General features: G+C 43.3%; 5 protein-coding genes and 1 long non-coding RNA gene across 8 annotated transcripts in view; 4 read left to right on the top strand and 2 right to left on the bottom strand.

The window, feature by feature from the left end:
- The window catches only part of LOC117265041 (NLR family CARD domain-containing protein 3-like), an 8,652-nt gene extending 8,474 nt beyond the window's left edge, over positions 1–178 (top strand). The window contains exon 3 of the mRNA XM_078162609.1: positions 27–178. Within this exon, the coding sequence (XP_078018735.1) occupies positions 27–178 (152 nt within the window). The remainder of the gene's footprint in view (positions 1–26) is intronic.
- Positions 179–271: 93 nt separating this feature from the next.
- On the top strand, positions 272–5,347 carry LOC117264316 (G2/M phase-specific E3 ubiquitin-protein ligase-like). 2 transcript variants are annotated; one of them, XM_033638197.2, is made up of 13 exons: positions 272–403; positions 560–635; positions 965–1,218; positions 1,314–1,403; positions 1,574–1,656; positions 1,848–1,907; positions 2,132–2,337; positions 2,468–2,561; positions 2,729–2,876; positions 3,029–3,126; positions 3,228–3,372; positions 3,796–3,910; positions 5,001–5,347. In XM_033638197.2, the coding sequence occupies exons 2-13, from the start codon at positions 593–595 to the stop codon at positions 5,228–5,230; spliced, it is 1,566 nt and encodes a 521-aa protein (XP_033494088.2). In that variant the 5' UTR covers positions 272–403; positions 560–592; the 3' UTR covers positions 5,231–5,347. The 2 variants fall into 2 exon arrangements, with proteins under 2 accessions (XP_033494088.2, XP_078019033.1); XM_078162907.1 differs by having other exon boundaries at positions 331–403; positions 560–807; positions 5,001–5,346.
- Positions 5,348–10,012: 4,665 nt separating this feature from the next.
- Positions 10,013–22,783, bottom strand: trdmt1 (tRNA aspartic acid methyltransferase 1). 2 transcript variants are annotated; one of them, XM_033638189.2, is made up of 11 exons: positions 21,558–21,718; positions 17,826–17,935; positions 17,625–17,701; positions 16,715–16,786; positions 16,335–16,400; positions 14,375–14,444; positions 14,215–14,286; positions 13,489–13,814; positions 12,512–12,569; positions 11,523–11,652; positions 10,013–10,373 (listed from the first exon to the last, which is right to left on the bottom strand). In XM_033638189.2, the coding sequence occupies exons 1-11, from the start codon at positions 21,619–21,621 to the stop codon at positions 10,273–10,275; spliced, it is 1,146 nt and encodes a 381-aa protein (XP_033494080.1). In that variant the 5' UTR covers positions 21,622–21,718; the 3' UTR covers positions 10,013–10,272. The 2 variants fall into 2 exon arrangements, 1 of the variants encoding a protein (XP_033494080.1); XR_004502281.2 differs by lacking the exon at positions 10,013–10,373 and adding an exon at positions 22,048–22,783 and having other exon boundaries at positions 11,562–11,652; positions 12,512–13,252; positions 21,558–21,705.
- A 974-nt stretch (positions 22,784–23,757) lies between these two features.
- rsu1 (Ras suppressor protein 1) lies at positions 23,758–74,035 on the top strand. The gene is made up of 9 exons (XM_033638196.2): positions 23,758–23,905; positions 24,073–24,189; positions 27,899–27,949; positions 37,788–37,908; positions 42,917–43,035; positions 43,876–43,958; positions 46,709–46,823; positions 48,119–48,251; positions 71,541–74,035. The coding sequence occupies exons 2-9, from the start codon at positions 24,081–24,083 to the stop codon at positions 71,641–71,643; spliced, it is 834 nt and encodes a 277-aa protein (XP_033494087.1). The 5' UTR covers positions 23,758–23,905; positions 24,073–24,080; the 3' UTR covers positions 71,644–74,035.
- A 16,862-nt stretch (positions 74,036–90,897) lies between these two features.
- c1ql3a (complement component 1, q subcomponent-like 3a) lies at positions 90,898–113,011 on the top strand. Its single transcript, XM_033638203.2, has 2 exons — positions 90,898–91,975; positions 112,064–113,011. Exons 1-2 carry the CDS (start codon positions 91,385–91,387, stop codon positions 112,241–112,243), a joined length of 771 nt encoding a protein of 256 aa, XP_033494094.1. The 5' UTR covers positions 90,898–91,384; the 3' UTR covers positions 112,244–113,011.
- Positions 113,012–128,246: 15,235 nt separating this feature from the next.
- LOC117264324 (uncharacterized) lies at positions 128,247–131,843 on the bottom strand. The gene is made up of 3 exons (XR_013488285.1): positions 131,716–131,843; positions 130,852–131,318; positions 128,247–128,512 (listed from the first exon to the last, which is right to left on the bottom strand). It is a non-coding gene; the product is annotated as an uncharacterized LOC117264324 (long non-coding RNA).
- Positions 131,844–144,179: the final 12,336 nt, after the last annotated feature.

Raw genomic sequence — 144,179 nt, forward strand, 5'->3', positions numbered from 1 at the left:
ACTCCTCGTTCACGATCCTCTCCCAGAAATTCAGCTACTTGCCCTGATTTCCTCAGTTATTCCGAATCCTCCACAAGAACAGGGACAGTCACAGAACAGTGAAATGGCCAGTTCCTCCAGGCCCACCACAGGAAGTCAGATTGGCAGCCCCTCTGTCCAGTGTGAAATGGCCAAGTAGAGGTCTTTTCCGGGGTGGCCGGCGTGGTCGAAAACGGCCATCAACAAGTGGATTCGGTGGCTTCACGTCGAAGTGCCAAAAAATATGGAAGCTTTTTGATCTAAGTTTTGTTTTACTTTCTTCGAATGAAGAACTTACACCTCTTCTGTCTGATGAACTGGCCTTCATGCAGGCTGGATTGGGAAGAGGACGGTTTCTCTTCACAGCGATGTGACACATGTGGAGGTATGCAGAAGCGATCATGTTGTAGTTGTGTAGTTCTAGACAATATAATTTTTGTCCCTTTCATGTGGACACTGTCCTCAGGGTGACATTGAAAATGTCCTCACTGTTTAACTAAATTCAATCGCTGTCTAAATAATATTTTTTCTTTCAATGTAGTTATCAAGGATATTGCAGGCCACTTACCCCAAAATGGTGGAGCTGCAGGACCGGTGGCTGCTTTACAAAGCAAGAGGTAATGTGCAATATGTAAATTGACACTTCATTTATGTAAAATGGGTAATGCAACAGAGAATGGTAACAAACATCTGGGCTCTCAACTCCCTCATGACCTCTCCTTCACCTTGTCACTAGCTGATGTAAGGTGAGCATTAGTGTGCATTAGCTGCTGCCTTCACATCATCCAGGTGGGAGCTACACATTGGTTGTGATGATGTCCGTCCGTCGTCCCCCCCCCCCGCCTTGAGCACCTCAAACTTCTTATTGATGGAAAAGCACTATATTAATGCTATGTTATTTGTTATTCCGCATATCCATTTTTTCAATCATGTTTAATTTTACCAGGTGGAAATGGGATGAGAAAAATGTCCGCACTCCCCTTTGAGGCTGAGGGCTACACTGGTGCTATGCTCCGGAATATTTCAGATGGTGGGAAACGCACTCTTTACATAGTACCTCTTCAGGATGAGTTGGACCTCTCACCACTCCCAGCAAATGCCCCAGAATTTGCTTTAATGCCAAAGGCCAGCTGCAAACACTGTTCTGTAGAGATGCCAGTCCAAATGCTGGTTCTACATGACCGAAAATGTGCTAGCCAGGTGAATTTTTTTCTAGACTTTGTTTAGGGATATTAAATTTCTAAAGTTAACTGTGTATGAATATCTTAAACTTGAAATGTGCTTTAATCTTTTAGATGATCTCTGATGATGACAACAACAAATTTTCTGAATGTTTGCAAACTCCAGTGCCAGGGCAGACTGAAGAGGACCACTGCCCTCAGCAGGTGGAGTAACTGTTACATATCTAACCATATTTGAGAAGTTGTCTCCTATGTAGGAGATGTTAATGCCTTGTACTTAATCCTTTTGTTTGTGCTGAACTGTCCTGTGATTGTGAGAGTCGCAAGACATCAGAATTTCTTCACAGAGATACAGTGTCTGTCTGTCCATCCAGGAAGAGGATGTCCAGTGCCCTATATGTAGCAATATCTTCCCCGTCCTGCTTATTGAAGAACATGTCAGTCATTGTGGCCAAAGGTAATGGTTACCTATTTCTTCATGCTCTGTCTGGGGGGGGGGGGGGGGGGGGGGGGGGGGTGGTGGTGTCTTGCTGTGTGCACTCAGGATGTCATATGTTTTGTGTTAATTATTTATTTTTGTTGAATGATATGGGGAGAGCTGACATGAACTGGATTTTTGTTTGTACATTAATGCCTTTATTCTTATAGAACTAAGGACACAACCTCACCTGAGAGGGAGCTCCATACTGCGATGGATGATATCTCATGGTAAGTCCGAGTTATTATTTATGTAGCTTTTAAGGGATTGTTCACCCCAAAATGAAAATGCACCCATTATCTAGTCACCCTTGTGCAAATGGAGCTGCCTTAACCTGCCTCTCCATTGACACAAGGGTGACTAGATAATGGGTGCATTTTCATTTTGGTGAGACCTCTACCTTACTGTATTTGTATACAATGAGAGGGTTATTCAGGTGTGTTATTTTTCACAGTGAGGAGGATGTGGTCATGTGGCTGAAAGCAAAGGTGGATTCCAGCAAGACCTTTGAGCTGTGTGTGTCTCGAGATAATATGCTTGAAAGAGGTTTCAAGATGTGGAAGCGTAAACAAAAGGCTACACCACTTAATCCCTTAAGGATGAAATTCCTCGGAGAAGCGGGGATCGATACAGGGGCCCTTAGAAAGGAGTTTCTCACAAGTGAGTAGTGGCCATTCATTAGTTAATTTTAAAAAGGGGAAATACATTTAAAAACCAATTTGGCAATATACAGTATAACATTTGTGTTGTCTTGTCTAATGGTGTTAATTGTTTTGTTGTTGATTCTAAGCAATGGTATCTGGGATTGAGCAACGCCTTTTTGAAGGTGGGAAGTCCAAAATGCCCAAATATTCGGTGAATGACTTTGCTGAAGAGCTCTTCAGGTATTTGCAGTGATGGGATTTGATGTGAGGGGTGGGGTGGGGCAATGAGTTATACATTGCTTTCTTTTTTCATGAATTTGTAGCCTTTGTTAAAATCTTTAGCCTAGTGATTAAAAAGCTTGAAGTTCTTTGTCTTTCTGCATTAACTCCCATGTTCTCTTTTATAGGACTGCGGGTGAAATCTTTGCTACAAGCATTGCCCAAGGTGGACCTGCACCACGTTTCCTCCAGCCGTGGTGCTACGAGTTTCTAGCATCTGGCAAGCTCTCATTGGATCACGTCCTGGACCCGAGTTTATCACCGCTAATAACCACAGTATGTTTAAATTTTAGGACTGACTGGATTATAAAACAGTTTTAGATGTGTTGATTATTGTATTATACAATTAAAGTTCACCAACTATCCTCCAAAATGATATTACAGTTGAATCAACACTTTGTAAAGTTTTTTCTTAATTTGCGTTTAAGGTTGCAGAGGCGTCCGACTTGACCGACTACACTGCAGACATTCTGGATTGTGGCTATACTGGCAAGATCGACATGAAACACAAAGAGAACATTCTAATGTAGGCACACTGTAAAAAATACTTATGTGGATATAACTGTATGGCAAAGGAAAGGTTTGCTTGCCCTGGAGATGAATGATTTTTGATTTCTTTGTATTCAGAGCAATCGGTCTGCATGTCATGACGAAAAGAATGCCCATGCTTCAGCAACTCCGTGAGGGCTTGGACATCTACGGCTTCTCCCAAGTGATGCAGGCAAAGACGGAAGAGTGCCGCAGTCTGTTCGTCGCCGGAGACGACGAGTCGGTATGCTGTCCAATAGTGTTGCTATAGCATAGTTGTAGGTCATGGTATTTCCTTTATGAAAAAATCGGTAGGAGAGGGCTGCATTCCTTCCTCAGGTAAACTTATCGAAAAACATGAAGGTGCTCTTTACTCACGAGGAGGTATCCAAGGTGAATAAGAAAGATATGGTCCAAGGCAGCTCTTCAAGAATGTTTAAAATGCCTTTTTTTCAGGCGGCTTACATCCTCATGAAAGCTGACGTCAGGCTGAAACATGTTGATGATTTATGATATAAGCCACATGAAATAAAAGATTTATACACTTTCTTGAAGAGCTTCCTTGGACCATCTCTTTATTATACCATGGTATGTCCTTTCTTCTTTTTGCTGCTTCTTTGGACACTTTTGGAAGAATGTAATAAGTTTCATTATGTTTTGATCATAGGTGGACTCTCATTACATCACTTCCCATCTGGTGCCAGAGATGAGCGAAAGGGGCTGCAACAAGCAACGCAAGGAGATCCTTGAACACTTTCAAGATTTCCTGCACGAGCTGGAAGGTATGTCTACAAATACTCATTGAAAGTGCTGATTGTGATTTAAGATTTCCACTCTAGGGGTCCACAGTGGTGTTGCCATCGAAGTATCAGGTGTCTGATGCAGCTGCCCACCATGATCCCAAATATGTGCGGATTCCACAGGGGAGTCATATTTGGGCCGCCACTCCAGAGGGTGGTTAGTTTAATTTTGGCATGAGGGTTTGTCACTCCACAGCGAACCAGTCTGGTGTTTGAGTTACGGTGCTGAGCTTGAGAGAGTTGGGTAGTTAGCTGTGTCTTTTGGATCGCCAACCGCAGGGTTGTGGCAAATCCTCAACATCCATGGGACAATAGTATGATGGGTTGGGTATAATGGGCTACCATATTAGGAGAGAAGGGGAGTAAATCAATCAATCAATCAATCAATCAATCAATCAATCAATTTTATTTATAAAGCCCAATATCACAAATCACAATTTGCCTCACAGGGCTTTACAGCATACGACATCCCTCTGTCCTTAAGACCCTCACAGCTGATCAGGAAAAACTCCCCAAAAAAACCCCTTTAACGGGGAAAAAAAACGGTAGAAACCTCAGGAAGAGCAACTGAGGAGGGATCCCTCTTCCAGGACGGACAGACGTGCAATAGATGTCGTACAGAACAGATCAGCATAATAAATTAACAGTAATCCATATGACACAATGAGACAGAGAGAGAGAGAGAGAGAGAGAGAGAGAGAGAGATGCAGGACAGACGGTAATGACAGTAGCTTACAACAACATTAATGAAAGTAATAATATTATAGTTATAGTTCTGGCTACTGTGGTACAATATGTTGAAAGTATGTATTAATATCTGACAGTATACATGTGTGACAATAGTCATATGTGTATAATAACAGTAGAAGTATGACTAATGACTAATGATGGCAGCAGCAGCAGGAGGCATCTGGCAGGACCACGGCAGCAGCACAACCACACACGTCACACTGTCCAGGCACCGCTGCAAATCAGAAAACAAAAGATTACCACTCTTTAAGTATAACTCAATGAGCATTACATCATATGTAAGCCAATATATATACTGACTGGAGATATTTTTTTTCCCAAGTTGCTGAACCAGATGCCACGTCTGAAGACACCCCAACTGTACCCTCAGTGATGCAGTGGATTACAGGTCAAGCCCACAGACATCTTCTTCTTTCTGATCGCCAGAACTTCAAGATCACAGTGAAGTTTGACCATGACTGTCACAACATGCCTAACCACATAATCTGTTACCCAACAGTCAGTGCTTGCACGGACACCATAACATTCCCCGTTGCACACGTCAGACTATGAGTCATTCAAAAATGTCATGACAAAAGCCATTAAATATGCAGGATTTGATAGAGCGTGATGCATTGTGATTCATGTGTGTAAGCCCACATGTTATATCCTCGAATATAAATACCACCTTACGTACCAAAGTTTGTTTTGGAGTTCCGCAAGGTTCTGTACTCGGACCAATCCTATTTACTCTATATATGCTTCCTTTAGCCAACATCGTTAGAAATCACTCTATAAATTTCCATTGTTATGCGGATGATACTCAGTTGTATTTATCGATGAAGCCAGAAGAAAGTAATCAATTAACTAAACTCCATAACTGCCTTAAAGACATAAAAACTTGGATGAGCACCAATTTCCTGATGTTAAATTCAGACAAAACTGAAGTTATTGTTCTTGGCCCCAAACAACTCAGAGACTCTTTATCTGATGACATAGTTTCTCTAGATGGCATTGCTCTGGCCTCTAGCACTACCGTAAGAAACCTCGGAGTAATATTTGATCAAGATTTGTCTTTTAATTCTCATTTAAAACAAACCTCACGGACTGCATTTTTTCATCTGCGTAATATTGCGAAAATTAGGCCTATCCTGACCCGAAAAGATGCAGAAAAATTGGTCCACGCTTTTGTTACCTCTAGGCTGGATTACTGTAACTCTCTATTATCAGGTAGCTCTAGTAAGTCCTTAAAAACTCTCCAGCTAATTCAGAATGCAGCAGCACGTGTACTAACAGGAACTAAGAAACGAGATCATATTTCTCCTGTTTTAGCTTCTCTGCACTGGCTCCCTGTAAAATCCAGAACTGAATTTAAAATCCTACTGTTAACTTATAAAGCTCTAAATGGTCAAGCTCCGTCATATCTTAGAGAGCTCATAGTGCCATATTATCCCACCAGAACACTGCGCTCTGAGAACGCAGGGTTACTCGTGGTCCCTAAAGTCTCCAAAAGTAGATCAGGAGCCAGAGCCTTCAGCTATCAGGCTCCTCTCCTGTGGAATCATCTTCCTGTTACGGTCCGGGAGGCAGACACCGTCTCCACATTTAAGACTAGACTTAAGACTTTCCTCTTTGATAAAGCTTATAGTTAGGGCTGGCTCAGGCTTGCCCTGTACCAGCCCCTAGTTAGGCTGACTTAGGCCTAGTCTGCCGGAGGACCCCCTATAATACACCGGGCTCCCTCTCTCTCTCTCTCTCTCTCTCTCTCTCTCTCTCTCTCTCTCTCTCTCTCTCTCTCACTCTCATCCTATTACTGCATCTTGCTAACTCGGCCATTCTGGATGTCACTAACTCGGCTTCTTCTCCGGAGCCTTTGTGCTCCACTGTCTCTCAGAATAACTCATATCGCAGCGGTGCCTGGACAGTGTGACGTGTGTGGTTGTGCTGCTGCCCTGGTCCTGCCAGATGCCTCCTGCTGCTGCTGCCATCATTAGTCATTAGTCATACTTCTACTGTTATTATACACATATGACTATTGTCACACATGTATACTGTCAGATATTAATACATACTTTCAACATATTGTACCACAGTAGCCAGAACTATAACTATAATATTATTACTTTCAATAATGTTGTTGTAAGCTACTGTCATTACCTGCATCTCTCTCTCTCTCTCTCTCTCTCTCTCTCTGTCTCTCTCTCATTGTGTCATACGGATTACTGTTAATTTATTATGCTGATCTGTTCTGTACGACATCTATTGCACGTCTGTCCGTCCTGGAAGAGGGATCCCTCCTCAGTTGCTCTTCCTGAGGTTTCTACCGTTTTTTTTTCCCCCATTAAAGGGTTTTTTTGGGGAGTTTTTCCTGATCAGCTGTGAGGGTCATAAGGACAGAGGGATGTCTGTGTCTGTTAAACCATACATAACGGCATGAGTAATGTGAAATAAACCTTTAATTTCTACATTAAGCTTTTCTTGTAATTACTGAAATGAACTAGTCTGTTGAATTATAAACATAATACTTTTATATACATTTATGCAAACTGTAATTATAAACTGTCATGATTATAAACTGTTCATACCTCAGAAACTCTGACTGAGGCACCCTCTGAGAGCAGGAGGGTCAATGGAGAATGTAGCTAATACATAACACATACACATACACATACACATACATAATAGGCTATTTGCACCAGTTAATCAATTGAAACTACATTCCCCTCAAGTTTTGATTGAGTGGGCTAGTAGGCTGTTTGTACTGGCTATTGATAAAAGGTAATACATAATTGCTTGGTGTGGTGCCATTCAATTACATGGATTTGTGCTATTGCAGTAACTCTAAACCGCCACCAGATGGCAGGATAACACTGAAGTTAACAGGTTGATCTTCACAGGTCAACCAGGAATTAGTGTTATGCCATCTGGTGGCGGTTTACAGTTACTGCAATTGTACATACATCATAAGAGCTCAGCCCTATTCTGAATGTAAATAGAAAAAGTAATGCTTTTTAGCTTTATTCATTGTCGACAGTGCAAATGCTGAATGGTTGCTAAATATACTCTTCATACATACGTGTCCATAACAGGCTATGTGCAAATAAATAAAAAGTAATAATGCACACAGGGGGCATTTAAAAAAACAGACTAGCTTTTCCACATCTTGATCACTGACTATCAGTTTATTACCAGAATAAAAGAAAATGTGTCACAGAAACACTTAAGTCTTGTGGGTTGGAGCCTCCTAGCACAGCTGATTGACATGCTAGTACGAACACAAACTGAACATTCTGACAAGCATGGAGAGATTTATTGGAAGACTGTTTTATTGGACTGCATTCATTACACTTTGTGTATATTCCCATAGATGTTCTTTAGATAGTTCACTGAGGATTGTGACATTATGAGGACTACTTTCTCAGCTGTGCACATGGAGTTGGATTCACCTGTATTAACTGCATAAAGGTAGAGGTGTTTGTAGCAGGACACTGACTCTGACACTGGATTTAGCACCCCAGATTCAAAAGTCCAAAAACACATAATTGAAACGCGCTCACGTGTGCTCAAAAGCACGTGAACACATGTGAGTGTGGAGCACAGAGAGGCAGTCAGAGCTACAGGCTACAATGAGGCTAAAAACAGAGTTCAAATGAGGTTTTTCCAAACAACTTTTTATGTCGGGGCTTCAGGACACTTGGATCACTACGGACGAGCAGTATGGAGATATTTTGTGGTTTCAATGATGTGTTTTTGGACGTTTGAATCTGGGGCGCCGTCAGCCTCCATTAGGTGGAGTTGTGTTGCTACCTCCTCTCCCCTTGGATCTCTGCAAGTGATGTGAGGACTCTAAAACTTCACCTGAGCCTCCCTCGGCATATGGGTGAGTAGATAATGGCTGAATTTTCAGTTTGGGTGCACTATCCCTTTAAGTGTCACATGATCTCAGCATATATTCTGCTCTGAAAGGCCCCAGAGTCTACAGCAGCACTAAGCAAGGTATACCACAAAGCAAGCAGCACCATGAAGACCAAGGAGCTCTCCCAACAGGTCGGGGGTAAAGTTCTGGAGAACAGATCAGAGCTGGGTTTGAAAACAAATATACAAAAGTTTGAACATCCCACAGAGCACCATTAACTCCATTATTACAAAATGGGGGAAAAAATGTAGCACCACAATAAACCTACCATGAGAGGTCCGTCTGTTGTGCTTCTGCATGTCACACTTGTTTTTCAGTTGTCTTCATTATATCACTTCCATTTTTGGGCAGTTTAGTGCCATCTACTGGCCTTGTTCACATACAGCTACATAATCAAGAGGTTTGAATCAGCCGTTTATCCCACCATACTAGTTATGTTATGTTTGCCCTTGCATTTGTGTGAAGATACAGTTACACATCTCTGCTTCTATACATTTACATCACCTTGCATTATTGTTATATGGCACTTACGGTAAATGTCTTTGTATTGTTTTGCAGGTTTACACCGCTTCCATTAAAATGCCTAAAGCCAGCTCCTGTCTTGGGTCCTTTATGGGAGAGTGTTCAGCAAGAGGGTAAAAGACGGCCCACCAAAACTCACACAAGGCATGAGGTTAAAGATGAAACATTTCTTCAATATTTTAGGCAAGATTACTTTTTAATTTCAATCTTCACAGCTTCTAAACACTTCTTGTATCCAGCTCAGAGTCTTTCAGTTCTTGTTTGGAGGATTTTCACCCATTCTTCCTGCAAAAGGCTTCTAGCTCTGTGAGATTCTTGGGCCGTCTTCATGCTCTGCTCTTTGAGCTCTATCCACAGATTTTGGCACATGCTGCTCTGACAGCAGGGAGGCCTGTAGATGTTACGATCTGTCTTAACATTAATAAGACTAGACTAAGTGTTTATTACAGCATAACTGACTGAGTTATTATTGCTTATAGGAGTATTATAAGCACTTAATAGAAACTTTGGTAACAGTTTATAAACCTGTACTAAATATTAATAAGATGTCTATTTACATTAATTACAATTTATAAGGGTTAATTATGGAACAATAACCACATTTATTTGTGTTAATTATGCTATAATTAACACTTAGTGTCTTACTAATAGTAATAAACATCTTATTCTGTCTTATAAGTGCTCATTAACTGTTAATTGGTGCTTATTAAGCATTAATTAGCGTTTATTACAGTACCTTAATATAAAGTGTTACCGTAAAATCATAGTTTCAGATAGTGCTAAATACTGTAGATAAATAGTGATAGACAGTGCTGCATAAGAATAAACCTAGGAAATGCATTATTTTCAATCAGGTTAAACAAAATACAAAAAAGAAAAAAAAAAGCTTAATTAAAAAACTAAAGAAAACAATTACCATCACAGGTTATTTTTTTCATTTTTTATTTAAATTATTAAAAAATCTATAATTATAAAAAACAAAACATTCATGTGCAGCCATGCACTGTTTGAAGTGAAATGTCAGAAACATGTAACTTACAATGTTCCAGCATTTGGCCAACATGTAACATCTGCAACACTGAATAGACTATGTACATGTCCACTGGGACGACAGCTCTCTATGATGTCATCCACAATGACGCACAGGATGGTCTCCTCCTTCAGAGCGTCCCAGGTGCTAAGAGACGAGCAGCTGTAGGAGTCTGGCCACCACCACCACATTCAGGCTGTTTCCTAGGACTTTGTACTGCTGCTTGGTGGTGACGTGCTCCGGGAAGGCTGCAAACACATTCAGTCACAGGAAGAAACAAAATTAACTCTTGGGTATGTGTTCCATCCAATAATATGCAAAAAGCTCAATATCACATTAAGACTGGAATCTGGGGAAAAAGGATCAATAGAAATTTTGTCTCCATCTAACAGACGAACAGATTAAACCAAAACTACTGCCCCGTGGTTGTATGACTCCACCCACCAGTCCACCCTGTGGTTGTATGACTCCACCCACCAGTCCACCCTGTGGTTGTATGACTCCACCCACCAGTCCACCCTGTGGTTGTATGACTCCACCCACCAGTCCACCCTGTGGTTGTATGACTCCGCCCACCTGCCCACCCTGTGGTTGTATGACTCCGCCCACCAGTCCACCCTGTGATTGTATGACTCCTCCCACCAGTCCACCCAGTGGTTGTATGACTCCGCCCACCAGTCCACCCTGTGGTTGTATGACTCCTCCCACCAGTCCACCCTGTGGTTGTATGACTCCGCCCACCTGCCCACCCTGTGGTTGTATGACTCCGCCCACCAGTCCACCCTGTGATTGTATGACTCCTCCCACCAGTCCACCCCGTGGTTGTATGACTCCGCCCACCAGTCCACCCTGTGGTTGTATGACTCCTCCCACCAGTCCACCCTGTGGTTGTATGACTCCTCCCACCAGTCCACCCTGTGGTTGTATGACTCCGCCCACCAGTCCATTGTCTCTGACAGTGTCCATCCATGTCAGTGAAAACATGGATGCTTCACACACAGAAGATCTATACAATCAGCACAGTTTCAAGATTAGAGTCACCAATTCAGTATCTGACCAAATGTCTCCCCTTCTGTTCCTGAGATATGACGTTAAAACATGATGATGTCACAGTCAAGCTGACCTTTGACCTTTTGACCTTCATTATTTTACCCTGTTAGACATTTGTGTCAAAATGACTTATACTTAGTGCATGAATTCTTGAGTTATGGCCAAAAACATATTTTGTGAGGTCACAGTGACCTTTGACCACAAAATTCTAATCAGTTTATTCTTCAGTCCAAGTGGACGTTTGTGCCAAAATTGAAAAACTCCCTCAAACGGGGCTATAGTGAAGAGTGGGCCTCGAGGAGACCGACCTTGATTTAGCCTGAAGAGCTGACAGATTCTGGACTTACAGAAGCTTTGAGGGAAGCCCATGAGGTTGGCAACTTCTCTGGGAGTGAAATAACGGAGCTTCAGTTTCGACAGCCGCTGGAGTTTCTCATCTTCAGAGCACTGGTCCAGACCTTTAAACACACTCTCCATCTGTAGAGCACACAGAGCAAAAGCCTTTTTAAATGATATTTAAGACCAAACTTGTGATGGAAAACACACAGCCAGAGCTAACGTACACTCTTTCCCAATAAACACACAGATACCAGTTCAAAATAAACAGTGAGGTAAAAACGACACTGATGATACTCTCCAGTGGAGGAGTGTAACTAAGTACATTTACTCAGGTACTGCATTAAAGTACAAATTTGATGTACGTATTTTTATTTTATTTTTCTAATAAAGTTTTAAAGAATATAAAACCTCAATGGGTCAACAATTCGAGGTGTCGAGGACGCGATGCTTTTTGAGCTGTAAAGGATTTTTTGGTGCAATACTGCCACTGGGAAAAAACTGAAGGCAGGGCTGAGCCGTGTTCCTGAGGACCTGGGGTCTCATTTATAAACACTGTGTATGCACAAAACGAAGCCTGAAAGAGGCGAGCGCCACTTCCCACGCTAAAGTTGTGATCTATAAAACAGACTGGATGGAAGAAACTTTGACCCATGCTTACCAACACTTTGGAGATGGGACACTGGCGATACAGAGGGTCAGGGGGAAGAGAAATTGTCAAACATTTTTGGCTTCTGTCCATATATAGATTTTAAGTGTGGATCCTACAAATTGTTTTATTAATGAGACCTCTGGTGCGTGAGCTGTATCTTCAAGCTATATTCTAAACGTGGTTGATAAGGAGCACTCCACTACTGACATGTTTCCAGTTGGCATGGAAACCACGCAGCTAGATATTTGGCATGAGGGGCCACGTGTCTGATCAGAATTAAGACATCCACTTTGTCACTGTCCTTGACCGTTTGGTCTCATCGATGCCCGTCGTGAAATCAAACCTCACCTCTGTTTCCGTGCAGCACTGCAGCACTGAGCCAGTTCCCTCCACGTACCGCCCGTAGCTATGGAAACAACACATAATACAATCAAAGAACAGCATTACTGCGTGACTGTTTAAAGAGTGATCAAACAACCAGACAAAGGAACAGCAGGGGGGACAAACACTATCAGCAAGTTTATCAAACACCCCACTTACACTCCTGGTATAACTAATACTCCATCTAGAAACAGGTGTATGCTCACTGTGGTGTCCCCGGCACAAACCTCTGCAAGTTCCTGAGCTGCTTGGATGTGAACTCCGAGTTTTTGTAACTACACGCCCACTGCTTGTGCTGGGTTGCTGAAGCATGACTGTTACAAATACTGATAAAAGTAAATAAATTAAAGAGTAAAATAATGAATGCATTTTTACTATTACTATGTTTCAGGATTTCAGAGAGGCGACCTTATCGTTTAAAAAGAGGAGATCTTAAAAGTCTACATTTGAGAATTTATTATAGATTTCATTAAAGCTTCTCAAGTTTAATTCAATATATTCAAACTTTGATTCAATATATGTTGACTTTCTTTAGTTGGTCTGCAACTGTGTTTGGGCGTGTTGAATGTGTCAGGTGGCAGCCACGTGAATGTCAGGACCCAAGGTGTCCCAGCAGAACTCTGTATTGTAACGAGATGATCAATGTTATTCACTTCATCCATCTGTGGTTTGAATGTTGTGGCTGACTGGTGTATATATTCACGGTAGCTGCAACAGAAAAAGCGAAAGAGAAGGACTTATATCTGATGTGATTTATCCAAATGTTGAAAAGCTTAAATGCACCCTTCCCTCCAAGATGCAGATGTTATCTTTACTCCTGAAGTTACATTTCATTGAACTCAGCTCTCAGATCTCCAATTTGCACTCATTATGTTACTCCTGTGCGATATTGCAATAACAGTGAGTCAACTGGAGTCAGTGACAGTTAGATGAAGAGTACCCACCCTTTGGTGAAGCAGACAGACCTCCTGCAGGTGGGCCGAACAATGTCCAAGATCAGAGCGTACCGCAGCAGCGTTTTAGGAGGAAGGAGATAGTGTTCCATGTCTACTTCCATCTGTGGTTCCAGGAAGTCTTGGATCTGCCTGACGGACAGATCGTTGTTCTGACTCATCTTCTTCTGGACTTCCAGCGTTGTCTCTAGTTTATACAGGAAATGACTGCCCTGCAGGTCCTCTTCTGGCTGGCAGGTACCTGGGTGGGGAGGACTCAAGACTGTGGGCTGCTCAGGGGAATCACTCTCAGCAGGATGTGGAAAGGCATCTAAAATCTAAGATTACATACTTTATCAAAAGCCTTATATACACACGACTAGTACTGTGCCGGAAACTTCAATTAAAAGCCTTCACCCTGTTACTAGCCTGGTGTAGCTGCACATTTTGACAAATAAAGGCCTGTCTGCATTAGATGCCTGGTCTGGTTGCCAAGATGTTACTTTTTATTGGAGCTCTTTGGATGTTGGTTGTTGACTACCCACCAAAAGAATCAAAATGACTGACTACCAAATCACAATCACCTGTACATATACAATTTCTTAACCAAAACACAGCTGGCAATTTCTTCAATAACAGACATGGCAGGTTTCCACGAGGTTTAGTACCAACACGTTTGCACTAAAATATTTCTATGATACATTTCATGATACCAGGATTACTGTCAGGACGCCTCACCTTTGAGCTGAAGTTTTCTGTTGAAATCTTGGCGAGCAGGAAATAACGCAGTCTTGAATTTGGGATCCCAACCTGGATTTATGAACACAACAGTGATATGAATATAACTTAGAGTGCAGATGTACTTCAGGAAACTAGTTGAACAGCGTGTCTTTCTTACACTGGTGGGAGAGATCATGATCTCCTGGAAAGTGTATCCACAGACCGTCAGTGTTTTCACCAAATGTTCCCTGGAGAACAGAAGCATCCCATGAGGACAGATTCACTCTGAAACCTGTGCACCACCATAACCACGGTTCAAGAGTGAGATTGGAAATATTTTAAAGCGTGGTTGAGGAATAACAGACCTAACAGAGTTTAAATATGCAACAAAAATCCCAGAGTGGTACATCCTGTCAGCCGAGGGGTTTCCTATCTGTGCAGCCGAGCACCGCAGCACCTCCACGGACTATTACATCCAGACGGTCCCGGTGTTTCCTCCTCAGGCTCCACTTCACTCAGCTGCCTGATAAACCCGCTGCTTCTTCCCACTTTAACCTGAATAACAAACCAGGGCTCGGTGCTCCGGTCGGATCCAAACGGAGAGCCGGGGCTAGCTCAGAGACTAGCGGAGGCTAACTGGCTGTGCTTCCCTCCGGTCATGCTGCGGCTAACGCTCCGCTAGCCGCTCCCAGCTAGCTCCGGTTTGTTATTCAGGTTAAAGTGTGAAGAAGCAGCGGGTCTGTGGGGCAGCTGAGTGAAGTGGAGCCTGAGGAGGAAGCACCGGTTAGCCCCGGTTTCACTACAGGCAGATTCACTCGCTACAGGGGCAAGGAAATAAAACCTGAACAGCCAATCAGAGTGATCTCTCTCACCGACAAGCTCCGCCGCCGATTCAACATGCTCAATCAGCCGAAAAGCCGCCGACGCTGAAGTGCTGACGGTGCAGGACACACCGCAAAAACTACCGACGGCTGACCATCGGCTTGGTGTGTCAGGGCTTTAAAACTTGAAAGCTGGTTAAGATCAAGACCTCTGACAGTTCATGACACCTGCATTAAGGATTACCAACAGGTTTTATGAAGATCGGACAGAAGCTCATTCGTTAACGTCCAAATCTCTACTGGGCCATGCTCTTCTTTGGAAACACTGTCGCTTCCTATTGGTCAGTCGTAGAAACATTTTGGGGTGAAGCATTAAAGGCCTAGTTTAAAAGGTCCACAGAGTTTGCTGATGTTTGAAAAGCCAAATTTTGCGAAAGGCCATTGCACTCGTTTGGAACAGGTAGTGATGGCCAAATGAAGCCTCATGAAGCATTTTCTTTATTTTCTGAGCCCACTAGATGGTGCTCATGGTTTAAAGAGAGAGGCTCAAAGAATTTCAACCTTTTGTTGAACAAAAAGCGCCATCTAGTGGGCTCAACAGGTGGCACCCCATATTAAAATTATTTAACGCACGTGGTTCATCATTTTTGTTTAACATACCCTGCAAGTTTTGTGATGATTGGCCCAAAGGTTGTGGAGTTAGGTCCATTCATGTGCTATGAATCGGCCCGGTTTAGGAGGAAATGTCCAAAATATGTTTTTCTAAAAATTCAAAATGGCAGAAAATCTAGTCAGGTTATTTCAGAATTTCACAATGATGGGACAGATGGTCAACCTGAAAACATCAGGCCACAGGTATCACCGGCATGGACGCATAATTAGGCCTATCCTGACCCGAAAAGATGCAGAAAAATTGGTCCACGCTTTTGTTACCTCTAGGCTGGATTACTGTAACTCTCTATTATCAGGTAGCTCTAGTAAGTCCTTAAAAACTCTCCAGCTAATTCAGAATGCAGCAGCACGTGTACTAACAGGAACTAAGAAACGAGATCATATTTCTCCTGTTTTAGCTTCTCTGCACTGGCTCCCTGTAAAATCCAGAATTGAATTTAAAATCCTACTGTTAACTTATAAAGCTCTAAATGGTCAAGCTCCGTCATATCTTAGAGAGCTCATAGTGCCATATTATCCCACCAGAACTCTGCGCTCTGAGAACGCAGGGTTACTCGTGGTCCCTAAAGTCTCCAAAAGCAGATCAGGAGCCAGAGCCTTCAGCTATCAGGCCTTTTGATGCACCCTTGCAGTCTCCATGGTTACCTGGCAGATGAGGTCTCAAAGCCTTTCACATTCTCCAGCAGGATGAAGCGAGGTAACCTGCACAGCCTGGACACACACCGTCGCCACATGCAAGAGAAGAAGAAGAAGAACTGTTCTTATAAAATATCCAGCCCTGACTCACGACAAAGACAACACACCTGAGGCCTCTTTTATAAAGCTGTGTGGAATCTTTACCTCACACCTAAACCCGCTGCACACAATCCATAAACAGATTGGGAACCAGAGGGTCGCCGGTTCAAGTCCCCATACAGACCAAGTATGGAGGGTGGACTGGCAGCTGAAGAGGTGCCAGTCCACCCTCCCAGGCACTGCTGAGGATCAGGCTGACCAAGAAAAAACTAAATCTGGAGATTAAAGACCTTGGCAGAAGATCAAGGATGTAGAGGAAGCTCTTGGTTCTGGGATCAGCGATGTCACCCTGAAGTCCTAACCTGCACAGAGAAAAACAAAAGATCTCAGTGAGAAACAGAGAGACTGATAGAAAACACTTGTCGTGATGATTTAGATAAAGTTATTATGCTCTTAAACGAAGAAACTGTGAGACAGAGGAGAGTTTGATCGTTTTAAGGCTCTGATCCACCGACTTCACAGAGCTAGCAGCAGCGAAGGTCCCAAGCTGTGTCGCCTCACGTTGCCAAGTCTTGGCCAAAAATGTGCACATGAACTCACCGCAAAGACTACAGTTACATAAATTCTGTGCCTGCGTGAGAGGAAATAACTCTTCACAATAGCACACGGTGGTCGTCTGTAATCGTCGTGCAAAAAAGGAAACAGGAAGACCTTCTTGACGCACATTAGCAACACAATCAGAGAATATTTACCGTGTGCCAGTGAACAATAACGCACACCATCAGGAAACACTTCTGCCAAAGAGCTCACGAGATAAAGAAAAAAAATAAATCGGTTTTGGTCTCAAATAAGTCTGTTTTGGTCTCATTCCCTCTGGACTGAGCTCCAGCTGTTTACTTTCCTCACTTCTGTTTCTCTTCTCGTGTGCAGAGCTGAACTGCCAATCAGAGTGATTTTATTCACAGACAGTCTCTGCTGTCGCCCACGCCGATTCAACATGTGGAATAGACCCAAAACGAGCAGCAACGGTGCGGGACACAGTGGACAGAATAGGGCAACACCATCAGCCGACTGTCGGCCTCGTGTGTCAGGGCCATGAGCATGTTGCAGTTACAGCTGCTCGAACGGGACTCCACAAACAAATGGGTGACGTCACTGTAGCTACGTCCATTTACTGCACACAAAACACACAAGACCTACCTGGTGAATGGCTGGCAAGGAGGGCTCATCAAAATCATGTCAAAAGATAATCTATTGAAGTCGTCAAGTGTTATGCCCTAAAGGAAAAATAAAGAAAACTTTATATCAAAAGTAAAAACATTGCAAAGTTAAAACTGAAGTCTAAATCACTGGTTTGTCCAGATGCAAGCAGCCATGTCTGAACCTTCCACGACCACCCACCTCAATGGTCTTACTCCAGAGGACGGTGTCGGGGAAATTGTGCTTGTAGATTTGATTTGCTGTGGTGTTTATGTCGATGGCAGCCACAACCTGGGCTGGTATGCCGCTCTCTGGAGGAAGAAAAGACAAATCATAAGCTACAGATAAAACACCTCTAAAAACATTAAGCTACTGTTTCACTGTGTGCCTGAAGTTTCAGCTCCACAGATCCCGCTGAAAATCCACTCATCGGAAGTGTGGCAGTTCGATCCCTGGCTCCTCCGGCCCACATGGGCGAGATACTGAACCTTAAATCGCTGTGAATGCGTGTGAATGTTTAACTGAGTAGCAGGCGGCACCTTGTGTGGTCGCCTCGGCCACCAGTGTGTGAATGTGTGTGTGTGAATGTGACAGGTAGCGTTACAAATGCAGATCCATTTACCATCCAATGTGAAAGCAAACAGAGGGATAGAGAACGTTTGGCCTTCAGCGCCGAGTGAGCACTTTTAATTTAAATAAGTGGAACCCATCTGTGAGTCTGAAATCCAGCTCCACATCCATGGTTAAAACTCACCATGTTCTTGAGACCTTAAGTGTTTCCATGGAGATGAATGGAAATCTCTGACCCTGTAACTCACTTCAAAGTATTCAGATTTTAATTAGTTTCTTTTTTATAGTATTTATTTTTTTCCCTAACGGTTCTTAAAGGCATTGATATTGACTACGTGTGCAGATCTGCTCCTTCATAACATGGTCAGCATGTGCAGAGAAATGTTCCCCTTACATGATGCTACACATTTAATCATGAACTTTTCCAATGCAGCTTTGCAGAAAGTCCAAATGATTCAGCCTGTGCATGTTCTGTGAGTGCGTCATCAAACCAAACTGCATCAACAGGCTCCAACAAGAATGACCCAGCTGGCACTCTGATGTTTCTTCACTGTTGAATCTACGTCACACACCGTGGTTGAATCACTGTTGAATTATGTGTCTGATTCTGAAAAATGAATTGAAACAAATCTTTTGGAAATTTCAATGTCGATTCATGAGAATTTTGTTTTTTTAGCATTAAACGTTTTAACAACAACTGACATACACTCACCGACCACTTTATTAGGTACAACTGTTTAACTGCTCGTTAATGCCAATAGCTAATCAGCCAATCAGGTGTCAGCAGCTCATTAACATTGAGTCATGTAGACATGGTGAAGACGAGCTGCTGAAGTTCAAACGCAGCACCAGAATGATGAAGAAAGGTGACTGAAGTGACTTTGAACGTGGCATGGTTGTTGGTGCCAGACGGGCTGGTCTGAGTATTTACTGGGATTTTCAGCACAACCATCTCTAGGGTTTACAGAGGATGGTCCCAAAAAGAGCAAATATCCAGTGAGCCAAAATGCCTTGTTGATGCCAGAGGTCAGAGGAGAATGGCCAGACTGGTTCAAGATGATAGAAAGGCAACAGGAAGTCAAATAAGCACTGGTTCCAACCAAGGTGTGCAGAAGAGCATCTCTGAAGCAACAACACCTTGTCCAACCTTGAAGCAGATGGGCTACAGCAGCAGAAGACCACACCAGGTGCCACTCCTGTCAGCTAACAACAGGAAACTGAGGCTACAATTCACCAAAACTGGACAATAGAAGATTGGAAAAACCACATTCAGATGGAAGCATGGATCCATCCTGCCTTGTATCAACGCTTCAGGCTGCTGCTGCTGGTGTAATGGTGTGGGGGAGATTTTCTTAGTACCAACTGAGCATGGTTTAAACACCACAGCCTACCTGAGTATTGTTGCTGAGCGTGTCCATCCCTTTATGACCACAGTGTACCCATCTTCTGATGGCTACTTCCAGCAGGATAACGCACCATGTCACAAAGCTCACATCATCTCAAACATGACAATGAGTTCACTGTACTCCAATGGCCTCCACAGTCACCAGATCTCAGTCCAATAGAGCACCTTTGGGATGTGCTGGAACGGGAGATTCTCATCATGGATCAACTGTGTGATGTCATCATGTCAATATGGACCAACATCTCTGAGGAATGTTTCCAGCACCTTGTTGAATCTGTGACACCAAGAATTAAAAACGAGGGCCAGCCTGGTATTAGCAAGGTGTCGCTAATAAAGTGGCTGCTGAGTGTAATTTCAACGGTGAAGGTCGGTCATGTGCCAGCTGGTAAGTCTTTAATAATGTAGTGCATATTATTGTTATTATTATGACTATTATTTACATCATCATGTCCGTGGATTACAGGTCATTTTTTCTGCGCCCAAAGAGGACTCTGGACTTTGGATTTGGACAGTGGACCTCCCAGGAGGGCGTTTGGTAAATCCGCCAGTGTGATCATTTAGGCCCAATCCCAATACCCCCCCTTGCCCACTACCCCTTAGCCCTCGAAATGAAGCAACGAGGGGTAGGGGTTGAAATCTTTCCCTAGGAAGTGGGACACCACTCACTACGTCACCGCGTCAGTTACGTTCACGCATACGTAACTATTTTAAACAGGAAGCTGCGAGCCATCTACATTTCCAACCGGCATCTACAATGGAGTCTCCAGTTGAGTTCATCCTACCGATCATGTTTGCCGCATTCATCATGCTTAGTTTGATGAACAACAGACAACAGAGGACTTCTGCTAGTTAGCTAGCTAGCTAACCAGCTAACATTACAAGGCAGCATAGTTATACTAGCTGGCGTGTTATCGTAATGTGAAAAATCTGACAAATTTGCAGAACAGGACAGATGACAGACGCCAGATAGTGTGAGCTAGCTAGCTAGCTAACAAGCAACTTGACGACGGTAACGTTAGCTATGTATGAACTTTTCCCCCCCTTTTTTCTTCTACCCCTCGCTGGCAAGTCAGCATCTGAAATCCCTTGCTCCGAAGGGCTAGTTTCATACCCACTACCCCTCGTTATGTCCCCTACCCCTACACGCAAAAAGACGGGCCCTTATTCTTGTGTAGTGGTGTTTCTGTGTCACTCTGCAGTTACACCTCCAAAACACTAGTCGGCGGTGGAGGTTTCTGTGAGTGCTGTAAAGTTTAGTTGATTCAAAACACACATTAAACACATTAACACACATTAAACATGGCTTAATAGAAACAGTTCAAAATAAAGGACACAAATCAGCTTCACTATAACTCGCAGCATTCACAGACAAACACTTGTCTTTATCTGGACACATTTTCCCCACAAATACAACATGCTAACATTATTAGCACAAGTCTATGGCGTTTTGCATTGTATAAATTAGCCTAGCAGCTAGCAGAGATTTCCTCTTCTCATATAAAACCAGGGACAACAGCAACATGTAACAAAGGTAACGGCACATAATTTGGCTCCATTACAGCTCACAACATTCACTGACAGAACAACTGTCTGATACTAAACATGTTTTATAAACAAATACAACATGCTAACGTTATTAGCACAAGCCTATGGCATTTTACATTGTATACATTAGCCTAGCAGCTAGCAGAGATTTCCTCTGCTCATATTTCAGCCAGGATAAATCACACACAGTGTGTGGAGGCTTTATTGTCTTCATGATTCATTGTTTCTTATCTGTGAAATTAAAGTAAATAAAAGCTTCGTTCCCAGTGAGGGAAATGGTTTCAATGGTTTCAATGGTTTCAACATGAGACAACGTGATGGAGAGATCTCCCACCTGTGTCACTGACTGGTTTCTAACTGGTCCCACAGACATGCACACGAGTTACAGCCAGTAACACCATCTTAAATCTTACCCTTTAAAGCATAATGCATCCCTCCTATCCCGCTGTACAGCTCGAGCACCCGCACACCCTCCATTACGACACGTGACTGCTGTCACTTCTTCTTCTTCTATGGAGTGTAATGGCGGTTGAAACAAAGTTCCATGCGCCTTACCGCCACCTACTGGACCGGAGCGGTGGCGCGGCAGGAAACACATCACAACAATACAAAACAAGAGCGTGTTAATAGGTAATGTGAAGTGACGTCATGTCATGTGATGAGTTCATGTGTGTAACATACAGAAAACACATCAGCATGTTTATATATTAACAGTGTTCATATATTGTTATTCAGCTGTAATGTGATGGAGCCCAAACACACTGGGCACACACTCAGCATCAGACACACATATTAAACACACTGGGCACACACTCAGCATCAGACACACATATTAAACACACTGGTGAGAAATTTAACTTCTGCTGACATCATTGTGTCGACATGAGGTTGAGGTTAACTGACCTGCTGTGACATGACTTCATGTCATCTCCTTTGTTCTCACATGGAGCTATTATGGGATGTTGAGTCCCATCAATGAGCCAGAGACACTTTTCTTACGCTGTCTCTCTCTGATGTGTTCAGTGTCTCTGATGTTATAAAGAGAAGAATCAAAGGACGATGCATTAATGTGCTGTGATGATGATGATGATGATGATGATGATCCAGGATGTGTAATGTGTCATATACATGTGTGGAACAGATTGTTAGATAAATGACAGAGTGTGAGGTCAAACAGTATCTTTCATACAGACACTCCTCCAAACAGGATCTGATCACGTCTCCTCACACAGCAGCATCTGAATAAACTGGGCCTCAACGTCCACAACTTTATTCACACGCCGTGTCTCTCCTTCCTGCGACACGCTCAATGGGCGATCGGCTTCAGGCTGGGATGCAGGTTTGCTTCATGGACTATGTTGCCATAGTAACTGGCTTTGTTTCCCTCATCTCAGGCTGAACATACTCACAAGCCCCTTTTAAGGCCCTGACACACCAAGCTGACGGTCGGCTGTCGGCCAAAGTCGGGCCGTCGGTGAGCGTCTGTCGCCCTAGTTTTTGCGGTGTTTCCCGCACCGTCGGCACTTCGGCGTCGGTGGCTTTTCAGCTGATTGAGCATGTTGAATCGGCGGCGGAGCTTGTCGGTGAGAGAGATCACTCTGATTGGCTGTTCAGGTTTTATTTCCTCGCCCCTGTAGCGAGTGAATCTACCTGTAGTGAAACCGGGGCTAACCGGTGCTTCCTCCTCAGGCTCCACTTCACTCAGCTGCCCCACAGACCCGCTGCTTCTTCACACTTTAACCTGAATAACAAACCGGAGCTAGCTGGGAGCGGCTAGCGGAGCGTTAGCCGCAGCATGACCGGAGGGAAGCACAGCCAGTTAGCCTCCGCTAGTCTCTGAGCTAGCCCCGGCTCTCCGTTTGGATCCAACCGGAGCACCGAGCCCTGGTTTGTTATTCAGGTTAAAGTGGGAAGAAGCAGCGGGTTTATCGGGCAGCTGAGTGAAGTGGAGCCTGCGGAGGAAACACCAGAAGGAATTAGCGAGCAGCTAGTAGCAAGAGGGAAACACAAACCTGACAGACACTGTAAAGATGAGCAACTGGGGAGACAAGGAATTGTGCGCCCTCCTTGTCCTCGCAAATGAAGAGGCCATTAACCGTCAGATGACGGGGACGGTGAAGAACGGGCCGACTTACGAGAGAATCACCGAAGGACTGACCAGCCGCGGCTTCCCTCCCACGTCACTGTTTACGTCACACGCTGAGCTACACGTTTTGTTACTTGCTCACGCCCCCCATTGCCCCGAAAAAGGCACATTCTGTATAAACAGAAGTAGGCAGGCGGCATTTTGCTGCACTCCCCGATTTTGTTTTTATACTGCCAATGCTGAAAAAACACTGATTGGGCTTTCCTACAAATTTGCCTGTCTGAAAGAATTGTCACTCATCCCGCTCTCTGTCAGGCCAGCTGTTTGACATCAACATGACGTCACAGCGCCCTCTAGTGTGGCTGTGATAGGCACCGTGACAACCAGCCCCGGTCTCCCCCACATGACCTCCTGACTCCAGTCCCCGTGTCTCTGGCTCCTCATCCTCAGCAGTGTGAAGGTGTCCCGCTGAGCTGTGTCTCAGTCTGCAGACATGTTGGGAGCTCTTACTTTGACACGGAGGTGTGGCTCAACACATCTAGGAACAGGAAGTATCCTATTATGGAAGAGGGGCTGACAACATAAACTTCCGGTAGGGTGTCAGCTCGAGGCGAAGACTCTTCCTCAGGAATTAAAAAGCTGAAATACTTGTGTGTTTGGCTCCGAGCAGTGACGGTAAGTCTCTCCGGTCCCCCCGGTGTGTGTGTGTGTGTGTGTGTGTGTGTGTGTGTGTGTGTGTGTGTGTGTGTGTGTGTGTGTGTGTGTGTGCAGGGTGTCGCTTGTATGTAACGCCACAGTGTAACGACTCTGATCACTGACTCAGTCGCTGTGACTGTTTCCAGAAGACAACATGTCCAAGTCTCTGAAGAAGATCGTGGAGGAGAGTCGGGACAAGAACCTCCCGGAGGTGGAGATGTGCGACAGAGGCATTTCCAACATGCTGGACATCCCGGGACTGTGTGAGGACATGTCTCCTGTCTCTTCACCACACTGCGCACACACAGCCTCTTATTATGGGATGTTAGAGTAGACTTTAACTGTGTGTTACAGACGCGAACACAGCGTACAGACGTAGGGTGGTGATGACGTCACTGCAGCCTGCAGTCAGAGTGTTATCCTGCTGCTAACATCAGAGCTAAACACACAGGGGGTGTGTAGCAGCTCTCACACAGACTGAGACCGGATTAGTTTATAAATCGATAATAAAGTGATTATTGATACGTCACAGGGCATCAGAAGTATTGATCTCTATAGACCGCTTCAAAGTGGACAACATAAACATTCTAAATGGGTCCCTTTGTATTTCCTGTTTGAATGTATGTTAATACAGAAGCTGACAGGGACCAAAGTTGTTGCCCTAGCAACAGAATAGCAATGAAACGGTCCATACGTTATTTATTTTACTCACTGTGTGACTAGCTGTTACTTTTAAAACACAGCATACAGTATTTGTAGTGGGGGTGTAAATCACCAGTGTCTCTACGATACGATATTTGACGATGTGACAAAGTCTGCCATGACACCATTTCAAGTCAATGTGATTCAGGCGCCTGCGATCAATATGAGACGATATTATCTTGTATGCTTTTGGTCAGTAAAGATAAAAGGAACACATGAATAATGTGAATAATTGTAACCGCTTATGTGCAGTGAAGTTGACCTTAAACTAGACTCACAAGTCAGTCTTTAGACGCTTTGCTTAACTAAAGACTGATGTCTTTCTCCCTGATTTTGTGTTTAGATGGGCGGATACGATTTCAGAGTTTAAAAAAACTCCCTACATTGCAGAACCAATAGTAAATCCGCAGGGCGGTCCTTCGGTGCTCGCTGAACTCTTGTGCTCATAAACATAGTCCGACTGCGTTAAAAGTTTTAAACAAAGTTGCTGTAAGTCCTTCATTTCCACAATCTTGTGGACTGAGCACACATTTGATAAAACATAGTTAAATCTCTTGGCCTCCATTTTCAAGCTCTCTGTGTGTTTCTTTCCTTGCGGACGAGAAAAGGGGGAGCGCACATTTCCAGGACGGCGTGTCCTTTTCAAAAATGCAAGAGGCGTTGCTTTGTTGCCGGCTGTTTTCTCCGATGTGTTAAACACACTTTAGAAAGGAGTGTCCCCAGACTATCAGAAGGCGGAGATCTCTGACTGTCTGGTGGCGAGACTAACTTTAAACTGACTCCACTAAAGTCCTGTTTGGACGGGACAGTTTTACACAGGGATGTGGACTAATGCCTAGTGATGGCCACATGAAGCCTCATGAAGCATTTTCTTTATTTTCTGAGCCCACTAGATGGCGCTCATGGTTTAAAGAGAGAGGCTCAAAGAATGGCAATTCAGTGTGCTTTCAACCTTTGGTTGAACAAAAAGCGCCATCTAGTGGGCTCAGAAAATAAAGAAAATGCTTCATGAGGCTTCATTTGGCCATCACTACTAATGTCAGTTTACCACAGGATGTCTGTAATATAAATGTCCGATTTGCATGGGACAAGAAATCTCTGTAATTCCACCAGAGATGGGAGTGGTAACTCGGTTTGCGCCCTGGCGTCACCTCCATGTCGGCATGTGCGTGCTACGTTGCTTCCTGCATGTGTTAGGTTTATTAGTCCAATATGAAATATTGCCCATGATCAGGATTGTGAGCACACAATGATTAGCAATATGGATTTATATTAGGCCTACCTAACACAACCAGAAGTCTCGTGGCTCTGAAAAGTGCTTTCTTCTCGACGTAGGGACAGAGATGGGCAAAAATACATCAAAATGTGTTTTGATACAAAATACAAAATATCCTTCAAATAAATGTATCAAAATAAAATACAAAATACTGGTGCCAGAAAATGTATCAAAATAAAATACATGTATTTTGTATTTTCAAATACAGAAAATACTTTATTTCTTTTTCTTTTTAGCAGCGACCCGCAGCTCTATACGTCACTCTGTCGGTCGGTCCACAAAGCTTTTCGTGAATAACTCAAAAAGTCTTTGACCAAAAATGTTCAAAATTCACCTGCTGCAATTAGAGACCATGAGTAACTATACCAGAAAGAACAAACATGATTCATCCATTAATGGCGTGATAGTAGCAAATTTGTGCTTGTTTTCTCACAGTTTGGTGTAGCAGAGTATTCAGATATACACAGAAAGGCAGAACAGTCACAGAACTAAGTGTAACTAAGCAAAGCCATTAAAAGACAACAACTTGATTATGTATAGATATATATTTATTAACCAGACTTAACAGCCCATAAACTTTTTTTGTATCAACAAATAAAATATTCACAGACACTGTGATAACATATGAACATATGAATAGGTCATTGAAGGGCCCAACTTAAAAAAAAAACATATAGATAAAAATATATAATAAAAAAAGTAAAAAATATTGTTACATCCGATATTATAAGAATGTGTAGCTGATTATTTTTGTTTTTTGATTTATGGAGAAAGTATTTTGAGTATTTTAAATACAAAATTACTCCACTACAAATTAGATTTGCTTTTTATCGGCCTTATCAAATACAAATTACAAAATAAACAAATGTAATTGAAATACGTATTTTAAATACAAGTAATAGAAATACTGCCCATCCCTGTGTAGGGCTGTGCGATCATTAGAAGTATGTCCACTATCACGACTGCCGACAACACTGAATGCTTCTTTAAGCGCCTCCATCATCGAAACAACGCGGAAAAACGGTTGTAAACAGGACGTGACGGAATATTTACAGACATTTTTACAGAGGATCGCGTTCACACAGGATTAATATTACCTGAGGTATTTTCTCTGGACCGTTTTACACAAGGTAAAAGTCGCCGTAATGATTACAGACATGGCGTGTTCAGCCAGGACTAAAATCCCTGGTGATAATTACTTTACCCAACGACTCCACGTTAAACTAATCCCGTCCGAATAGGGCTTAAGACACATTAAACAGCACATGGGGTAAGTTAACTCTCAGGACTTTCTGTCAGAGACCTTTCTGTAAGAAATCTTTTCATTTGAACCCAAGCCATCAAAAGTATAAAATACAGCTCAATAACTGTCAAGGTTCATGGACACATTATTAGCCCATAAATTAGCCTCGCGGCTAGCAGACTTTTCCTCTCTACTCATATCTCAATAAATTAAATGCATTATTTAGACTTTTTCTTCCTCACTGTTGGTTTAAGTCACTGCGTGTCTCCACAGAACAGTGCGGTTGAATTCCATGTTGAAATATCATCAAAATATCGGCAGTATCACAATATGAGTTTTTCATATCATATTAAAAATGTTAGTAGTATTATTGTCAACGAGATGATATGACACACTCCTGCTCAGGTGTGTGGTCGAAATGTGCAGTGATGATGCTCCAGGTTTTACTCCACGTTTAAGTGACGGTCACGATTTGAAAAGCCGACATTTTAAATATATGAATAAGTAAAAAAAACACAGTCATGGAAAACCTGGAAAAGTCATGGAATTAGTTAAAAAAAAAGACTAGAAGAAGACAGGTCAGTGAAAGTTTTAGGAGAAGCCGCCCATACTTACTCCTAAAACAGCAGATAAAAAATCATCACTTGACTTCTGGTTTCTTTACATACGAGTCACTGATGAGATGCACAGGTAAACAACCTGCCGAGTTAGCAGCAGTGCTGTGTTGACTTGATGTTTCATGTCGTTTCAGTCACTCTGTCGAACATCACTCAGCTGGTCCTCAGCCACAACAAGCTCACAGGTAAGCCTCTGCCTCCGCCCTCTCCCACAGACACCAGCTCACACTGTCACACAGCCGGCACGTTAGTGTGTGGAGGCGTGACGTCATGTTCCACACTGGGCAGGAGCTGTGGGGTGATCATGGGACTTTTGGTGTGTAGACAGGTAGTTCATTAATGCCAGCATCCAAACCAATGCAACCAATCCAATCAAAGCATTAATTCACCAGAGCTGGTAGACCCGCCTGCTGGTTCCCAGTGTGCCGGTCAGCTACAGCAGCACCGGAGAGAAGGGGACAGTGGGCAGGTGTCGCTCTGCAGCTGTAGAGATGTGAATGGAAACACATCCAACATATACTGACATCACCAGATGTGCCGATCACGGGGACGAGGAAAAAACCAGCTCCTTCTCCCTGCTCCTTATCACTGCTCCTTGTCCCTGCTCCTTGTCCCTGCTCCTTGTCCCTGCTCCTTCTCCCTGCTCCTTCTCCCTGCTCCTTCTCCCTGCTCCTTGTCCCTGCTCCTTATCCCTGCTCCCTATCACTGCTCCTTCTCCCTGCTCCTTCTCACGGCTCCCTATCACTGCTCCTTCTCCCTGCTCCTTCTCACGGCTCCTTATCACTGCTCCTTAACCCTGCTCCTTGTCCCTGCTCCCTATCACTGCTCCTTCTCCCTGCTCCTTCTCACGGCTCCTTATCCCTGCTCCTTATCCCTGCTCCTTGTCACTGCTCCTTCTCCCTGCTCCTTCTCCCTGCTCCTTCTCCCTGCTCCTTGTCCCTGCTCCCTATCACTGCTCCCTATCACTGCTCCTTCTCCCTGCTCCTTCTCCCTGCTCCTTATCCCTGCTCCTTCTCTCTGCTCCTTCTCCCTGCTCCTTCTCCCTGCTCCTTCTCCCTGCTCCTTTCAGGCAGCCTTTAGACAAAGATCAGAACGGGACATGTTGTAGATGTTGCAGGTTAGGGTTGCAGTGATACGCTGGTTTTAAGGTACACTGTGATAAAGTAGTTGACGGTTTTCATACTGTGCACATTTGCTTATCTGTGATACTAAAAAAAAGACTTCCATTAACAAAGTGGAAGTTTCAAATTTAGAAATTTAACGTTAGTTCAAGCAACACTAACCCTTCTGATGGTGAGATAAATCCTGTAATATCATGAAACTGTGATATTTTCTGAGACTTTTATGGTGCTGTGAAAATCTCACACCGTTGCAACCCTATTGCAGGTATATGAATGGAAACATATTGAGAGTTGAGCTCCTTATTCCCGCTGCCTTCAATCAGCCTTTAAATGCAAAGCAGAATGGTATACGTTGCAGGTATATGAATGGAAACATACAGAACATGCTAACATGAGAGTCCTGCACGATTACATTTTTGAAAACCCGCACCTGCCCATATCCGTAAAGCTCGGTACCAGAACTGACCTGCTACAAGTCATCATGTCTAACCCAAAGCCACACCTGCCCACACCCGTCAATAAAAGTCCCACTACCTGTGATTAAACCCCCCCAGGCTCCAGTCGCTCACATTAAAGGGATAGTGCACCCAAAAATGAAAATTCAGCCATTATCTACTCGCCCATATGCCGAGGGAGGCTCAGGTGGGCTCGCTGTCCACAGAGAGGCAGTCAGAGCTACAGGCTACAATGAGGCTAAAAACAGAGTTCAAATGAGGTTTTTCCAAACAACTTTTTATGTCGGGGCTTCAGGACACTTGGATCACTACGGACGAGCAGTATGGAGATATTTTGTGGTTTCAATGATGTGTTTTTGGACGTTTGAATCTGGGGCGCCGTCAGCCTCCATTAGGTGGAGTTGTGTTGCTACCTCCTCTCCCCTTGGATCTCTGCAAGTGATGTGAGGACTCTAAAACTTCACCTGAGCCTCCCTCGGCATATGGGTGAGTAGATAATGGCTGAATTTTTTCATGTTGGGTGCACTATCCCTTTAAGCTGGGTCTCCGTTCTTGAATTGGACGTGTCTTTGACTGGATGGTGAAATCATTCAATCACTGCCAGGTTAGGAAACATGTTAGCATGCTCCTTCCACCACCATCAAACCTCCAAAGGATCCTCCTTGGGTGTCTTGAACTCCATGTAGGCTGCCACCTCATCCTCGGGCTGCAAAGTGTCATGGCTGGAGTCCTCCACGTCGGTCTTGGTCTTGACTTTATGCAGAAGTATATGTAGCCAAACTAGCATCTATGGATACTACAGTGCCCTCCAAAAGTATTGGAACAGTGAGGCCAATTCCTTTATTTTTGTTGTAGACTGAAAATATTTGGGTTTGATATCAAAAGATGAATATGGGACAAGAGATCAACAGTTCTGCTTTTATTTCCAGGTATTTACATCTGGATCTGATACACAACTTAGAAGATAGCACCTTTTGTTTGAACCCACCCATTTTTCATGAGAGCAAAAGTATTGGAACATGTGACTGACAGGTGTGTTTTGTTGCCCAGGTGTCTCCCAATTACATTGATTATTCAAACAATAAATAGCACTGAATGTCTGAGCTCAGTTTCAGATTGGGTACGATAGGTTTTGCCTGTGCAGACTGCATTTAGAGGTGGAACCAACATGAAAACCAGAGAGCTGTCTATGGGTGGAAAAGAAGCAATTGTGAATCTGAGAGAAGATGGACAATCAATCAGAGCCATTGCACAAACATTGGCCATAGCCAGTACAACCATTTGGAATGTCCTGAAGAAGAAAGAAACCACTGGTGTACTAAGCAACAGACGGCGAACAGGTAGACCAAGGAAAACATCAGCAGTTGATGACAGAAACATTGTGAGAGCTGTAAAGAAAGACCCTAAAACAACTGTTAGTGACATCAGCAACAACCTCCAGAGGGCAGGAGTGAAGGTATCACAATCTACTGTTCGCAGAAGACTTCATGAACAAAAGTACAGAGGCTACACCAGAAGATGCAAACCACTCATTAGCAAGAAGAATAGGAAGGCCAGGCTGGAATTTGCCAAAAGGTACAGAGATGAGCCTCAAAAATTCTGGGAAAAAGTTTTATGGACTGATGAGACAAAGATTAACTTTTTCCAAAGTGATGGAAAGGCGAAAGTTTGGAGAAAGAAGGGATCTGCTCATGATCCCAAACATACAAGCTCATCTGTGAAACACGGTGGAGGTAATGTCATGGCTTGGGCTTGCATGGCTTCTTCTGGGACGGGCTCTTTCATCTTCATTGATGATGTAACACATGATGGCAGCAGCAAAATGAACTCAGAAGTCTACAGAAACATTTTGTCTGCTAATTTAAAGAAAGATGCAACCAAACTGATTGGGAGATCCTTCATCATGCAGCAAGATAACGACCCAAAACACACTGCCAAAACAACAAAGGAGTTCATCAGGGGCAAGAAGTGGAAGGTTTTAGACTGGCCAAGTCAGTCTCCAGACTTAAACCCAATAGAGCATGCATTTTACCTGCTGAAGAGGAGACTGAAGGGAGTAACCCCCCAAAACAAACAACAACTGAAAGAGGCTGCGGTGAAAGCCTGGAAAAGCATCACAAAAGAAGAATGCAAAAGTTTGGTGATGTCAATGGGTCACAGGCTTGATGCAGTTATTGAAAGCAAAGGATTTGCAACTAAATATTAAGTCTCATTCACTTTAATATATTTTAAGTTTATATGTTCCAATACTTTTGCTCACCTAAAAATTTTGTGTTCCATTACAAATAATGCTATCTTCTAAGTTGTGTATCAGATCCAGATGTAAATACCTGGAAATAAAAGCAGAACTGTTGATCTCTTGTCCCATATTCATCTTTTGATGTCAAACCCAAATGTTTTCAGTCTACAACAAAAGTAAACGAATTGGACTCACTGTTCCAATACTTTTGGAGGGCACTGTATGTGATGCAGTGCATCATATTTTGCGTCTTCTTACATCGTTGGCTGCTGCTTTATAATATGTAACCCATGGTTTGTTGTGGAATGATTTAAGTGTAGTTTTGGGTACAGTTGCTTCAGTAGTTTAACAAATTAAATCTGTGGCACACTAACAGACAGAACACAGACGGTGGTGTCCTGGAACCAAAATAATCTGAGGTCAAAGCTCCACTTATGAGTTTTGCAGCTGTCAGTCTCCTTCAGTGAATGGAGCTGTGTCAGGTGTCATCACGTGACCTAAACTTGGAGCTCTGGTCAGGTGACAGCTGCCGGTCATATAGGGGGAGACCATAACTCCTGTGTTTGGCACTGGATGTGGTGTTGGAGCCTGTGTTGTACCTGCAACCTCGGACGTTTTGCCTGTGATCTGAGGGACGTGTGCGGAACATCTCCATATGTCCTCCATCCCCACAACTCCACAACCATGTGGTGTCACAACAGAGATGTTTTACACCTGATCCAGTAGTGAGAGTGGGACTCTGACAGTCACAGTGTTAAAGTCAAGTCACAGTTTGCAGCTGACTGAAGTGATGTAATGGTGTTTTGTACCAGCAGAGGTCACCACAGACCCACAAACACTCACACTAACCTGTGTTTTCACTGTGTCATCAAACAACATTTAAATAATAAGGTTTTGGTTGTGTGTCTGATTTCTGTGCCAACGTGAAGACTAATTTCATAAAATGTTACTATAAAACTATACTTTTAATATTTTTTAATAATCAGTGAGATTCTTAAACTAATCTTTCTTTGTGTGCTTCCCTTATTCTCTGGGAGAGTGCAGCTGGTAATGAAGCATCAACATGAACCGTACGTGAACTTTACAAATGGTTATCCTTTTTAAAGTGATGCAGCAGGTTTACGACACAGTCATCAGCCAGTTCTCCTGTTTTCCTCCCCTCTGTCACTCCGGTCTCTCTTCTGTCAACATATTTCACTTTCTTTTTACATTGATTTATGTTCAGTTGCCACAAACATCTTCTTGGTCGTATAGAAATGCTGTGAAGACATTGTAAAGTGAACAATATTTTCAGGCACCTCCTCACAGTTGGATTAGATTATGAAATGATTATTGATGCGTCACAATGAATCAACATTTCTGTACATGATTTATTTTTCTCACTGTGAGACTGCTTGCTACTTTTAAAATCTCTCTTTCTGTCTCATTGTGTCATCATTGTAAATTTATCATGTTGATGTGTTCTGTACGACATCTATCACACGTCACAACTTCAGTTCTGTCTGGCTCAAAGTCCTGAAGACAAACTTTTCTAAACAGCCATAAAACATGGATTAACATCATCTAACAAAAGTATAAAATACAGCTTCATAACTGTCAAGGTTCATGGACGCATTATTAGCCCATTATTAGCTTAAGCATGTTTACATCACATAAATTAGCCTCGCGGCTAGCAGACTTTTCCTCTCTACTCATATCTTAATAAATCTGTGTGTATTATTTAGACTTTTTTCTTCCTCACCGTTGGTTTAAGTCACTGCGTGTCTCCACAGAATAGTACGGTTGAATTTCAGCTTGTGTACAGTTTTTTTCAGCCCAGTATTAATGAAACAGAGCTGCTAATGTTGTTGCTAGAAGTTAGCGCAGTGGCACTCGGGCCCGTACTTTCTCAGATATCTGAAATACTTCCACACTGTTGATTTATTCCCGAGTGAATAACGTTATCCTCATCGTCTTTCTCCTGCCCGCTGCTGTTTGACGGTGACACAGAATTTCAAGATGATGATATGAATTGATGTTTTCACTTTGCATCATACGATCATATTGGATCGTTAATCATTGAATCGATAAATCGATCCATATAGACGGACCCCTAATTTGTAGTGATCCATAATTAAATTACCAGATGAATGAATTTGCCTGCGCACAGTGTGGCTCTAGTCCACGTCCCTTTTCCCTTCAAGTGTGTCAGATTATATTCATCTGCAAATGCTCACACTGACCACTTGTGATATTTATTCTGCCGTAGTGTCCAGTAATTGCAAACTGTAAAATTTCTGTATTCTGTGTACTTCTGTATTTAAAAAAATAACTGCTCTGATGAATTTATTTGAAAACACCTTACAGTCTTCTGCCTGTATGAGCATAGCGAAATGACGGGGAGGCAGAGTGCATCGCTGTGTTGTTTCAACGTCTCCAGCAGTGCAGAGCGGCCTCACTGCTGCATATTAGCTCCGGGAAAAGCCAAGGTGCAGCAGACTGAGCAGAGAGGTATATTCTTCACCACAGAGTTGGTTGAAGTTGTTTAACGCTGCAGTGTGTCAGTCAGCTGGTCTTATTTGTTAATATCTCTGCTGATCACTGCTCCACATCACTAACGTTGATCTCAGGGCGATGGTGTAGAAAGTATTCACAATATGCAGCTTGCAAGTGCTGACTTTTGTGAAGATGAGTTACAAGTTAGCTCTAGCGTGTTGCGCTGTAGACTGTCCGGGCGCTGCGCTGCTCTCCTGGTTGAGTTCTGCCTCAACGTGTTCCACACGTTATTAATAAACATTTAGATAAGATGCATCTGAGAATCGATTATTTCCCCCACCCCTAGTATGTGATATTTCTTAACCTACACAGGTAGGATGAAACCTCAGATAAAGGACCTTGTTCGACCAAATTCACCCAAACATGGGAGAACCTGAAGTGGACATTTGAGTTGTGTTTTATTTCCATCAGATAAAAGAAAAGATTTGAGATGCACGTTTCCATCAGTGCTCGCAGATACAGTGACGGTGTTTTCTAATCTGCTGGTGGAGATGGAAAGATTACACACATCCCACACTGCTGGGTTATTTATAGCCCAGATCAGACAGAAATGGGGATAACATAATTGGCGTAGGTAACCACCTGCAGGCACTCTCAAGGTATACTCAGTAACTCTAGCCTTACAAGGTAACTCTCAGCTGTCCCAGCCTGCCAGCAGCTTGTGTGTGTGTTGTGTCTCTCCCTCTCCTCTGTCTTATCTGATGATCTGTGGTGATCCTACAAATACAGCTGCACTGTGTCAGACAGGATGGAGGTGATGTTGCTGCTGTATGAACGTACTGAAAGTTATAGTAACGTCATCACAGTGCAGGTGACCGTTTCCCATCACACACCAACACTAAATGTCACCTGTCATGTTATTGTGTTCACGCAGGGCTGCGGAGGTTTATTCCTCAAACACACCAACATACAGACGGATAATCCAACAGCTCCCCAGGTCATACTAACACCCGCCAGGGCCAAGGAGCCCGTATGGAAATCAATATCATATATTGTACAGAGGACCTTATAAATACTGTAGGTCTGTCCACCTGGACAGGGGGCCGTGGTGTTCCATTGATTGAGCTGTGGTCAGTGGCCCACAGAGGGAGAGGCCAGCTAAATGAAATTGATTTCTGACATCCTCAGTGAACCAGCGGGACCTTTAAAACCAGACAGAGTCTTTACTGATTCTGAGACACAGCACCGACCATCTATCTGTTGGCTGTAGTACTGTAAGCACCCGCACTGTGACCCACGCTGCAGGGCTGCTGTGGCCCTGATCCACTCAACTGGCAAGGGGCTGAAAAATGAAGCCAGTGATTAAGTGACAAAAACTGCAGTTCTGCTAGTGGCCACTTGAGGCTATCTCCAAGAGTGAGTCAATCTCCATGTTGAAACATCCAACTTTACAGCTGAAATAAACACGTTTACAGCTGAAATAAACATGTTTACAGCCTGGTACAAACAACAGATTTGGTCTCTGGCGAATTTCAACGTTCATGACAACTGTACAGGGGTGAATATTTATATAACTCGCCCATTAATATTTTATAAAGGCTTAAAGGGGCAAAAAGCAAAATCATTTCACCGCTAGGTTTGCTGTTGTGCACTGCCTGTAGAGCAAAGTGTCATGAGCCACACCTCCCTCTACCTCTGCTCTCCACCCCCCCTCCCCCCACTCACCTCATCTGTGCAGCCGAGCACCGCAGCACCTCCACGGACTATTACATCCAGACGGTCCCGGTGTTTCCTCCTCAGGCTCCACTTCACTCAGCTGCCCGATAAACCCGCTGCTTCTTCCCACTTTAACCTGAATAACAAACCAGGGCTCGGTGCTCCGGTTGGATCCAAACGGAGAGCCGGGGCTAGCTCAGAGACTAGCGGAGGCTAACTGTCTGTGGGGCAGTTGAGTGAAGTGGAGCCTGAGGAGGAAGCACCGGTTAGCCCCGGTTCCACTACAGGCAGATTCACTCGCTACAGGGGCGAGGAAATAAAACCTGAACAGCCAACTTAGTTTAGCAGTTAGCGATGTCTTTCACTCACTCTCGGTCTCTGCTGTGTTTAGCTATTTCCCTGCTTTCCTGTTAGCGTTAGCACTAGTCGGCTGCCACGCTAACATCCTCTTCTCACGGAGAAGAGTAGGGATGTTAGTGTGGCAGCCGACTAGTGCGTTAGGTACGTTAGCGTTAGCTCCTGGAGTTAGCACTAGAGCTACTACGGCTACTGGAGTAACTTACAGCTATGGAGCACTTCTACCAGCTCTTCTAGTCACTGAGCCTCACCTCCATCTCAGCAAATATATTACATTTATTACAGGGACCATCATCATTGAAGTAGGCAGGGGAATAGCTAAACACAACTGCCAGGCTGCCCGCTGGGCTACATTTTACAATTATAGGGAGGGAGGGCCAAGGGCTCCGAGGGTGGGGGGGGGGGCGGACCAGCTTGTAAACACTGGGCTGGAGATCAACACAGAGAGAGGGTGTGTGAGGTCATGCTATACTCCAGATGAAATTACACCTCTAGTTCTTCACATAGCATTTTTAATTCCTTCAATCTAGAAATGATGAATTTCGCTTACTGCTCCTTTAAAGTTATGCATAATTAAAGGCAGCCCGCTTTGGCAGACAGGCTGTCTGCGAGGCGCCACCACAGTCGAAATCCCTTTTTACTAGGGATGCACGATAATACCGGCACGTCATCGCTATCAGCAATACTGGCTTTAAAATGAACAGATTCGGCCAACATGCTTTTTCTGATTTTGTATAATGAATGAATATTACAGACACTGAAAAGTATTATATTTCATGTCTCCATCTGCTGGTGGGCCGTCAGGATAAGCGTATGCGTGTATAATATGATGTTAATTCCACTACAGAACACACTTGATGATTCTGAAGTCGTTCTGGTGCTGCTACTTCCTCTGACGCAGCCTTAAAGGCGAGACCACTCTGTCCCCACATTCTGTGATTGTACCTTTTATACTGAACGGCGAAGCAGAATAACGTCATGAAATTCCCGCCTTAAAGAGGCCGTGTAAGACGGCTCCACCCTCGTGTCCAAATTTGGTCACTACTGTCTCCAGATATTCAGGATGGCAACAACTGAAGTGCCGAACTTGAGCCTTCAAAATGGAAATCCTCAAAGTGATGAGGGGGTGAGTTTTTATACAATTCGCCCGTTTAACACACACACACACACACACACACACACACACACGTCCAGCAGATAAAGTATCAGTATGCTCAGTCCTCACCTCTCCAACACTCATTCTCCTGGCAGCATTCAGGTCAGGGCCTGGGTGGTTTACTCTTCTCCTCTTCCTCTCACTGCTTCCATCTCTCTCTCCTTCCATTGATCAGCCCGATAATCCGATAAACTTCCCGCTCTTTGTTATCAGCCAATTGATCTGTGTCCGCTTCTGTGGCTGCAGACCATGGGGGAATAAAACTGCAGATGGAGGCAAAGAGAGAAACTGTAATATGTGCTGTTCAAATGTCAACATGTAGAAGCAGCCCGTGGAGGTGCGTCAGAGCCCCGCAGCTAATGATGAGGAGCTGGCTTGTCAGGAGTAGGGGCTGTTGATGAGTGCGAACCACACTCTGTAAAAGCTACGAACATCTTGAAGACACGCTTTTGTGCCTGTGTGTGTGATACGCTTGTCATTTGTCTCGTCTGTGTGTGTCTCCAGCGGTGCCTGCTAACATCTCTGAGCTGAAGAACCTGGAGGTTCTCAACATGTTCAACAACCAGATTGAAGAGCTGCCTACTCAGATCAGCAGCCTCCAGAAGCTGAAACACCTCAACCTCGGGTATGTCACTCTCAATTTGCTTACTCACACGCACACGCACAGAAACAGTACAGCACAGAGGTAAGTTGCCTCTTGTTTATTTCCTGCTGCCCTGAGGCCAGGCCTGTCTGATCATCCTCCTGTTTTCTTCATAAACACACACCAACCCAATCAGGAATCAGTGTTGGCATTGTGCGTTTCTACAAACCACACGCATTTTATTATGCAGCAGATATATTGAAACTTTGAAACAGTGCCCTGCAAAAGCGTTCTTCCCCTCCTCGGTGTTGTTCCTGTTTTTGTTCTATTACCTGTAAATTAAATGGATTTTTATTTGGATTTGTTTTGTCATGGATCTTCACAGAAAAGTCAAAATTGATTAAATAAATAAATGAATAAAAAAGTACATAGAAAAGTTGTGTGCATATTCACCCCCTTTGCTATGAAGCCCGTGAAGAAGACCTGGTGCTACCAGTTACATTCAGAAGTCACATTATTAGTTAGATAAAGTTCACCTGTGTGTGATGGAAGTGTCACATGATCTCAGTATATTTCCACCTGATCTGAAAGGACCCAGATTCTGCAACGCCAATGCGGTCTCACTCAGAAGTCGCTCAATTCCAGCGCTTGGGCAGTGACTTTGGTGTCAGACTCAGACAAAAGCCATCCTTTCACATCAGTATGATACGTGGTCAGTTGCTGTTATCGTTTAACAGCGTCCAGCAGCGTCAACTGAAAAACAGCCAGACAACAATGTAAATTAAGGGGGCGGGCGTTCGGGTAGGGTGGGAAGAAGGGGAGGTGGATGGGTCCAACAACTACCTACTTTCCCCCAGGAGGCTGTTCATTTCCTGTTAGATTGTAAAGTCAAACCCTGTTCTTTTTTCCGCACCATAAAGACGAAGGAGCTCTCCAAACATGTCAGGGACAAAGTTCTGGAAATTACAGATCAGAGCTGAGTTTAGTGATGGCCAAATGAAGCCTCATGAAGCATTCCAGTGGTGGCTGTGTCAACATTTTGTTGAACAAAAAGTGCCATCTAGTGGGCTCAGATTAAGAAAATGCTTCATGAGGCTTCATTTGGCCATCACTAGCTGAGTTCTAAAAAATATTTGAAACCCTGAACATCCAACTGAGCACCATTAAACTGATAATTATGGAATGGGAAAACTGTGGGAGCACAACAAACCTGCCAAGAGAGGGCCGTCCAACAGAACTCACGGGCCACGGGAGAAGGGCGTCAATCAGAGAGACGACAAAGAGACCAAAGACAACCCTGAAGGAGGTGTATCTGTCCATAGGACCACTTTACACACTGGGCTTTATGGAGGAGGGACCAGCATGGTACTGAAAATTATACTGCCGGGATTTTTAAATACCCAATCTGTCCATGACACAAAATTTTTATGCAATGTCTACACAAACGTGTTGGATTGTCAATATGACATGAAAATTTAATGTTCACTTGACACAGACTCCTCCCTTGTGAGCTTGACATCATTTTTTATGTTAAGTCAACAGTTGAGTTTTGAGTTAATTTGACTAAAGTGTCTGATTTCACCTCATTAGTTCAAGGCCAATAAACAACACTATCATTGTGCACGGAACATATTGTGTGTTGGAGCTCAATGGGTGGAGTTTCCCAGCATGCAGTGAGACAATGTGTTTATGGCTATAAGCTGAAGAAAACTGCCTTTAAGTGTGTTGTATATCACTCACGTTACCAATTACACAGTTAAGTTTATTCTGGTCATTTTCCAACGTAAAAAACTGAAATACACAGGTAGATAGACAATACATGTTTTTTTTTTGCATAAAAAAACAAACAAACAGTGAGAGTGTTTGATAAGACAGCGACTAAATGATTGGGCCATTTGAAGCTTTGTTAAACGCTGGTCTAACTGCAGGTTAAATTAGATTTAGACCGTAGTTTAAACTCACTTCGCTCCCCTTTGCAGGGATGCATATCACCAGTAACAAACTGGTGAGGGAGGTTCAGTTTCTCACCTGTTGGCTGGGAATGCTTTGTGTGTGTGTTTCGTTATGAGTGCAGGCTTACACAGGCGGGGTGTCAGTGACAGGAGGATTAGGAGGGGAGCCTTGGTGTGTATTGATCCACAGACAAACATCATCTGGATAGTGTAAGCCTCATACTGCTATTCAGGCTGTGTATTCACTTTTCATCGTCTGTTTATTTTTCACTGTGTGTGTGTGTGTGTGTGTGTGTGTGTGTGTGTGTGTGTGTATATATTTACCAGTGCTTAATCTCATTTGTCAAACACACATAATAGAATTGAAATAGAAATAGTCGTCCCTGTGACCTGTCAGATGCTCGCGCTCACAGACACACAGGCATATATGTACATAAACTCAGCTGGTGTCTCTTACATCGTCATCCTTCCTGTGTGCTAATCTGTCTGTCCAGGCCTTTGAGCTGCTTCCTACTTATCTGGCTGTGGGTGATGGTTAGTCCACAAGGACAAGCAGCAAATAAACAGCATAAACCTGGACCACTGAGGACACCAACCTGATCACAAGTTTTAAAAGACAAGATCAAGATTTAGAAATGTGGTCGTACATTTTAGAGGATTTCTGTAACTGATTATTGTAGATTATAACAAAAAATACCACTCAGCTAAATTGCCCTATAGAACAGCTGGGGCAGTACTGAATAGCTTTATTTACAATGCTGATATTTACAATGTTATATTCAAAATAAATCAGCATTTCAGTGCTGCACAGCTTATCTGGTTCTTGGTTTTTCTCATGTCTATTCATTCTGTGTCACCAAGTGATTCTGCACAGTTGCAGCTAAAGTTTAGGCGACACTTAATAATATATAATATTAATGTTGTACTATTTGTAGAATTAGATTCCAGTGGTGGCTGCGTCAACCCGGTCTCACTCCGAAGTCGTCGAAAACCGGCGCTCGGTCAGTGACCTCTGGCGTCAGCCATTGATGAAAAAATCCGTCCTTTGGCATCAGCATGATACACGGATGGTCGCTGTTATTTAATGGCACCTGTCGGCGTCAGGGGAAAACATGGTGGGACAACAATGAACAAGTCCGAGTAGAGTGGGTGGTAGGGGTCCAACAGCTAGTGATGGCCAAATGAAGCCTAGAGATGGCGCTCTTTGTTCAACAAAAGGTTGAAAGCACACTGAATTGCCATTCTTCGAGCCTCTCTCCTTAAACCATGAGCGCCATCTAGTGGGCTCAGAAATGAAAGAAAATGCTTCATGAGGCTTCATTTGGCCATCACTACCCACAACCATCGACTTTCACCCGGGAGGCAGGTGTTCACTTCCTGTATGTTTGTAAAGCCAAACCCTGGTCTAAATTTTCTAAACGTAACCACGTGTGTTTGTTGTTGAAAGAAAAAAAATCATCAATTCACAGTGTTGTACCAACATTTATTTTGAAAGAGACTGTATGCAAACTGTACATTTCCTGTGAAAACAGAAGTGTATTTGAAAACAGACAATGCATGTAACAGGCTGAAGTTGACACGGTGTCCCAGAACGTCAGCAACCAACACACCCAGGGTACCTTGGACGTCATACGTGGACGTGGAAAGTCCATGACCAAACGTGGACATGTGACAAGGTCACAGTGAGGATGTGTCGGCTGTGTGATTTTTTGTGAGAGCGTTTAAAGTCCAGAAGTAAAAATGTATTAAAAAAAAAGTTCCAAAAGTCACAATATGTTTTTATCTCAGAAAATATTTTGCTTCAAACCGTATTTTTTGGCATTTAGCTTTTCAAAAACAAAATGTTCACTGCGGTCAAAAAAGAATTTGTTCTCCCGTTTGCAGCACACAAAAGGAGGTACGCATATGTATTGATGAGGTGTTCTAACCAGTGCCGCCGGTGGCGTAGGCAGTGCAGGCGAATGCTAAGGGCGCCGTGAACCATGGGGGAAGAGAAAACATCAAAATGTTTATCTTTTATTATTTTTTTTTCTAATACTATTATTTTAAAATATGACATAAAGCCACAATAACATAACTACATAACAAAGCCTACTAAGTAACAGAGAGGCCTTTTTGTCGGGGTTCCTCCCCACCTCGTTACACTTAACCTGCTCTCTGGGGGAGATGGGCAGAGTTATCTAGCGTCATGCGAAACCCAAAACACGTCAAAACAACTACCACGACACAACTGAGAGGATTGGGAGAGACAGAACATGACATCAGCAGGAGGAGAGCTTGTTAAGTTAGCTGTTAGCAGTTAGCTGTTAGCAGTTAGCAGCTAGTTATCATTATCTCTAAGCAGCTCACAGAGGCAGCAGTGATTGACATTGTGAAGCGTGAAAGCTCTTTTTGGTAAAAATGAATACTGGACGAAGGTTGAATTATAAGGTCCTCGTGATGTGTTCACTGTAATCTTGTAAAATGTAGCTTTTGGTGAGAAACTTGAATAAATCAGCTGTTTGAAGGAGAAATGTGTCGATGTTTTCTCAGCACTATAAAAGAGATACTGAGCACAGAGAAACTTGGGCGGATGAATGTGAAATCAGCCCTTTAGTGTCAAACTCAATCTTCTGCACTGTGAAACTCAAACATCCAAATGATGTAACAATAAGCCAAACACATATTCAACTGGAGGGAGATCTTAAATATGTCCTTAAGGTTCGAGGCATCATGAAGTTACTGCATTAATGTGTAAGTCATTACACTGTCTCCGTAAAATGCCCTGAAACATTGTGCTGTTGTCTTTCTGCTGTTGGGTTCTACCATTGTTTCGTCAGTATTAATCCAGCAGGAAAGATATTCTGAAATAAGTTTGATGCGTTGTTAGTAAATTGAGATCTTATTTCAACCAGAAGGACTTGTCTAAATTGATCTTGTACCGCTGACTGAAAGGCAACATTCTGATATGAGGCACTTTATTTGAAAATGTCACTGTGTCCTAACACATTGCCTGATTGTAACTGACAGCTGTTCAAGGCTCAGATGAAGTTTATTTGACAGCGGTGGATTTGTGTGTGTGTAATGTTTGTTTTGCATGTGTGTGTTTATGAGCACAGTATGAACCGTCTGAGTGGCCTGCCCAGAGGATTTGGTTCCTTGCCAGCTCTGGAAGTGTTGGACCTCACCTACAACAACCTGAACCAGAACTCCCTGCCTGGAAACTTCTTCTACCTCAGTGAGTCAGCACACACACTCTCTGTCTGTCTGTCTGTCTGGGCTGGTCTGAGTATTTACTGGGATTTTCAGCACAACCATCTCTAGGGTTTACAGAGGATGGTCCCAAAAAGAGAAAATATCCAGTGAGCCAAAATGCCTTGTTGATGCCAGAGGTCAGAGGAGAATGGCCAGACTGGTTCAAGATGATAGAAAGGCAACAGGAAGTCAAATAAGCACTGGTTCCAACCAAGGTGTGCAGAAGAGCATCTCTGAAGCAACAACACCTTGTCCAACCTTGACGCAGATGGGCTACAGCAGCAACTAAGGTTGTGGTTCACTCCAAATTAGCACCAGCAGCTCCTAATGACGGGATAGAGTGTTTTCACTCAGGTGGTGAGAGAGGTGAAGGGGTCACAGTGCTGGGAGCAGGAGGAAGAGGAGCCGGGCCTCAGGCTGCATTAGTCATGTACAGTGTAATATGGATTTCACATTAACAGATGAATAGGACTCCACAGCAGAAGCAGCTTTTAGGCTCCATGCTGTAACAGTTCTACGAGACAACGGCGTCAGCTCGTCGCTGTGAGATCCCTTTTTCCCACAGAGGGGGCGGGGTCTTTTTGTCACCGCACGTTGACAAAGCTGTCTTGCTGTGTCTGTAGTCCTGCCTGACAAGCACAAGGTCTGTGTAGATTGATTCTGTCCAGTTTGTGAGGCAGTATTATTAATCAGGCTTGACTGGTGTTATTGATCAGATTCCAGTCTGTTAGGACTTTCCCACACACACACACACACACACACACACACACACACACACACACACACACACACACACAGACTAACAGAGATGCTTGTTTTGCAGCCACTCTTCGTGCGCTCTATCTGAGTGACAATGACTTCGAGGCCCTGCCTGCTGACATCGAGAAGCTGACCAAGCTGCAGATAGTAAGTTAATGCCAACACAACTGACACACTGAGCCAAGTCAGGTTGAAATCCGGTGCGTACATGAGTTACCACAGCATGGAGAGCGAGATGAAGTTCCTGCTGCTTTCATATGTACAGTACTGACATCAGTTAATCAGTCGGTACCACAAAGTGCAATGGCGACAGATTTATTGAATTAATCCTGACGTAAGGGAAGCATGTGACCTGACGGAATACTTCCCCTGAAAAATGACCATTTGTATAGGAGTTACTCACCACTTGTTACCATGAGCTCATGAAGAAAGCTGTTTTGATGCTGCGGGCGTGGGGGCATTATGTTTCCAGGTCGTCCTTTCCTACATACGTATGTACGTCCCATCCTTGTAAACACAATATCTCAAAAACACCTCGAGGAAATTTCTTTAAATTTGGCACAGATGTCTCAAGGACTCAACGATGAACTGATTTGATTTTGGTGGTCAAATGTCAAGGTCACTGTTATCTTGTCTATCTCATTTTGGCACGATATCTTAAGAGCAGAGAGAGGATATTTCTCAACTTTGGCACAAACGTTCACATGGACTGTGGTCGAAGGTAACTCAAGAATTAATGCAGTAATTATGACAAAACTCGACACAAATGTCTAACAGGATAAAATAATGAAGGTCAAAAGGTCAAAGGTCAGCTTGACTGTGACATCGTCATGTTTTAACGTCATATCTCAGGAACAGAAGGGGAGACATTTGGTCAGATACTGAATTGGTGACTCTAATCTTGAACCTGTGCTGATTGTATAGATCTTCTGTGTGTGAAGCATCCATGTTTTCACTGACATGGATGGACAGAGGCGCGCATGGGCGGGGCGGTAATTCCAGTTCCAAAATAGTGAACCTTCTTTGTGAGTGGAATGAAATGGGGACCACGTTTAACAGCAGCAAAACTACATCAAAACATCCATTTATAAACTCTGTCACAACTCATCAAGACAAGATGGCCGCAGATTGAGTAAGCTGTGTTAAGTTCATGTCTGATTGTTCACTTTTATCCAAAGTTGTAGCATTTTATGGCCTCTTAGCTACATATAGTCTCATTCCTCAGTGTTGTGGCTTTACAGTAGGCTACTACCCAACTGTTTCTTGCAAAGGGAAGGATCTTCATTCACTCATTCTCCTGTCAAGGTCCACACCAACTCACCAAACAATGGATGAAGCCAAAATGAAAATCCTGCTGTAACAGGTCAAATCCGAGCTGATGACCCACTTTGATGCTAAAGTTGAATCCATTACTGTCACTTTGAATAGTATTAAATGCTCCTTAAGCACACTGGGCGAGCACGTTACACAAATTGAACAACGCGTTGGAGCAAATGAGGACAATATGATTGATCTCTCTGCTCAGGTCAAACAACTGGAAGAAGACAACGCTTACCTAATGGAAAAGGTAGATGATCTGGAGAACCGGAGCAGGTCCTCAAATCTCTGCTTTGTCTATGTCCCGGAATCTGCAGAAGGCGCTGACATGCTGGGGTTCATGGCCCGTCTAATTCCTAAAGTCCTGGGGCACGCTAACTTCTTCTCACCGCCGGTTATTGAGGGCACATCATACCGCAACCTGCGATCAGATTGATGTCTCCAGCCCGAGACCTCTCCTGATCAAGCTCCTCCACTTTCATGACAAGGTTAAAATCCTTAAACTTGCTCAGGAGAAGAAGGAGCCGCGACTCCATGATGGGACCTGCATCTTCATCAACCCTGACTACAGTGCCGACCTGCTGAGGAGGCGTCGGGCATTTGATCTGGTCAAACGGAAACATCTCATGGGGTTATTCCTAATAAAGAATTTCACATATACAGTATAATCCAAGGCTCATTCACCAGTCGTATGCTTAGTGCTTCACAAACAGGTGCTTCTTCACTTAAACATTACAGTTAAAACCATGTCACTACAAACAGTCTCATGTACGGCCGAGTAGTGCACCTGAACTCTGCTCAAGTGTAGCCCATATGAACACACATGCTCAGGCACACTGAGTTTTCCTCATGAATTCTAGGAAACATGCGGTGAGTAGCTGGTGGTCATTTTGCAGGGGATGTATTCATTTAAGGAGCAGCTGCATAAAAACACCTTCACTAGGGATGGGCAGCACAAGCAAAAACACTATTCGAAAATCATGGCAACTATTTGACAATTTTTCGAATAATCGCCAATTCTATGGAGGTCAAAGCGGACGTCCGCAAGCCCTGTGCGTGCAAAGCTCAGATTTTACGACCGCACACCGGTGAGTGCTCGGCAAGTATTTTTCACATCGCAGGGATTTTTCACGGACATTTTTACAGGAAACTACAACACGAAAGTGCGCTCGACTATGAAAGCCCGAATGACTGTGGACATTCCTCGAGGAGTAGTAGTCTCTGCATGTTTCTCCTGTTTGTAGAAGAGCATCAAACTAGCTGGTAGCGCATCTCACACCGCTGTAGCAATCCTATACTGCCCTTGTGCGGTTAGGAGCTGAATTGCATGTCAAATAAAGGGGGGGGGGGGATAAGTCGGCGAATAGTAATAGTCGCATTAAAAAATCGATTTTTCAAAAATAAAACGACTATTCGAAAATCGAAAATCGTGACCCATCCCTAACCATGTTGGTCCAGTGTGAATGTGCTGAAAGTCTTTGAGCTTGAAACAAATGCATGATGCTGTTGTTTGTATGTGTCAGAATACGTGTTAAATGAGTTTGGTCCTGTTTTTCTTATGTTGTCTGTCTCCTGTCCAGTTGAGTCTGAGGGACAATGATCTGATCTCGTTGCCAAAGGAGATTGGCGAGTTGGCTCAACTCAAAGAGCTTCACATCCAGGGCAACAGGCTGACTGTGCTGCCTCCTGAACTTGGTACTAACCACACACACACACACACACACACACACACACACACACACAATTTATTTATTCTAAACATTTTTATTAATATAATTGAAACTTGAAACCATATTGCCAATATCATAATATTATTTTTTCACATCATTTTAATAGTCATACCGGTATTATCGTGAACGTCATGATATGGCACATCACTACTATTGCGGTGGGGAGTGAGGCGGAGGACACAACGTGATTTGAGGCTCAAGCTAACGTCAGCATCGTAAACGTTAACTTGAAGCTGCAGCCATGAGCCTCTTAACGCCGATTTGCAGAAGCATTTTCTGTCCATCTCTGAAACACATTGCTGATATGCTCTGGCCTGCCTACTGTTGCTGCTTCCCCTGCAACCCGCCTCCACTCCAGCTCCTCCTTTTCTGTTTGGTTTGATGCTGCTCTGTTCTGTTCCCAGGGATCTTTGTTGCTGCTCTCCCTGCCTTAGGCTTTCCGTGTAGGCACATGGAAGGGCAGGGAGGTTTGCTTTCTCTGCCTTAAGACTTTCCTTGTATGCGTGTGGAAGGGCAGAGAGGTGTGCTCTCCGCCTCAGGCTTTCTGCATAGGCCCTAGGAAAGGCAGAGAGGCCCCAGAACAGAGCCATTCCACCAAATATAATATTGCAAATGGAAATAAAGTTCTCTTTGACTAAAGTGGTCCTGACCTAATTTAATTTATTGTCAGACTGTCTTTTAGACTCTCTTTCATCAGTCCGTCTTCCTTTTTGAGTTGCTTTGCAGTGTAGACAGTTGCCAATGCCGGAATAGCAACTTTCTCTGCAGGATTCTCCACCATTCAGTCAGGCTTTTACCATCTAAAGGGACCAGCGTGCATATCTGCATATGTAGAACAGCCAGTAGGAATGCCCTCTCTCTGAAATGATCTGTGATTGGCTAAAGTTTCCCGTCACGGGCTAGATTTCCCAAAACTTGAAAACAGAGCCAAGAGGAAGTGCAGACGTCTTTTTTTTCTGTCAGTCCACTTCAGTTAAAATAGGCTCAAAGGTGAATGTTGGGTTTTTTGTCCAATGACGTCAAAATAAGACCGCCCACCACAGCTTCAAGTGACAAATTTAAGGTCAGCAGTTGAATCCCTGTAGCAGCAGGATAAATCTGGAAGGTGATAGAGGATTGTCCTTCATTCCCTCTGTACCTTTTGTGGAGTTGTCATTGAACAATGGCTCCTAACCTGACTGCTCTGCGATCTCTGTGGAGATCTTCACAGATCTAAACAGGTGATGAGTAAAATCAGTTGTATTGTCTGTCTGTCCGCAGGTAATCTGGATCTGACTGGTCCCAAGCAGGTGTTTAAAGCAGAGAATAATCCATGGGTCACTCCCATTGCAGACCAGTTCCAGCTGGGCGTCTCCCATGTCTTTGAATATGTTCGCTCAGAGACCTATAAGTAGTAAGTGCTCACACTAACACACATACACACTGACAGCAAACAGTCGATGGTGATGGTCATGTTGTGCCTCTCTCCTGTTCTGTGCAGGAACTCGACCTTGATCATGAATCATAGTTGTGCGCTGTAGCCTATGCCATTGTAAGCATTTACCCCGCCAAAGCGCCAGTCGGCTGTGGGGTTTTATTTCATTTGCTTGGATTTAATGAACTGATTAGAATTTGGGTGTCAAAGGGCTCAAGGTCACTGTGACCTTTTGACCATCTCGTTCTTGTGAACGTGATATCTCAGGAAGGCCTTGAGGGAGTTTCCTCAAATCTGGCACAACGTCCACTTTGACTAAACGACCAACTGATTAGAATTTGGTGGTCAAAGGTGAAGGTCACCGTGACCTTGCATCCATCTCATTCTCAGACAAGTGATATCTAAGGAACACCTTGAGGGAATTTCTTCATATCTGGCACAAACGTCCACTTTGACTAAACCACAAACTGATCAGACTTTTGTGGTCAAAGGTCAGTGTGACCTCACAAAATATGTTTTTAGCCATAACTCAAGAATTCATTCACTAATTATGACAAAACTTGACACAAATGTCTAACAGGATAAAATAATGAAGGTCAGAAGGTCAAAGGTCAGCGTGACTGTGACATCATCATGTTTTAACGTCATATCTCAGGAACAGAAGGGGAGACATTTGGTCAGATACTGAATTGGTGACTCTAATCTTGAACCTGTGCTGATTGTATAGATCTTCTGTGTGTGAAGCATCCATGTTTTCACTGACATGGATTTAAACTACAGCTTGACCAGCTGCACGGAGGTGTGCAACTGTATGGCACGAATTTTTTTTATCTTATTTATTTATTTTTTTTAATCAAGCCAACCTTCAAAGGGTTGATTAACACTTGTATGTGAAAATAACTAATTTCATTAGCACAATACACAAAGAGATAAACAGCCAGGCAGAATGATTGGTAGCAACCTCAGTTTTCTCTTCACTCCACTCAGAGCTGGTGTTTGTCAACACAAACGTAACACATTGTGTTGCCTTTTCACAGTTGAAGCTTTCCACCAGCCGCCATTCTGAAGGTGTGGCGAACACAAAAATAATTTTGGCCTTGTGTTATTCCTGCAAGGCTGACTGTAGAGTTGATCAGTTTATTTTTATATTGAGGAGAAGAAGGAACAAAACATCTGCAGATTTGAAAGAAAATGCAGTTTTTAACCCTAAAACACATCAGAAGGCAGTGGAGATCTGCAGGATCTGTGACGAAGCTAATTGCATGTCAATTGAGTTGTAATATGTGTGATGTATAATCTCTGATACGAATGTGTGCGTTTGAGCACAGAAGTCGGAGTGTAAGCAGTCCTGTCTGTGGGGGAGTAGAGAGGGTTGGAGGTTGCACTGTGAAGCAGAAGGCTGCTATTAATTCTTTGTTCCAGGCAGAAGGAGATGCTGCAAATCCTCTGTGTGAATGCTTCAGACTGCTGCTCCGAGGCATGCTCTGGAACTGATCCCTGCACTGTGTGACTGTGTGTGAGGGAGACAAAAAGACCATCTCAACCATCCTCTGTTCCATATTACGTTTGCATACTTGTATGAGCAATGTGTGGGAGTGAGTGTGCTCGTCTCTCCATACAGTGCTGCAGAACCAATACGAGTTCAGACGAACAGCTGCCAATATAAGTATACAGCATGTGGCCGTGTGCTACACACAGTTTCCTTGTTGCAACCAATCACTGACAGTGTCTGTGGATCAGCACTTACATTTAAAAATGCTGCCATCACAGATGCTCGCTGCACACGCATGCATTCATTGCATTTGCACTGTGGGTTTTGTTCGAGCTCATCGTGTTTTCAGAATAATAAGGGTTTGTCATGTGGAGAGCATGGATGGGACCTGATGGCAGAAAATGTTTCCTGCTGGTGGCACAAGAGGAAAATGCTCACCAGGCTCCTTTAGTGCACCAGTTTGATGGTCTTTAAAGGAACAGTATGTAAGATTTAGGGGGATGTAGTGAATGGATCTTCTCGTCTGTGTAAGAAAACCATAAACTGATGGCTGCAGTCATCGTTTCCATGGACACAGTGAATAAACAAAGCTGCACAGTTGCTGTGAAAATTAAGTTATTTAACTTTTTCAACACAGTTTTGATTCTTATTTTAACAACAATAGGTCATCTGAGTACTTGTAGCAGCGGTTAGTTTACTTTGGGCAGAGATGTTTGACAGTGACACTTTCTGTGTGGGAGTGTGGACTGAATGGACACAATGTGTAAAGCAAATTCTCCGAGGGCTGGCTGTTTATACTCAGATGTGGTCCAACAAAAATCTGAGAAGTCTGGAAACGTGAGTGTGTAAAAGCATGCTAAGGAACTGTGAAGGTTTTCAGCTCAGAGGAGGACCAGCATGCAGATTCAACAGACAGGTATGAGTTTTAAACAAAAGCTTGAATATAGCTGTTCAATGAATTCCAAAAAGGCAGGCGACTTAAAATCCAGCAGGGAGCAGAAACAAAGATCCAAACTAAAAAAAACAACCAGGAAATAACATGAAAACAAGGGATGGATGCAGGATGATGGCAGGAATGACGAACACAGAACGTACACAGACAGACTGACAAAGGGAAACACACAGGTGTATATATACACAGAAGACTAATCACCAGGACGAGACACAGCTGGAGGAGGAGGACATGAGCAACAGGAGTGAAACAGGGATTGTGGAGCAGACGAGACTAATGCAGAACAGGTGTGAAGGGAAGACTTAACGAGACAGGTGTGACACAAAACAGGCGGGAAAACACACAAAGACAGGAAGTAAAGACCAGACACGACACATGAGGAGAGAACCTACAAAATAAAACAGGAAGCAGATTAAAATGAGCTTAACAACATGAAACAAGGAACACAAGGTAACAAGATATGAAGCCAAAGCCCAGGATCATGACAGGAACCCTGTTTAAAAGGTGCCCAGCAGCACAACAGGCGAAAGTTGAGAAAGGCTCAAGTTTTTGCGCAACGCAGGCGTCGACCAGGTGAGAGCGAACGATGCCGGTTTTAATCCTCACAGAAACGGGAGCACAGAGCTGTTTGCTGCTCTGGAGAGGAGGTCGCTTCCAGCACAGACACAGAACAACAGTGCAGATCAGTCTCTGCATTGTTGGATTAAAACAGTTTCAACAGACGTGAGAGACATGAAACAAACACAATCTACAAACTGTGCAACTACAGTCGAAGCAGAGTGTGTAAACCACATGCTCAGCACAACACACAGAGGTGGAAGGCAGCACAGAACCTACTGGGATGTAACTCTACTTCCAGCTAACATCCTGCAACAACAGGCGATGCATTATATTTAGTGACAAGCAGATCAGAAGTAGCAGTCACCTGTGTCTGCCAGGCCGGATGATGGAGAGCTCAGCTACTGACTGCTGCTCTGTCTTTGTGATCAATCACTGTCAGCGTCTGAGAACACGTGCATTAATTATCTAGAACACTCATCAATGCACTTGCAAACAAACACCACACACACACACACACACACACACACTAAACCTTTGTCCACACCATCCACATTTGATTCCAGCTGGGGACCTTTGTTGCATGCCGTGCCTTTGTTAAAACGACTCAAACATTAAGTGAATACTGAGACACTGACTGGCTCGTTACACCACCGACAGGCAGGTGTTCATAGGTCAAAGGTCAAGGTCACTGTGACCTTGTCTGTCTCATATTGTGAACATGATGTCTCAAAAATGTCTTGAGGGATTTTTTTCCCGTCTGTGCTTTCTTAAGATATTGTGATCACGTGAATGTGACGGACCGATGAACTGACGTACGTACAGAGAGCTCAGTAATGCCATTAGCTATCGCTGGCACGGAGACATGATAACAGATTTTGCAGGACGATTAATTGCGTCACAAATTATTGCGATAAGCAATAATATTGCGTAATATTGTGCTTGTAAGACCATTTTTATTATTGTTGTAATTTTGCTGTTTTTAGACCATTTTTTAAGCTTCTATAATAATAATAAAGGCATAATGATGCAAGTTCACCCGTTTAAAGAGAAATAAACATTTAGTTAACAAGAATATTTACGAATGCAAAAAAGAAAATTTAAATATCCGAAATAACACGTAAAAATATTGAAATAAAGACCTTATAAATACAAAAAAATAGACTGTCAGTCTCTTATCAAAAATTGCACTTGGAAAAAAAAACAACCAAAAACAATAAATAACTAAATATAAATAAATAAATGCCTTGCCATTTGGTTTAGGAACAAGTTCCCTGCCTTTCTCTTACGCTCAACTCTTGTTTTTTTTTCGCTTCGTCTTTTTTTTTCAATTGCACTCTGTGTGTGCGTGTGTGTGTGTGTGTGTGTGTGTGTGTGTAGCCCATAGCCCCGCCTCCCCCACAGAGACAAAGACACTCGATGACAAGAGCTTTCCCTCCGTTCATTACGCTAATGAACCAACTCACCTGGCTGCCAGACGATGCACGGCAGTGAACGCTCTTGTCGTCCAGTCTCTTTGGTGGAGAGAGACGAGGAAACAAACATGCATGAATATGGCAATTTATCGCGGCCAGAAAAGTTACCGTCTCCCTTTAAATTTACCGTGCAATTAACCGACTCACCGCTTATCGCGACAGGTCTACGGAGACAAAATAATAAAACAGAGCCGGGAGAGTGAAATGTGGACTGGAATGTTTTTTAACTGTAACGCACGGCACCCTAAAGGTGTGTGCACAAACTGTGTTTTCCCCACAGATTCTCCAGCCTCTGCCACCTGTGTCTCCACATATCCAGAGAAAAGCCCGTACATGTGATCATAAGATGTCCATATACATTTAGTAACTGTACGTCCCGTTCACAAAGACACACAGCTCCAGTACAGGAGATGTTTGAGTGCTGCAGTTCAGAGCAGAGTTTAGAGGATGACTCTGGGTATCATGCAGTAGAGTGTGCACCCTCTCCGCTAATATCCCACTTCACATTTTACTGTTCGGAGATCTTCCAGTGAACAGCCGACCCTGACCTCTGTCCTCCCCGCGGACGAGTCGTGACAAAATATCTTTCCTCTCCCCAGAAAAATAGTAGAGCACAGTATTTTTACTACTTTCACATTCAAGATACATCGCACCAAATTAGAGTGTGTGTGTGTGTGTGTGTGTGTGTGTGCGTTCACAGAGTTGGGAGATGAAGGACATTTAGTCAGGTGTAAATGAAGCTGTGAAGACAAAGACGATCTCTTTGGGAAATTGTTCAACACCTGTCTGAAGACAGGCTGCTGCTAGCAGTGTGTGTGTGTGTGTGTGTGCCTTCTCTTTCAGTGTTGCACTTCTTCACATGCACTCATACATCTTTCTCACCCTCTCAGTCTGTTCATACAGTGTCTGTGACAGGCTGAAGTGTGCGATAGTCACAGCAGGGAGAACTAACTGAAAATAACCACAAGTGGAGCTAAGCACATCACTGCACCGAGGCCAGGCTGCTCCTTATTGTTCATCACTCCGCCTCGGTGCAGTGATGACCCCGGAGCCCCAACATCACTGTTAGGGTCATAAAGAGACATTGTCATGATTGTGAGTGCTGTATCTAGAAGCCGTCTTCACTGGGAGGAAGAGAAGGAGGTGGTCAGTGAGTCTGTTAAAGCAAACCTAGGAGCTACAGAGTGAATGTGTTTTGGTCTAATGAATGTGTGACAAGGACGAGAAGATGCACTTTTGGTATTTTCGGATGTCTGCCATCTGTTTTGATGATCTGATCAACTGGATCTGGTCTTACAGTACGTTGCTCATGCTGGAACACACATAGCTCCAGGAGGGTCGCCATGACTACCCAAAGACATTGTGCGACACAATATGACGGTGTGAACCGTAACACAATTCTCCAGGTGCACGACAGAACAGGAAAAAAAAGGAAAGAGACACTTTTCACTGTTGGAAATATGTCACTTCTGTCAAGTGATACTCATCAAAAGTGTTGAGTGCTCTTCCATTAATCAGGCTTAGGGCAGACGGGAACACAGCCAGAGGACAGAGAGCTATTTACAATGGATAAAATAATGGGACCAACACTGTTAAAAAGTCTGGCAGGCGTAACATCTGAAGGACGTGATGAAGGCTTTGGTTTGGCAGTTGTGTCCTTTGGGGTTGTGACAGCTCGGTGCTGGAGGAAGAGGAGGACCTGGCTTCTTTTACTGCTTCTGGATAAGTGGACATTAGTTCTTTCAGAATTTCAGATTTCCGTTCTGCTTGTCTGCATTTTCTCTTTATTTCCCTGGTGTTGTTATTCAGCCGAGGCTCGCTGCAAGTTAGTTTGACTTTCCTGATTTTTGCAGGTGCTGTGGAACCAAGTAGAGCTTTACATGTGTTGTTGAAGTTATTTAGTAAATCATCTGTAGACATGTACGATTTATGGTTAAGGTCATGTGTAAAACCCAGTCAGACGGATAGCAGCTCGTCATGGAGGCAGAATGTACAAGAAGAAATGTGTGGGATTCCAGCAAAGAGGAAACCCTTGTGGAGTTGTGCCTGTACGTTGTGTCCTCCAGCTCTGACCATGATCGCTTGACGGATGAAGCATGGAAGGAATTAGCGGTGGAGTTGCAGCTGCTAGCTGAGCAACCTAGCAGCTAGCAAACACACACAGAGACATACTGCAGCATAAAGTGCCCACAGACCTTTGGGTTATTTAATAATGTGAGCCTCTATGTTGTGCTTCACAGTAGTGATGGCCAAATGAAGCCTCATGAAGCATTGTCTTTATTTTCTGAGCCCACTAGATGGTGCTTTATGTTCAACAAAAGGTTGAAAGCACACTGAATTGCCATTCTTTGAGCCTCTCTCTTTAAACCATGAGCGCCATCTAGTGGGCTCAGAAAATAAAGACAATGCTTCACGAGGCTTCATTTGGCCATCACTAGTCACAGGTTAAAATCTGTTGGATCTGGTGAAACCTTCAGATAAAAACCCAGGACAGTAGGAGCTAAGGCCAGGCGGAGAGAGAAACCAGATCTGTTTTGAAGAGGAGAGCGACTTAAACATATATTTATCTAAATACTAAAACACTGGCATCCTCCTTCAGCGTTCTGTGTGTGCACGAGGGAGAGAGAAAGAGAGTAGGAATATGTTGGCTGTCATACATGTTTCATCAGCGATCCTGTTCTCCTGACAGGGAGAGCTGCCAGACTATGTAGCTCATGACGCATTAACATACTGTAGAGAGAAACCCTCTCTTTCCTCACAATACATGATCTTTTATTCATTTCTGCCTGCCTCCCTCTCTCCTTCCATAGCTCTCTCTCTCTCTCTCTCTCATCTCGCATTTTAAAAATAAAAAATGTTGACTTTTCATCCTTCTGATTCATGAATACTGTGTTCTTGAATTGACTTCATTTAATACTTGTTGAGCTCAAGTTCCTGCCCACATAAATTTCACCAACTTAAATCTGAGCTCTCTCTTTAATGCAACAAACAGATATAGAAAACGAAATAAATGGATACCACCAGGCCCTCTGTGCATGCTGTACATGTGTAACAGTTTGAAGGTGTTTTCTTCTGCTGTGTCAGCTCTTCCTGCTCCACGTGTAGCAGCTGGTCGACCATATAAAGACCATAAGCCCCCGATCACACAGGAAGTGTTTCAGCAGCTGGAGGTGGCTTTTTGTATTTGTTTTTAATCAGAATGAAGCTTTTTGCTCGCTGTTTTTGCGTAGCTACGCGCTTTGTGTTCCTGCACTCTAGGCGCCTGGTGTTTTTGCCGGAGCACTCTGAACTCCTCGTGTTGAAAAAACTTCAACTCAGAGCAGAAGAGCGCTGCATGTCATCTCTGTTTTTTCCCATTGTCCAATCAGATAATTTGAGAAGTGGGCCTTCTGTGGTGGTCACGGCAACAAGGTCACAGCTGTCAAACAATGGAGGAGAAACTGGTGGTAGCGGTTGCTGGATACCCAGAACTGTACAACTTAAATTATGTTTGTTATGCTAGGCTCGACGATAGAGTCATCAAGTCATCCTAAAATATGCCTTAAAATGTCCATGATGGAGGAGAAGCTCCTGGACCAACTGGTGGTAGTGGTTGCTGGATACCCAGAGCTATACGACTTCACAAAGCACAGTTAGCACCATCTCAATTGAAAACAGCAGATAAGTGCAGTACTGTAAACGTCCATGATGGAGGAGAAGCTCCTGGACCAACTGGTGGTACTCCCCATTTTTTAGGGTCTCATGTACCCACACAGATCTGTTTCTCTGTGTCCAGGAATTTGAACGTGACAGACAGAGTTAATGTCCCAGTCCGTCAGTGCACATTGTTGTTTTCAAACAGCTCTGCTCTGCTCTCTGCTATGTTCACATGTTAGAGTGTAATTATTATTTCCTCATTAATGATGTGTTCATGAGTACCTTTGCGTGTGTGTATTTTGTTTTTTCCTGGTGTGTCATGTTTGAAATCACGGACAGGCCGACAGGTTAGTAAACAGCAGAAAGCAGCATGGAGGCCAGTGAATCTGTTGCGGTGGTTACTTCTCACTTATTCAGTCTCTTTTTTGAACTTGGTGCAGATTAATTTGGAACAATGTTTGAGCGCTGCTCTGGCGGATATGGACGTGGTATATTCTGGTGAATCACTTGTAAAGGGGCTAAAATTAGCACGCTCACCTGGGTGTTGTGTTCCCATCACTGTCACTTGGAGCCAACCTGATAAATACAAGTGACTACTGCGGAGTCATTTGACCTGGGAGTGCATGCTGATTGTAACCTTTCTGGTTAAATGAAAAAAGGCAGATGTTTGCAGGTGTTAGTGGGAAAGGGGCTGTAGTAGCCAGAGCAACATGGGCATTGGTATAGTTAGGTGGGGACATCGATATATATAATCATAGATGACTCATTGCTGTGGCTACTGTGCGTCAACGTCGCCGCCATCTTGGGGAGGTCACTGCCAGCTGGCTAGTACTGTTGTGTATGGAGATAAGTCTTCAGCAAACTTGGTGTGCTCACTCAAAAGTCTCAAAGTGTAATTGGGTGCCGCTTCAAAATATTACAGCAAAGCAGAAAAACCCGACAGCACTCACTAATAAGTATAATACTTTTTAATATGGTGGATTGAACAGCAGCAGTCGAACGGACGTGTTTCAGCTCATAGCCGTCCTCAGCGTCAGGAAATGACCACTTTAGAATGAAAATACACACAGTACTTACTGACCCTCATGCCCACAAGAAGTCCAGTGTAGTTTTTAATCCACAAAACTCGTTCGGGGTATCGGAGGATAACAGCTAGGAGTGCTGTGTTTCCATGGCAACTCGCATGAGACTAGCTGATGGCTAGTGGTGGTGCTAGTTCTCGAGTCTGGCGCGAGTTGCCATGTAAACACAGCACTCCTGCAGGGCAGGCTAACTGACCACGGTGAGAAATGATGCTATAAAAGTGGAGTAATTACGGCTTTTCAAGTCAGTGTTGCATGACGCAGCTTCAGGGCACTTGGATTACGACGGATGAGCCGTTCTGATGTGTTTGAAGTGCATTAGCGGAGTTTTCTTACATTTTCAAAATGTGGGTTCCGTGCACTTCAAGTGTAGCTGTTATTCTGGCTAGCTGTTATCCTCTGATACCCCGAACGAGTTTTGTGGATTAAAAACTACACTGGACTTCTTGTGGGCATGAGGGTCAGTAAGTACTGTGTGTATTTTCATTCTAAAGTGGTCATTTCCTGACGCTGAGGACGGCTACGAGCTGAAACACGTCCGTTCGACTGCTGCTGTTCAATCCACCATATTAAAAAGTATTATACTTATTAGTGAGTGCTGTCGGGTTTTTCTGCTTTGCTGTAATTTTTTCGGACCGGCACCCAATTACACTTTGAGACTTTTGAGTGAGCACACCAAGTTTGCTGAAGACTTATCTCCATACACAACAGTACTAGCCAGCCGGCAGTGACCTCCCCAAGATGGTGGCGACGTTGACGCATCGCTGAAACGGGCCGAAGCTGTCAACAAGGTATCTACTGTATATGATATCTATGGGTGGAGAAGCTTTCTTTAATGGCTCCAGCTGTGTTTCAAATAAACCGGTCACATCCAGGTCATAAAGTCGGTAGTCGGTCATGCTAACTCTGCTTTAGCAGCTATCTTTGTGAAATTTAATTCTGTCCTTCCATATTCTGCCCTCCTACTCACACTGTAAAATATTTCATTGTACATTTACAGTAAATTACTGGCTACTTGTTGCATCACTTTCACAGTAAGTTACTGTGTCATTTTTACAGTAATTTGTTGTGAAATGACAGCTGTGTACTGTGATCTCACAGCAGTTACACCTGCATATTACTGTATTTCACTGTAATCTCACACTGAAACTCTATTACTGTGATTTAGCCGCATACTTCTGTAAAATTACTATATTTACCTGCTCGACTTTCACAATAAAATTCTGAATACAGTTGTAGCCTTTAACAATAATGTACTTTATTGTGAAATATTACAGTCACATATTGTAACTTTCTGGAAATATTTTGCATTGCAGGAATGTTTTGGCACCATTTTACTCACTCAAAGTCTCAGTGCTGCCTGTAGGGAATAAAGTCAAGTAATAACTTGAGATTTAAAGCTATTTTTACAGTAAATAAACTGAAACCAGTGGCCACATAGATTTTTTCCCCAGAAGCATGCTGTATAAAATGGGTGCAGTCTTTGTGCGGTTTACGTCATCCTCGCAGCAACATGCAAACACATTGAGTCTTTTTCTTCTCATTTCATTCTCAGCCGTTTCTGCTCAGCTGGGCCTGATTAGTTCTGCTGGATGCAGTGTGTGCAGTCCCACCCTCTCCGTTGCTGTCTAATTATATTCACGCATTAATGCCTAACAGAGATGGGGCCCTGCAGTGAGAAGGTCTTACAGTTGGAGGGCTGATATTGCAACCTCTTGTCTTGTCCCACCTGTCTGCACTGGCTGCTCTGCTCAGCACTGGAACACAGGGAGGAGGAGCAGCTGCTGAGGAACTCTTTTCACTGATTAAACCCTCCGGACTTCTCTACAAGAAGACCTTGAATAAGGCCTTTGTTGACCCCACATATCTGTTTTTACCCCTGATGTGTTATGATGGTTATTATAAGGCCAGAGGGGGGGCACACATAGCTTTTAGTTTTTTACTTAGTGATATTTGACAATGGTATTTCTAAATTTCCACTCATATTTTTACAGAAGTCCCATAAAATTGAAACATAATTAATATTTCTCCTTATTACTTAGCCATGTATCACTCCCTCCAGGAATTAGACGACACCATTGGTTTTCAGTTACTGATGGATTTATTCTCTTTTCTCCACCCTTCATCACCGTCATCAAATCCACCATCAAACTGTTCAAATACATGACAATTTTCAGAATGACAACATATTAATGTTACTTACAAGCTGTAGAAACATGACAGTAAAAATGCACAATGAACACACAGTAAATCCCAAAATGAAACATACCTCGCTGGCTGCACACAACCGAGAGGGAATGAGTCCACTTGAGCAAAAATATAAAAATAAAATCTTCAAAAAACGGCAATAAAAGTTACTGCTTCTTCTTTTGTCCGGTAATGAAATGTTACCTTATACTCTTAACTTTCTGCGCTCTCAACTCCTTCTTGGAGGAGATTACAACCGCAGCATCTCTGTACCTGCTCTGCACCTCATGTAAACATCATGCGCAGCGCCAAAAAGTGCCCCCTGCGCAACACAATACACACCCAGTACCTCTGCAGTCCTGATACAAAACAAAATCGAAATGCAGGAAAATAAATCTTTTAAATAATAAATGTAAACGAAACATATCAAATAATGACATAAATAATATTTATGGCAGTTAAACCATGAGTTCATTATTTAAAACAGTCGCCTGTTAATTATTATTGTTGGTGTCATTATTTGAAATAAGAAGTTTTAAGTAGAAAGATATGAAAATATACAACAACAGTGCCGAAACAAACAGAAACAAAGCACTCCAAGAAACGACTTCAGCCACGTCACTGCATCCAAATCCGTACATATCTTTGAATCTACTGTCGACATGCCTGACCTCAAAAAGCTTCACTCAAAGAGCTGATCTGCAACATCAGCAACAACCCAAAGCAGTCACCAAATAAACCAGTACAATGCAACAACTGTTGAAGAATAATGAGCAGCCCATATTCAGTCAAAAGCATGAATAATGATCAATCATCAAAGACACATTTCAAACATCAGCAATAATGATCTGCGGTCGATTGATGATCACATCCATAACTGCCTCCTTGCCTTGGCTAGAAATGCACAATGTCCTCTGCAGTTCATAGACCAGCTTCACTCTGTGTTCAGCTGTAGCTGTGACAATGTCCTGTGAGTTTGAGACTCCAGCTCATCTCCACTGTACACGTGTGTGCAATTGTATGTTCCCTCGAGGTTTTGTCTGACTGAACAGATGCAGTCAAGGTGATGAGGTGCTTACATGAGCCTCAAAACCAGACGCAACTCAGCCCTGAGCAGAGTGAGCGTCCTCTACTGACCAATCAGACTGCAGGGTTTCTAGCTCCACCTTTTAGTACCAGATCTGTGTGCTAGGTACCCCAACAGAGGGGGGACCAAACATGGGGACGCTAAGGAACGCTTCTGTTGGTACCATCCACAACTTTCACTGTGGGAACGGAAAAAAAAAACAAACTGAACTGAACTGAAGCGTACTGCTCGGTGGAGACGTGGCAGTTGCCAAGGGGCGCGACAAAGCGTGGCATTTTGGACAACCTGGAAATGAGAACAGGTTGGGATACATCAGGGCAGGTTAGCTGAGACTCAGCTGAACTTAGACTGCCGACTTCCTCTGCATATTGCCAGGGAAAGGCCGAGGCAAACAATTGAGAAATATGGACTGCACTTGATATATATATATGTGTGTGTGTGTGTGTGTGTGTGTGTGTGTGTGTGCGTGCGCGGTTCACAAAGTTAGAGGATATATTTGTTGATTTTATTTATGGATAAAACAGCGCTCACATATGTACATGCACACATCCCTCAGAGAACTGCTGAGTCAGCAGGAATTGTAACTAACTAATGATGAGGGCAGAGATCTTTGGCGCCATTGGCTAAAAGCCCCAGTTGTTTGTCATGAATCTTAATTAGGGTCTTTTCTACTCCTTCCCTCTGCCTTTTCCTCCCTCCTCTCCCTGCGCTGCCTCCCTTATCTTCACGGCTCCTTCTTCTCCTCCCTGCTAATGTTTCTCCGGCTGTAAGGGGAAGCTACTAAATTGCTTGGCAGCTCTGGTGAAGATGAGGTGGCTGTGAGAGGAAGGCCCCCCATCAGATCAATGGCCTTTGGCCTCCCTGCGCATTTATCACACACACATACATATTTTTAACTTTGTAACACACACATACACATACCGATAACGGGAAGAAAATACCAACTTTCAGTCTTTTTTATACACACACACACACACACACACACAGAACTTTGCCGTGATTAATTAAGCCGTGTGGAATAGCAGAGCTCCATAAAGACATCATCAGGAATCTGAATCCATTCGCTGCTCTTCTTCTGCATTTAATTGGCCCTAACAGTTCATCACCAGAGACACACACACACACACACACACACACACACTTAAAGGAAACGGGAAATCTTTATGTTGATCTTTAGCTAGAACTGTTAGTGTTCTGTATTGCTCGTATAAAAGCATAATGAAACAGTTTCTGTCATTGTGTGTGTGTGTGTGTGTGTGTGTGTGTGTGTTGTGAGCGGTTGTGGCTGGTTGGGTATCCCATGTTCTCCTGGGTTCTGGCCTCTTCAGCACACAGAGAGAAGAGAGAGCAGGCGACCCGTGGGACCAAGTGTCTGCTGTTTGTCTTTACAGTGTCATAGATTTCCAGTAAGATTAAGACAGGCACACGCCCTCTCTCACTCTGCATCTCAGACTGTGCACGTGTTACAGGGACAGTAGTGCACAAGGACCACAAAGCAGAAAACCATGGATACTTTACATTTGTACATTTATACACGTCATGTCACCGTTTCTAAAGTGACGTAGTTCAGATTGCATGAATATAAACTGATCACCAGGGCGAGGCAAAACCAAACCTGAGGCTAGGGCTGTGCCACAACATCATGTTCACAATAATACAGGTATATTTTTTAATATCATGTGAAAAATTCATATCGTCTTAATTGCGATATTTCAGCTTGTTGACATATGACGTCATACTGTTACCCATGGAAACAACAAACATGGCTGAAAGTGAAATTATTAGCGACTCCTCTCTGATTCTGTCACAAACCTTTGCTGATGGAAACCTGCCTGAATAAACTCCATATATGTGACTGTGTCATAACAGCCTGTCACAGGTTACAGCCTGATGGTTAGAGGAGAAATGGCAGAGCATAAATAAAGAGAAGGAAATCAGCTGTTGATTTATATATATATAGATCCCAGGGGACATTTGTTTAAATGTGTAATTAGTGGTAGATTTGATTTAGTTGAACTCTTAATATTGTGACAGGATCTGAATCTGACTCTGAGTTACTGTTGTTGTTCACAAACTGAAGACATGAAACATCATTTTAGTTTTCACTGAAGATTTGAAGCAAACTGTGAAACTATCACTGATTTTGTTGCAACTCTATGTTCTATTATATAATAATAACAAAATTTTTTGCAAACTTTTGCAAATTTTTCATAATAAAAAAATGTTTTGCAAATTTTTCATAATTCAGCAGTGAGGAAATATGTCAGATTTTAGAGAACGTACGGGTCAACAGACAAAGAGCATGCCATATAGTAACAAAGCCAGTATGAGACAACACACGACGTAGCATTACCTGCCTGACCCAGTATCTCATCGTGCTAACTTGTAGCAGCAACATTAGCTGCTCTGTTTTATTAAAATTGGGCTGAAACCAACGGTGAGGAAGAAAAAGTCTAAATAATGTACATGTACATGTAATTTATTAAAATATGAGTAGAGGGAAAAGTCTGCTAGCTGCGAGGCTAATTTATGCGATGTAAACATGCTTAAGCTAATAATGGTCTAATAATGTGTCCATGAACTTTGACATGATTGAGCAGAATTTTATACTTTTGTTAGATGATGTTGTTAATCCATGTTTTAAGGCTGTTTGGAGAAGTTTGTCTTCAGGACTTTGTTACTGTTGTTGTTCACAAACTGAAGAAATGAGAGATAACCAAGGAGGTTATGTTTTCGCCGGCGTTGGTCTGTTTGTCTGCAAAATAACTCAAAAAGTTTTGAACAGATTTTGATGAAATAATTGATAATGGGACAAAGAACAGATGATAAAATTTTGGTGGTGATTGATTGAAGCGAAGTGGATAAAATAATATAATGGCGGGAAATCCGAGCTGCTTGGCGGAGGTCTGCGCTCTCCGAGTGCTTTTCTAGTTTTTCTTTAGTTTTTACTGAATATTTGAAGCAAACTGTGAAACTATCACTGATTTTGTTGCAATTCTGTTGATCTAAATCAGTAACAATTTAAATTTTTTTTTTTTACTAATTTGTCATATCGTCAAGAATATTGTTATGGCATAGTTACCCTTAAATATCGTGATAATATTTTCGGACCAAATCGCCCAGCCCTGCTGGAGACCACGTCCTTATCCCCGCTGCTTTCAGGCAGCAAAGCAGAACGGGATGCGTTGTAGACGTTGCAGGTGTATTAACCCTATGGGCCCGAACGACGCATAGTGCGTCCAAATTCACACCTGTTCTTCTCTATGGATTTTCTGCAACCATGCATCATAGCAAGAAGCCACGCATATCACATGAAACAGCGGAACCGTAGCATTACTGTTGGATGGATTACTCGCGAACGCAGGCTCGCACAGAAATGCCACGCATATCACATGAAAGCGCAGAAGCAGAGCTTTCCAGTGATACCACACACATCATTGTGCTGTCATCCCATCACACTATAAATACAGATCAATTGTCTACAAAATAAAATCCTGACGAATTTCTTTACAATCCATGATACAGATCTTATCAGTCACTTCATATAGTGAGGAATAATAATATTACTATTTTTCTATGATCTTAGATGTAAATATTGCATGTTTCTTTCAGATAAAACACATTTTTGACTTGTGAATGAGTCAATGGAATTTCTTGCAATAATGAAAAAATACTGGCAATCATGTCCGCCTGGCACAAACCACATGTTTTGGACAACTGTGAAGTGACAGAATGTCCCAGCATCATGGTTCTTATATTGCCAGATTCCAGAGAGTCTCCCCTCTTCATATATGACAGAATATGTCTTATTCCAACTTGCTGTGGTGAGATACATGTAAAAATGTAAGAATTTAGTCACACGGATTTGTTTTTTTCATTGATATAAAATCAATATAAACTATAGGCACATAGAAGGACATGGAATGATGGCAAATCTGATTAGCCCACATTGTCCTAAAAAAACAAGATATAGCATGTGTATGTAGCCTTTATAATGACTGTGATATGAGCTTAAAAGTATCTTAATGAAAAAAGTACTGGATGCGGTTGAAAGGAATGTGTATACATGTTGTAGACCAGACTTCAGCATCTAAACCAGGTCGTCTGAGGTGAAGCCGGCCTGACCTGTCCACTGTGTTTAAGGGGATTGTTTGGTCCACTTTAGTTTCTTCCTGATCGTGTCATTCAAATTTAGAAAAAGACAAAATGGTCTTTGTCTTTCTCTTATCGTCCTCAGTGTTCTGTTTATGCCAGCCAGCGGTGTCAGTCCGCAGCTGTCAGAGTATGACCTAAAACCACAGCAACACATACTAGTAGTGAAAAGAAGTGATTGAAATAACATTAATAAATATCAACAACCTGAACACTCCATCATCAATTAGACTGCATTATTCTCCTCTCTGCACATTGATTTATTTTTTCCTTTATGACACACTGACTGATCATTCCCCTCCTCCACTCCTCCTCCTCCCTCCACATCCCTCCTTCCTCAGCCCATCCATCAATGCTAAGAACCCACAATTATGCTAACACTAGCTTGTTATGACAGCGCCAAGTGTGCTGCATTGGCCACTTATTGACTAAATGAATAATCTTGCTTTTCTTAAAGGGAGCGTCCACGATCAGTCACCACAGTCCTGACCTCCTCCAGCAGCTCCGCACTCTCTTCATTAGACTCTGTTTCCTGCTGCCTCTAATTCACATATAAACAGCTGTAACAGCACGGCACATATTGACACAATGTCAACGTCTTTATTATGTAATTATTTCTGTCTTATAGAAATGAAACCAACATGGAAAAACTTAATGCAGTTTTATTATTTTGTCATGTGAGCAGTTATGCTCAGCCAGCATGGGCTTACAAGACACTCCAGCTTCAGAGTAAACCAGGATCAATCAATCAATCAATTTTATTTATAAAGCCCAATATCACAAATCACAATTTGCCTCACAGGGCTTTACAGCATACGACATCCCTCTGTCCTTAAGACCCTCGCAGCGGGAGTCCAGTAAACATAAATTCAGACGGCATTAAAGGGAGAGAAAATATAACAAAGCAGCAAAAGCATCGTACATTTTCAGGTTTTGGGAAGACCAAATTCGTGGATCACTCACAAAGGCATTTTATTATTATTATTATTTAGACTTTAGCAACACAATTGGCAGATTTAAACACATGAGAATCAAACAACCATTCCAGCTTTTGGTCATCTGCATCAGATCAAGGTTTAGACGAGCCATTTCACAGAACATTAACTCTCTTCAAGTCATCATTAGGGCTGCAACTAACGATTATTTTCATTGTCGACTAATCTGTCGATTATTTCTTTGATTAGTCGACTAATCATTTCATCGAAAAATGTGTTAAAATGTTGAAAAATGTGGGTCTGTCTCACCCAAACCCCAAAATGATGTCATCTAATGTCTTGTTTCCTACTCACGCCAAAGGGTTTGAGTTCTCCGTCATGGTGTGTAAAGCTGCCAATATTTGAACGTAAGAAGCTGCAGTAAGAGTATTTTGGATACTTTTATAGTACTTTTCTATGAAAAATGACTCAAACCGATTAGTCGACTACTAAAATAGTCACCGATTATTTTAATAGTCGATTAGTCATTGATTAGTCGACTAATCGTGGCAGTCCTAGTCATCATAGTTTGTACAATATAAAAGAAAATGGGACTCACTTTTCACTTCACCCAAATCACAGAGCTCACATATCCAGAGGAAAAATACCAGCTCTCAGCTGTGCAACTTAAGGTCTTTGTGATACGGTTTCAGTTCAGAGGAGGACCCAAATGCAGATTCAACAGGCAGGTTTAAGTTTCCAACAAAAGGCGAGCTTTAATGTAGCTGATGAAGGACTTTCCAATGAAGGCAGGCAACTCAAACAAAAACATCTGGGAGCAGAACAAAAATCCAAACTAAAACCAACCAGGAAAAGACATGAAGACAAGGGCTGGATGCAGGAATGACGAACACAGAAGGTTCACAGAAGATAGGCAGACGGACTGACACACACAGGTATATATACACAGAAGACTAATCAGAAGAACGAGACACAGCTGGAGGAGGAGGACATGGGCAACAGGAGGGAAATGGGGATTGGCTGACAACAAGGGTGGAGCAGACAAGACTAATACAGAACAGGTGTGAAGGGAAGACTCTGGGAACAGGGAAGGACTAACGAGACAGGTGTGACAGAAAACAGGCGGGAAAACACACAAAGACAGGAAGTAAAACCAGACATGACACATGAGCAGAGAACCTACAAAATAAAACAGGAAGCAGATTAAACATGAGCTAAACAACATGAAACAAGGAACACAAGGTAACAGGATATGAAGCCAAAGCCCAGGATCATGACACTTTAGCCTCTGGATAAACTGGATGTGACAGATGGTTCAGGGGCAAACTCCTGTTTTATATGCACATATGTCCTTAATGTAATAGAATACCAGCCTGTATTATTACGTGAAGAAACAGCAAAATATAAAAGTAATATAAAAAATAAAACCACTGTTTAGAAATGAAGGGTTAATAAGATGAAGGACGAAATGAGAAGAATAATGTTCACTGTCTTGCCCCGACATTTTATTTATTTATTTTTTTAGCGTAATGCTCAACAGTTATTCCTCTCTCCAAAGATAATTGGAGCAGCAACAGGAGGCAGGAGGAGGAGCTCAGACATCCAGAGGGAGTTTGGAGTAGAGTCGCTGCAACTGTGCCTCAAAAGGGGTCAGTTGAGGTGGTTCGGGCATCTGATCAGGATCCTCCTGGGCGCCTCCTGTTCTGGGTACATCCAACTGGTAGGAGGCCCTGGGGTAGACCCAGAACACGCTGATTACACGTCTCATCTGGCATGGGAATGCCTTGGGGTCCCCCAGGAGGAGCTGGAAAGCATCGCTGGGAAGAGAACCCTCTGTAGTGCTTTGCTCAGCCCGCTGCCCTCGTGACCTGGACCCTTGATAAGCAGATAAAATGGATCGATATCCAACAGTCAGAGTCTGATTCAGGTTATCTGCACAAGGTTCTCAACATGGAGGTGGCTGAGTTGGCGGCTAGCAGCTAACAGTGCTAACTCCAGTAACAGTGCTGTCAAAGGCAACAGTACTGGCTCAGCTGGTGGTGTTAACCTGGGGGAACCAGACAGTGGACGCCATGCTTCCGCAATGACGGCAGGTTGGAACAGCGTTATCAGTGGTAACCCTCGTATGAGTGCGGCGCAGAGCGGCAGCGATTAGCTAGTCAGTGCGATTTGCACACAAGGCCTGTTTTCACCCCCAACTCGTCAAATTTCACCCCTTCATCAGTTGATCTTGGTGTTTGACACAGATACAAAGAGGCACCCTTTTTGTCGGGCAACAACCACAGTATAAGGAGCAAGAAATTCCACATTGTGCAGCTGGGTGGAGAGGCCGATGGTTCAAACAAACTAACAACATAGTGCGCCAAGAAAAACTGTCTATGAAATAGTCTGTATTTAAACAGTATCATGTCTCCGCCCTCTCTTTGACAGTTGGCTTTTCACCTTGTCTTCAAGTGAACACATTGGAGAGGTTAATCGGATGAACGGTTGTTGAGGAAATCGAAGGACAGACATTCATATACAAAGACAGACAGACAGACAGACACTTCTATTTGAGTTAGATGTTGAGACATTTCAGTCAGGACCAAAGTGGTGGACCGTCCGGCCGACAGACAGACCCACATTGCCGTCCTTAAAACTGTCAGCCGTCCCAAGACCCGGCTGTTCCAGACACTGCTGCTCCAAGGAGCTGCCCGGCACCCTTCCCCTGTCCGTCCCTGTCCTCTGGGAGACTGTAACCCAGCTGACTTGGCAAGAGGCTTTGTCTCAACCTCTCTCTCTCTCTGTCAAATATGTATCCCTGCGCACTGGAGACCTCCAAGTGGGGGTGGGGGGGGGGGTCTTTAAGTGCCAACAGGCAGACATCTCCACAGTAAGAAGAATCTGGGTAATAAACCAAGGTGGCTGACAGTAATGTAACCCTTAGACAGAGCTGGAGAGCAGCTGTGGCGAGCTTTTCAAAGGTGAACAGAGAAGACAGCCACCCATCAAGTCAGCAGTCCAACAGTCAACGTCCACTGGCTGTATCTCTGTCTCCTCTTTCTCTCTTTGTCTCTGTCTCTGTGTCTGCTGTAGGCCTGTTGTGGTTTTGATGGGCAGCAGATATTATGGGGTTTGGCAGCATTTAATTCCCAGTTGAAAGTGTTGACATGGGATGGAGGCAGAGAGAGGAGAGAACACGAGACACTTCAATCACAGACGGACAGTTCCACCACTGCGGATTTGTATATACGCATCCTCCGTGTGTGTGTGTGTGTGTGTGTGTGTGTGCACTGTAGAAAAGCATGGCCATACAGTGTAAAAGCTGAGGTGGAACAAGCAAGTGGCATCTTACACAACTGCCAATGACACACTGAGACAGCTGTTCATGAAGGAAGCTTGCTTACTATATGATGTGTGTAGTGTACACTACACCGTACTGAACCTTTTTATACTATATCTATACCATACCATGCAGCTGAAGCTTACTACACTCCCTCACTCCATCGAGGAGCAAGATACATTTTTCAAGCAGCCCTCCAAGTCTCCAGGGTGTGAGTGTTGGGGCGACTCTGGATAGAGAACTGCTCAAATGGGCAATTTGGTCTGGCTGTTCTGTAAAGTTGGAGTGCTGAGAGACAGATTTTAAAAAGAACACTCAGTCTGTTATGCAGGCTTTGGTTTCTAAATTTGTAGGGCCCGTCCCAATACCCCCCCTTAGCCTTACCCCTACATTTGCACGTTCCCGCGAGGGGTAGTGGTGTCCCAATTCCTTTTTGCGTGTAGGGGTAGGGGGCATAACGAGGGGTAGTGGGTATGAAACTAGCCCTTCAGAGCGAGGGATTTCAGATGCTGACTTGCCAGCGAGGGATAGACGTCGCCATGGCTACCACCGAGCAAGAGATGGGGAAAAAAGTTCATACATAGCTAACGTTACCGTCGTCAGGTTGCTTGTTAGCTAGCTAGCTAGCTCGCACTATCTGGCGTCTGTCATCTGTCCTGTTCTGAAAAATTGTCGGACTTTCAACATTACGATAACACGCCAGCTAGCATAACTATGCTGCCTCGTAATGTTAGCTGGTTAGCTAGCTAGCAGAAGCATGATGAATGCGGCAAACATGATTGGTAGGATGAACTCAACTGGAGACTCCATTGTAGATGCCGGTTGGAAATGTAGATGGCTCACAGCTTCCTGTTTAAAATAGTTACGTATGCGTGAATGTAACCGACGCGGTGACGTAGTGAGTGGCGTCCCAATTCCTAGGGAAAGATTTCAACCCCTACCCCTCGTTGCTTCATTTCAAGGGCCGAGGGGTAGTGGGCAAGGGGGGGTATTGGGATTGGGCCGTAGTCTTCAAGCCTGAGCTGAGATACCAATGATGACATCACTATGACATCACTGGGGTTATTTTCTGACACTTTCATTCCAAAGCTGTTTTTACAGACTCACTATTTATGCTTATGACTAATATATTGATGTTCATGATTGAAATTGGTGAAGTATCTCAGTAGTGTGTTTACATTTACATTTATTCTCTTCAGTGAGCAAACAGTGAAGCTCATTTGTATTTTACACAACATTAATCTTAAACACAAGGAATGTGGATTTGACCAGATCCAGTCGTGTGTGCTGTAACTGTGAGCTGCTAAAGGACCGTGATAAAAAGATGGTTTGACCAAAACTGTCATTTCTGCAGAAAAGCAGATGAACATAATGAAGCAACACAGGCCTACCACCACTGCTCTATGCCACCATTATACAGTCTGCTGGTTGATTAGTCTAAGATCTGATTGGTGGATCCTGGTCACTGACATGCTCCAACATTTCCCACTTTTAAGTATGCTTGTTTCAGGCCAAGCATGAATAAGGAAGAAAAACCAAGACACAATTATTAACGGGCTGTAGGGAAAAGCACAGAGAGAGACTGAGCTGGAGAAAAAGTCTTTTCCACTCCAATGAGCTCTCTCGCTTGTGAGCAACAGACACCCATGGGAGAGGGAAAGTGACAGACAGAGGTGGTGTGTGTGTGTGTGTGTGTCCGCTTGTCCACTACTCAGCAGTATTCGACACTAATAAGTGAACCACAGTGAATGTTGATGATCATTACTGACCATCGCTACTCCACAGCTGCGTGTGTGTCCACTGTTGATGACCGTATGTACGCTGTGTGAATATCTAGTGTTTGTATATTTGTTCCAGTTACACTGTTGGCCACAGTTTGACTGCTGAGGGTCACACTGGGATTGTGTGCCAGTAAACACACTCAGACACCTGCAGCTGTTTAGCTACATCTGTGGCTCGATGTGTCAACCAATTGGCTAATCCCATTCATGGCGCCCTATTTAAACTGCTCTGACCTGCCTACTGTTGCTGCTTCCTCTGCGAGCTGCTTTGCAACCTGCCTCCACCCCAGCTCCTCCTTTTCATGCTGTGTCTGACTTATCAATGTCATTTCTGTTTGTCATTGATGCTGCTCTGTTCTGTTCCCAGGGGTCTTTGCTTCTGCTCTCCCTGCTTTAGTCTTTCTGTGTCGGCACATGGAAGGGCAGGGAGGTGTGCACTCTCAGCCTTAGACTCTCTGCGTAAGCCCGAGGAAAGGCAGAGAGGCCATACCTCCAAATATAATACTGCAAATGGAAATAAAGTTTTCTTTGACTAAAGTGGTCCTGACTGAACACTAGTTGTATGTGCAAACTGAAAAAATGTCTGTCCTCTCTTCCTCTTCTCTTCAGTCTCTATGGCAGACACATGCAGGCCAACCCAGAGCCTCCGAAGAAGAGCAACGACAAGAGTAAGAAGATCAGCCGCAAACCGCTGGCCGCCAAGAACAAATGAAGAGAGGACGGAGGATGGAGATGAACACTCGCTCAACCTGAACTCACTGCATGTGCCTTTATTTCTTCTCTCTTCTTTTTTTATAAACATTTTGTATTACATTGAAATGTATGAATTATGTTTCTAAATATGTTAAATATTGTTTAAACTGTATTCCACCGCACCACTGTGCCTAATACTAGTGATGGCCAAATGAAGCCTCATGAAGCATTTTCTTTATTTTCTGAGCCCACTAGATGGCGCTCATGGTTGAAAGAGAGAGGCTCAAAGAATGGCAATTCAGTGTGCTTTCAACCTTTTGTTGAACAAAAAGCGCCATCTAGTGGGCTCATAGAATAAAGAAAATGCTTCATGAGGCTTCATTTGGCCATCACTAGCTAATACTAATCTCCAGATCCTTTTCAGACCCACTCCACTTTGAAGTTCTACAACTTCAGCATACTTTCAGCTACAGACAAACGGGTTACAAGACTTTGAACATTAAACTAGTATTCGGTTTTCTTATATATTTTAAGTTTTATTTTTAATAATGAGTGTGTGTTGCGCTGCATATAGAGTGCGTCATATGACCACCTGTCCACTCCTGCTGTTCTGCTTTTTTAAAAGGTCAAAAGAACTATTAAATCTGTGTTCAGCTTTGTGATACTTTTCGGCTCTTCACACACAGTGAAGTTCAGCCATCGTCTTTTCAATCAGTACATTTCAGCTCTTTGGGGCCGTGCTGTTTTTGTGCCAAAGTGTTTTTCGGTGACTGATATTAATACAGACTATTTCTTCTTTCAGCTTTTTAAAGAAAATCACTTCTTCTTCCAGCTTTTTGGGCAATGTATTTCAGCTCTTAACAAGCCAAAACTAGTTATGCTGAATGTAATATGTACGTAAAGATAGCACCAGGGACGTGCACATGTACTTGATGAAGATGCCCGGGGAACAGCCCATTTGCCCTCTTTGACTGAGCTGCTCCCTGTAGAGGAAAAAGAAGATACTTGTTTTATTTTTACTGCTGTGAAAGAGAAATATGAGAAGCCCATAAATATTTAAGTTAGCCCAAATTGTTAATAAATAAATAAATAAACATGACACAAAGCGACGCCCCTGTCAGGTGACGCTGTCGTTGCTGACTGGTGAGGCTCTGGTGAGTCTTCTTAAGTTGTAGAAATGATTAACGAGTGGTTGAACCCAGAGCTGTTGAACTCATTTTAATTCATGGGCCACGTACTGTACAGCTAGTGATGGCCAAATGAAGCCTCATGAAGCATTTTCTTTATTTTCTGAGCCCACTAGATGGCGCTCATGGTTTAAAGAGAGAGGCTCAAAGAATGGCAATTCAGTGTGATTTCAACCTTTTGTTGAACAAAAAGCGCCATCTAGTGGGCTCATGAAATAACGAAAATGCTTCACGAGGCTTCATCTGGCCATCACTATAGCCCAGTTTGATCTCAAGTGGGGCCGGACCAGTAACACCACTGCAGAATAGCATTATAAATACCAACACCTTCAAATTTTTTCTACGCTCTGATCATCGACTTACAAAACAGATTAAACAGCCTGAGATGTCTCGAGATGATGACTCACTGTCATTACATGTGTATTTTTATCTCATCTCGTCTCTACTACTGTGTGGCACTGCTGACATCACCACACCAAACTCAAGTGGAGGCTGTTGAGGAAGCATGTTCAGTTATCCCCTGCCTTACAAACCTAGCTGTAGGGTTCCACTAATATTGTTTTAGACAGAGGTCTGATACAGACTCTTTTGTACTGAAGCTGCTGATTGTTTTTCTTAATATTTAATATCATTAAATACGACAAGTATTCATTCAGTAAGTATTTCAGAGAGGATATCTGATATCTAGATATGTAACAACTCATTTGGCCGACACCGATATCAGTGTAACCATTTTTTCTCCACCAAATTTTAGTGATCATCAAGGCTAACCACAAACAGGGGGTTGCCCTGTTTTTAGGTCGGAGTAACAGCCCCTCAAAATATGTGTGCACGTCCCTGGATAGCACAGCCGAGTAAAGAGCTGCAGGTGAGATCCACTCACATGCCTGGTGGACATTTGCACACCAGCTAGAATGGCAGCATATTGTCTTTTAAGCCACTTTTTTCAAACACAATCATGATTATTATCTGTGATCAGTTACACCTGCAGTTAACTGTGTTCATTCCACTGATCTCTGACACTCGCTGCATCTTCAGTTCCACATTATCTTTAAGTTATTTATCAAAGCTTTACCAAGTGTCCGTCACATTTCAGCCTGTTGCAGAACTGAATGAATATAATCCATTTTTAAAATTCATCGTGCTTTCATCACAGGCCAAATTATACTGAAAGCTCATTGAGCTCGCTGCATTGAACATTTCAAATAAAACAATCAAAGACAATGTCCTCTCTTGTGTTGTTCATTTCAGAGAAATATACAGTGCCATACAGTGGCTGCAAAAGTTTGGGCAAAGTTTTGTTTACTGTGAACAGTTAAGTGAGCAGAAGATGAGCTGATCTCCAAAAGACATGACGTTAAAGATGAAACATGCTTTTCAACATTTTAAACATCAGTGTATTATTTTTGTTTTGTACAAATGTAGAGTGAAAAAAAGAGGAAAGCAGCACCGTGCAAAAGTTTGGGCACCCCAAGACATTTGAGCTCTCAGACAGCTTTTCCCAGGGTCTCAGAGCTTAATGAGCTTGTTAGGGCTCTGGCTTGTTCACAGTCATCGTTAGCAAAGGCCAGGTGATGCTAATTTCAAAGCTTTATAAATACTCTGACTCCTGAAACCTCGTCCCAACAATCAGCAGCCATGGGCTCCTCTAAACAGCTGCCTAGCACTCTGAAAACTAAAAGACCTGATGAAGACTAAAAGAAGATAGCAAAGTGTTTTCAGGGAGCTGTTTCCTCAGTTGGTCATGTCATTAAGAAATGGCAGTTAACAGGAACTGTGGAGGTCAAGCTGAAAACTTTGTGAGAGAGCTGCTCGTAGGATTGTTAGAAAGGCAAATCAAACCTCTGTTTGACTGCAAAAGACCTGCAGGAAGATTGATCAGACTCTGGAGTGGTGGTGCACTGTTCTACTGTGCAGACACACCTGGACAAATATGACCTTCATGGAAGAGTCATCAGAAGAAAACCTTTCCTGTGTCCTCACCACAACATTCAGCCTCAGACGTTTGCAAAGGAACGTGAACAAGCCTGATGCTTTTTGGAAACAAGTCCTGTGGACTGATGAAGGTAGAACAGAACTTTAAGGTATGTTTGGAGAACAAACGGTTAAACACGGGGGTGGATGGATGATGCTTTGGGCTTGTGTTGCAGCCAGTGGCACGGGGAACATTTCACAGGTAGAGGGAAGAATGGATTCATTCTGGAAGCAAACATCACAGCATCTGTAAAAAAAGCTGCAGATGAAGAGAGGATGGCTTCTACAACAGGACAGTGATCCTAAACACACCTCCAGATCCACAATGGACGACCTCAAGAGGAGCCAGCTGAAGGTTTGGCCACGCCCCTCACAGTCCCCCGACCTAAACATCATTAAACATCTGTGGATAGAGCTCAAAGAGCAGAGCATGAAGACGGCCCAAGAATCTCACAGAGCTAGAAGCCTTTTGCAGGAAGAATGGGTGAAAATCCTCCAAACAAGAACTGAAAGACTCTTCTTGTGACGTTTACATGCCACTGTAACTTAGTGTAAAGTACTCTCCATTATCATTTTGAACTGTGAGTGCTGTTCTTATTTTACTTGGGTTGTTGCACTGAGTAAAGTTCCATCAACTTCGTCAGACGCACTAGACAGAGACACCAGAAAAAAACTGTGAGAAAAATACTCTTTAAGACTGGTTCATGAAAAAAAGTCAGCTGTTAGTCTTCTGAAAACAAACCAAAAGCAAACTGTGGTCTGGACTCATTCTAGTGTGTTAAAATACCAGTCTAATCCAAACTGTGAAACATCAGAGGCACAGGTGGTCCTGAAGTGTCTGTCCGTTAAATCCACAATGACTCTGTCCTGTCAGGAGCACAGACAGCGGCCACACAGATGTCACCAGGCTGATTCACGTTGGAAACTGAATGGACAAAATAACTTCCAGGCAGTGCAGGCTAACAGCAGTCCTCCACCCACTGTAGCTCTGAATGCAGCCAGAAGCAAATGTTGCCACAGTACGTTTCTGTGAACAACAAATAAATGAAGTGCAGTTGGAGTATAACAATCAGCTCACATTTAAAGCCTTGTGGTGAGTTAAATTCGAAAGCTACAGTTGTCACTTAACCTTGGTTAGCAAGGGTGTAGGCAGAGTAAAGGGCCTGACTCCGCGCCCTACTGACACCAGCAGAGGAACATAGTAAATGAAACTTAAAAAAAACAGAACTTCCCCTTCAATAATAATTGTCCCCATCCAACTCAAGATAATCCCAGTGTGAAAGAAATGCCCAATGTCCACTGTTTAAAATGAAAAAAACGTGTCCAAAAAATAAGGAGGAACCAAAGTTTCAGTTTCTTTCTGGTCCTTCACACACGGTCAAGGAATCACCAAAAACACGAGTCCTTAGAAGTTTTTTCTGTCTCCACTCCACCACCGCTCTCCTTCCTCCTGTCCCAACAAAATCAAGAAACCCTCCCCAAACAATTCCCTGCTCCTTTGTCTCCTACCAGCCACGCCCCTTCACCTGTGTGCAGCAGCACACCTGAACAGGTGGGAGCAAGATCAGAGCAGGGGTGAGAGGGAGACACTGCAAGACACTTTCAGATTGTATTTGAAGGCTACTCTGTTTAACAGCCCTCTAACAATCATCTGCACCTTTGTGGCCGTGTCACAGGAGTTCAGTTAGGAACCACTGCTGCCTTCACTCCTTGGTATTTTTCGAGCTTCTCGTGTTCCTTGTTCCTGATGTTACTGTTGCTTGGGATGCTCGGTCTCATCAGGTTGGTTCCTCAACACCTGATGCAGACCTTGTTGACCCAGATGACGTCTGAGCCGGCATGACACTTGCATTTGCAGTTTCACTTATCTATCTAGGCTAGCAGCATTGGGAACCTTACCTAAGGGTCCACACTGGATATGAATGGAAAGCCAAACCCCCAATCCTCCACGCCAAAGTCAGAAGTCTTAACTTGTGATGGCCAAATGAAGCCTCATGAAGCATTGTCTTTATTTTCTGAGCCCACTAGATGGCACTGATGGTTTAAAGAGAGAGGCTCAAAGAATGGCAATTCAGTGTGCTTTCAACATTTTGTTTCCTTCATGAGGCTTCATCTGGCCATCACTAGTCTTAACCATTGAGCTATCCAGCTACTATATATTTATATATAAAATCCATTTAGCCTCACTTGCACCCAACAAACACTCATCATCCCAACGTGTTTACAGACTTTTTGCAGAATCTCTGTTTTTACCACATCACCTGTATAACCATCACATCCTCCCTGTGACCTCGTCACATGTCCATGTTTGGTCATGGACTTTCCACGTCCACATATGACGTCCAAGGTACCCTGGGTGTGTTGGTTGTTGACGTTCTGGGACGCCGTGTCAACTTCAGCCTGTTACATGCATTGTCTGTTTTCAAAATACACTTCTGTTTTCACAGGAAATGTACAGTTAGCATGTGCTGTACTCCTGGTTTGTTTTGTTTTGTTTTCTTTGTTATTTTTATTTTTGTATGTCTCTGTCTTACTTTACAGTAGTGATGGCCAAATGAAGGCTCATGAAGCATTTTCTTTATTTTCTGAGCCCACTAGATGGCGCTCATGGTTTAAAGAGAGAGGCTCAAAGAATGGCAATTCAGTGTGCTTTCAACCTTTTGTTGAACAAGAAGCGCCATCTAGTGGGCTCATAGAATAAAGAAAATGCTTCATGAGGCTTCATTTGGCCATCACTACTTTATATGATGCCTCCGGACTCTTTTCATGTATCTGCACTTGTTCTCACTCGTTCTGTTATCACCATATTATACAATAAAGAAATGCTTTCGGGAGACGGGCCATGAGGCTGGTTGTTCCAGTTTGATTGTCAGAGTGAGAAGAATATTTAGGAAAGTTGTGCAGATGCAGGGGGCAGGGTTTCCAAAGTTTCCTGAAAGAAAAGAACATTCAATATGGTAGCCTTAGTTTAAGAGCTCCATCCATCTCTGAGAGAAAGTAGTAATGGCAGGCTGACTCATCCTCTGCTGCCTTTCAATTGTTTTGTCACAGACTGTTTGGAGGCAACGCTGCGGCTGAAAATGAACCGCGCCACACAATGTATCATCAGGACGAATGAATATTGGTCAACTTTAAGAAACTAAAGATGAGTCGGTGACCTCTCAGCAACTGTCAGCTCCACCCTAAAGATCAGGCCAACCTCAGTCACTGCTGCGCTCGGCTGTGTTTTCTCCTCCGTCCCTTTGGGTGGATGTTGTTCCTCTTTTGTTCTCACTTCATCTCAATTCATCTCACACCTTTCCAAGGACACAATGAGTCCCAGGCTAACTAAAGCCCATTGATTTTCACGAGGTGATTTATAGGTGGCGTGTGTGTTAGGGCAGGCTTGATTGTCTAAGGGGGGCTGCACAGTGCCACTTTAATGAGGGTGGTGACACAGGGCAGAGAGGCAAGCACCCCGCCCACCACAGGACGAGCCACTGATACACAGCTGCTGCTTTACCTAATGACCAGAGCATTTACACAGAGCGTGCACTTAAAGAAAGAAAAAACATCGGTCTATACGCATTTATTCTAATATTCACCTTTCGCCTCTGTCTTCAGTTCTTTTCATATACATTTTTTTTTGGGGGGAGGGGGGACCCATTTAATTTGACTTCTGGAAGAATAATTTGAAGCCAACAGATATGAGTCCGACTGATGTGACGACTGTTAAGGCCCAGACGCACCAAACTGACATCTAGCGGTGATGAACGCCAACGTGTCTTAGCCAAAAAGTGGCACATGAACACACCGCACATACTACAGGTGGCCAACCAGCACGTACGTTTTGCACCTGTGTGAGAGGAATTAACTCTTCACACCAGCAGAAAGGCAAACTGGAAGACCGTCATAACCCTAGTTAGCCACTTAGCACATTAACAATGCAATCAAATGTTGAAAGAACGGCGCCATCACATCCTCACTGCGACCTCGTCACATGTCCACGTTTGGTCATGGACTTTCCACGTCCACATATGGCGTCCAAGGTACCCTGGGTGTGTTGGTTGTTGACGTTCTGGGACACCGTGTCAACTTCAGCCTGTTACATGCATTGTCTGTTTTCAAAATACACTTCTGTTTTCACAGGAAATGCACAGTTTGCATACAGTCTCTTTCAAAATAAAAGCACTACATTGGTACAACAATGTGAACTGATGTAATTTTTCCTTCAACAACACACATACATGGTTGGGTTTAGGAGAAAAGAAAAAGCTTTGGCTTGACAATTTTACAGAAAGCCAACGCCGGCCTCCAGGGTGAAAGTCAAGGGCCCAGCGTTGACCAGGTGCAGACCAGGAGTGTCTTAACCGTGCGGCAGCGAACAACAACACAAACCATCAGGAAACGTTTCTGCTGAAGAGTTCACTGTAACAAATTTGTTCTGATCTCACTCCCTCCTGACTTTAGCTCTTTGTTTACATGCCAGACTTCAGTTTCTCTTCTCGTACGCTGAGCTGAACTGCCAATCAGAGTGATTTCATTCCCCAGCAGGCTCTGCTGTCTCTGGTTCAACGTGCTGAAACAGCTGAACAAAAGCTGTAAATGGTCAACAAGAGCCAGCGGTGCCAGACACACCACAAAGTCTAGGGCGACAGATGCAAACGGTCCAATGTTGACTGATGGACGACTGTCAGCTTGGTGTGTCAGGGCCTTGACTTCTCTTGACGTCTTTCTCAAAACCCCTGAGCCTCATGAACAGCTGCTGAACAAGGAGTTCTTACATTAGAGGGATAATTAAGATTTTTTGAAGTGGGCTCGTTTGGGTTTCTTAGCCGTATATCAGTACATATATACTTATCAGTATATTAGGTACACTAGATGTATACAGCATACACTTAGACTGATAGTGATTTTTTTTCTTTAGGTGGCAAAAATACATTTTGTAACTGACCTTCAACCACTGCAGTACGTTGCTTAGCTTCCATGTCTGACTGCAGCCTGCTTCTCCAAACTGAGGGTGCACCAGCTGACATCTGCTGCAGCTAATACACTGACTGTGGATAATCACCCTGTATAACCTGATACAACCCCACTCTCAAAAATCCAAACTCTCCCTTTAACTTGAGACTGACAAAGAGATTCATGAGTTGCAGTGTGCGACTAGACTTAATGTCAACCACTGCTCCTTTGAGACAACATGGACCTAACAGATGTGATACTGACCATCCGCTGACCATCCCAGCTACATCAGCTACAGTCTCTGCTTTATTGTTTTTGTTACTTTATTTTTTTATTGATTTTTGAACATACTTTTAAAATAACAAGAACAAAAATCAAACAAACAAATCACACATAGCTGCCAAACATCTTATTGTAAATCTTTGATAAAAGGAGAGGTCATGAGTCCACATACATGTATTAAACTGTGAGAGCATTATTTATGTCTGAGAGTGCACTCCACTTCACGTCGGGCTGAGGAGGCCACCAAAAGAAATTAAGCAATCGGTTAGATAAACAATTATTTAAGGCTGCTACAGTCACATACAAAGTCCATTTCTCCATTTTTGTCAAACTTTGCTTTTTGTAACCTCAGACAGGAAGTGATCTTTTTCATTTCATATATTTCAAAGATGATATTAGTCCAATCATCTACAGGTGGGGATTCCATCTGCAGCCATTTCCTTGTGATGGCCTGCTAACCCCCAAACTCCACCAGATGCGTGTTGGTTGCGTCTGCGCTCCGGAACTGCAGCAGAGCTGATACGTTTCAATTCTAGTCAATGTGTGTGTTTCCACCGGTTGCGGCTGTGCTGCGTTCCGGCTCCGTCACAGCTGCGGCGCTCCGGAGCCCTCCGCAACAGATACGCAGGACTTCTATTTTTGCGGGACACCAGAGCACAATGCAGCAATTCAGCACAGAGCAGATCGTGCGGGGCAGGAAGTCGTGCACAGAAACAAAATAAAACATCTGGTTAATTTTCAAAATAAAATACAGTGTTCACGGCTGATCATATAGAGTGTGCCAGGTCTGACGTCAAAACCCGGAAGTTTAGCATCGCGCTGGTTCCCGGAAGAGAAAGTGAATGTGATTTTTGCATTGTGTTTTGGATTATGTCAGAAAATAAGCTCTGTGGCTAACACAAGTTTATGATACTTACAGGTTTTGTTCAGCGAGATAATCTTCACATATGAACACCTTTCATACTGCATTTGAAGCTTAAATGCGATCACCAGAAGTAAAAAGCTAACGTTAGGCTTTAACGGACTACATGACTATGTTAAACGTCACCGCCACTAAGCTTTCAACTGATTTCGGCCACTTTATTTTAAAAACATTGTATAATGGGGAAATCGGACTGTTGAAGCTAAATAAGAAGCTGTAATGGCGGACTGCCAGCACTCTCGTCTGTTCAGGGGTGATGACGTTTAATGTCCCCGACAGGGTTTGTAGTCGTATTGAGCAACTTGTTAGCAACCGCCTTTTTTACGAGATGTAAAAGCTTCAAAATTCACAAGTAGGGTATTTACTGACGTGTTTTATGTCGTAGAACAAAACCTGAAACTCGCTTAAGCTTTTGTTAACCACAGACCTTATTTGAGGCATTTTACCAAAATCCCATTCAAAAAACGTATTGACTTTTAGACGAGAGAACCGGAAGTGCTAAAAGTGCTAACGGAGTTCCGGGTTTACTGGCACACTCTATAGCCCTGCGCTACACCTTGAAAACGTCATAATGGGCGGAGGCAGGCCTGAAGTCAACAGGTCAGAGGTTTTCAGACGTCATTTCACCCCGTTGACACCATGGACGAGGAGATGTTAATCATGGAGGTGCACCCAGATGTCTTCCTGCTACCGCTCTGGTTTTGTGGTTCTGTTTATAGAAACTACATCTTGTTATGTCGCGCGATTATGTGTGAATTCACGAGATCTCGTGGGTCCTCATGACTCCCGCTGTCCGGAAGAGCTGCACCGCTCCGCACAGCAAACGCAGCCGGTGGGTGTTGACGGACGATAGAGCACGCAGCGGATAACCAGCGCAGAGTCACATAATGACTCATGTCTTTTTCACCACAGTTATTCCAACACAATTGAAGGTCTTCAGTTGTTTAGCTTTAATTCTCTGCGTCATAAAGAATGGAGTAATACAGGTATAGCTAAAGTCTATGCTTTAAACCTTCTAAATATACCTGACATGAAACAGATCGTTATTACATCATTATTCCAGGGAAGACAGGTCACCTGTCTGTTAACGAGGTTAAGACACAGACGTCCATTCACCCTCTCATCCACACCTACGGAAAGTTTAGTTTCCAGATTATCTGACGTGCATGTGTATGTCAGATATGATCACCCATGCTTGCACAAGGAGGACAGGCAAATGCCAACCAGTCAGAACTACTCAGTGCTTTCAAACCCAGACTTTGTTGCAGTGGGACCAAATTGGGATGCAGGGTTCCCTTCAAGTGGAGAGAATGTGATGCAGTGCTTTACAGGCTGCCCGAATGCTACAAACTCTCTGTACGCCCTCTCCTCACCGCATGCAGCTGATGCCCTTTTTATTTTGCCGCCCCTGACCCTCAGACAGCCTGAGTGTGCCGCTGTGGACAGATGGACCAATGCCACATCCCAGCACATGTATAGGCCGAGCTAGTTTGCTACACCCATCCCTACATGGGCCTGGAGAAAAATACAGGGAAGGAAAACATTTTATTGTGTAAACAACAGCAGCGCTTATCTTATTGTTGCGACCCTTGTCAGTATTGGATTGTTGCTGTCGTCATGGGAAATGAAAGGCGACACAAGCAGAGCAACACTCCTGAACTGTGGAACTCAAGTGATTTAGTGTTGCACTTAAAAAGTTGGGGGACTCACAGGAGACAGTTTCAGAGGAACGCTCAAAGTCTGTGCAGCACAGCTGAAGTTATCCTGCCTCTTAGTTTACACTATGGCAAACTCTGAAAACACTCCTACATTTCCCATAACCCCCTGAGACCCTGCATCCTCATATGAGGACGTCACATTTTGGGTTCGCTGGACCTTAAGCTTCACTGTGCTTAACTGTCCTCATTTGTGGAATCTTTGTAATGACAGCTAGGAATAGTAAGATCTCAATAGACTAATCCATGTTAAAGTTCAAGTTAGAACTTTTAGAGTTCGAGTTAGAGTTCAGGTATCTTGGAGTCTTGTTCAGTAGTGAGGGAAGAATGGAGCGTGAGATGGATTGGCGATTTGGTGCAGCATCTGCAGTGATGTGGGCGCTGCGCCAGACCGTCATGGTGACGAAGAGGCTGAGCTTGAAGGCAGAGCTTTCGATTTACTGGTCCATCTACGTCCCAACCCTCACCTATGGTCATGAGCTGTGTGTAGTGACCGAAAGAATGAGATCACGGATACAAGCAGCTGGAATGAGTTTCCTCTGTAGGGTGTCTGGGCTCAGCCTTAGAGATAGGGGGAGGAGCTCGGACATCTGGAGGGAGCTCGGAGTAGAGCCGCTGCTCCTTCGCGTCGGAAGGGGTCAGTTGAGGTGGCTCGGGCATCTGATCAGGATCCTCCTGGGCGCCTCCCGTTGGCGGTGTTTCGGGCACGTCCCACCGGTAGGAGGCCCCGGGGCAGACCCAGAACACACTGGAGGGATTACATATCTCATCTGGACTGGGAACGCCCCTGGGTCCTCCAGGAGGAGCTGGAAAGTGTTGCTGGGGAGAGGGACGTCTGGGTGCTTGGCTTGGCCTGCTGCCCCCACAACCCGCCCGATGAAAATGGTTGGATGGACAGATGATTGGTATTTGTGACTTTTAAATAAAAGTAATTAAATTTTGAAACCTGAAAGCCACGCCCCTGCTCCTTCTCCTTATATTTATACATATAAAAAAAGTGTATTTTGGGCGTTTTCTCTGGGTGATGGTGTTGTTGGACGTCTGTATTCAGGGGCCTTTTTGTGCCCTGGTCACATATCTGATCACCAAAGCATCAGTTTCAATGTGTCCATCATACAAACACCTCAGAGTTTGCACTGTTATGTCCATGCTCACGTTTTTCATTCAAATTCTGCAACTCTTCTGGATTGAGACTTTTCTTTCCTCTGGTCCTCAGGTTTCCACCCACAGCTCCTCCCTGTAACACTGATGACTTCGTTCAATTTTGGAATAACAATTGTGCCTCTGAATTATAGTGCACCTCTTACACTTAAGAAACATAAATGAAATACTTTCCCATGACTTAACGAGCACACTCTCACTCTAAAAAGACAGAGCTGTGGAGCAGAGCATACGTGGAGATCTGATAAACAACTGTCATCTCTTGGCAATCTTAAAAATCTAATGCGGGCTGATGGAGCAGCTGTTAAGGATGCAAGAATGACTTTCTTTGCAAATGTAGCGTCAAACCACCGCCATAACCCTTGGGTGTTGTGCAGTAGCATTAATCATGTTGTTAATCCTTCTTTACATTTTGAACTTCAGATCAACCCAGCTAGATGTGAAGATTATCTTTCTTACTTTCAGAGGAAGATCACAGACTTCAGAGCCAAATTCATTTAACAGGTTAAAGGTGTAGGCTGCTACACAGGATTTTCCTGAAACACAATGTATGGACTCATACAGCAGTAATCCCTCAATCATCACTTATGACCCACTCTCTGTGTGTGGAGGTGTATTTTTCTGCCCTCTGCCTGTATATTCTTATTCACTTCTTATTTTGCTGTGTTCAGGACGTTCTGTGTGTGCAGGACAGGTTGGGACTTAATAAAAGGTAGCGCATAGGTGCCGATCCAAGAGGAAGATACGGAAATGGCAGCCACAGCACTGAAAAACTATAGCAAGGGAAAATGGCAAGTGGGAAAAGCAGGGATATGCTTTCACTCGCACTTCAGCTGGTGAGCACATTTCTAAACAGTAACCAACATTCCTGCAGAGTATACCTTTGAGGCCATCTCTGTTATACTGTATTATTTGTGAATCTACATGAAATAGTAAGAAGCATGAAGTCACTTTTGCTATGGACTCAATCCTGTCACATAAAGGTTTTTGACAATGGGATCTGTCGGGTCACGTGATGTGATCATGTGTGAAACCATTTGAGGGACTGGGTCAGTATCTCAGGTTCTGCTCTCTCCATGGGATATTTAAAAATAGCAGCTTTGTGCATTTAGTCCTTCTCAGGCAAGCTCAGGGGTTTAGTGTTGCTGTAGCCCACAGGAAGTGAGGATTAGAATATATGACCTTCACATAATCCGCTCCAAATTAATCTATATTTTTAAAGTCATTACTAAAAGTGTGTGTCATATAAAAACTAAAGTGATGGTCAAAGTTGTCACAGTGAAATTTAAGGTGTGCTGATGGATTCACGTCATCAACTCATGCATTGAGTAACATTACAAGTTAACGTTCCACCTTAAAAGTTGCCGGCAGTCGGCCCAGTGAATGAAGTTATTTTTTTCTCTTTCATTTTATAGTTGTAGTTTACTGATGTATGAACAGAGGTTACATAAAACCAGAGTGAGCGTCCTCTACTGACCAATCAGACTGCAGGGTTTCTAGCTCCACCTTTTAGTACCAGATCTGTGTGCTAGGTACCCCAACAGAGGGGGGACCAAACATGGGGACGCTAAGGAACGCTTCTGTTGCTACCATCCACAACTTACACTGTGGAAATGTTGAAAATGGGTCCCGAACTGAACTGAACCAGACTGCTTGATGGTAACGGGTCTTAATAGAACACTGTCCATACAGCTCGATAGCTCCTCCTCCTCCTTTGCTCACATTACTTGTGGAGTACCACAAGGTTCCACCCTGGGTCCAGTACTTTTCTCACTTGTTATGCATCCATTGGATCAAATAATACAAAAGCGTAACAGCTGATCACTATTATGCAGATGACACAGTTATATAAACCTATCATCCCCAATATCCATAACAGCCTGACTCCCTTGTATAAGTGTTGAAATCAAGAAGTAGACACATCAAAACTACCTGAAGCTCATCAATAACAACACAGATATATATATACTCTGTCTTGCTGCTTCAGTCAAAAGCAACTTTCAGCATCATATGAGTATAAATTTGGATGAAGATCATCAATCAGAAGCCGTTCCCAGGTCCGATTCTGTGACCAGAGGTGGTCGGGCTTTTGCTGCCAGCATCCCCAACCCCCCAAATGCACTTGAAGACATCTGTATCAACTTTTAATGAGCAAATAGAAAAATTACTTTTTATAGTGTTCAAATGTTATGTGTCTGTTTGTGCATAATGTACTATATGTATGTATGATGCAGCACTTGTTTGAATATGTACTGTCTGTATGTATCCATGTGTCTATGCATGTATTTCCTTACACATGTATGTATGTACATTTTCATCACCTTGTCTCACCACTTAAACAGTTTGCTTTTCTATTTCTTCTTGATCTTTTTTGGCACTGCTCCGTTTCAGTCGTTTATTCTGTTGCTTTAACTTTTGCTTCATTTATCCTGCTTTTATTGCCCTGTGAAGCACTTTGAAACACTTGTTTTCAAAAGTGCTGTATGAATAAAGTTTATGATGATTATTATTATTACTCTGTCCAGTTCAGTCCCTCGCCTTCTTGTGGCTCCTCCACAGCAATTCATCATTCACCGTGCTGATATTGAGTGAAGTGCCAATCCAATGATCCTCCGTTACCTTCACAGCTCATTTTCAGGGACTCTCGATAAGTGGACGTTTGGAAGCCTAATGAAGCCAGGGAAGACGGGGTTAGTTTGATTTTAGTGGCATCAATACTGCCTCTGTGTTCTCCTGATCCACAAGACAAATGACTTTGTTCATAGGCGTGGATTTGGATATGGATGGTAGGGACATGCTCTTACCATTGGTGAGTGTGTTATTAAATTACAAACTGAGTGTAAAGCAGAGAACCTGCACTCAGTTTGTTCACTATTGGTAAATGTATTGGCTACAAGTGGGAATGGTGCTGCTGAACTGTCCCTACTTTATTCTGAAAGATCTCAAAAGACCTTGTTGTTTTCCATACGACCACACAGTGTTAGTGAGCTGTGTTACTGTAATGGAGCATGAAGGAGTGCAAAGTGTCCTCATACAACAGTACGTATCACATCCTACAAATCAGCACCTCATGCATTATGTAACGTTCTTAACGTAAAGTTGCATATTTAACATAAAGTTACAGATGTTTAGAAAAAGAAACGTGGTGATGACGTGTCTTAAAATGACTCAAAGTCCCAAACACCAACTTCCTGGGGACAGTTCTGTGTTTAGTGATCCATCCACCACCCAACCTCCATCCTTAATGGACCACTTCCTTTTTTTCTCTTGTCACTGCATTGATCAGGTGATCGCAGCCTTCCAAATAGTCGAGTTATTCACAGATTACAGGCTTATGCTTGCATGGGATATGTACGAATGTTGGTGCATTCTTTTTGTAGGAAAACGTACAAACATTAAATGAGACCTGCGTGATTATTATTTAGTATAAAGCCTTTATATCTGCAACAACAGAAGCTCAGAAGCTTTACTGAAACAGCTGATGGGCATTTTTAAATAAATGGATCTATAAGGGACCAATCAGTGAGGCAATGAGGACACAGGAGTTGTTGACAAAACTGTGGGTTTTTATTTACCCAAAAATGCATGAAAAATTGCAAACCAAGAATTGAACAACGAGGCCCATAAACGAGGTCAACATAACTATATTCAATATAATAACTGAACAAACTGACCAGTCAAAATGACACATGAGGGAGCATATATAGTGTTTATTTATGTTGAAATAGAGCTGGTATTTACCGCTCTATGGTGCAGTAAAATATGTATTTTAGGCCTTTTACATAGACACAATGCATCTTCAGTTATGATACAATACTTTCAAAAGAGTCAGGGCCCAAAGGAAACCAATAGCAGTGTTTTCATTTGTCACATAACTGTCTGGAGGTCTTGTTGAATCCAGCCTTCCTCACATGGTTGAGCTCTGTCATCTCTCTCCACAAAAATGGTCTGAAAATTTCTTTTTCTGTCATTTTAACAATCGGGGGGAAAAATGGATTCACAGCGAGTAAAGTTTATTTTTTTATTGCACAATGTTTGATAATTACAGTTCTTCTCAATTGCAACGGCGCACTCACAGTGACACTGGGACCCACTTGATCTTCACCATCACCTCACAGCTGAAGTCTTCTCTTGATAATGTGTTAACACTTCACACCCTTCAACAGAACCGTTACCACAGATCTCATCAAAAGACCCAGACCCATCACAGGTGACAATAATTACTTGCATGATTATGAATCTCTAATAGCAAAACATTTCAGTCTACAATCTGCTCTCATTCTGAAGTCGTCAAATATCGTCACTTGGTCGTTGATTTCTGCGTCAGACATCGCCAGCAAACGTCCATCCTTTCGCGGCATTAGGTTATTTTATCGTGCAGCATCAGTTAATAACGCCACCTGACAACAAAGTACTTTAAGGATCTTGAAAGTCCCTATAGAGCAGGCGGGCAGGAGGGTGGTAGATGGATCCAACAACACCAGACTTCACCCGGGAGCCCAGTTCTTGCTTCCTGTATGAATATACAGCCGAACCATTTTTTTTTGCGTATGTTGCACAATGAAATACAAGATGTTTTAGTGATGTTGTAAGTTTGTTTTGAAAAAGACTGTGTGCATCTAACAAGCAGAAACTGTGCATGTCCTCTGAAAACCGAAGTGTATTTTGAAAAGACATGATGCACGTCCATTAGAGATGTAAATCTTGCGGATATATCTGTGACATCTGTGGATATATCTGCAATCTGCAGCTGGGTGGGCCAATAAAATTTAACATTGTAATTAATTTTGGGTGGATTGCAGGTGGACCTCACACTGCGTAAAACAGGGCACAAGAGGACTTGACTTACTTCAAAGACTTTTATTATTGCAACAGAGCAAACAATATTAGGCTAGAGTCATTTTTACATTAGAAATGTGACCACATTCGAAAGTAGCCTATAATCTTTTAATTGTTCAAGTCAAGAAAATGTGCCTGTATGAAAAGCGAATGAGCACGAATGGCTGGACATAATTTAAATGTAAATACAATAACTTAATGTTTGGTGCAGGTCTCTAAATTTTAGAAGATAATTACGTCGGTTGGATGATTGATGAGTGCAAAAGGATTCGGGTGCGCTCAAACGCCATTCGAGCATCTCTAATGTCCATCCATCCACATATCCGGTGCCAGGTCACAGGAGCAAAGCGCACCAGACGTCCCTCTCCCCAGCAACACTTTCCAGGTCCTCCTGGAGGACCCCGAGGTGCTTCCAGGCCTGATGACATCTATAATCCCTCCAGTGTGTTCTGGGTCCTGATTCTGATCAGATCACCTCTTTTGACACGAAGGAGCAGCAGCTCTACTCCGAGCTCCCTCCAGATGTCTGAGCACCTCCCCCTATCTCTCAGGCTGAGCCCAGACACGCTACAGAGGGAACTCACCACCTCATTCTTTCGGTCACTACACACAGCTCAGGACCATGGGTGAGGGCTGGGACATAGATGGACCAATAAATTGAAAGCTTCTCTGAGAATCGCCACATTAACGTGGTGGAGAGATTTGCGTGTCCCTGTGATCCTGGGAGCTGTGTTGTCCGGGGGTAATAGCCCCTGGTAGGCAAAGTGGTCCCAGTGGAGGGGCCAGGCTAAGAGCGATTCAAGAAGATCAGAAAATTTGGACAATGAGTACCTCACCCGTTATAGGTAAACCAGGTTCCCCCCTCTGGAGCCAGACCTGGTGGCCGGGCCTTGAGCCATGGGGCCTGGTCAGGCTCACACTGAACAAGTAACATGGAGCTGCTGGGCCCAGCACCCGCAGGGACAGGAGTCAGGGTTGGGTGCATTGTGTGCTGGGCGGCAGGCGTCTCAGACTGGCACAATGCACCTAAGAAGTGTCCCAGATTGTCAACAACAGACGCACCCAGGATACCCAGCGCGTCATATGTGGACGTGAAAGTCCAAAGACCAAGCAGCGATGTGAGTGAAAATGTGTCGCAGCCATCAGGCCTTACTCTGCTATAACAGATGTCACCTCTGTGTTGGAGGTCAAAGTCACGTATGAATGAATAATTAAAGTAATAAAATGAAGAGAACTTTGTTTTAAAATGTCTTTTTTACAGTATTTCAACAGAGCGTCTCCAAAAGTGTAAAAGTGCAGCAGGGTTTTTCTTCTCTGGTAAAATCATCTTCAGAGAAAAGAATATAATTCATGCTGTGATACGCTCGCTTGTCTTTCATGCACATGCTCTGACTGCTGGTATGTGAAGTATAAATCAGTCGTCTTGGCATCAAAAGATTCTGTCTGATATTTTTGTTAAAACTAAGTAATTCATGCACTTTTATTGAGAACATTATATGTCCAGCCAACCATATTCCTCCCTGAAATATACGTCTGTACTGGACAAAATATTTCGCTCTGACCTTACTGACAGTTTTTCTTGATTGCTCAGACACGATAAATGAGACTGGGATCCACTCGATCTTCATAATCACCTCCTCAGCGCTTTAGTCTCCTCTTGTGAATGTGTTCACACGTTTTTCACAACACAGATCTCACTGACAAACCAAACACTTTGTCTGTGTTAAACAGAAGGAAAACATGTGTTCGCAGTTGATAGAAATTAACTGCATGATTATGTGTGTGTGTGTGTGTGTGTGTGTGTGAGACAACAGAGTGAAACAATTAAGTTTCTCCTCAGGGATTAATAAAGTTTATCTTCTTACAGAATAGGATGATGAATACAGTTAAACCAAAGCACAGTGTGTGGCTGTGTGAAGAGTTCAGACACAACATGAGCTGTAGATGCTTCTACATTTATAGGCTGCTGCTGCTGCTGCTGCTGCTGCTGCTGTGAGTGTGGGTTGTGTCTGGGCAGCGATGAGTTCTGGCTTCAAGGATTTATTAAACTCTGCAGCCTCTCACAGTTTAACAAAGACAGTCCAAACAGAGCATCATCACAGCAGACTCACAGATGACGGGTTGATGACAGTCTGTGATGAGTCCTCAACAGCAAATACAAAGATCCTTTCTGACTGCTCTCAGATTCTATGAAACGCTCTTTGGGTAACCTGCCCCTTTTCTATTGGCCAACAGAGAGAGCATCAGGATCCTCTCCCTCCCTCTCTGTCTCTCTCTGATGCGCTCGTGCCGTGTATCTGCGCTTTGACTCTGCGCGCTCTGTGTGAGGCACACGGTCTAACTGGCTCTGATCCACCTTAAGAGTTGACTTTGGCTCGGGACCTGTGGCTCAAAGAGGGGCCAGACCCCATGTCTGGACTGCAGACATGCTGAATCCAGTGCTTTTGGAAATCAGCGAACAGTAAAGAACTTTGAGGAGAGACTTGAAGAAGCAGCGCATCAGCAGAAAAAGTGTGGAGAGGAGAGGAGAGGAGAGGACGCCGAGGGGAGGGGGGCTCGCTTTTAAAAAGTTAATCAAACATTACCAACAAAGTGTAGCTCCGCTACATTTTTTTCTTCAAAGGGGTTTCCTCTCCAGCCAGCAAAATTTCACCCAAAAGCAGACAACAGGATCGTCCTGCGCTGACGCGGCTGGTCGGCAGGAAGCGGCTGGTGGCGGCAGGGGTCCTGGGGGTCGTTATGGTTCTGGTTTTGGTCATCCTCATCCCGGTTCTGGTCAACTCAGCGGGGACTGCGGCGCACTACGAGATGCTCGGCACCTGTAGGATGGTGTGCGACCCGTACGGCACCAAATCTCCCACCAGCACCGCCACGGCGGACACGGTCCGAGACAACAGCCTCGTGCAGTCTTTACCCACTTTTATCCAAGGTCCGAAAGGGGAGCCGGGCCGTCCGGGCAAGGCGGGTCCGAGGGGACCTCCCGGTGAGCCGGGACCACCCGGTCCAGCGGGGCCACCTGGAGAGAGAGGTGAACCGGGCAGACCTGGTTTACCGGGACCTCCGGGACCCAGCGCAGCTGCCGGAGCAATAAGCGCGGCCACCTACAGCACCGTGCCCAAGATCGCCTTTTACGCAGGGCTGAAGAAGCAGCACGAGGGCTACGAGGTGCTCAAGTTCGACGACGTTGTGACCAACCTGGGAAACCACTACGATCCGACCACCGGGAAGTTCACGTGCTCCATCCCCGGGATTTATTTCTTCACTTACCACGTCCTGATGCGCGGAGGCGACGGCACGAGCATGTGGGCTGATCTGTGCAAAAACAACCAGGTAACACAAACTGAGCATGTAGGAGCAAACAGCAGCGGCACAGTGTGACGCTCTGCGCGCGGACACTTTTCAAAACTTGTTTTACGCGCGACTTCACAGAGTTAACTCTCCATTTAACACATGTCACACACAGCTGGTGGAGTCAAGTGCTGAGCACGAGTTAGGCATGTAACAGTTGCTGTTATTACGACCAAAATATCTGCGTGTGTGTGTGTGTGTGTGTGTGTGTGTGTGTGTTGACCAGGGAATTGTTCCCTGAAAGGGGAAAGACTAGCGGCAGAGTCTGGTCATGGACCAGAGGTGGATGGGCTTAATGGGACAGCAGGTCAGAGGTCAGAGTGTGAGGAGAAGCTGGGTAATTACTGGAGTCCTCATGGGTTTCTGCATTACTTAGTAGGCGGGATGGAGAGAAGTGTGAGCACTCTGAACAACGGTAACAAGACGCCGGCCAACAACAGGACAGCAGCGCTGCACCGCTGGGCTTTAATCCGTCTGATATGATCTTCATTATGTCAGTCATTACATGAGTGGCCATTCCTCTGTGATCTCAGCGTGTCTCCGTCTCTTCTCACGCAGTATCTTTCAGGTAAAATAGAAATACCACAATGTAAAAGCTGTGAGTGAAGAGCTGCACTCAGCGACATTATTCATGCAATTAATCCATTCTAATAACACATGAGGCCATTTGATCAGCTCTGGTTTCTAAGATGTGTCACAACCTCACAGACTCTCTGAGCTGCAGAAATACATCATAATATTTGGTGACTGCATGTTTGCAGCAAAATAAATAAATGCTTCAATAAATGAATATATAGCGTTCAGTTCAGTTTGATTTATAAAGCCCAATATCACAAATCACAATTTGCCTCACAGAGCTTTACAGCATACGACATCCCTCTGTCCTTATGACCCTCACAGCTGATCAGGAAAAACTCCCCAAAAAAACCTTTAACTGGGAAATAAATGGTAGAAACCTCAGGAAGAGCAACTGATGCAATTGACGTGGTGTGTGCAGTACAAACATAAATGTGCTGCTCATGTCTGGGTGTTTGGAATATTGTTATGGAATAAGGGAAGATGTGCAAAACATCCCTGCAGCCACAGTTGTTTGCTGTATCCTAACAGCTCAGTCACCAAACATAAAGTCATTTATTTTTCAGTGCAAAAAACGTAAGATAATAACAGCAAAGCCTGCGGCTGCACAGAGGCCCTTTGGTGCCTCCTGTCTCCTCTGTTGTGTGTCCTGCTCTCTGTGCGTCTCTGCAGTCATCAGGCTGTCAGCAGCAGATCTAATCCATGGGGCAAACCAGTGTTGCAGCGTCGCTCCACCAAGCAGATCCCCTCCTGCCTGTCAGCCCGACACTGTAATGCTGCTGCAGAGCGCGCCCAGCGCTGCAAACATGTCTGGAATTAAAGCAGCAGAGCTGCACCCCATGACAAATCAGCAGCTGCTCAAAGACATGTTTCAATTAGGACGGCGGCTACTGAGACTCTTACACACGGTCAGAGCACAAAAATGATCAATACATGATGATGGCGACCGTTGCTTTGATTTATGATTCATGACAAAATCACTCAGATAATGTGACTTCACTTTACATGATTTAAATCAGTTGTCTCCGTCTTACTGAGTCATTTTCTGTTTTTCTTTGAGTTCTAACAATGAAACGCAAATGATCTTGTTACGATAATCTTCTTAAAATCATCATCACTCTTCTGGTTTGTCGCGCAGTGACCACGTTACATCTAATTCATACAACAGAGGAGCAAACATGAGTCATCTTCTGATGTATCGCTGGTCACTTGTTTTAAGAAAAGTCACAACACGATGCGTTCAGACGGAGATCTTTGCAGCGCTCCACTCTCTCCCTGTCTAATAACGTCTGGAAACAAATGTCAGTGAATTCAGTTCATAGGAAACATCACATGGAGACGTCTCCTACAGGGGACAGAGATGTTTGTCTATATGAGGTTGTTTTCTCACGCTGTTAGTTTCTGTGCCAGTGTAATAGTGATGATGATAATTGTTGACAGCCAGTTATGTTTTGAACAGCACTCTGGAAATATTGTCACAACCTGTTTTTATCAGTTTAACATCTCCAAGATCAGACACATGCCCAGATTTAACGACGCAGAAAAAGTCACACATGCTTTCCGGTCATCCGTCTCAAAACTGCAACTCACACAGCAGCCAGATTATTCTCCTCAGCATCACTGCACTGGGTGGTCGCCCATTATCTTTAGAATACACTTTAAAATGTTTTGAATCAGCTACGTAACCCCTGACAGCCCAGTCAGGCCCAGATCGAAACCTTTCAGCAGTCCCACGGACCAGGCTGAAAACCAAGACGGCCCCTGGTCTCTGGAGCAGCCTCCCCTCAGCGTGAGACATCGTCAGACTCCACCGAAGCTTTAAGTGCCCCGTTAAAACTCACTGTTACAAGAAGGCCTCTCTTTATAGTGTGTGTTTTATAAGCACTTCCACATATTTGAGATCAGGTCTAATTTTTTTATACATATGTTTTTTTGTTTTACTCAGATTTTCCCTGCGTGGATGAGCCTCTTTCTCCCATCCACATTTTACTTATTGAAACATGACATTGTATTTTTGCACTCGCTCCTCCGTCTGCTCCTGTGTGTCCTCTGTTTCTGATATTTTATTTTTTATCCTGTAAATCCTTTCTGCTTAACTTATTACTATTTTTATTATTATAATAACTATTATTATAAATACCAAAGCAGCTGCTAACAGACCTGATTGTTGCTGATAGCTCATTCTTTTGTTTTAATTATTGGCATTATTTGGCCTCTGGATCGGTGACAGACTCATCAGCAAGGTGCAGCCGATCAGGTGAAGGTGAAGCTGAGCGGCTTTTTCTTTTTCTAGATTGTGTAAATAGACGTGTGCAGGGAGACGATCTTTGTCTTAGTCTCTGTCCTCTGTCCTCTGCACGCAGGCTCCATCAGCCTCCTCCGAAATTGCTTGATGTCATCTGATGCTCCCCACAAAAACCCACAAATAGAGACAAAGATATTTAAGATGAATCATGTCCTTATTGAGGTCTGCGGAAGATGATGATCAAATAATATTCTGTTCATATAAATAACAAAAGTATAAATCTGACAAAGGGAGTTGTGCTGTATAATAAGTGTTTGGTAAGTGTACGTTAACTTGAGTAAAAGCTAACATATGCTGGACTGAAGAAATGATCTGAATACTTTTTCCATCACAGCATTACTACAAGAAAAGTTTGTGATAATTAGTAAAGATAACAGCCGGCTTAATACCAAAATATTCCCACAACCAGAGGAGTGAAATGACCTACAATCAGATCAGTACAACCTGACTAAAAATATAAAAGAATAAAAATGTGTTCCAGACATTTTCCAGCATTCCCTTTGTTCCAAAACTGGAACAACAGTAACTTTAAAACAGAGACAGATGGGGGTCGAATATCGGGACGTTTCCAGGCTGCACAGAGAAGACGAAATCTGTCCAAGCACTGGTCTTTTTGTATATATGCAAAAGTTAGTCATATTTTGTGACCCCGCAGTCATTTGCTCACACTGCAGTATAAGAGTCATGGTTAACTGGGTTACTCATCCATTCATCCATCCATTAGCTATACATGCTCATCCTTCAGAGGGTCATAGAGGGGCTGGAGCTGATCCCGGCTGGCAATGAGATGAGACGAACAACCATCTACGCTCACACTCACATCTACGGGCAGTTTAGAGTCACCAGTTAACCTGCATGTTTTTGGACTGTGGGAGGAAAGCGCCACTGACGTGAGGTGAACATGCCCCGATCACACAGAAGGCATTTTGCGGGTTGCAAAACACGAGGCGCACCACACTGCCTTTATTTGTGTAAATTGAATGCTACTAGTAATAAAAAAGAAAAGCTACTGTCTGTAGCTCTGGTTGAGGGTGAGAGGCTGTCAGCAGATAAACAGAGATCTGTGTGGGTACATGAGACCCTAAAAAAGAGGCTGGATCATGGGGAGTACCACCAGTTGGTCCAGGAGCTTCTCCTCCATCATGGACGTTTTTTTAGGATGCAGATTTTAGGATGACTCAGGGGCAGTTTGACAACCTGCTGTCTATCATCAGGCCGTATAGCTCTGGGTATCCAGCAACCACTACCACCAGTTTCTCCTCCGTTGTTTACCAACTGTAAACTTGTTGTCGTGACCACCACAGAAGCCCCGCCTGACTGGGCAATGGGGAAAAAGCAGAGATGACATGTGACATTTTTCCGCTCTGAATTGATGTTTTTTTAACTCGAGGAGTTCGGAACACTCCGGCAATAAAACGCCAGAACCCTAGAGCTCAGAAACATGAGGCGCGCAGCAACGTGAAAACAGCGAGCAAAAAGCTTCATACTCATGAAAAACTGTCACAAAAAGCCGCCTCCAGCTGCTGAAACACTTTGAATGTGATCGGGGCCAAACTGCAGAAGGGCCAGGTGGGTTTGAACCCAGTACCCTCTTTCTCCTTACTGTGAGGTGACCACTGCATCACCACACAAACATCACAGTGTGATCCACGTCTGGAGTCAACTCATCCTAAATTCCATTCACATCAGAAAGTCAGTCGGTTTAACAGATGATCTTTAACCTGAAAATAAAGTCGGGGCGCCAGGAGCCGATCCACAGGATACAGATCTGGACCAGGCATTGCAATGATAGGTGCTGCCTGTCAACAAACAAACACACAATCACACCATGCAATACATACAAACACCGACGGAGCTGACATGAAAACTATTTTGGTTCAGTGAACGTCTGCTGTCAGTCGGCCTGGTGAAGGCACTTTGACCGGTCTCTGTCCTCCCAGCTCCTGCAGAGCTGGGAGGACAGAGACCGGTCAAAGTGTTCGGATTCATCTGAACTTTGAGTGAACTTTAATTCATTTTAAGGTTCGACATCACAGTGCCTTTTTTTCCTAAACGTAACGGCCGTAATGTTACGTTAATTACTCAACTGTATGTTAAGGGCATAATTTCATTCATGGGCCGCACATTCATAGGATATCATGGTCTATGAGAATACATTGGCATCTGACACTGAGGTTTGAAATGGTCCCAGGCGCAGCAGAAGTGTAAACAGGGGCATGGAAGGGCAGAGTGAGTCCATACGTTGTGTGCAGCTCAACAGTAAAGTGAGATTTTACCTGTTTGATTAAATTAATTCTCTGTAAAGTTTAGGTGACTGGACAAAATTATGATGTCGCGCAGGATTCACAGGGATTGGCTGAATTTGCAATAACTGTTGCAGCATCCTGGAGGGACGGCTGAAATACAACATTAGAATATAAAACATGGTTTATTGTCTCAAACTGGCAACACTGGCAGTTCTGTACAGAGACGACAGAGACCGTCCGGGATGTGGAGGGATCGAAGACCAGCCCGGTTGCCAGGAGAAATGTTGGCATTGCACAGTTCTGCAAACAACAAATACGTTACATCTGTAAACTACGGCTGGGTGATGTGCCTAAAAATGTTCTCACAAGAAAAAAAATCATATCAGTCGTATTGTTAATTATCAAAAAAAGGCTGTCAATTGTGGATTAAACTTTTATGTATCGTCAGAGAAACAGCAGAACATTAAACAAATCTGAGGCAGATTCAAAACAATTGTAGTCAAAATGAATTAAACAAATACACCAAGAAATCTTAACTCTGGTACAGATGGTTTTAACAATGTCGTAAGTGTTTTAGCCGACGAAGGAAACAGAATAAACATAATATATATACATAATGACATATCCTGATGTTTGCTGAGCAACAGTTTTCTGTGAGAGGAATTAAAGGCCTGTTGATTTTAGTGATTTAAGCAAACAGTAGCCGGGACTATTAACTGAAGTTTATCTGTGGTTTGCAGAAACTTATAATGCCAACACTGATGTTGAACATATTCTGATTGAAACCAGGATCAGAAGTAAAAGTTGAAAAGTTGAATAAAAAAATATAAAATATGCTAAAATGATTCTAATCAATCTAAAGTCGTCAAACACCGTCTTTTGTCAGTGGATGCTGGCGTCAGACACGGACGCAGGGAGACACCCTTCGTGGCGGTTTGATGTGGACTGACTGACAACAGTTTGTAACATTGTCGGCAACTACTTTAATATAAAAATCAACAGTCTGTGGGTCGGGCAGGAGGGGGACAGGGTGGGTCAAACAAACGCTGGACTTTCATCTGGGACCCTGGTGTTTGGTTCCTGTGTACATTTTAAGCCAAGTCATGATGTTGTTTTGTAAACCTAACCTTGTTCTTTTGTAACATTGACTTAAACAATCAACCTGAAAACAAAGTGCTTTACCTTTATTTCAAGTTCATTTTGAAGAGACTGAGCATGTAACGAGCAGACGCTTTACATTTCCTGTGAAAACAGAAGTGTATTTTGACACATGTAATAACACATGTAACAAGTGACACGCCGTCTGCAAATGTCCAAAACTGACGCAGGAGGATACGTAGTGCGTAATGTTTTCACATGTAGGTGTGCTGAGAAGCTGGGATGAGAACACATTGGGTTAAAAGAAATTAACAGTGACTGTCGGTAGGCAGGATGTGAACAGTGGTCTGCTGTGACCGTCTGTCTAATGGCCGACTAACACAAAAAAACTGTTATATCTGTTCATGTTATTAAAATTACCTGTTTTCTTATTTGTATTTATAGCAGAAGTGGGAGTCTGTCTGCTTCATTTTCTGTGTTAAACTTTTGTGTATTCCTGATTTATACTTCAGCTAAAATGAGTTAAAGCCAACAAAATATACAGAATAACCAATAAAGTCAATAATTCTAACAATGTACGTAAATTAATCCAATAATAAAGCATGGGTTTTATTTGAAGCCCACGCCTCTGATTGGCCACACAGCACTTCTTGACACATCTCTCACATGTCTCGCCCACAGACTGTACATGTAGTGGATTGCAGTGGACTCTAGCCTCTTATACACTGCCAGATTTTAGGCGAACGTTGGGCCGCTTTGCCGGCAAGCTGCGAGCGTTTAGACACAGAGAGCCGGATTGGTGAGTTGATCTGAGGTGCCCAATTTCCCGCCTCGTAGGGTAGACATATTGCCACCACGGGAAGAGCTGCTGAAGACTTGTAGGAGGAGACACTGGCGGTGGATAAACAGGAAACAGCTGATAGCAGGAATTAGCGAGCAGCTAGTAGCAAGAGGGAAACACAAACCTGACAGACACTGTAAAGATGAGCAACTGGGGAGACAAGGAATTGCGCGCCCTCCTTGTCCTCGCAAACGAAGAGGCCATTAACCGTCAGATGACGGGGACGGTGAAGAACGGGCCGACTTACGAGAGAATCACCGAAGGACTGACCAGCCGCGGCTTCCCTCCCACGTCACTGTTTACGTCACACGCTGAGCTACACGTTTTGTTACTTGCTCACGCCCCCCATTGCCCCGAAAAAGGCACATTCTGTATAAACAAAAGTAGGTAGGCGGCATTTTGCTGCACTCCCCGATTTTGTTTTTATACTGCCAATGCTGAAAAAAGACTGATTGGGCTTTCCTGCTAATTTGCACAACTCCTGTTTAAAAAGGGCTTTATTGTTTAATTACTGTCTTTTGTTTATTCTGGATTTATTGAGTGAAAAATATAATTCAGAATTGTGTTTTTGAGTCAGTGACAGAGACATGCAGACTGAAAGAGGCCGAGACAGAGAAGTGCATAAAGGAGGAAGAGGAGAGAGAGATGGAGAGCAATAGGCTGAGTGATGATGTCATGTTCACATGTCACAAAGTCTTAAAAAAAAAGAAAAGATGAAAGTTTTAATTTAAATTTAAGTCTGTCATTTTATAACAAGCAGTTCAACTGAACATTTTTGTTGCCTGTTTGTTTGGCCGACAGAAAACACTGATTTGATATAAAGTCAAAAAAACAAAAGTAACTTTGCAAGTAGGAAGTTACTTTTGACATTTTCTGGTAGCTTAGCTGCTACATTTACCCAGTCACTCACCCAACACAGCCGGCAGCTATCTTAATATAAAGACTTTACATATTTTGTGTTTTTTTTCTTTTGTTTTTGTCTAACTCGTGTGTCCTTGTGTATCAGTCTGCATCTGAATGTATGATGTATGTGAAACCCTGAGTATCTTCCATTTCTCCACCTCAGAGGAGTCAAGCTGTGACACATCACTTTGCTAAAGTGCAAAACCATCCAAACCAAACCTTTTCACTTTTTGTCCCCACCCAAACATTGATTATCAACACGGCCAACATGTTTCTGTTAGTAATCGTTAGTTCAACTTTCTGCATCGCCGCTTATGATACCACATGTGTCGCCTGCTGTTGTTATTCAGCTGTTTTATATTTTGTGTTTACTTTAAGGCGCATGCACAAGTGAGGCTTAAACTAACGTTACCGACCGTTGTTACAGTCTGTAAATTGTTTCAGTTCCTGGAGGAGGTCAGAGGGTTTAACAGGTACAGCTGTGTATCATCTGCGTAACTATGGACAGAGATGTTGTTATGATGTGTTATCTGTCCCAGGGGTGGCGAGTACAGGGTGAACAGAGCAGGTCAAAGGGTAAATTCAGTGTAGCATCAACTTTTCAGCTGGGAGCATTTACGCTTGCAGTTTACTGAGGTCTGCATTCTGTAGATGTAACTTAAGTTCATTTAATAATGTTGTGTTTTAGTCTACTGTAGTCTACAGTACTTTGGAGGAGGTTTCAAAATATCGCAATATATATTATGTATTTCAATATAGCCTAAAAATGACATGATATTATTTTTCAGCCATGTCACCCAGCTCTAGTCAGGAGGAGTGTTGCCCTGTCCATTGGCAGTGAAGTAGGATGGGGACACGGTCTAGGAACGGGTCAGCGAGGAGGATCTGACAGGTTATTGTTTAATGTTGTAGTTATTGATATAGAATTTAAACCTTTGTGTTGGTACAACCAAGGTTTCCATAATGGCTTGTTTATTATTGATTTATTGTATGATGCGATTTGTTTCTTGATTTTGACCGAACTGTTCAGCTCTGGGTCGTCTCAGACCCTCACAGAAGGGGGGCTGGTCCATTGTGGACTTGATCCCTTAAAAAAGAAAAACTGCTCTCAGACCCTGAGAAGTCCTGTTCATAAGGGACTGACAGGCAGTTGATAAAGATGTGTAACGAAAGAATAAGTTGACCCAGCATCTGTCCCATGCCACCTGTTCCAGACAGAACTGTGCATCCTGACCCCCAAATTCCACCTGATACGTTTCAATTCTAGTCAATGTGTGAGCTTCCACCAGCTCCGTCTCAGCTGCGGCGCTCCGGAGCCCTCCGCAACACATACACAGGACTTCTATTTTTGCCGGACGCCGGAGCACAACGCAGCAATTCAGCACAGAGCAGATCGTGCGGGGCAGGAAGTCGTGCACAGAAACAAAATAAAACATCTGGTTAATTTTCAAAATAAAATACACAGTGTTCACAGCGGATCATATTTCCCTGCACTACACCTTGAAAATGTCATAATGGGCGGAGGCAGGCCTGAAGTCAACAGGTCAGAGGTTTTCAGGCGTCATTTCACCCCGTTGACACCATGGACGAGGAGATGTTAATCATGGAGGTGCACCCAGATGTCTTCCTACTACTCCTCTGGTTTTGTGGTTCTGTTTATAGAAACTACATCTTGTTATATCGCGCCATTATGCGTGAATTCGCGAGATCTCGTGGATACTCATGGCTGCACCGCTCCGCACAGCAAACGCAGCTGGTGGGTGTTGACGGACGGCGGAGCACGCAGCGGATAACCAGCGAAGCCGTTCTGCAGCAGACACACATCCAGTGGAATTCCGGCGTGACTCGAGCTCCAGCTGCCAGGGACAGGGTGGGGCAATGCCCTAATGCCCAAATGTATGTCACATTTTAAAGTGGGTTATAGTAATCAGTTGTTACAGAGGTACAGAAGCCCTGAAATGCAAGGTGATTTTTTTTTAGTCTTGTTTAGCCTTAATGAGGATGTTTTAAAAGAAAAGAGAAAACCTCGCTGAATCAAACACTTGGTGCACGATACAAAGGGCATTGGAGGTTCAACCAAATGCAGCATGAACAAAAAGTTTTATCTTCTCACTTCACTACATACAAATGTTGCCTGTAAAAAATAATGTAAGTGTGCAGTGGTGCAGATTCTACTTAATAACTTACACCAGAGCTGCCAGCTGGCGACGTCTAGGTTCCAACACGCGCATATGGGCAGTCTACTTGGTGGCCGAGTGAGCCAGCAGGAGGAAGAGAGATTGATTTTTTTGCACAGACATTACCGACACAACACCGCCATAAAACTCTGATTAGCCCACCACACGTATGTCAAACACGTGCCAAGGGGCTGGATTTATATGATCATCACTGCAGCTCTCACACAGCAGCAACAATATCCTGATTAATAGCAGATGGGCTGCAGGTGGGAGAAATAATACATCATTAATGAGGAAAATATTAATTACATTCTCTAACGTGAACATAGCAGAGAGCACAGCAGCATGTGTGTGTGTGTGTGTGTGTGTGTGTGTCCATTCAGAGCGACGCTGTGTTTCACTGACAGACTGAGATATTAAAACTCTCGCTCATGTTAAAATTCCTTCCCGAGGTTTTGAGGAACTCCTCTTCACCTCACAGGTCAGGATCTGCAGCTCTAGTTCGTTCTTTTTCCCTCTGTCACTGTTCTGCCTGTTGTGGTGCAGAAGCAACATTTATACTCTGCCACAGGGATAACTGCAATTATGATCTGTATCTATAAAGAAACAGCAAAAATAATGATTTATAATAAAATTACGTGATTTATATTGTAAAAGTGTTGGGCGCTCTGCCAGTGCTGCATTCTTATGATAGTGCTCAAATTAATAAATGTATTCTTTGATTTTGAAACAGCAGTATTAACCCTTTCTGAGGTTATTGCATTAATAAACCACTGCATTTTATTTTAAGAAAAACCCACGACATGAGATTTTAGATTCAGAATGTAGCCTGGTAGAAAGTCAGAGTCAGAGTCACTGTGAATGATAAACTTTGTTGGAAGCCACATATAAATAATGTGAAAACTAAAATGTCTGAAACCATCGCTATACTTTATAAAACAAAGGATGTCCTTAACAAAAAGTCATGATGCACGCTTGACTTACTGTGTGGAGATATTTGGTAACGCATACAAAACTAACACTCAGCCTATTTTTAAGTTACAAAAAAGAGCTATACGAATTATAAATCGATCAAACTACATTGAACCAACTAACAAATTGTTTATTGATTTAAAAACCCTTCAGTTTTATGATTTAGTTGAATTTAAAATGGCACAGATAATGTACAAAGTATATAATAATTTACTTTGCTGCAGTACTCAGAGGCTGTTTGAAAGCAGAGATGTTTCTGTCAGAGAAGATGAATTAAAAATGTGTAGTTCACTTTCCACATTTAAAACTAAAGTCCTAATAAAATATAAAAATCAGGTATGAAGAAGAGTATGAAAATACCGAAACTCTTGGTTGTATTTGCTTGGATTTTTGTGATGGAACATTATTTATTTATTTCTGTTGGATGTTGAAAGCTTGCTGTATAGTCTAACTCAGATCATGAAGTTAAGGAGTTGCCTTGCTGAAGTTGTTTTTTGGTAAAAAGGGTAGGCATAATAAGCATGAGCTTCACCTTTTCGAGTAGCTTCATCCCTTGTTGTATTATGTTTGTGATTGAGGTAAATCTTCTATGTATTTTGTTGAGGGTGTTTTTCTGAATGCTAATCGAAATAAACGAAACTAAAAAACAAACAAACAAAAAAAAAAAACTGTGAACATAACTTTCTACTTTACTGATTTTGCTTTTTGTTTCTTTACTTCTTAACCCTAAATAAACCAAAAACACATTTTAGCTCATTTTCCAACACGGGGAGCCGACTCCAGTAACGCAGGTCACAAACAAGCGTATCTTGGTGTGTGCATCACCAGGAAGTGTCCACGAGAAACACTTCTGTTGCATTGTGGGACTTGCAATGCGTTTTTCTAAATGCTGCACGTGTTGACAAATTGGTGAAGATGTAACTTTGTTTGATTGTATTCTAATTGAAAAAAGTGTTTTCTTTTATTTGCGGTGTGTTGACCTCTCAGGGCCACCGTATTTTTTAGATAAACAGCCCTTTGGAACAATGAACAGTTGTTTCTGAGGTGATATTAAAAGATTGGCGGCTGTGGCTCAGGTGGTGGAGTGGGTCGTCCACTAATTGGATGTTTGGCGTTTCGAGCCGGGTCCATGTCATTGGTTCGACATCCCATTAGTCCGACTGTCCGCGATGCTGAACGGCTCGCAGCGGGCGTATGGTGCGCCGCGACCGGCTTGAGGCGGAGCAGGCTCACGGCTTATGTGTTTGTCACTTTCTTTTTCATTTTAACCCACACCATGATCTTTTCCTGACCCTAACCAAGTGGTTTTTGTGCCTAAACCTAACCAGACCTTAACCACAGGGCATCATGATGATTTCGGAACGGACTTCGGAACAATGAGTTTAATATGGTCGGAACAATGGGCTGTCGAACCAATGGGCTGTCGAACCAATGGGCAGTTCCCTTTCGAGCCCCAGCTCCTAAAGTCTGCAGGTCGTAGTGTCCTTGGGCAAGATACAGAACCCCAAATTATTCCCACTGGCTGTACCATCGGTATGTTAGTGTGTGTGAATGTAGCACGTAGCACCTTGTACGGCCTTGTATCAGCCACCAGTGTGTGAATGTGTGTGTGACTGGGTGAATGTGACATGTAGCGTAAGAGCACTTTACAGAGACTGTGTTGTTAACAAAACATGTTAAGTATGTTAGCACCACTGCCACACTGACACAACAATGCTAAAGAGGGTTTGTGGCTCAAAGTTTAGCCCCTTACGCACGACGTCGACAAGCGCAAATGTCCAAATGAGTAGTGCAGTTAGCTAACGTTAGCTTCCACTAGACCCGACATGTGGTGTGCAATGCGCACAGTAACATAATGAACCTACAGACTGACATAAAGCGCTCAAATTATTCTAAGCAGTTGACATTCCTAACTGGGAGCCAGTGTGAAGAGGCTAAAACAGGAGTGATGTGGTCACACTTCTTGGTTCTGGTTAAAGCTCGGCATCTGAGTTCTGTTCAGTCTGCAGTCGACAGTTTGATTCAGGCAAGTAAAGAGGCTGTTGCAGTAATCCACACTGTAAAATTATTATTATTATTTTTATTAATTTAACCTTTATTTAACCAGAAAAACCTTGAGATAAAAAAAAAAAATCTCTTTTTCAGGAGCGTCCTGGCCAACAGGCAGCAACATGACACAGAACAAAAAGTACAGAATAAAAACATAAAGCTTCAAAACAAGTAACATAAAACACAAAATAATATACTACAAATAAAAGCTAAAAAGTTTGTCAATATATGCTAGAAATGAACTATAAAAATGGCAGCTACACGTGATTACAAAGAAAAAAAAAATATTTGACTGTAGATGAATTGCTTTCACAGTGAGTTATTTTTACAGTAAATTGTTGTGAATGTGACTGTAAACTGTGATCTCACAGTAGTAATGCCTGCATATGACTGCTGTAAAATGATTATATTTAACAGTCACCTCACAGTTTATGCACATTTGATTACTACCAGTGGAATTACTGTGTTTCACTGTAATCTCACAGTTAAACTCCATTTATTACTGTGATTTAGCAGTGACGTTACTACATCTACCTGCATGAACTGCACAATAAAACTCTGAATTCTGAATTTGGTTAAATATCACATTAAAAGTGTAATTTATTGTGAAATATTACAGTTACATGCTGTAACTTATTGGACATAATTTTCAGTGCAGTGACGAGATGAAGGTGTGTGAAATGGTCTCTGTGTTTGAGTTCTATGTTAAGATGGATCCAATTTTTTAAATACCTCTAAGATGATGAAAACATGATTGCAAAAGCTTTATGGTGTGTTGCTCATAACCTAAATTACTGTCAAACCAGACAAGATTCCCTGCAGCAGGCTTGATATTATCCATTAGGGAGACCTACCAAAGGCACAGTTTGTTGACCCAGTGAAAGAGATCTCTGTATTGTTTGAGTTCAGCTGAAGAAAATCTTTTGACAATCAGAAAAATAGCATTCCAGGGACTGTGGGGTTGGCAGGTACATCTGCATATCATCAGTATAGAAAATAAAAAGAGACACAGTGCCTATGGATACACAGCCTGTTCTCATTCCCAAGTCCTCAGATATCACCATGTTCCAGTGATTTTGGAAAAAAAGAAATTGTCACAAAATGCACCTTTCATGGCGGTATGATAACATAAGGAGCTGGAAAGTCCAGTAGGGTTAGTGGGAGGGGAATTGGATGGGTCCAGTAACCCCGGACTTTCATCTGGGGGCCCAACGTTCACTTGCTGTGTGAATGTCAAAAGTCACCTTTCACAGCAACTGATGTGCCACCGGACAGCGTCAGTCCTTTTGTGGTGTAATGATACGCTGCCAAATGGCACCTGTCATGGCAGTATCAATAAGCCGCTGGACAGCATCAGTTTGAAACACTGGCGGAAACGATGTAATATAAGGAGCTGGAAAGTCCCTGTGGGGCGAGCAGGAGGGGTGGTGGATGAGTCCAAAACAACCCTGGACTCTCACCCAGGAGCCCGCTGTTCACTTCCTGTACGAATGTTGAGACAAACCATGAAGTTTTTCTCTAAACCGAACCACGTGCTTTTGTTGCACAAGCAATAAACATGAACATGAGATGTTTTCGTGATGTTGTAAGTTTATTTTGAAAAAGACCGTATGCATCTCACGAGCAGAAACTGCATTTCCTGTGAAAACAGAAGTGTATTTTGAAAAGACACAATGTATGTAACAGGCTGAAGTCGACACGCTTTCAGCAACAGGTGCAGGACGATACCTAGAACATCAAGTCCACAGACAGAACATCAGTATTTGAGGCGCTGGGAAGAGAACTCGTTGGAATACAATAAGTACATGCATAACTTATTGAACAAAAGCTAGATTTGATCAAAGATTATAAGCAACGCTTTAAAAATATACATCTAAGAAGGTGTTCAGACAGTTGTAGTTCAGTAGTTAGCACACAGGGTGTGTGTTGGTTAAAACACATTGAGTCTGAATGTTAAAGTTCTTTGAGCCTGTGGTGGAAGGTGTGCAGTGACTCTGCTGTCCTCGCTTTTGTTGAGAGTTCATTCGACCACTGTGGAGCCATGACAGAGGAGGACATTGATTGACATGAGCAACCAGGAGGTCCTGGGAGTGACAGGCCGGCCCAAAGACACTTGGAAATGCCTGAGGCATGTGTGGCTTCAGCTAAGTGACGTCAGGGTGATTGACCAATTTATATTTGGAATCAATTAACTGTGGCCAGAGGCATACCATCTTTTCAGGTTGTCTGTAAATCCATCCATACATCTGTCCGTCTGTCCGTTCATCCCATTCTTGTGATTATGATATTTCAAGAATGCCTTAAGATAATTTCTTCAAATTTGGCACAAACGTTCACATGGACTCTATGGTGAACTCATTAAATTTTGTCTGTCCAAGGTCAAAGTCATTGTGACCTTATCTATCTCAAGAAAACCTTGAGGGGATATCCTCAAATTTGGCACAAACATCCACATGGACTCATGGACGAACTGATTTGATTTTGGTGGTTTGGTGGGGTTTTTTTCGCCATAACTCAAGAATTCAAACGCTAATTATGACAAAATTTCACACAAATGTCTAACAGGATAAAATAATGAAGGTCAAAAGGTCAAAGGTCAGCATGACTGTGACATCATCATGTTTTAACGTCATATCTCAGGAACAGAAGGGGAGACATTTGGTCAGATACTGAATTGGTGACTCTAATCTTGAAACTGTGCTGATTGTATAGATCTTCTGTGTGTGAAGCATCCATGTTTTCACTGACATGGATGGAGACTGTCAGAGACACTGGACTGGTGGGTGGAGTCATACAACCACAGGGTGGACTGGTGGGCGGAGTCATACAACCACAGGGTGGACTGGTGGGCGGAGTCATACAACCGTGGGGAAGTAATTCTAGTTTCATTTATATATATCAAGACCATGATCACATGAGACTGAGCACAAACATCACATACAGTATTAACATAGGATAGGATTTGTCCAGTGGAAGTGGGGTGTAGGGGATTCATAGCAAGATCAACTGTCTCACTCCTGGGGGAACTCGGAGTGCGGGGACAGAATTTGAGGAAGACAGTGAGGGAAATGTCAGATGAAGCAATTAAATGCAGCCAGTTTATCTATTACAGAAGAAATAATGTCAGCTGGGGGCCAGCAGGGGGAACTACTAAGCAGGGCACATAACTCCTTGAGATCAGGTGGAGAGATCCACTTCCTGTCAGGAGAAATCCAGGAAGAGGAAGTATTTAAGTGTGGGAGTGGCCTATTGGAATCCATTTTGTTTGAGGCCATGCGGCAAGGTGAGTGTGCTTGCTGATCCTGTAAGTCCAGTTAGCTCCTTTAACTTTAGCTTATATTGTAGTTATGCTATGTAGTGTGTGAAATAGAGTATGGTGAATGTGACAGGAAAGCTAGTATCAGCATTGCTTCTGCCTGGAGCTCGCATGTACGGAGCCTGGGTTTGGTTGAAGATGGCAGTGCTGTTTGGGCTGAGAAAGCCATGTGTAAGTAAGAAGGAAATCCAGGAAGAGGAAGGTTATTTAAGTGTGGGAGTGGCCTATTTGAATCCATTTTGTTTGAGACCATGCTGCAAAGTGAGTGTGTTTGCTGATCCTGTGAGTTCATTTATCTCCTTTAACTTTAGCTTACATTGTAGTTATGCTATGTAGCGTGTGAAATAGAGTATGGTGAATGTGCTAGTAAAGGTAGTATCAGCATTGCTTCTGCCTGGAGCTCGCATAAACGGAGCCTGGGCTTGGCTGAAGTTGGCAGTGCTGTTTGGGCTGAGATCACTGTCCAGCCTCCTGGAGGTGTCATTGTTGTGAGGGCTCGTCCTGGGGAGGTAGACTGTACAGCCTAACCCGGCGGGGGAGTGTGATAGCCTAACAAGGCTTCCTTCCCTGGGTCTACCTCCTCTGTGGTAGTATAGGTAAGGTAAAGGAGGTTGTTGGGTTAGTGTGGGGAGCAGTGAGACCTGGCATTAGGGGAGTGTCTCTGGGACGCCAGAGATCACTGTCTAGCCTCCTGGAGGTGTCGTGGGACTAACTAGACGAAACACTGGTGAAAGGAGGTTCCCACCCGATGACCCCAAAGACATGCTAGTTATCACTGCTCACGGGTCTGTATAGTTAAGCCTTGCCATAATAGCTTATCGTAGGGCTTAGGAGGATTATTCACTGAGTGCTGATCCCTTTTTTTTTTTTCTTTTTTTTTCTTTTATTATTAGAGCACAAACTTCTTGTGTTTATTTGAATACAAAACAATGGCACACGGCATGTTGCTACAAAGGAAGGACATTCTTCCAAAAACTTTTGAACTTTGAAACTCTGAAAACACTTGACGTATCTGACTGTGACAAAAGTAGCTCAAACATAGATGGGCAGTTTGAATAATATTTTGCCTTCCTCCATAATTCATTAAGCCTTCATTCTAACATTCAGACTAAATATGACACTCATTTCCACATTATCGTCACAGAAGTTGCAGATCCTCTGGTTCTGTTCAGCCCTTTATCTTTGGCTTCAGCAACGCTGGTGTTGTTCAGTGTAATTGCAAAAAGCCAGGGTATGATTGAGGATTGCACAGGAAAGGTTCATACACTGTCACTTTTTAATTATGTACTAACACTTTTCAAAAAAGATTACAGTTGACAGTGGTGCAGGCTTCTCAACAGTCATATTACACTCTTGTTTTCTCTTTTTAATACTTTGTTAAAGTGATGAAATAGAGACAGCACAGTGTTTGACATTTATTGTACCCACAGCAGTTATGCAACAGCCTCTGCTGGGTTACAGCAGCACCATTTTGTAAAAACTACATGCAGAACTAGTAATAATGTCAATTTTTTAAGTTTATTTATGATTAGAATTACATTTGCTAACAATTATTTTGGACCACGGTGCATGGTGTATTTTTATTGTAGCCTAGAGTGACATTAAAGAAGTACAAAGAGTGGGGGCAGTAAAAGTGTCTAATTCCTGGAGCGATATGGAAACAGAGTTTTGTCTTTTAGTAATGATCCTTCATCCTCTGCTCCCCTGTCCTACATGGTGCTAGTGACAATGACAGGCTGACGCCAGTGTGGGGGATGGTGTTATATAGTAGTGTAACTGCTTTCAGGAAGAGCTCAGTGTGTGTGTGGTTGTTACCACCAAGCAGTTCAGTTCAGTTCAGTTCAGTACACATTTTTCTGTTCCCACAGTAAAAGTTGTGGATGGTAGCAACAGAAGCGTTCCTTAGCGTCCCCATGTTTGGTCCCCCCTCTGTTGGGGTACCTAGCACACAGATCTGGTACTAAAAGGTGGAGCTAGAAACCCTGCAGTCTGATTGGTCAGTAGAGGACGCTCACTCTGGTTTTATGTAACCTCTGTTCATACATCAGTAAACTACAACTATAAAATGAAAGAGAAAAAAATAACTTCATTCACTGGGCCGACTGCCGGCAACTTTTAAGGTGGAACGTTAACTTGTAATGTTACTCAATGCATGAGTTGATGACGTGAATCCATCAGCACACCTTAAATTTCACTGTGACAACTTTGACCATCACTTTAGTTTTTATATGACACACACTTTTAGTAATGACTTTAAAAATATAGATTAATTTGGAGCGGATTATGTGAAGGTCATATATTCTAATCCTCACTTCCTGTGGGCTACAGCAACACTAAACCCCTGAGCTTGCCTGAGAAGGACTAAATGCACAAAGCTGCTATTTTTAAATATCCCATGGAGAGAGACTCTCACTGCAGCCTGTTCTATTTTGTTGTGAAAATGTGGGCGTGCAGCCTCGTTCTGTGGACGATAAACCAGGTGCAGACTTCCATCTGTGTCACCGCTGATGAGGAAATACAGCGAGTGCTGGACGGAGCAGTGAGTGACAACAACCCCGCCCACATTTAAGAGGACTGTCTGAACAGACCGAGGGTCTAGGGACCATGTCTGAAGGCTTACTGCTGGTTCTGAAAGGGTTTGGTGGAGACGGGGCTAAAATGTCCAGTACAGTGTTTAATATTTCCTGTCACTCCCATCTCCCATTGTTGGTTTGTTTTGGTGTTGGCGTCTGTGTATCAATACAATATTGTCCTGTAAAATATCATATTAAGATACTAAATTGATTTTTTCCCCAGTAAACACCACATTTTAAATATGATCCTACCCTGGATAATGAAGAAGAAGATATACTTTATTAATCTCTGAGGGGAAACACACACATGCACAAACATGACCTATATATACATTAAATGGGGAGATGTCAGAGTGAGGGGGCTGCCACGGACAGGTGCCCCGAGCAGCTCAAGGGCACCTCGGCAGCACCCAGGAGGCGAACTCTCCAGCTAGTAGTCCACACTCCATATTTGGTCCAGACAAGGACTTAAACTGGTGACCCTCCGGTTCCCAAACCAGGTCCCGATGGACTGAGCTGCCGCCACCTTCAGAAACAAGTTTTTCATGTCCATGTAAACACACTCTACATTAATCAGCCTGTCCACTCTGGCTGATGACTGGTCACTAGTGATGGCCAAATGAAGCCTCGTGAAGCATTTTCTTTATTCTCTGAGCCCACTAGATGGCGCTCATGGTTTAAAGAGAGAGGCTCAAAGAATGGCAATTCAGAGTGCTTTCAACCTTTTGTTGAACAAAAAGCGCCATCTAGTGGGCTCAGAAAGGAAAGAAATGCTTCATGAGGCTTCATCTGGCCATCACTACTGGTCACTGTCTGACCTGCACAGCCACATTCTACTGCCAAGCATAGCTCAGCTGTCAGTCTGTGCAGTAACACACATACACCTGTTGGATCTCTGAGATGTCATAAATATGCCAGCAGAGCTTCACATGTTCTGTGCTTTTGAGATATGTCTTAATATGTATGATTCGTGCATGACTTTGTGTGTGTGTGTGTCTGTGTGCCTTCCTGCAGGTACGTGCCAGCGCCATAGCCCAGGATGCGGACCAGAACTATGACTACGCCAGTAACAGCGCCGTGCTGCACCTGGAGCCAGGAGACGAGGTCTACATCAAGCTCGACGGAGGCAAAGCTCACGGAGGCAACAACAACAAGTACAGCACCTTCTCTGGATTCATCATCTACGCTGACTAGACAACAACACATCCGTGCCCTCAGCTGTTACAGGCCTCATGCCCAGACTTATTCTTTAAAACATGTGTGGACAAACCAGTATAACTCAGCCCCCATAACCTGCAGATTATTTAAGTTTCTGCATTCTGACAACACCCCTGTCCTCAGTGCAACTTTGGACAATAACATCGATGAAATGGTTCAAGTGTCAAAGTGTGGGATCAAACCCTGTCGTCCATGTCATGTCTTCATACCATTACGTCACACTTGAACTTACAGCTGATGTCTTCATGTTAACGTAGGCCTGTCACAGAGTGATGATGGTCGAAGGGAGAGCAAGTGTGTGCATGTGTGGGGGGAGTTTCACTAAACACTGTAGCATAGCCCACATACAGCCGATGAGGTGGTTTTAGGTACGTTAAGAGGAATGAGTTACACTGATAGACGCTACGGCTCATTGGATCGGTCATCAACTTATTAGGCCTGTCAACAATTCAAACTGTCTAGAAAAGTGGAAAAGATAGAAATGTAGCAGCCAGTGAGTCGGTCTGAAAATGATCTGTGGGATAATTTTGTGCAATATCTAGTATAATAAATTCTATTTATGGTGATAATTAATAAGAAAGCTCTCAGTCAGTGTGTGTGCTTTGTTTTCCTTCGTTCTGTTTTGACACCATGCTGTGAAGATAGCCAGGAAAACATGTAATCAATTAACACTGTTTCTTTTTGTTGTTTCGATTTCAAAACCTAGCCAGAGTAACTTTATGTTAGTTACGTAACTGTACGTGAAGGAGGTATCATCAATCGTGGGGCACTAACTCATGGGATGTCATGTGAACCGTTCTATGAGGATATGTTTGCAGATATTGGGATATAAACGTTCCAACATATTCTCATAGAATGATGTCCTATAAATTCGTGCCCCATGAATGACGATACCTCCTCAACGTACAGTAACGTAATTAACGTTAGGTTAGGTTAGGTTTAGAAAAACAAACATGGTGAGAACGTACCTTAAATGTTCACACGAATCTTAACATGGGGCTCCAGGGGAAAGTCCTGGGAGAAAGTCTGTTTTTTTGTGACGCATCCACAGCCCTAACCCGCCTCCTTACAAGCACTCAGGACTGCTTCTTGTTTACTGCCATCAGCACATTGGTCACGTGATCACAGCCTTTCAAAATACGTGGGATATGTACGAATGTGAGTGCATTACTTTTTCGTAAGCCTAATTTACCCATGACGTCTTGTATCCAGATTAGTTACTTAAAAAAACTTAAACCTTCCCCACATGAACTAAAAACTTGGCGGGGAAATCTTTGTTGGATTACGTCAAACTTAACAGAGGGTGAATATGTGGGAGAAATAAATCTGATTACAACAAAGGCCCCTGTTGAGTTTTTCTCTGCTGTCTGCTGGGTGGCATTCAGAGAAACTCTTAGTGGAAGATGGAAGTGAGGGCGGCCATGTTGAACTTCAGACAGTGCAGTCCTGAGCACTTAATGGTTCCCTGTGAAGTTTTTTTTTCTGTTTGAGGTGTAATGGAGGGTACACGTGGCTATACCCACCTCTTTCTCTGGCCGTGGACAGTATACCCACCTATTTGCCCAAAAGGCATCAGAATGAAAGGAAGAGTATACCCACTGTCTACTCAGTAATCTCCCCCAGAGTCCTGCACAGGTCCATTTTTATAAACCTGCGTCCGCCCATACCCGTAAAACTCTGTAGTCAAAGCCGCACCCTCCCGCACCCGTTAATAAAAGTCCCATGACCCAACCTGCACCCATGATCAACCCCCCCAGGCTCCAGTCCCTCACATGAAGCTGGCTCTCCGTTCTTGAATTGGACGTCTCTTTGACTGGATGGTGAAAACATTCAATCACTGCCAGGTTAGGAAACATGTTAGCATGCTCCTTCCACCACCATCAAACCTCCAAAGGATCCCAACTCCATGTAGGCTGCCACCTCATCCTCGGGCTGCACAGTTTCATGGCTGGAGTCCTCCACGTCGGTGACCAATGTGACCACGGGGTCAAAGGTTACACTGGTGGCACTGACTTTCAAAATAAAAGGAGCTGCAGCTTGATTACAGTGATTATACTGCACTTATTTCTGAAAACTAAAAAATATATTTTTGCTGCTGCCTGCCCACGTTTAGTTCATTTTTACCCATGGATTCATATATATACACATATTTTTGCGGGTTACCCATCAGGTAACTTGGTCATGAAACTTGGTGGGAGTGTGTGAGACATGGCCCAAGGAAGAACCCATTACATTCAAATACTTGAACTTTTAATATTGCGAGATAAATGCCATACATGTTAAAATCCAGTAGATGTTCAAAAGTGATGAACCATAGCTAATTAGTAGAAACACAATGACTTCATATCACAATCCACGTTCAGCAGTAACCCTCTGGACGAGCTCACACATGCAGTTGCTCAAACTTCACACAGAAAGCAGTCGTATTAGAGCATTCTTCGACTTTTAGCCTCGGTCTGTGCCATTCTAGTTTATCTTGTGCACATACACATGCACGCACTCAAGTAGGGTGGTGCACATTCTTGCCAATGGATTCACACTAGTCTTCTAAGACGCCAAGATATGCTGCAGGGAACGGAAGACTGCATTCTAGTAAACATGGATGTGAACAGTGTTGCATTTATAATACTTTGCCAGTGTTTCATGTGGAAGGGAGGAATACGTCCGACACATTTGTAAGACCTTCAGACAGGCCGAGTTCCTCAATGAAATGACTTAGGATGCATCTGAAATTAGTGAAATTGCACTAGTAGCAACTAGTGATGGCCAAATGAAGCCTCATGAAGCATTTTCTTTATTTTCTGAGCCCACTAGATGGCGCTCATGGTTTAAAGAGAGAGGCTCAAAGAATGGCAATTCAGTGTGCTTTCAATCTTTAGTTGAACAAAAAGCGCCATCTAGTGGGCTCATGAAATAAAGAAAATGCTTCATGATGCTTCATTTGGCCATCACTAGTAGCAACAGTGCTGGCCGGGTGCAGCAATAAAAAACAGTGTTGGTGCCGAGTGTAGCCTCATATGAACAGATGCTGCTGGAACACAGCTGGAAAAAGTTGTTAACAGCAGCAAGTGCATTCAGCAGGTCGTTTCTTCTCAGCAACAGTTTGCTTTATGTGTTACAGTGATATTCTAGAATCAATCCAGTGCCCTTTTCTCTCACAGAAAGAATTTCAGTCTTTGGACCAGAATAAAATATGTTAAGAGTCTGTTCAGCTTGACAGATATCAAACACATCTAATGAACAATTCCAGAGACATGCATTTTGCAGCGTCCGTCTCAGATCACAGTTTATTGTTGACAACCATTTTTAGCTTATGAATATGCATAAGCAGGTGCCAGGATGATATTTGACACAGTATAAAACTCAGACTTAAAGCAATCATAACAAGCTAATAATATCAAGTTAACTAAGAACTCAGCCTTTGTTTTTCCTTTGCCAAAGTTTAACATTAAAACCCTCCCAAGCCTCAACTGAAGAAACTTAAACTAATAACGTTGCTGTCAGTGAGCTTATCTTCTAGCTAACCAGCACAAAGGAAAAGCCCAGCACAGAGACGGCACCTCAGGGTACGTGAAACAGGTGATTAAATGATAGTGTTGTTTTTTTAAAATTATTTAGCAACAAAACTGTGACAAACTTTCTAGAGTGGACAGTAGGAAAAATACTACATGACAAAAGTGCTTCATCAGCAACATGAAATTGTTGCCAGTGATTGACAAAAACTCAACGTACATACTTTGACTCAAAAAATAAAATACACAAATACAGTAACAATGTTCAGAAAAAAAGTCACAGTCCTCATCAAATGGTGTTCTAATGGATCTAAACTATTTTATCTCCTCCGTTATTATATATCCACATTGAACAAAATCAATCCAAAAAGTCCCCGTTTCCCTGCGTATGTCCATATAATTAAAAGAACTACAACACCTGTCTAAAGCCCTTTTTAAACAGGAGTTGTGCAAATTTGCAGGACAGCCCAATCAGTGTTTTTTCAGCATTGGCAGTATAAAAACAAAATCGGGGAGTGCAGCAAAATGCCGCCTGCCTACTTTTGTTTATACAGAATGTGCCTTTTTCGGGGCAATGGGGGGCGTGAGCAAGTAACAAAACGTGTAGCTCAGTGTGTGACGTAAACAGTGACGTGGGAGGGAAGCCACGGCTGGTCAGTCCTTCGGTGATTCTCTCATAAGTCGGCCCGTTCTTCACCGTCCCCGTCATCTGACAGTTAATGGCCTCTTCGTTTGCGAGGACAAGGAGGGCGCGCAATTCCTTGTCTCCCCAGTTGCTCATCTTTACAGTGTCTGTCAGGTTTGTGTTTCCCTCTTGCTACTAGCTGCTCGCTAATTCCTGCTATCAGCTGTTTCCTGTTTATCCACCGCCAGTGGCTCGCACGTGCGGCGTCATCAACAGCTCCTCCCACAAGTCATCAACAGCTCCACCCGTGGCAGAAGGCCGCCTCGTTCTGTTTAAACCAAAAGGGTTCCGCTAATATGTCTACCCTACGAGGCGGAAAATTGGGCACCTCGGATCAACTCTCCAATCCGGCTCTGTGTGTCTAAACGCTCGCAGCTTTCCGGCAAAACAGCCCAACATTCGCCGAAAATCTGGCAGTGTAAAAGGAGCTAGAGTCTGCTGTGGAGGATCTATTTCACACAACTGAAGCTCACTCTCAAATATGCTTATCAGCTAATTCAGCACAGCTGTCGAGCTGCTGTTGTTGCAGATGTAGAGGATTTATACTATATTGCAGCATTTGTAAATAAGACAAGAAAGATCTGTAATTTTAGTATCTGTTAAACTCGTATGTAAAGAAAATTTAAGCATTTTAAAAACATGCTACCTAACTGCATATTCTGTGAAGACACCATGAATTGTGTTAATTGTAGGGTCCACAACAGACGGATGTTGTGCTAATTATATTTGGAATTTTGAAATGTGATTGGAAAAAGAATGTTAGAGATTGCTTTAAAAAAGTAGACTCTTATCAAAAAAATTGCAAAATTTCAAAACCATCAAAATAACATGTCTTTTTTATGTGCGGTGTATCTTTGTCCTTCAGTTGTATCACTCCTCTCAGCTCCTGAGTGTCTTATAATTAACTGGTTTAAGGACCCAAAATGTTAGTTAAAAGGACTAGTACAGTTTATTGTAGAGGAAAAACTGAAACAAAACTTGATGGAGGAGCGGGCAGGTAGGTCTTTTAGCTGAGTCCTCAAAAAACACAATAGCAGATTTCCAGGGTGCGGCTGACAAACAGAGGGAATGGACTGGTATCGAGGCACAGGAGAGACAAAGTCAGCAAAATCCAGTAAAACGTTTCAAAAAGAGCAAAAGGGGTCAAGAGCTCGAGCATCGTGTTGGCACAGGGACGATCTGACGAAGACTGAAGTGAAGAACCAGGGTTTATAAGCAGCAGGAGTCAGATTGATCTCAGGTGTGCTTGATATGTGGAGGGAAAACTCAGGTAGGAGGAGGAGGGTGACCAGAGAGCCACGCCCTGGAAAACAAACACAGACAGGGGAAACAGACAAGAGACCCAGGGATCCTAACAGAATGTGTGTTTGTTTCTGTCATCTGAGTGTAACTATAATACTGCACCACTTATTTGTTTCAGCAAAACATCTGAGCTCATTTGTGCCATGTGCAGTATTTGTGTCAGTTATGGGATGTCTCTGTTGATCAAGTTGGCCCCACTGAGCTCTGATAAACATCCACATGCTCATGGTCCTCACTGCTATTTGGGTACTGTCGCAAATACAAGTACATCCCTCTGAGAGGCACCTGACTACTCTCAATACTGCAAGTGGCTATTGGGCGTCGTAGCCACTCCAGATCACCCACCAAGTGTATCACTCACCCCACTGCACTACACTCCACCTATGTATAGAAACAGTCCATCACTTTAGGAAACCCAGCCAACGCAGGAGCTTCTAGGGGTGGAAACAGTACTCACAACTTGAATTAATTTTTTAGGAAAAAACTCTTTGGATTCTTATGATTGGTGGACCCTTACAAACTAAAGGAATAACTTAGCGGGTCATTGAGGAATAGATACATATTCTGACTTTAAGAGCACTTCAGAGGTCAGGAGTCACGCCCTTTTTCTTTCGGTAAATCTGAATTAATTACTCTATTCTTTGGTGCTCACGTCATGAAGTAGCGTGGGATCATGGGAGTTGTAGTCATATAACAGATACAGATCTTACTTAGCTTTACAGTTAGCGATGGCTTCTCCCTCTCTGCTGCTCTCTCTTGCTCAGTGCGTCTTATGTTTAGCTATTCCTCTGCCTCTTTTATAAATGCAGTTCATTTACCGGCATCAGCTCAGCATTATAGAAACCTATCGTTAGATGTTGTGGTTAGCCAGCCTCCGCTCCACACCGCTCCGCAGCGGAGGCTGCTGGCCGGAGCGCTGGTGCCCCGGCAGCAGCAGTGCTTGCAATACACTGGTGGAAATGATTAATATTTTGATAACATCAGCCAGATGTTTGCTTACCTGTCTAGCAGAACACACGTGAGGTCGGCGTTGAGTTGTAGTCCTAGATTTTCATGAAGCTCTCTCCATCTCAGAAAGGCCACACCAATATTTATCCTTGATTTAGCTCTCTTCTTATCCCAAATTCTTCTGGGATCGCTTGGTTGACCCGTACGTTTCCGTTTTACCGGCTTGTTTCCCGGGACAGCTTCAGTGTCAGAAGGTGCAGCAACCGTCAATGCATAACCATGATCCATGACGAGTTAGCTTAGTCTTAATCAAAGTACACAACTAAACAAAATATATAATATTGTTTTTTTTATGTGGAAAAACTACATATTATACCTTTAAAGTACACGTTTTAATGTTGTTTAGTTGGCAGCTACACTCATAGATAAATGTGTGATGCATATAAATGACAGAAGAAAACTATTTAAAGGCGAACTATGCCCATTTTTTAATCTACATGTTATGCCTATGGTCTGAGACAGTCCAAAAATATCAGTAAACATAAACAGCTCTGTCCGAAATCCAAAAACTAGAGTGGTAAAACTCAAATTAGTGACGTCATAGGGTATAAAGTCTGGAGCTGCTCTAGACAGTGAATGGAGAAAGATGTAGATGACACTGAGAGCACCAAGGGGAACGTTCTGAGTATATGGGAACATTTTCTGTTTCAGAACTGAGAACACTTCAACAGACCTTACACCCGACGACATCACAAGTTTGAGACTTTCTGGTTTTGAGAGAGAGCAGCTCATGTTTGACTTTTCTTGGCCGTGATAGTTAAGTTTTAAGTTCTGTTCCCCTTTAATATGATGCAGTCCAGACAGCTTGTGATCAGGTTTACTCCTGGTACAATCCGAATGCAGAGGGTAGAGGGTAAAGATGTACGCAATAGCTTCATGTTACACCCTAAGTTGCTGCAGGGGTCAGCAAGCTTTTTGATTTGAAGTGCCATTTTTAAATTTTCTTGTTAACCAGTGTGCCGTAGCAATATAAAGTAAGTCCATAAAAATGTGTGGCCCTCACCTTAAGTTGTTTGAGGTGTTGGTTTTAAGCAGCAGAGCGGCCCAGAGTATGTCAATCAATCAATCAATTTTATTTATAAAGCCCAATATCACAAATCACAATTTGCCTCACAGGGCTTTACAGCATACAACATCCCTCTGTCCTTATGACCCTCACAGCGGATCAGGAAAAACTCCCCAAAAAACCCTTTAATGGGGGAAAAACGGTAGAAAGCTCAGGAAGAGCAACTGAGGAGGGATCCCTCTTCCAGGACGGACAGACGTGCAATAGATGTCGTACAGAACAGATCAGCATAATAAATTAACAGTAATCCGTATGACACAATGAGACAGAGAGAGAGAGAGAGAGAAGGAGAGAAGGTGCCCGGTGTATTATAGGGGGTCCTCCAGCAGACTAGGCCTAAGTCAGCCTAACTAGGGGCTGGTACAGGGCAAGCCTGAGCCAGCCCTAACTATAAGCTTTATCAAAGAGGAAAGTCTTAAGTCTAGTCTTAAATGTGGAGACGGTGTCTGCCTCCCGGACCGTAACAGGAAGATGATTCCACAGGAGAGGAGCCTGACCATTTAGAGCTTTATGTTAGGTTACGTGTACAATAAATGACCGAATGGAAGGTTTTATATATTCCAACAGCGCTACTGATGAACAGTCCAAAAATTGACAATAAATACAAGGCAGCAGATGTTGTTATTGGCCGCCACAAATAAATAAATGTGGGAAACCCTGCACAAGAAAAATTCTTGCATACTCATTGCTAGCATACCATTAATGGCAACAGTGGTGGCACGCGTGCCCAAGGTTGCCGACCCCTACTCTAGAATTCTGTGCCTGGCAGTTAGACCCTGATGTTGGTGCATAAAAGTTGGAGGATTGCTGTAGGAAAGGTGGGTTTCACTGGAAGACTTTTGACTCCTACCCTTCTCAAATTCTGGCCGTGGCCCTGCATACAGCGTGTGTGTTTGCAGTCTGCAGAGAGTCTACAACTAGCAAACTGAACAGTTTTCAAACTGTTTTAACCACAAACAAAGCCCAGGTGACACAGCTGGTGACCAGTTTGCAAACTAACAGGATACAACATGTAAATAAGATATCTAGAAGGATACGGCTTCCTTTTTGAGTCCAGACTGTTTCCAGTGCTTTAAGTCTTTGTTCCCAACACATCATGAAACTGATCCCTTCACATCCCACCGTAGCGGCAAGGGTATTTGTCAAGATGTCAGACTGTTTTAACCACATTGCCATATTAAGTATTTGTGAACTTCTGTACACTGAATTACGTTGAGTGTGATAGCTGCTTTAACTCAGTGCTTCCTGAGATTCAGCAGTGCGTTATCAAAAACCAAATATCTGTGCTGTTGGGTGCTCGCGTCCCTTTGAGTAGGAATTCTTCTTCATTCTAATGAACCAGTTACGAACTCTGACTGTTGGTGTTTGTTAGAGGTGATTGGAGTGTTGGGAAAGCATCACACTCACAGAGGTTGTCAGAGCCCTGGACTGAACATGAACATATTCTGTTTTTTTTTCTCCATGAAATGTGTAGTGACTGGGCAAATGTCAGCGAGTAAAAAGCTGGCAACCACCAAACACGATCTTGGTACAGTATTTACTAGGGATGCACCATAATATTAGCACGCAATCGGTATCGGACGATATCGTCTTTAAAGTGCACAATGAATGATGTATACTATTTCATGTCTCCATCTGCTGGTGGGCCGTCACAATAAGAGCATGCATGTATAATATGATGTTAATTCCACTACAGAAGAGACTTGATGATCATTAAAGTTAGGTGGGGATAAAATAGATATACCAATGCCAGTATTGGTTATTGGTCAAATGAGCTGTTACATATCGGATATCGGCAAAAAATCCAGTATGGTGCATCCCTAGTATTTACTATACAGTATGTCTGTTTGCTAAAAATCTAAATGCACAGTATAGTACAAGAAAATACAAATCTACCAAACACTGTTTATTACAGAAACAAAGTGGTGCTTCGGGCTGACAGGATGCTTGTGCTTGTACCAGCGCTGTCCTTTGGCTCTTCACCACTGAATCTGGCTACAAATGTGGAAACTACAAACTACACATTCAGGAGTTTCTCCCCACAACAAACAAATGAATGAAAATAGTTATTTACCAGTTCAAACCAAGCAGCAACCACCACAGCTGAGTGGCTCCAAAACAAGAGGCGACTCCTCTAATATGTGTCCTGCTGTTGTTTGACTGGCTGAGTCTCAGCTCTGGTGTGGCCTCGTGCTTTTTCAGCCTGAACAGATTTGCAATGTGAACTGAAAGCACTATGCAGAAGTAGAGAATAACAGCGTATCAATGTACAGTGTCATGTATCTGAGAGATAGACAATGTGGATCACTTTTATTGGCATCATGTGTAAATACTGTAGTGATACAAACTGTTGTTATTTTTTCTGCCTATCCCGTGTACAGAATCCTAGAAGAGTGCAGAGGAAATGATTTTAAATAACTGATTAATCCACTCATTAGTTCAGTAACCACTGACTGTCTTGAAGTTATAGCCTCACCAGTGTATTGGTATGAAAGGCATATGTACGGTAGAAACAGTGTCAGGTGTGTGCAATACTATAAAAACTTTGCACTCTTCTTCTGTCTTACAGCAGTCACCTGTGTACTGTTACCTCAACAATGTCTCCATTAAATGGACAGAAGTCACACTGTGTCTGTGTGTCTGATTTGTTTCTTGTTCAGACCTCCTCAGGAGGACTTGTGTGTGTTCGACAATGAGTTTCCGCACTGCAAATGACACTATGTACAAAGTAAAGCAAACATATTGCTCTTATTAGAGACCTACTGATAAATATGCACATGTAACCAGATGTCCCACTGATGCTACATTACATTCTACAAATATACATCATTATCTCGCCTTGTTCCTTATGTTAACTGAATAATATTGATGTGGTGACGATGTTATCTGACGATGGTCTTTACTCTTTTCAGCTGTGTTATCCATAGACACACGCAGTCACTGATAATCTCATTGGCCGCGTTTCCCAGTTAAGAGCGATCTTAAGACTTAAGAGCACAGTTAAGAACGTCTTTGGTAAGAAGGGTTGCTAAGATACGAGTGTTTCCCATATGCGTTCTTAATGCCCTTCTTACGGCCGGGCTCCACCGGCTGCAAACATAAGCGTCACGTCAGCGTAGCGTTGCGGCATATTCATTTGGGCTCCACTGACTGCGTACGGAAGCGACATGTAGAGAAGCCAGCGGGGTTGTTTACCGTTTGCTGAGCCATGAAATGTTAAAGCATTTTCCACCTAAGTTATTAGGCCTACATATCTTTGAGTTATCTACAAGTTTACTGTTCTGTTTGTCATCTACTCGCTTTCAAATGTCTGCCACGGACATTTACACAATGTCACGGATAAACATGGGTAAATGCATGAAAAAAAATCATCACATATCACCTCTGATAATGGTTTATTCATTTAAAAACACATTGTGCTCGTTTAGCACACTATTTCATGTAGTTTTTATCTGCTGGAGGGTCGCATAGGGGAGCGTAGCGCGACAAAAATAGAAGAGCCGCGTAAAATAGAGAGTTGTCGTGCAACAGACGGGGTTGTCGCGCCGCTCCCGTTGCCGGTGGAGCCGCTGTAATTGATTAACAGGGGGGCGAGCTGCTACGGGACTCACGCTGCAGACGTGTCGTGCCGCTGACGTGCCCGGTGGAGCCCAGCCGTTAGGGTCGCTCTTACCATCGCTCTTTAAGAAGCTCTTAACAGGAGCTGTCCACTACCGCGCTGCTGAAACTAAATCAATCAATGTCAGGCACATCGATCACCCACCACTTAACCAGCGCATAAGTCACACACACAGCGCTGCTACCTAACACACTTATTCCCTGCTGCTGGTGTGTATGTGTGCTCTAATAATTCTAATGAAAAACTAAGACACAAATATTTGTTAATGACCTATTTTCATGACGAAAACAAGACTACGACTAAATAAGAAGTCTTGGTAAGAGAATCATGAGGAAATGTATTATATTTAAACAAAAAAACACAGACGTCTTGCTGAGGCCGGTGCCGTCTCCCAGCACCTCCAGGAAGCTCCCCACTGCGGAAAAACGCAGCGCAGCCTGGCACTGCACCTCCGGGCTGAGGGCCAAATTGCACCGGGTTGCCCTCCGGATGTGTGGAGACACTAGTTGATGAGGCGTTGTATTGCAGCACGAGAGTAGCGGGTGGAGCGTCCCTTGATGAGATTCCAGCTGAGCTCAGTTACACCTGTCAGCTGCCTGATGTCTGAATGTCGCAGGTTTGGAGGGTGGATGTGTTTCTGTTGCGCCCTGACGCATTTTCTGGATGTGGTAAACTATCTGATATGTGCATGCAGATGTGGGATATGTGCAGACAAATTATGATAAATGATCGTCATGATGATTCATTTCATTTGTGTGCCTGATGTGCACAGCACATACAGGAACACACTTGTTATTCCTCATACTTATTTTTCATCTTATTTCGTCGTATTATTTTTCTTCCGCCAGATTTGGGTGCGTAACTTGTGCCACAGCTCTGAGTGCACACAGGGTCTTCATGAAACATATAGAGTCAAGATTCAAAGTGTTTATTGTCATATGCACAGTGAGGAGACGCGTTTCCCTGCAGGATGAAATTTGTTCTTTTCTGTCACCAATTAATGCTAAACAATATAAATCTGAAGTATAAAATAGATCAAAATATATACACTGTGCACTGTTTTAACATCTCCTTGCTTATTAATGTGCCTGACGCGGCTGGAGCTGTGAGCGTTTGGTCGCTAAGAAGACTGTTAGGAGTGGGTCTGCTCGTTTTACAACTCCTTCTTAGTGAAAGATCTTCTTAAGCTAAGAGCAATCTGGGAAACGCGCTTTTCTTTTACGGGAGGCTTAAGAGCATTCTTAAGAGCAGAGGGCAGTGGCGGTCCTAGCACATTTGGCGTCTTAGGCGAACCTCCTGAGTCGGGAAGCACTTAGAGCCTGTGGCTACCCTAAATGGACCTTTGCCAAAACCTCAGACAGACCCAGAGCACACAGAGAGGAAGAGACACAAAAACAAAACAACATTGCCATTCCTTATGTTGTGGGAGTGTCTGAGATACTCAACAAACACCACATCCCTGTGCACTTTAAACCCAGTAACACACTGAGACAGAAGCTTGTCCACCCTGAGGACAAAACACCCAGACAACAGCAGAGTAATGTAGGGTGTGCAGTTCAGTGCAGCCAGGAAATGCACAGGTTTGTACATTGGTGAGACAAAACAACCACTCCACACACTCATGGCACAGCAGAGGAGAGCCAGCTCCTCAGGTGAAGACTCAGCTGTCCACTCACATCTACAGGAGAAGGGACACTCCTTTGAGGACAGCAATGTGCACATCTTGGCCAGGGAAGACAGATGGTTTGAAAGAGGCCTACTACGTCAAACTGGAACAACGTGGCCTTTATTGTGAGCAATTATGAGATGACAGACAGATTTCACCATCAGCAGATGGATTTATTATTGGTTTAGTTGATGTTAAAATCACATCTGCTATCATGGAATCCTGTGGTTGGTCCGTCGTCTTTCACAACACAAACACACCACACCAGAGTCCGTTTGGACTCTGACCAAGACCCAACTTACTGAGCTATTTGATCGTCATATAAATCATATCATGTTGAGGTAAGGGTAAACAAGAGCACCAAAATCTAGACATTATCACTATGTGTATTAAAGTAAAGAGTAAAAGCCAAGCAAGATCCAGATCTAATGATAGGATCAAGCCCTCTTGGTATTGTTTTAAGCTAATGTGCAGAGAGCGGCTGTTTTGCTGCTGTTCTAAGAAAGCAAGGAAAAGGAACTGGAGGAGCTCAGTCTCACTCCCAAGTTGTCGAAATCTGGCGCTTGGGCAGTGACTTGCGGCATCAGACACAGATGATAAAAGTCGTCCTTTAATGTCGGCATGCTACGCGGCTGGTTGCCTTTATAGTTTAACAGCACTCTGCTGCATCAGGGGGAAACGCAGCGCGACAGGGATGAAAGTTATGGTGACAAATGCTGTAGGGTTCAAAGCCAAACACTGTTCCTTTCTCATTAACCCAACCACTTCCTTTTGTTTCCTAAATCTAACCATGTGTTTGCTTTGATCAACACCACAGTCAATTTCTGGCTCAGGAAGAGCCAATCACGACACAACCAAACCAAACAGGTCAGGTGTGACGGCACCCTTACTGACCTTGGAAATGGCTCATCTGAAGGCCTCACAGGGCGTACGCCTTATCTTCCCTCGCTGTAAGTGGCACAGCAGCAGTCCTCCATCAGTGGATCAGCTCAGTCACAGCACTGTTGTGTACTCACCAGTGTTTTGACTGCACTCACAGCACAAACTCACCAAAGTAGTGACATTAAAGACTTGAAGCCCAAAAGGACTCTTCAGTTGCCAGTTATGTGTGTAAAGAACAACCTGCTACACAACAGGAGCCGACAGTTGTATTGATCAGAGTTGAAGCGTATCTGTTTGTCAGACTAATGTGAAGCAGACAACTGAAAAATGACACACGTCCAGACTTTAAGAGGCTGAAATAGATCAAGGAGGACCAGAACAAGCTCCTTCTATCAGACCTCAGTGTCTCTGATCGCTGAGCTGCCAACAGGTGAGGAGGATCCAAAACACTCAATATGTTTACATGACATTAGAGGCAAAAGATTTATTGTGTTAGTCAGACTGAAACCAGACTTTTAAAATACATGTAAGCATGTTAGTCAGACTAACACACCCAGATAATGTGATTGAGAGTCGACCAAAATCGGACCCAAACTGGCCGAGGTGCTTTGCACATGCTCCACAGTTTCCGCTCCAGGCTTTGACGCGCAAGTCCAATAGCATCAAATGCACAACAGAAGAAGAGGCCAGTAATGTTCATACTGAGTGCAAATAAAACAATTTGCATGAGTAGATTACACGTAAAGTTTTACAGTGGGACTACCAGATTGTTATTGACACAAGTTAAATAATGTTAAATAATTTTTGTTGGGGAAACTATTTCTTTTAAAGCTGATGGTGTCAGTTCCTTAAATATCAATCAGTTTATTCACTTCAAGAGCTGAGCGAGTGACTGCTCATGCAGGTGGAGTAGTGATGGGCAAAGCAGTGCTTTAGATGTTACTGAATCACTACAATCAGTTCATTAAAAAGATTCGTTCAAAAGATTCGTTCACCAAATCGTTCAGTGCTTGGTGGGAGGAGCCCTGACTGTGTACTTGACTCCTGGCTACATTAGCCGTTAGCTTGGAGAAAACGGTCCCTATGAAAGTGTATCGCTGAGAAGAATTTGAATCACTCAGGGATGGGGGGTTCCGTCGTTCACCGAGTGATTCGTTCATGTCGAGTGATTCGTTCGTCACGCAGTAGGCAGTCCCTCCCTGCACCCTGGCTGCCTCGCAACCCGTAAGTGATTCATCGTTTGCACGGACTGAATCGGCAGTTCCACTCCCGGCCTGCACACTCACTGCTGAGCTCAAGTGAACTGAGAAATGAACGAATCAGTTCCAGAAGTGATTCAGTTCAGTACGTTCACTCAACAGATTTGTTCTTTTGAACAAATCGTTCACCAACAACACAACACTAAGGTGGAGCACCAGCGACATCTTTTCTCAAGAAAAGCACATCTGGGTTCCACAAAGAAAAGAAAGAAAGAAAGCAAACAGAGTCTGTAAAATGAAAGTGTGCATGAGAGACGCATGGATCAAGAGAGGAAGGGCAGGGCGCCACAGAAACGCCCCTCTTCAACATTCAGAAGAGTCAGAGTTGGGATGAAATCCTGCCGCAAATAATGTGTTTAAACTCTAACGTCTGAATTAAAGAGAAACCAGTACTTGTGGGGAAATACAGTGTGTGTTCATAGTGTTTGGTTTATAAATGTTAATATGAATAAAAACTGTAAACTTAAGCATAAGCAGTTCACTGAAACATATTGTATGATCTGTTTCCTTCACTTATGAACACTGCTTCAGGAAGAGATTTACAGTGGGACTACCAGATTGTTATTGACACAAGTTAAATAATTCATCTTTTTTTGTTGGGGAAACTATTTCTTTTAAAGCTGCTGGTGTCAGTTCCTTAAATATCAATCAGTTTATTCTGTGAGGATATACTGCCAATAGAAACAGTGACATTAATATCATATCTACATTCATGTGGATATTTTTGTAAACAGATATTTTCCTCTCACACAGTTTAAGGTCACTAACATGGACTCCTTTTAAGGTGCAGTTTTCCCAAACTCTTGTTACTGTTTTTCTGTGTGGTCATGTAAAACAGTGTTTGTAGAATGATGATGTCATCGCCTCAATCGTTGTACAACACACCCACTGTGGTGCGCTGCAGTGGGCCTACAGGATCTCATTTGACAGCCAGTCAGAGGCAAAGACTTCAGCACATGAAAGGGTTAAAGCTTGTTTTATTACATAAATATATCAAAACCAAATGGGGAAAATATTTTCATGAGGTCCTCCACTCTACTAATAAAAGTCAGTGTCTACTTAGCGGGAGGGGGGAGTCCAAGGTCAAAGGTCGCAGCGCCGCAGGTTTCTTGCTTCTTCAGTTGGTTCACAAATCAGCACACTGGGTGCAGCCTCCTCTGAGCCACACCGTGGACGAGACTGGTAACACTTCAGCCCTCAGGACGCCAACTCTGCCTTTAGGGCGGCGCTGCAGGTGGAGCCTCACCTGCACAGAGAGAGCACAACCAGAATGAGAGGGAATTATACTAAGTAAATGATATTCACACAGACCTCACGTGCACCTCATACATGCACAGAGAGAGCACAACCAGCAGCACATGCTGCAGTAACCTCAGTGTGAGGAGGCGTGCTCAGACACGCCTTCAATCAGACCTACGCTCAGCCATCGGCTCACAGCAAATGTGAATTCAACAATAGTGGACTACAGGTTTGCTAACGTTTGGTTAGCACCACTCCATCTGATGACTACTTCACACTTAAACTTAATGCTGCACCACCTCACGGACATACCGAGCCATTTGCTGCACCCAGTCTTTTTGCTCCACCTCAGCATCTGTGGTGTAAAGCAGCACATCCTCACTCCGACCTCGTCACATATCAACGTTTGGTCTGGGACGCTGTGTCAACTTCTGTCTGTTACATGCATTGTCTGAGGTGTATATCATTCAGTCTTGTGGATCTGAATCATACAATTATTCAAATCTTCAGAAAGTTCTTACAGTGTTGTTTGTGCTGTTGCATCCATCACAAGGTGTTGCCACATGCTCGCAACAAAACTGATCTTTGATGACTGGATAGCTGTTTTAACGATGCTTTAGAACCTGCTCATTTGATTTACCAAACCTGTTCAAAGTTTTCCCGGCAGGAAATGTGAAGATCCATTGATCTTCACTGATTGATTGATGTATTGATTCAATGATCATCGATGCACAGTGAAAACATCAGTCCATATCATCATCTTTAGGTTGTGGCACCTTTCTTTGGAAATTCTGTGTCACTGTTCAGCAGGACCCATGATGCGAGCAGGCAGTGAAGAGAGAGACGAGGTTGTTACTGACCTGTTTGCATTGTCTGTTTTCAAAATACACTTCTGTTTTCACAGGAAATGTACAGTTTGCATACAGTCTCTTTCAAAATAAAAGCACTACGTTGGTACAACACTAAGAATTAATGTTTTTTCCTTTCAACAACACACACATGGTTGGGTTTAGGAAAAAAGAACAGGGTTTACAGTCTTACAGGAAGTGAACACCTGCCTCCTGAGTGTAAGTCTGTGGTTGTTGGACCCATCCACCCCTCCCAGCTGCCCTACTCAGACATCTGCCACCTTAGCTTTCGTTGTTGTCCTGCGGTATTTCCCTCTGATGCTGCCATTAAACAATAAAGATGACCAGCCTATAAAATAATATATAACTAGTCCATACCCATTGGTAGTTTTGTCACCTTCTACCTATGCCAATCCTCAATGCCTATGTGCAGGGTCCACAGGGGGAGCCACAGCGATCGGTCGCATTTTAGCCATTTTGAAGCATTTTTCTGTTGTTATAGCGCCACCCAGTTGCCAATTAGAGTTAAATTTCTCCAGTCACCTTGAGGCGTCCTGTTCTACATATCTACCAAGTTTAGTAAAAATCCATATGGCGGTTAGGCCTAGATAAGAAATGAGCTCTCTAGCGCCCCCATTTTGTTTGATGGGCTCAATAATGGAGGGGTCCCCTCAGATTATGTGTGGTCATATGCCTACAAAGTTGCGTGGTGATGGGTGAAACCCTTGAGATGTTATACACCTTTATGTGATGAGCCACGCCCTCCGCAATATTCATTGCCTTATAGAAGCTCAGTTTTAGTAAGTTTTCCAACTTTTGCCAAGAGGGAACTTTAGATATTGGTCCCTAGATTATGTTCACCCAGTTTCATGCAGATCGCTCAAACTTCCTAGGAAGAGATCCATTTGAAGTGTTTTTCAAAAAATTCAAAATGGCGGAAAATCTATATGAGCGGAAGTTATGGGTTCTTGAGGCAAATGTGTTCCTCATGAGGAGAGGCATCTCTGTGCAAAGTTTCATGTCTCTACCACATACGGGGCATGAGATATGCCCATTCAAAGTTTGACATTTCAATGGGTTGCTATAGCGCCCCCCTTTGGCCAATTGATGTAATATTGCTTCATTGGCATCCTCCCATGACCCTCTACCACTGTGCCAAATTTCACATGGATTGACCAAGTCAGTGAGGAGAAAAACGTGGAACACACACACACATACACACACACACACACACACAGAGTTTTCATCATTATATAGTCAGATTATAATGTTCATTTAAAATTATGATCCACGTTGTGTTATAGGTCAGTTACACTGATGAGCCAATACATTGTGAATGAAGTAAAGCTAAGTGGAGTCAAACTATTCATGTGTGTACAGCATGTGTTGGTGCATGTTGGCTGTCAAGTAAAAATGTCCTACAACAACTGCATACTAGATAAAGTTGCTCATTCTCTCTCAGCAGGCAGCTGGGTGGTAACATCTCCATTCGTCCCACCTGTCCGCCGGCGCTGCCTTCCCCCAGGTTTAGAGTTTGTTGTTAATTCTGAGTTTCTTTCAGAGTCGGCTGGATGTTTGCCTTCTATAGTTCTGTGTGGCTCGGGGATTCAGCTGATGTCGGCTGCCGGCCTGTTCGCCCGACAAAGGGGCAGCGAGGGACCGAGAGGAAGAGGGTGAATGAAATGAGAAGGGGAGATCTTTGGTCTTCTTCTTGTTCTATAGTCTTCTGTCGAGGGTTTACGTTGTCTGATGTCAATGGTGCGAGACTTTACACCTCCCACCACTGAATCCCTGCTGTCTGGTTCTTTTCTCTGTTGAACTTTCTTTCTAAAGAATTAATAAAGTTTATCACATGTATCTAATTCTGTGGCTCTCCCAGAGGCTGAAGGACACCAAATGCGACCCACTTCAGATGAAACCACGCCCACTTCAGCATGACGAAAGCAGAGTACCAGACGTGATTGGCTGCCAGAAGAAGAAAGAGGATACACTTTATTAAGTTTCAGTTTTTTATGTCAGTTTTCTCACACACAGGCCTGAAATACACACACATGCCAAAAGTTGTCCTATGAGATGGAGAGATGTCAGAACGAGGCCACAGACAGGCACCCTGAGAAGTTGAGGTTTCGGCTCTCCAGCTCCATATTTGGAGAGGACAGAGACTTGACCCATCGACCCTCTGGTTCCCAACCCAGGTCCCTGTGGACTGAGCTACTGCTGCCCAGCCTACTGTGGCGGCATGCAGGAAGTCAGGTGCTGGTGTAAAGAGCTGGTGCCCTGTAAAACAACCCAGTGTGAGTTCATCAGTGGCACCGAACACCAACCTGACCAAAAACCACTGAGTAAAAATAAACCCTCTCACCTCTCTCCTTAGAGGCAGGATGTTGGGTTTCAATGCCCTACTCCCTGCTCATGTTTCTGCAGTATGTGTCTTGTTGTCATGTGTAATGCTTCCCGTGTTTATCAGCCATTAAACCAGCAACATGTGTGTTACAGCTCTGTGTGTGTGTGTGTTCTGTGCTGCTGTCCCTTCTCCCTCCCTTGCAGGTCTGCCCAGGTGTGCTGCATTAGTTAACGAGGTGCAGCACACCTGGCATGGAGGAGGTGGTTCAGAGCTCCTGTGGCAGCAGCAGAGGAGAGAGGCCTCTGGTGTGGGGACTGCTGGTCCTGCTTAAATATGTCTAATGTGGTTATTTTGGGTCAGTGATGGAGTTTTGGGGCGTAACAGTGTGCAGATGAATGGTGTTCGTCTTCCTCCTGTGAGGCAAACATTTAAACACCCCATGTATTTGCCAGCACAGCTCCGCCAGATTTTTCTCTACACACACTGCCCACATTGCATTGACACAGAGTTGGTTGAAAATCAGCAAAGTTTGCCCTTAAGTTTCCATAACACTATCGTCCAAGCAACTGTAGCTGTCATGTTTCACAGAGAGAGATCTTCAGGGGCTGGACAGACAGTCTAATCAACAAACTTTTCGGCTTCTCCAGATGTCAGGGAGCGCAGCAGAGGCAGTGCAGGGTACCTCCATGGGTGCATTAGCTAGCTAGGCGGGTGTTAATTTTGGACCCTGAGTGCAGGGATTATAAAATATCTTGGAATGTATTTTTTCTATTTTTTACGTTGCATTTGTTACAGTATTTTTTTATTATTAATTATTTTGCTTGCTGACTAATTTACTTAATTAAATTTCAAATGCTTGGGTTTTATTTACCACACTCCAAAATCTTTTTTGACAGTGCATGTAGTAGAGGTGGTGGGGCCTTTTGCATATCTGTGCCCAGGGGCCCATTGTCTCATTATTTGCCTACGGTGCCACGCCCTCTCCTGCTGTAAATTAGTTTCCTCTGGGAGTCTTGGCAAGGCTGTTTCTTGACACAGGACAGGTCTGTTACCGTTACTGTACCTGCAGGTACCCAGTATTTAAAAAAATACTCCCCAAAGTCTGGGGCTGAAAGAGAGGAAGAAGAGGTGGAGGATGAAGATGAAGAGAGACATGTTGGCTCAATATTATGACACGTAACACATTATTTATTTTCACATCTACTATCGAGATAAGGATTTTGTTCAACAAGGGTTTCAAATGAGGATCAGTGAAATCAGATCCTTCTTGACCTTGGAAACAACAAAACTCTCAGCTCATCGTCTTTTGACCATATCACTGTGTATGTCTTCATGGCTCAGGCAAGGAGGGGGAACATTTGCCATAACAGCTCCGTAGTGTTTGGAAATGGAGCTGCAAATTTAACAAAGTGCAACCAGTGGTGAAGGGCGGTGAAGGAGACTGCTGAAGACTATGTTCGCACCTCTAGTAGAGCTCCAGATGGAGGCAGGGGCCCGGCTGACAGCACATCAGCACAGGGGCCTGCTTATAGTCAACAAATCATCATGCTGGAATTGCCCCCCCCCCCCACACACACACACACACACACACACACACACTCCAACACACACCATCCTCATAGTACAGGTTTATAACAGTAGAAATGACGCAATACAACACAACAAAGGCCTCATTTCCACCACATGGTACAGCTCAGATCGACTTGCTTGGAGCCATTCTCCTTTTTGGTTTTCCATTTGCAAAGTTTGTGAATAGCACCTGGTATCTGCTACTGTTTGAGGATACCTTGTGCGTCATAGGTAGACGTGAGCGGCACTGACAAAGCAGATATATTTGACGAGCTGGGATGAGAACGCGTCAGCTCATCAGCTGAGATCTTGCCCAGATTGACGCGTAGTATCTGCAGTAACAACACGAAATCAAGAGACAGTCAGGATGAACCATGCTGTGGAAATGAAGCAAAAGGCTTCGAGGGAAGTGTCTGCTAAACCCAGTAAACATGACATTGATGTTGTGGCATGAGTTTGGTGTATGTGTGGGTGAAGATAGTGTTCAAATGTTGGCGATAGTGCTCCACTGTCCGTTTGCAATTCACCATTTTAAAAAGAGAAGATGAAGAAGAAGAAGAATTTGAGACAACACCACACTGTTGAAATTAGTGCACCACACAAGGGCGTAGCATACATAGTGTATGACACTGACGTACACCAATGAAAGTATGTGCTTTGAGGACACACTCTTAGCCTCTGCAAGTGTCTGTGCTCCTCTCCGTGCCTTACCTGTGAGCGAACAGCACATTTGTTATCTGAGGACACTTAACAGAGTGAAAGCTAATATAGTGTCAAAGAAAAGCTCAGTGTGTCCTTCCTCTCAGTCAGAGGAAAGTAGAGCAAACACCAGAGGTGGGATCAAGTCATTGTGTTACAAGTACAAGTTAGTCTCAAGTCTTTGCCCAGCTCAAGACAGTTAAGTTCCAAGTCAATCCATCCATTTTCATCCACTTATCTGGGGCCAGGTCTCGGGGCAGCAGGCCAAGCAAAGCACCCCAGACGTCCCTCTCCCCGGCAACACTTTCCAGCTCCTCCTGGAGGATCCTGAGGCGTTCCCAGACCAGATGAGATATATAATCCCTCCAGAGTGTTCTGGGTCTGCTTCGAGGCCTCCTACCAGTGGGACGTACCTGGAACACATCTAACAGGAGGCTCCCAGGAGGATCCTGATCAGATGTCCATTCCACGTTTCAAGTCCCAAGACCTAAACGTTCGAATTTCGAGTTCTAAACCAGTCGTTCTGCATTCTTCACCAAATGTAATGACATTTCAAGTAATAATATATAAAATTTACAAAAATCATGCTTTTAAAAATTCATAATTGTAGCTCTATGTGAAAACATATACACGGTGGTAAAGCTGTTAGCACTATCTCCTTACAGCAAGAGGGTTCCAGATTTGAATAATGCTTTCTGGCATTTTCATATGGCTCTTCTGTTTGATAATCCTTTACAAAAAAATATTTTTTTTGGAGTAACTACAAAGTTTGGGAACAGTTCTTGAAGACAGACCTTCAAGTGGGTAGCCCTGTTGCATGGAGATGCAAATCCCTGCTATGATAGGCTGACACACACTGAGTCAACACAGCCAGTACATATGTAAGGAAAAGGACCGTTGGATGAGCCTGGTCTCCGAAGTTGTCGAAATCTGGCACCTGGGTAGTGACTTGCGGTGTCAGAATCCAACAAAAAAAGGCGTCCTTTAATGTCAGCGTGATATGAGGCCGGTTGCCGTTAGAGTTTAACAGCAACCGGCAGCGTCAGGGGGAAACGTGGCGGGACAAGGAGGAAAGTTAAGGCAGCTAAAGTCTGAATGGGGTGGATGGGTCCAACAAACATCGACTTTCACCCGAAAGAGCGGTGCTCGTGTACTGTAAGACTCTAAAGCCGAACCCTGTTCTTTTTTCCTAAACCCAAACATGTGCGTTTGTTGTTAAAAGAAAAAAAAAGTAAATTTGTGGTGTTGAACCAACGCAGTGCTTTTATTTTGAAAGAGACTGTATGCAAACTGTACATTTCCTGTGAAAACAGAAGTGTATTTTGAAAACAGACAATGCATGTAACAGCCTGAAGTTGACACGGCGTCCCAAAACGTCAACAACCAACACACCCAGGGTACCTTGGACGTCATATGTGGACGTGGAAAGTCCATGACCAAACGTGGACATGTGACGAGGTCACAGTGAGGATGATGATGGTTGGTCGTGCAAAACAGAAAACAGAGTAAAAAAATAGTCAATAGATTGAGATGAGGATAGAAAGGAGCAGTCGAGTTACAGCTGATTCTATTTTCATGACCTACCAGCCTATTTGAGCCTAAATGTTGTCCAAAGAGAGTTTTTTGCGGTGCAAAAATAAATTTACAGTTTGAAACTTGCTTGACATTAAAGCAAGTCATTCCAATGACAGATGATATATTTTAGGATTAAACAATCTGTGTGTCCACTGCCTTTTCTGCATGATAAAAATAAAAACATAAAGAAAAAGGGCAAAAAAATAAAAATAAAAAACATAGTATCAGTGACGATAGTACAGGTGTAGACAAGAGAAAAATGTGAACTGGTATCAGTTGTCTGTGACACTTTATTTACAATAAACTCCCAAATCTTTAAAGGTGACTCCACTGGAAAGTAAAAGGAGAAAACCTGTTTAAACCCTTTCAGGCTTGAAGATGGAGTTTACTTTCACCTAATAAGATTAGTGTGCTGCTCGCTTCTTTCAGTGAGAGCATAAGCTCGACTCCATCACGGTGAATGGCACAATTAGCTGCAGAGGTGCTGTCAGGTATTACTGGCATCTGCAGTGAGAAATTAGGCTAAACTACAAAATAAATGGACAGGAGCCGTGTGCTCCCACACACAACTCATTCCCACCTCCCTCACCTTCCCTCGCCCTCCCTGTCTCCACGCCTCCTCCCGTCCCTTCCCTCTCGTTGCCTCCACTTTCCCTTTCTCACCCCGTCCTCTCCTCTCCCGTACTTCCCTTCACCTCTCTCTTGCCTCGCCTGCCTCCCCTTTACCTCCTTGCTGCCTCCCTATTATCTCCTATTTGCTCTCCTTTTGCCTCCCCCATCGCCCTCCTTCGGCCTGGCCTAACCAACCCGTGTCTATTCCTCAGTTATTGGATAATTTGGCTTTCTCCCACGTGTCTCTGTGCTAATTAAATGTGGTGTACACTGTCTAGAGAATGTCACAATTGATTTTTCTTTCTACAAGGAAGTGGGGAGCCATTTAATTTTGAGAAACCCACCATCTCCCCGCCTTGCCCCCCCCAACTCACACACACACACACACACACACACACACACACGCTAATCCTTGTACTTCTATCTTAAGAGAAACCTCTACATATTTACACTGCATTAACAAATCCTAGCTTTCTATTGCTGCACCATGACCCCTGACCCCCTGATCCTGCTGACACTGTGACACGTTATCACAGTCGGGCCAGCCCGTTATCAATCTGAGGTCATTCAATACCGACACTTTGTCAATGATTTCGGCGTCAGACATTGATGCCAAAAACATCTTTCACAGTGGTGTGACACACTGCCGGGCAGAGTGAATTCGTGATGCAGACAGGCCGAACCTTGTGAAGGTTTATGATTTGCTGCCTGATGGTGAGACAACACCGATTGTGGTGGCATGATACGCCACAGGACACTGTCAGTTTGAAATACTGTCAGTAACAACTTCATATAAGGAGGAGTCCTACAGGACAAACCCCGGACTTTCAGCCAGTAGCCTGGTCTTCACTTTGGATATGAAGAGCCAAATCATGATGCTTGTTTCTCAACCTAACCACATGCTTTTGTTGCCTAAAACTAACCACGTGCTTTTGTTGCCTAAAACTAACCACATGCTTTTGTTGCCTAAAGCTAACCACGTGCTTTTGTTGCCTAAAACTAACCACATGCTTTTGTTGCCTAAAACTAATCACGTGCTTTTGTTGCCTAAACCTAACCGCATGTTTTTGTTGCCTAAAACTAACCACGTGCTTTTGTTGCCTAAAGCTAAACATGTGCTTTTGTTGCCTAAAACTAACCATGTGTTTTTGTTGCCTAAAACTAACCACATGCTTTTGTTGCCTAAAAGGAACCACATGCTTTTGCTGCCTAAAACTAACCACGTGCTTTTGTTGCCTAAAACTAAGCACATGCTTTTGTTGCCTAAAACTAATCACGTGCTTTTGTTGCCTAAACCTAACCGCATGTTTTTGTTGCCTAAAACTAACCACATGCTTTTGTTGCCTAAAGCTAAACATGTGCTTTTGTTGCCTAAAACTAACCATGTGTTTTTGTTGCCTAAAACTAACCACATGCTTTTGTTGCCTAAAACTAACCACGTGCTTTTGTTGCCTAAAACTAAGCACATGCTTTTGTTGCCTAAAGCTAACCACATGCTTTTGTTGCCTAAAACTAACCACGTGCTTTTGTTGCCTAAAACTAAGCACATGCTTTTGTTGCCTAAAACTAATCACGTGCTTTTGTTGCCTAAACCTAACCGCATGTTTTTGTTGCCTAAAACTAACCACATGCTTTTGTTGCCTAAAGCTAAACATGTGCTTTTGTTGCCTAAAACTAACCATGTGTTTTTGTTGCCTAAAGCTAAACATGTGCTTTTGTTGCCTAAAACTAACCATGTGTTTTTGTTGCCTAAAACTAACCACATGCTTTTGCTGCCTAAAACTAACCACGTGCTTTTGTTGCCTAAAACTAAGCACATGCTTTTGTTGCCTAAAGCTAACCACATGCTTTTGTTGCCTAAAACAAACCACATGCTTTTGTTGCCTAAAACTAACAACGTGTTTTTGTTGCTTAAAACTAACCCCATGCTTTTGTTGCCTAAAACTAACCACGTGTTTTGTTGCCTAAAACTAACCACGTGCTTTTGTTGCCTAAAACTAAGCACATGCTTTTGTTGCCTAAAGCTAACCACATGCTTTTGTTGCCTAAAACAAACCACATGCTTTTGTTGCCTAAAACTAACAACGTGTTTTTGTTGCTTAAAACTAACCCTATGCTTTTGTTGCCTAAAACTAACCACGTGCTTTTGTTGCCTAAAACAGACCACATGCTTTTGTTGCCTAAAACAGACCACATGCTTTTGTTGCCTAAAACTAACAACGTGTTTTCGTTGCTTAAAACTAACCCCATGCTTTTGTTGCCTAAAACTAACAACGTGTTTTCGTTGCTTAAAACTAACTCCATGCTTTTGTTGCCTAAAACTAACCACGTGCTTTTGTTGCCTAAAACTAACCACATGTTTTTGTTGCCTAAAACTAACCATGTGCTTTTGTTGCCTAAAAGGAACCACATGCTTTTGTTGCCTAAAACTAACCACGTGCTTTTGTTGCCTAAAAGGAACCACATGCTTTTGTTGCCTAAAACAAACCACGTGCTTTTGTTGCCTAAAACTAACCACATGTTTTTGTTGCCTAAAACTAACCACGTGCTTTTGTTGCCTAAAAGGAACCACATGCTTTTGTTGCCTAAAACAAACCACGTGCTTTTGTTGCCTAAAACTAACCACATGTTTTTGTTGCCTAAAACTAACAACGTGTTTTTGTTGCCTAAGCCTAACCACCATCTTGGTGTTGGTTGTGACGTCCCACAACATCAAACGCTGATGTGTTGGTCGAGCGTGCTTGTGTCATCCAGGGTAGAGAATGCTCTAAAACTTCATCTTCCCAAACAGGAGAGAAATCAGACAAAATGAAGAAGGTATATTTGTGGTCCTGAGGCAAGTTGTCGGCACCACTGCAGAGGTACCACGAGGGGTCTGATAATCACTTGTGGTACCTCTTGGTTCCATCTCTTGGTTCACTGGAAGGGGAGCTGGAGCTGGTCTAGCGATCACTTGCACAGACAGAAACTGAAAGACTCAGTGGCAATCTGTCTTTTCCAACAAGAGCCTGTTTCTGTTGATGAAAGTAGTTCAAAAGAAACCTGTTGTCAATCTGCGGAACATCCTCAGTAACTGTGACTTTGTGAGACACAGGCTGAGAACCTCTCCCAGTGGAGTCCATTCACCTCCATTGCTTTGGGGTGGGGGCAGAAGCATCAAATACTTTGTACAGCATGCTAAGTTTTTTAAGGGTTTTCTTTCTAAGGAGATTGTAAAGTCGTCTTTCAGGAGCTGCAGTGTTTTCAAATAGAAACATAGGCAGTGCATTGATTTCACTGTCACTGAAGAAACATTCATCAGCTCACAGTCATCAGCTGAAAAGACACTTAGTCCCAACTAAGCCATGATGAACAGCTCTGTCAGCCCTCACCCCAGATATGTTTTACTCATCTTAGTGCTGCATTGACCTCGCACATACACAGACTCACTCTTACAGTTAGAAACTAGGATCCACTTGATCCTTATCGTCACCTTCATAGCACTACAGAAGTCTTCTCCTGCAAATGCATCAACACTGTTTCACTGGTTTCACACATTTTGCACAGTTTTCTAAACACTTAACAGACAGACCCAACACTGTTGGATTAGCTGTACTAAACAAAAGAAAAACAACTGTTCACAGCTGATAGAAATGAGCTGCATAGTTATGAATCTCTTACACACCTGTGTGTAACTCCTTTGCACACTCCCCCAGGAGGAGCTGGAGAGTGTTGCTGGGGAGAGGGACCTCTGGAGGCTTTGCTCGGCCTGCTGTCCCTGTGACCTGACCCTGGATAGGTGGATGAAAATGGATGGATGGATGGATATTTTCTTTAGGACAACAGCCTAAGGTAAGGGAAGTCCGAGTAGGGCGGGTGAAAGGGGTGGCGGATGGGTCCAACAACCACAGACTTTAACCCGGGAGGCCAGTGTTCACTTCCTCCACTGCATTTGATACAGTGGATCATGATATTTTATTGGACAGACTTGAACACTGGGTGGGGCTCTCTGAAAAAGTTCTTGAATGGTTCAGATCTTATTTAACTGATCGGCAGTTCTATGTGGCCTTGGATCACCATTCCTCTGACAAAACTAATTTGACATGTGGTGTCCCGCAGGGCTCCATCTTAGGACCAATTCTCTTCAGTTTGCAATGCATGTAACAGGCCTGACACTGCTTCCTGTCAACATCTGATGCACCCAGGGTACCTTGGACATCATATCTTGATGTCGGAGTGAGGTTGGAGTTAGAATGTGTTGAAAAGCATATAAACAGAATCACAATGTTTATTTACAGTAACTTTTCAGTAGAAAATCCTTGTGTCACATATTTAAAATCAAACGTTGCTGAGCAAACGCAGCCTCAGTTTGTTAGTTTTTCGCCACCTTAAAAGGCCCCGACGAAAAAAAAAAAAGAAGATATGTTTGGAGAAAAAAGGGACACCTGTCCAACTGTTAAACACGGGGGTGGACGGATGATGCTTTGGGCTTGTGTTGCAGCCAGTGGCACGGGGAACATTTCACAGGTAGAGGGAAGAATGGATTCAGTTCAATTCCAGCAAATTCTGGAAGCAAACATCACATCATTAAACATCTGTGGATAGAGCTCAAAGAGCAGAGCATGAAGACTCTCACAGAGCTAGAAGCCTTTTGCAGGAAATATTCAATTTTTCCTTTTTGGAAATCAGGTCATCTTTCACTTGCTTAACTACTCGCAATAAACCAAATTTTGATCAGGGGTGCCCAAACTTTTGCAGCCACTGTATCTACTGGGCCATAAAATATGATGCAGGACGACACAATGAGCTGATTTGCTGTGATGGAGAAGAGAGAAGGAAAAGGCAGAAACAGAGAGACTGTGACAAATGTGCTTTTGCTATCAAGCGCCTGCTAAGCGAGATGAGTCTTTTTACACCCTGACAACAAATGGAGATATCAGTGATATTAAAACAGACAAGGCCCCCTTTAACCTACTTGGCACAATTTGCTTGGAGTTAATAGTCTGTTGTTGGAGATTTGATCAGCAGCGAGCCAAGTGGATCACATCCAGTCCAAACAGTCCACAGTAGCTGTCACTTCTCATCACATCAGAACCACGGCTATACCCTGCTAACTACGAGAGGAAAAACTGCTGCTAAAGGAGGGGTGTGTGACAGTGTGTGTCTGTGTGAGTATCTGCGTTTATCTATGAATATATATGAATGTGTATGTGTGTGTGTGGCATAGGGTGGAGTGTGTGTGTTTGTAAGAAGGTCTGAATGTTTGTGCAAAGACAGAGAATACATTTTGTGATATAAAGCATACGTGTATAAATAAGTACTAGTCCATAGCCATTGGTAGCTTTGTCACCTTCTACCTATGCCAGTCCTCAATGCCTATGTGCAGTTTCACATAGATTGACCACGTCAGTGAGTAGAAAAACGTGGGACAGACAGAATGACTGGCTGACAGAATGACTGACTGACAGTTTCCGTGATTATGTACAGCATACCATACCATGACTTAGTCATACCAAACATTAGAAACAACACCAACATTGGTCCACAGGGGGAGCCACAGCGATTGGTCGCATTTTAGCCATTTTGAAGCATTTTTCTGTTGTTATAGCGCCACCCAGTTGCCAATTAGAGTTAAATTTCTCCAGTCACCTTGAGGTGTCCTGTTCTACATATCTACCAAGTTTAGTAAAAATCCATATGGCGGTTAGGCCTAGATAAGAAATGAGCTCTCTAGCGCCCCCATTTTGTTTGATGGGGTCAATAATGGAGGGGTCCCCTCAGATTATGTGTGGTCATATGCCTACAAAGTTGCGTGGTGATGGGTGAAACCCTTGAGATGTTATACACCTTTATGTGATGAGCCACGCCCTCCGCAATATTCATTGCCTTATAGAAGCTCAGTTTTAGTAAGTTTTCCAACTTTTGCCAAGAGGGAACTTTAGATATTGGTCCCTAGATTATGTTCACCCAGTTTCATGCAGATCGCTCAAACTTCCTAGGAAGAGATCCATTTGAAGTGTTTTTCAAAACATTCAAAATGGCGGAAAATCTATATAAGCGGAAGTTATGGGTTCTTGAGGCAAATGTGTTCCTCATGAGGAGAGGCATCTCTGTGCAAAGTTTCATGTCTCTACCACATACGGGGCATGAGATATGCCCATTCAAAGTTTGACATTTCAGTGGGTTGCTATAGCGCCCCCCTTTGGCCAATTGATGTAATATTGCTTCATTGGCATCCTCCCATGACCCTCTACCACTGTGCCAAATTTCACATGGATTGACCAAGTCAGTGAGGAGAAAAACGTGGAACAGACACACACACACAGTTTTCCTCATTATATAGTAACATACATGGTTATTTAAACATCTGCAGTTACGGTCTGTGTGAAGGTCTGTGTGGTTTGACTCGTGTTATAAGAGTACCTTAATTAAATGTTTTTATTTGGGGTATTAACATGATGTGTTTTTTAATCTTACAGGCGATTCTGTCAATCTGTAATGTTCTCATTTCGTAAAATGGGAGACAAAGGAAATAATCCATCTGAGGTGGGCCTTGAAAGTATGTTGCTACCAGTATCTGGCATGCCGTTTATTTCAACATTTGAATTTGTATAATAAGGAAATCTTTAGTTTTTGGTTCAAATCAAGTGTGAGTTCAACCTCCAGAACTGGTCTGCCATGGGTAGAGCTGATTCCACAGATGCGTGGGCGTGATCAGAGATGCCTACACGTATTTGAGTGGCCTGTCAGTGTGTTCCAGATGACACTGCATTAAAATTTGGGCAAGGATGATTTTTTGTTGCAAGACAACCCAGTATTTTACATCCTGAAATGAATGATGAGGCTTGTTTTTTATAGGTAATGTCAGACTTAACACAAGATAGTGATCACTTTCCCATGTGGTCTGCTAATCAGTCACTAAATCTATCCGAATGACAGCTCCTGCTCAAGTTGTACATCCAGGTGACGTTAACCTCTCATTTATTTCATCTTCATTAGGATGAATTAAACGCATCATGTGGTTAGAGATATGTGAGTGTGTACTTGTCTTGGATATTTATTGTGTTTCGTGTGTATTTATCTCTGGTATCAAGATGTTTGCATGAGATTTAGCAGATTGGCATCAAAGGTTCACTCTGTGTGTTTGAAGGTGATGTGCTGTGACAGCTCTGTCACCTTCCTGCAGGGCCTCAACACATCTCAGCTCCACCTTATCTCCTGCACACCACAGTCACGTGCAGCTGTTAGGAATTGGGAAATGATCTTTTGGGGGGGGTAACATGAAGCTGTATACCCAATTGTTTCATCATGTTACTTAAGTATTAATGTCACAGCTACAATTAAGCCTTGTAGAAACACTTCATGTAGTAACTCAACAATATACATTTCCCCACATTTTGTAATAAATGATTATACATTGTGATGGTTATGACAAAATGTGTTGCACTTGTACATGATGAAAATGTAGTACGATGGTGCTTTATATGATAACCCACCAAAATTGACTATCAGTCAATACAAAGCAGTTATTGATGATTCCTGGGTTATAATGCTGGGTTTTTCTACTTATTAAACTCTATTTTGATACTTTAATTAGTGTTTCCACTATTTTCAGTGTTGTTACACTGGGCACTTTTCATCCTCCATACATTCCCATCTCCTCATCCCGTTCAGTAATTTTCCATTCACCCCGCCGCGTCACCACACCTACCTGACAGCCTATCACCTGTCCACACATTTCCCGCTCCTGCGGATCCTCCACGCCCACCTCATCAGGCTAACGCCGCTCACCTGTGGATCATTACCCCCTGACACCCCCAGATTGTTCTTCACTTCATGCAAGACTTTCCAGTGTTTGTTTCTGGACTGCGTCATCGGTATCAACTCTGCCCGTCTCTGATTCACCGACTTCTTCTGATCCCTGGTAAACCACTCTGCCCTCCGTCTTTGATCACAAGCTCCGCCTCTGCCCCCCTGGTTCCTGTTCACCTGTTACCTGTGGCTGTCTGGAAAGAACCGCTCCAAAGAACATTTATTTCACATGAGTT

The sequence above is a fragment of the Epinephelus lanceolatus genome, chromosome 20, assembly GCF_041903045.1.
Source record: "Epinephelus lanceolatus isolate andai-2023 chromosome 20, ASM4190304v1, whole genome shotgun sequence".
Taxonomy (NCBI): domain Eukaryota; kingdom Metazoa; phylum Chordata; class Actinopteri; order Perciformes; family Serranidae; genus Epinephelus; species Epinephelus lanceolatus.

Bases quoted from the DNA above. Each gene is read 5' to 3' on its own strand.
- c1ql3a (XM_033638203.2), top strand. From the start codon at position 91,385: ATGGTTCTGGTTTTGGTCATCCTCATCCCGGTTCTGGTCAACTCAGCG. The intron at 91,976-112,063 runs GTAACACAAACT...GCCTTCCTGCAG, and splicing joins ATCTGTGCAAAAACAACCAG to GTACGTGCCAGCGCCATAGC.
- rsu1 (XM_033638196.2), top strand. From the start codon at position 24,081: ATGTCCAAGTCTCTGAAGAAGATCGTGGAGGAGAGTCGGGACAAGAAC. The intron at 27,950-37,787 runs GTAAGCCTCTGC...GTGTGTCTCCAG, and splicing joins CAGCCACAACAAGCTCACAG to CGGTGCCTGCTAACATCTCT. The intron at 37,909-42,916 runs GTATGTCACTCT...TTATGAGCACAG, and splicing joins CTGAAACACCTCAACCTCGG to TATGAACCGTCTGAGTGGCC.
- LOC117264316 (XM_033638197.2), top strand. From the start codon at position 593: ATGGTGGAGCTGCAGGACCGGTGGCTGCTTTACAAAGCAAGAG. The intron at 1,908-2,131 runs GTAAGTCCGAGT...TATTTTTCACAG, and splicing joins GCGATGGATGATATCTCATG to TGAGGAGGATGTGGTCATGT. The intron at 3,373-3,795 runs GTATGCTGTCCA...TTTTGATCATAG, and splicing joins TCGCCGGAGACGACGAGTCG to GTGGACTCTCATTACATCAC.
- trdmt1 (XM_033638189.2), bottom strand. From the start codon at position 21,621: ATGGAGGGTGTGCGGGTGCTCGAGCTGTACAGCGGGATAGGAGGGATG. The intron at 14,287-14,374 runs GTAAGAAAGACA...TCATAAATCCAG, and splicing joins TCATGATCTCTCCCACCAGT to GTTGGGATCCCAAATTCAAG. The intron at 10,374-11,522 runs GTAAGTCCAGAA...ATGTGTTTGCAG, and splicing joins GGGCTTCCCTCAAAGCTTCT to CCTTCCCGGAGCACGTCACC.